We start from the raw sequence: 101098 nt of genomic DNA, 5'->3' as shown, positions 1-101098 counted from the left end.
TCTGGCAGTTTATTCACCCCAGTAGGTGGCTGGAAAATTATGTTTTCCTCATGTTGAAGTAGTTCTTCTTTTAAAGCTAGTTGCAATGTGTCAGTGCATAATAAATGACACCTGCCATGTTTAGAAAATAAATGATAACCTTCAACTTTCCCAACAGTAGTTGTTTTCCAGCAGACATACTGTCACAGTAATGTGTTGGGACATAGTGACATGGTGTCCAGAAACCTTGTAAGGTGATTGTTTTATTGACAATGGAAACATGGTGTCACAGCTCTCCAGTGTAGTCGGAGAAAAAGGAGAGAATATAATCTGAGTGCGACAAAAACAAAACATCCTCTGCACCCAATATTCATAGTGGAATACAAAATACTTGGCACTCGCGTACGGTGAAGACAGTGCTGGCTCTAAGCGGTGTCATTTTTAGCTACTTTGGGAATCTGCTTGGCAGGCCTGACATGTTGCTATTCCTCAATATGTATAACGTGCACCCTAGCCAAATGAAATGTTCCCTCGAAATTGAGGTCATTTCTATTCAAATATGTATTGTTGAGGCAATCCAACAGGAGGAAAAATATATTACAAGAATAACAGTGGCATTCACCCGAACGTTGTTAGTTATGAACCCATGCAGTCTTTCCTGTATTAAAAATGGCATTGCAGAAAGTAAACAATAAATACATGCATGCCACACTTTTAATTTGTAAACCTACATGACATTTGCATTCAACTAGACATCTTGGACAGGCCAGTCTTTACAATAACAACCTTCAACACCACTGGCAGATTCAGCGTGCAGCTCTGGGAGTTTATGTAGAATAATATCTCTGCTCATAAATGGAAATCCCTATTTGGAGGATTTGTTATGCAACATTATTTGGCTGAGCATCCGCCTTAGTATTGTACTTGCTTAATCAAACTGCTAGAAAGGGTAATGCACACTCCTAATTGGATTGTGTTTAATTCAATAATGAACAAGAAGAAAACAAATAAATAAATGAGCTATCCAACTCATTGGATTAATTTCATCATATTGTAAGTGTCAGTATAGAGTTAGTAATATATTTTAAGCATGCTTGTAATATGCCTGTTATGGCACAGTACACAGTGCAGTAAAGTAGCATTCAAATAATTCGTCTGTTGCTCATAAACATACGCCGCATCATCACTGACTGTATCATTCTACTCCTTCTGTTTTTATTCAGATCACTCCAGATTGAAGCCTGTTTCATCTCAAACATTACATCAGGTTCCACTCTTTGGCAGATGAGATAATCAGCTGGAAACTGTCTCAGAGTATCCAGACCTTCAGGTTAGCAATGTTTGATCTGGGGAAAATTCCCCACCTGTAGTTTTGGTATGACTGCAAAACACAGTCCAGCTATGAGGGTAGCAAAATCTAAACCTTAAACTTGTCATGATTAATCAGATTTGATATGCTTTGGCTTTATACCACAGTCCAAAAAACTGTGTTTCACACAAGATCACGTACAAGACAAACTAGCATAGACTTCACACTGAAATTGCGCATTTGTATTTAGAATTTGAGAGCAAAGTACTTCATCCTGATCCATCTTGATGGTACAACATATAGCTGTCACGCTTCTTCTGACTGAAACTGACAGCACGAAAACGGGATGTGGGCATCCGGAGGCGTCTTCCCCAGGGATAGCCAAGACATATGGTTGTTGAGATGCAGGGACTTGTTATTCTGCAGAAAAGGAGTCCCAATGGACCAGTTAGGTAGTAATGACAGTATGGAATGAATTGACAAGAGTCATTTTTCCACAAGTGCTGCATTGAAGTCCCACTCATGGTTTTTGTGGCCTTTTTAAATTGATACAGCAACTTATCAAAGAGTCATTCCTTTAGAAATTAAAATGCTATTTGATGCGGTAGTTCATGCTTGTTGAGGGCTTGCAGCTTACGCTAGGGTTTTTGTTTTGGTGCTAGAGGCTAGTGCTTACATTCCTAAGGCTAATGGGACTGATGACATTTAGTGCATCTGGATCTGGCAGGTCAACAAGCGTGTAAAAAAACAGTGTTCTCATTAGAGCACGGAACATTGATTAAGATTAAAATTAAAATGTGCAACGGCAGAGTGAAACCCAAGGACCATGCATAAGAACATCAGCAATGTTTAATGCACCACAGCCTGTTTACTCCATGAAACTTCAAGTTTTGTTTTGCCAGCTCACCAAGGGCTATTTTTATCACTAATCGATGCTTAAATAGCATTACGGCCATTGAACATTTCCTACAATTACACTAGACGCCACAGGACATCTAATGGGGAAATTCTTTCTTATGCATTCCATTAGGCAAAGTAGGAAATGCATGCTCTGCTATTGCGAAAGCGCTTTAGCCAAATCAGCGCTTTATTATTTGAATAGCGGGATATTGTAGAGAATATTGGTGTGCCTCTTCAGATATAACCAGACTGGACATGTAGGGCGAGCTGAGTACTGCAGAGAGGTGAGCGGTTTCTCCTCTGTCCTAGGTCCACTGATAATGATCAGCTAGCGTCAAGCAGCTCCCAGCAGATATCAGCACATTATCTCAGGTTTAGTACAGCCTCTTAATCACACCAGGCGCGGGAATCCATTAGTCTCTGTCACTTTCTCCCCAACTCAGGAAGCTAGATCGCAATCTGCCATTTGAATGTTATGGCCCCTCTCCCTCCAACCCCAATCCCCCAGATCTCTTTTTCCTCAAACCCACACGACCTTTCCCAACACCGCCTTGCCATTACTTTTGTTTGTTTCATACTGTGTATTTCCATTTGTGTCGCGGCAGCAATCTTCCTATATATCATCTCCCTATTCTCCCAGTGTAATCCTCCAAAAACATATTTTCCCCTCATGCGTGTGAAACGTACTAGGTAATCTTGCAGTTGGGGAAGTGACATTCTTTCCAGTGTCATAACTTAAGCAATTCCTGATGCGACAACCATGTTGAATAACCATGTAGAAATCCTTTCAATTTCCGAATTTGGCAGCTGTAAACACAGTTCCTATTTACAGTACAGTGTATACTACGGTGTATATAAAGTTTCACACAAACACAAAAAACCTTTACATATTGATCTTTAAAAAAGCATGAGGACACAACCAATATCTATTGTTTATGCCACTGTGCAGACCATTTTTGCTTATAGAAAAATCGATAAGGCTTGAGTTATCAAATCCAACTTGTGTTCGAAGAGAGTGCCAAAGGGGCAAGCGAGCGGCAGCAAAATCGATCCTGAGATATTGCCTTATTTAACAGGTGCCATAAATAGCAGCATTATGATGTTAACTATTGCTGAAGTTACAGAGGACAAGGAGAGGTCAGGCTGCATGTTGCACTCACTTTTTGCCGACTCATGTGTCTAGTGTCCCATTTAAGTACAGTATCTTTTCCTGCCTAAAGTATACAAATAATGCAGTTGTTCTGCCCCTAATGCCTTGCTCATCGTTCTGCAACTAAATTGAATTTATCAGATTGCAGCAAACCATGGGTCACTTGACCTCCAGTGGTGGCTGATAGGGCCTGTTGACTGTTAATATAACTGACACGTGCCTACAGAATGAATGTGTGGCCTAAATAAAGGAGACAATTGTGACAAGATGGTGAAAATTAATCAATGAGGACAATTAGCGGCAACACCAGCAGTGTACATGATTCAATCCATCAATAAGAGCAATACATCATTTTGAAGAAGACTGGCAAGGCTAAGTAGATTCCATTAGGTGTATAAATGTATTATCAGGGTAATTAATTAACACATGAGGTACATTCAGGCAAGAAAGCCATTATAATAAGACTAGAGAACAAAGTGTAGGACAGCCTAAATGCTCAGAGGAAATGGATATTGTTCACTACACCGTAGCACCACAAGCACATATGTGTTGCATACATGTACCTACAGAGATTGCATCCATTTATTTTAAAATCCTGTCCCGTTATTCACTCTGATTTACTTTGGATGTATATTAGTGTTATGGTGAGACTGCTCTCAGCTTCTCTTATCATTAGCTAGGGCCTCCATATCTAATCTGTGACTCTGTTGCCATGCTCCAGCAGGATATACTGGACACTGTTTGCTATCTTTAGTGTGCCTTACTGCAAGTGAGCCCCGGATATAACCTATTCCTAATCCTTCTACCATCTCCCTACTCGCCTGTGCAGAGAAGCCATCATGGGAGGAATCCAGAGAAAAGGGGCTTATCAGAAAGTAATTCATTGGGCCCTACATCATATCAAGTCTGATTCAGTCAAAAAAAGGATAAGTCTTGCTTCTCGAACAATCTCCGGTTGATAATAGCTGTATGGATTTTAAATTAATGTAGATTTGCGTTAAGGGGTTGTCAAAACATCAACATTTGACATACCTGCCTAAAGTATCTTTATATGATTAAGAAAAGATACCATGACAAAAATCCTAAAAGAAAGATGAGGATCTGGAAAGAAAAGCTCTCTTGTACATTAATGCTATCGTATTTTATTAAATCGATGACTCGGCCAAGTGTCCATTATGAACCAGGTTGGTGTGACTATATTTAGTTTAACAAACCCATGTGGTACAGTTTAGGAATAGGAGTTATTAGTGGGTGGTTTAGGAACTAGCATTAGTCATAGCAAATGGAATACCTCTAGTGTGTTTCTTTGAAAGCACTGCACTGGCTGCCATGGTGCACTGACAGCTTTATGATGGATATTAAAGAGTGGAGACCCGCTTCTGTACAGACGAGACTTCTTAACCAAGAAGGTGCAGAGTTGCAAGACTCCAATATATGGAGTGCCATAAAATAAATAAAGGACATCTTAACCATAATGCTATTGGCAGGTTTTGTCCATATTTGACTTGGAATTACTTGTCGTAAGTCACATTTTATACCACCTCAAGAGCAAGATCACCATCATTGATCACACCATTACTTCTCAGCTGTCAGCTTTTTCATAAAGGTAAACATCCCCGCATTATATTAGTATTACATATATTATCATTAGCTTTTAGATTTACAAGAACAAGCTCAATTTCACATAATTATTGACAAACAAGTTAACCATAAAATTGACTTTTATGGTTTATTTGTAATAAAAATGTACACCCTATTATACTTGTTAGTAGTCAGTACCTTTAAGGATTAAGGTACAAGTAAAATATACTCCCATCACTTGTAAAATTGAATTATTTGCAGAATTTTTGTGTACAAAAATTCAAGACTGTCTCAAATAGTTTGTTTCTTGCAAGTTGCCCCAATTTTGTCTCTTAACGTTGCTTTAGACAAGCAACATTGAACTGCCGGCTTTGTTCCACAATAGAGAGTGTAAGAAGAGATTTTTCCATCTTTGCTGATGTTCCCGTCATCTTCAGAGGCATTATAAGAGTCCTCCAGGTTACCGGTGCCATGCCACAAATGTCACACAAATAGATGAGTGGGGGGCCTCCAACTGTGAGAAAGAGAAGGGGTCAACCATGCAATGAAGATGAAAACCAGTAATATACAACATGGTGAGACGGGCAAAAGCTTGACACTGACATGTTTCAGGATAGGAAAGTAAGGATGAAAAGTCATTCATTTTTCCTCCAATTTCAAAACTAGAAGGTCACTTTGGCCTTTTCATCTACTGTAGCAATATATCAAAGACCAGAAGACAACCATTACTAGTCTGGTAGATTCCCAATGATCAATCATGGCAAATGTTGTGGAATTTCCCTCATCTGTCCTTCTATTCGTCTGTCAGCGTTTACCCCTGAGTTATACAAATTGTTTTTAATGCTGGCAAACTGATTTTGAACATCCTGGAATGAAGGACGTTATAACTAAAGGACCACATTAGTACATTATTATTACTATTGCAGAAAAATATTGACCTTTTTTAAAATGTTATAGATATTATTTAACATGTGTACCATGTGTTTATATTTACTGGATCTGTGGTTCAAGATAATGACAAAATAATTAAATGCATAAAAGGTAGAGCTTTGTCACCGTAACATCCTACCCCCCTGTTTGTGGGAGGTGCAACACAGTTTGTTTACTTGTTCCTGATTGGCCCAAAGTGAGAGTGCATCCTTTAAAAAAAGGCGACATATTAACCGTTGCCTGGATTTTGAGAGGCTACAATGGACTAAGTGACAGTTCCTGAGGGATTTACCTGCAACCTTTTCATTCACTGTCACTGCTGTCTCTTTTTAAATCTGCCACGGTTCCACCAATTAATGGTCCATAGTAAAGTGTTGCTGTATGTGCCATAGAATACCTCTCATTATTTTGGAGCTGTTTGTTCAGTTACAGCAGTCACTGGTGGCTAGAGCTAAACAGATGAGGTCTCTCACTCCGAGCAGCTGTTGCAGGTTATTGATGACCTCATTAGAATGCTGCCCGCGGCAACAAGGCTGACTTTGAAGGACTTCCCATATGCAATGCCACAAACCGCCAACGAAGCCTGTGCCACTCGCTTCACGCCAAACCGTAATTCCTAACGGTCTTTCAGTTGGGGGGGAGTCAAAGGCAATGCTGTGGAATGTTTGGGGGTCTCAAACTGGAAGTACTTTTTTTTCAAAGTACGACTTGAGCATGCTTTGGATGAGTAAGCAGCTTCCCAAGACTCATACTAGTATTAAACATCAGCTTCAAGTTCACTTCTGCGAATTGACTCATAAATTGAATAACTCTGTGATTCCATGTCAACAAAATAGGTAATACACTCTCCCATTTATGCCACAGGTGCTGTCTCTTTTTCTTTTATATCCGAGACACGACTTTGCATTAACAAAGCCTCATTGAGCAATAATGCTCTGTAATTAAATATGACTTTACTTTTGGCCTTACCCATAAACACAGGCAACACGGAACCACAAAAATAAAACACAATGGGAGACATAAATTGGTATTTTCAGTGGCTCCACATTTACATTTTTTAGCTTTGTGTGGCTATTAAAACCAGTCTAGCTCAACGGAAGTCATCTGCCATAAATACTGGAAGGAAAACGCATGTTTTAATCATGCTCTTTATAGCTACAGTGTGCGGCTCGTTTTGCAACTGCATATTTAATGTGGCAAAAGGTTATGTTAGTTTATTGTGGGATGACGAGACAAATCCTGCAAAGATTGGTAACAGATCAAGACTCAACCAACACTGAATGGACATGTGTCAAATATCATTTAAAAGACTAATCACAAATACATGAACAGTAAAGAAATTAAATGTATTATCATCCAGATGTCCAAATTCAGTTTTCATATATTAAAATAGCACGTTTCATTTTTCACAATTAAAATGGGATTTGGATTATCTCAACAAATGGAGTATAAGTTGTAATGAAGTTTTAGATACAAAATACAAATAGAACGGTTATGACCTTTCTGTAGGATTCACGGGACATTGGGTTTTTGCAGTTTGCCCACGTTATCTCTACACTGCCAAGCAGCATCCTCAGTCTTGGAGGTCCAAAGCAGCTGTTCTTTCACTTAACCACCACATATTGGGTTAAACAAAGCACCCAGCCATCACTTGCAATCCCGCCTGAGGTGCCAAGAGTGTATGCCAAGTCTCTCCAACTGTCACTTCCTTATTTAATATTAATGAGCAATGTACGATACACACATCCATAGCACTACTACTCAAAATGTCAAATAGTTTTGAACAGGAGTTTTGTTTCCTTGGTGATTGTGGCTTTTTTCTCCATCTGAATTTCTGTTGGAGAGCGATAGAGGAAGGAAAGTTCAATGGCGGTTTTTTGACTCCATCTGCAGAGTGCCTAAATTGGCCTTCACAGCTCATAAACTTCCCCCCATCAGCCAGACACCCTCGAGCACCTTCCTTGTGGACAGGCCATATAATGTCCTCTTATGGAATAGAGTCTCATGCTTCCACCGCTAAGATTTGTCATGTTTTACTAAAGATGCAAAGAGTGAAGACGACTTACGACTTGTATTTAGTTCCTGGTATAGTAAATTTCTCTCTGCCAAGGTGTTGCTTTACCGTCTTGTTGTTCAAGAAAGCTTCCATTAAAGTTATCAGCATTATCAAGTTATTATAGCAAGTATGCCGAGCAATATTAGCTGCTCTAAGTTAATATTGAAAATTAGCTTTTAGTACGCAACTGACAAGACAGAGAAGACGGCACCTGTTCACCCGTAAGGTCTTGATGTATTTTCACTCTTTGTCTTTTATGAGCAAAATGTATGTAGCTTTACATTCTGGATGCATTGGCAGCTTCCCAAGATGATTGAAGGAAATGTAGTGATGGAGTTTGATAGAGAATAGCAAATCATCTGCTGGTGAACCTCATCCCCCTCTGGGACTGAACAAAGTCTGGTCCTGAGCCAACATCAAAGAGCCCTGCTGTAGGCTGCATGCAATCTTGGGATAAAGCGCTGGCAGCATCTTCTCAGGTAAAAAACAAGTGAAGAGTTTTGGCGTTCCCGTTTGATAAATCGAGAGACCTGCCAAACAAAACCAGTTCAATCCATTAAAAAAAAAGACATACTTGGTTAATAATTAGGATAACTCAGATTCATCTTTTTGTCTGACATGCAAAGCAACTCATGGAGTAACTCATTATCGCTCACACACTGACTAACATTTGGCAGAGCACAAGAGGGAGAAGTTCGGTCATTGGTGTTCTAGTTCACATATGCCTCCTACAGGAAGTGAAAGCAATAAGTTTAAGGCTACAAACGTTTATATTGCGATAGCTACATCAAGAATGGAAACAAATAGCTGCTGCCATTATAACTTTAATGCCCCCTGATGGCAGGGAGCTTTACAGCCCTGCAGTTGGATGAAGCTTGCTTGTAAGATCTTTGCATCTCTGACGATGATGAAAAGCTGTCCCCGTTTCATCTTGAGCCGCATTCTTCTATGCACAGACTCGAGATGCTAGAAGCTTTCAAAGGGATGTTTGTGTTTGATTAATGGATACCATCTAACATTTACTGAAGTTACTTCACTGAAACATTCATGGCGTTAACATTTCATCCAGCTCATCTCAAAGGCGCATGACTGCTTTGTCTGGGTAGAAAAAAAACCACCACCATTTCTGGAATTGTCTGCAAACGAGAAGTAACTTTGGTGGCATTGTTTTGAGGGGTTTCGAAGTCTTAAGTTCCATCTTCTGAAGGACAATATCTACTTTTTTGCTGCGTACATTTTTGTATTCCACTTTAATTATTGTATTTGCAACCTACCAGCATTTTCCCATGGCCAATGCCACTTAGGTATACAATACATCCAAGTGAACATGTACATGTTATGTCTTGTGTATAAGAACAAGATATAAAGTATGTTCCATCTTACTTTATATTTAGCAAAAACGATTTGTATTTATTTATGTATTTAATGTTAACCATCCACATTGGCAGCTTGCATGTGGCAGTAGAAACCCATGCAGCATGTTTCTATTCCTCCATCAAATTGTTGAACTATAGCCTAAGCTACGTTTCTGGTTTAACCTCACATTGTTAAGATTTAAATAGGCTGTGTATCTATAAGACTCTCAGCGTGAACGAGTGTTCTTATTTCGAGACGCCTCCTTTTTGAACAATGTGTCTTTACCCTCAGTACTTCACAATTCTTTGTAAGGTCCAAGACTCTGGCACCAATCATTTTACTGCAATTATTGCATCATGAACATTGTTTCTTTTAGTGGGGTGGTGAGTGAAAGCTTTTACAGTAAACTTGCACATCATTGACATGTGACTCTCTCTCTGAGTAATGAGTAATTCACGTTGAACCTAAAAGTGACCCCTAAATGCGATGTTAAACTAAAAGCACAGTACCTTCTTGACAAACACTGCTCTCCATTAAATGTTCAAGAGTATTATATTATGTACACTGGATAAAATTGCCTTTTATTGCCTTTCATGTAGTTCTTTATTTATATTCATGAAATGCCTCTATTCATCAAGTCATTATAAGGGTCAAAGAAAGAGAAAAGAAAGAGCAAGTCACTAAGGCATTTCCCAGGCAATATCTCCATCAGGCTATTTCACCTGAAGTCAAATGGATAATTCAACATGATGGTTTGAGAATAACGCTGTGATACTGCTGCCATCAGTGATTTGCAATAAAAGAGCCGGGGTCTGGAATAAACAATGGTTTTCTCTCGTTCCAACACTCTGCCATATGGTGTCTCCCTGTACAAATATGATACATGTAATGCCGAGCTCATTATGGGAGGTAGAATATGCACCAGTGTTATCTCTGTGCTACCACTTCAGTATAGCATTGTGATTTGCTGTAATTAACGTCGTCTTCATTATTTTTTAATGGTATTCCGATGGCACAGTGCTTTGGACTTACTGAAGGTCCTACAATCCAGCTTCTTTGGCACACTGGCCACATGATTTTGAAACTGTATTAGTGAGGTGCATCACTTTAATATACACTTAAGACTCTTTTTGGCTTCTGGGCCAAATTTGGATTTTATTTTGACGTAAATTTAAAAACCTTTCTAAAATCTCCCTGTGTTTCCTCTTTGGTTCCCTTATCACTTGGGAAAAATGTAGTATCTGCTGTCAAAAAAACCCATAAAATGATCCATCCAATGCTGGAAGACTGATTCCACTGATATATAACATGTTCTATATAATCAAGTTATTACAGTATCTGAAATTGTACATGATGCAATATGTACGTATGTTGGTGCAACCCTACCCTAAAGTTACTGTCCATGCCCTATAGTATTTTCTAATACCCGTTGTTGTTCTGTGTGTAGGTGATATCTAAGTTAATTTCTCCTAAACATTTTCATTCAGCAGCATCCTTTACAGCTACATATCTCCCACTTCCTTGGGGGAATTCAGTTTTCTTGGATGATGACATTTCCTATAATAAGGTTCAGCGCGCACTGGCTTTCCTATCAAGCCAATCCTCTGCTGCGGCTTAAGCTAAGATGGGTCTCTCACCCAGTGGGTCAACTGAGATGAGCATGGCACAGGCCCGACATTCATTCACCCCCAAGTGGGTCGATGATGCACAGCCATGGGGCTCCAGCACATCGCCCTGCAGTGTCAAGCAGAACATCACCCACTGACGGCCCTGCCAAGGTCATCAAAAAGAGCGCTGGTTTGGACATTTGCCGTCAAAGTGAGAAAACCGCCACGAGCGTGCATGAGCGACAGACCGAGGAAGTCTCCATAATGGCAAAGATGCTGGAGGTCAGCTTTAGGTTGTACTCTCCATGCAGCAGTACACTTATCAAACATGGTACAGTCCAGTCAAATATGAGAGAAAACATCTCCTGATATAGAACACTGTAAATGCACAGCAAGTATTTTCATTCAAGCCTTCTGCTATTCACTTCATAGGGAGAAACAATACAAAACCACTCTACATAAATAGGTTATGGTTCTACATTAGTCTGAGGCCCATTAACATAAAATGAAACGTAGACTTTCCATTATGAAAAAAAGTCCCTTTTCTTAAAAGCTACTCTAACATAATTGAGCACCACATACAACTGCTTCTGAATGGAATCATTTTTTCATTAAAATCCATTTAGTAACTGCGTAGGATATTTTCAAAATGGCTCATTTCTTAAAGTAGTCTATTTGTCTGACCCTTTTCCAAAGTTTATTTGCATTGTTGCGTCTCCAGTCCAGCTAATTGTTTTTTCAGCCGAACATGTAGCTAATCTTAAAAGTAGCTCACAGTATTCAGTCGTCAAAATTCTGTTTTATGCTTCCCTCACTCTCCCAGAAGTCTTGAGTTGTCTTTATTATTTGCTTTCCCTTTTATTTCAATCTTCTTTATTTCCAAATTCCCTTTTCTTGTTCATGTCTTATTAACAACTTTACATCTTCCTTCACTTTGTTATTAACCCTTTGTCCTCCTCCCTGTGCTCTGTGTAGAGCTCTCACATCTTCGTGGGTTTTCAAATCATTCCTTCATTCTCTTTGCCATTTTCCTCTTCTCACCCCATCTCTTTCCATTTCGCCCTACGGCTCCTGCTCCCTCAACCTCTCATGTCCTTTCGAATCTCTTTCTTTTCATTTGGCTGGCTCCCATCCTCCCTCTGCCTCCCTCTCTCTCTCTTTTACATACTCCTGATGCGCTCCTGCTGGCCCCGGTCTGTCCGAAGGGATTAATTGATAGTGAGAGATAATAAATCTTCCCATTAGGCGCAAGGACCCTGCCCATCGCTCATTATGCGCCCACTGCTCCTCGACGCTGTGGCCTGGGGTTTCCCTTGCTTTTTCAACATGCATGTCTGCCATCCGTAGCCGGCAAGGTTAAACTCTGCCTATTGCAGTCGCTGACTACTTCACGTCACGACACATATTCATGTATACATGAACAAAATTTAAAGCACACACGTTCATTCCTTACACTGTTTCTCTGAAGTTTTACAATACTCTGCTTTTTACACAGACATGAGTGGCTTTATATCCAGCTGTTGCAGGCCTGCTGTTTCTATACTTGTATGTTTGTATACTCAAAATGTAAAACATGTAATAAATCCAGGCTTTTAAAAAGGCTGCTTTTGGTTTCTTCTTATAAAGCAATATAGGTAACATCGGAAAGGTTTCATGGTTCTGAATAACTCAGTGTACCCTGAGACACTTTTGAGAGATCTTTTAGATGTTCAGCCTTCAAAGGTTCCTTCATTTATTTTTTTTGGGGCACTGAGAGCTGCCATATGCATTAGCCTGTTTTGAAGTTACCGACCTGTATTATGTTACCATACTTCTCATCTCTTCTCTAGTATCTCAATCATGTCATTGTGAGTTTTGTAGTATAATCCGTTTTGCTTTGATTAACCTTAGTTATAAACGTGGCAAATAATATAATATATATTAATCATGCTTATTAAGCCAAGGCATTTGTTAACCATGTTAATGTGCTCCTTCAATTTCACTTTCAGTTGTATAATGCTGCTCCCAAAGTGAAAACAGATAATTGTTTGGCCTTCAATATTTGGATCAGCATGTTATTTTTGCCCAGAATGTTCTCTGTAACAAAACTGAGCAAATATTCTTTAAAGGAAACATTGCTGCACATTGCTTGTCATGTGTACATTATGAACAATATGGTATTTAAAACTGACTAGTGGTGCACATTTTGTGGGATCCTTTCAAAGTTAAGGATTTGGAAATGATTAACCTCCTAAGAAGTTGGTTAATTTTAGTAAGTAAATTGTTAGTATTATGTTCCAATACATTTGCTTGCTTTTAATTAGTCAGTATACATTTGATGTTCATTGGTTGTATCTTGTATTTTAGATAGTGCTGTGATTCCCCACTGTGGTTATTGATCAAATCTAATCCGCAGTAATTGAAATATATCATGTAGTCTATAATTCGCCAATACTGTAAATGGTAATACTACATTTTGCCTAAAAAGCCTTGTACCTAACAATGGAAAATATGTAGATGTAGGGAACACACATTTCACTTTAGCAATGTTCATGTTTTTTGCATGAAGACATATAGCAATCAATCAGTAGGGGAGATAAAGTTTGTATTTTTTATTTAAAATGTCATATAACCCATACAGCAAACTGTACAATTGAATTATTCACAATGTGTTAAAAAGAAAATAATTCAATACCTTTTCTATAATATTTTGATTCATTTCCCCATGTTCTACTCGGATGTCAGTTTTTCTAATGTTCTCTTAACACATACAGTTACTTGGAAAACAAAGTCGTTCCCCCCCCTGTTTTTTTACAAAACCTTACAAAAACTATATTCATAGAAATTCTGCATGTCAACAAAGAAAACCCTGGTTGGTACCAACATATTTATCGTATTGTTCAAGAGGTTTCTGCCAAATTAAATAAGCTGTGCAACTAAAAAGAAAGGTATACATAAAAAGGCATACCGTTGTGACTGCTGGAAAATCTAAACTCATAATCACACACTTCTAATGGAACACAGGATATGTAGCTTACATTTTGAATTACTTTTCTCTCACATTTCATACAAGTTTTGTGTAAAATGACATTATTATTCACATTAATTTATAAAAAAGATGTATATATTCAGTAACCAAACTGACTGAATCAGCCAAATCCGAAAACCTGTTGAAATTCCAACTAATTTTGATTATACGGAAATTTTCAATTATTTTTCACATTTTACAGAGGTGACATACAAGCAAACTCGAGTCTTTGAATCTCCTGCATGGAAAGCTACAGTACACATGAGGGTAACGTTCATGTCTTATAACCACGAGTCAGCCGCGGCCATAGACAAGGTCCTAATTGGGATTTTAAGAGCAGTAAAGATCCAGTTACACAAGATAAACCCTAATCCTCCCTATTCTAAAAGAGTGTCCGCTAAATTCTTTCCATTTCACCTTGTAGAAATATATCGGTCATCATAAACGAGGATTTACACACAGTTTTCCAACTGGATAGTTATCCAATATACTATTATATAATGCATTTCCATTAAATAAATAAAAAGGGGTTGGGGCTGTGGAACTGGGGTAGAGTGAGGAAGAAGGTTAAAGTGACCTCTCTAATGAAATAAATAGCATCTATAACATATTGGACTGAACAGAATTCATTTATAACAGTATAAATTTAGCAAAATACATTTTCTCCTGCTGATCTTATCTACATACTCTACTCTGCAGAAGGGAATCAATAGACAATTATACAGTGGATCTCTACCAAACCAATGCTAAATTTTACAGATTGGACTTTCCTTAGATCATAGATAAGTTTTGTTTTTTTGTCTCGACGTATCGACAACGTAAACCTCACAGAGGTTTGCTGGTCGTTCGGCCCCCAGGTGACAGCAGCTGACAGACTCCGCAATCTTCTTACGGCATGAGATTTGCTGAAGTTATACACTTACTCAAAAGGCATGAAAGTCAACATGACCACACAAAATCATCATATCTTATCTATTCATCACATTATCTTTCAGCATTTTCACGCACTACACATATAGATTTATTGTGTCCACATCGGGAAATTAAACTGAACAATCTTGTGACTTTAAAGTCTGAGATGACCTTCAAAATATGTTCACAGTTAAAACCAAACCCTCGATCAGTTTTCATGAGGCAACACAATCTGTTTCCTGCCTAAAAGCATTAATCACAAATAGCAAATACGTTTTCAGAAGTAGTTTGGATGTTAAATAATCCTGTAGCCTCACATGGGCTAGAATGTTGTTCGATGGATATGGCACAAATAAATGTAGAATAAAAAAGTTTGGAGGTCACAGTCTCGTACCTTTGTGTCCCCGTGACTGAAATATATTTGTGTTTAATATTTAGTTAGACTTGTTACCATTTGAGCAACTGTTACCAAAAAAGTTTGAAATTAATTGATATACTTAGTATTTACCTGATTAGCCTTTTGGAAATCATTAAGTTTTATTTAAGCTATGTTATCTTTAGGAAAGATGCTCTATCTGAAAATCAATTCTTTTCTTATGCTTCTAATGCCAATATTGTTGACCACAAACAATTTAAGACAACAAGTAAAATACACTGCCGCAATTCTGCCAATTATAATTTGCTTTGGATTCATATTGCCTAGCGTGGTTGAAAACAACTGTTCCCCTTATAGTCCCATTTAAAGCATTCCAATTTAATTTGCATTGAACACAATATAAGAGCTCTATAAAAAGCTAACTGAGCAGGAACTGGCTTGCACTGTACTGTACCTAGTTATGTTGAATATTCAAGTCTTTGGCAATCGATATTTTGTCTGATTTCATTATGCAAAAACTCCTTTGGACATAAATTGCTAAAATCAACCTCTATATACAGTGGGGCAAAAAAGTATTTAGTCAGCCACCAATTGTGCAAGTTCTCCCATTTAAAAAGATGAGAGAGGCCTGTAATTTTTATCATAGGTACACGTCAACTATGAGAGACAGAATGGGGGAAACAATCCAGGAAATCACATTGTAGGATTTTTAATGAATTAATTGGTAAATTCCTCTGTAAAATAAGTATTTGGTCACCTACAAACAAGCAGGATTTCTGGCTCTCACAGACCTGTAACTTCTTCTTTAAGAGGCTCCTCTGTCCTCCACTCGTTACCTGTATTAATGGCACCTTTTTGAACTCGTTATCAGTATAAAAGACACCTGTCCACAACCTCAAACAGTCATACTCCAAACTCCACTATGGCCAAGACCAAAGAGCTGTCAAAGGAGATCAGAGACAAAATTGTAGACCTGCACCAGGCTGGGAAAACTGAATCTGCAATAGGTAAGCAGCTTGGTGTGAAGAAATCAACTGTGGGAGCAATTATTAGAAAATGGAAGACATACAAGACCACTGCTAATCTCCCTCGATCTGGGGCTCCACGCAAGATCTCACCCCGTGGGGTCAAAATGATCACAAGAACGGTGAGCAAAAATCCCAGAACCACACGGGGGACCTAGTGAATGACCTGCAGAGAGCTGGGACCAAAGTAACAGAGGCTACCATCAGTAACACACTACGCCGCCAGGGACTTAAATCCTGCAGTTCCAGACGTGTCCCCCTGCTTAAGCCAGTACATGTCTAGGCCCGTCTAAACTTTGCTAGAGGGCTTTTGGATGATCCAGAAGAGGATTGGGAGAATGTCATATGGTCAGATGAAACCAAAATAGAACTTTTTGGTAAAAACTCAACTCGTCGTGTTTGGAGGAGAAAGAATGCAGAGTTGCATCCAAAGCACACCATACCTACTGTGAAGCATGGGGGTGGAAACATCATGCTTTGGGGCTGTTTTTCTGCAAAGGGACCAGGACGACTGATCCGTGTAAAGGAAAGAATGAATGGGGCCATGTATCGTGAGATTTTGAGTGAAAACCTCCTTCCATCAGAAGGGCACTGAAGATGAAGCGTGGCTGGGTCTTTCAGCATGACAATGATCCCAAACACACCGCCAGGGCAACGAAGGAGTGGCTTCGTAAGAAGCATTTCAAGGTCCTGGAGTGGCCTAGCCAGTCTCCAGATCTCAACCCCATAGAAAATCTTTGGAGGGAGTTGAAAGTCCGTGTTGCCCAGCGACAGCCCCAAAACATCACTGCTTTAGAGGAGATCTGCATGGAGGAATGGGCCAAAATACCAGCAACAGTGTGTGAAAACCTTGTGAAGACTTACAGAAAACGTTTGACCTCTGTCATTGCCAACAAAGGGTATATAACAAAGTATTGAGATGAACTTTTGTTATTGACCAAATACTTATTTTCCACAATCATTTGAAAATAAATTCATTAAAAATCCTACAATGTGATTTTTCTCATTCTGTCTCTCATAGTTGAGGTATACCTATGATAAAAATTACAGGCCTCTCTCATCTTTTTAAATGGGAGAACTTGCACAATTGGTGGCTGACTAAATACTTTTTTGCCCCACTGTAGATTAGTTGATTTCACATGACAAGTCCAACCAACATTGACTCTCCATGGGTTTCCAACAACAGCGAGACTGCAGGTCCTCTTACAGCTTTTCATATGTGTAGCTGCAAACCAAAACATCCCGTCTCATGTCCTGCAGCTTAAGATAACCACTGGAGCCTCAAAAACATGTTTGAGGTAACATTATTTACTGCCATCAAAGCCATTTGTGTAAATGAACAGGATACAAGTAAGAACACTTTTATAATTTAATTGTGGGGCAAAACTGATCACCAACTGAAACTGCTCGTTGTCCTCCATGTATATCTGTAATTTATTGCCATTCTTAAAAACGCCTTTCTTCCTGCTTTAGTCCGTATTTTCATCAGTCTTTTCACTGTCTCCTTGAACAATCTATTTTCTTGTTTTTCTGTGTTGCGCACGTAAACATCAGACTTGAAACTGATCATTTGGGTGTACCGACTTCCCCCAGTCTCCCGGAAATATTACTTTTACCTCTTGTGGTTCGGAATACAGTCGTGAATGTTGTCATACCTGTGTGGCTGATGCTGCCATTTTGAGTTGCCCATGTTTAGTTAGTGTCCCCATGTCATTGTGGTTAATGGTGAACCTGGTAATCCCGTCTATGCCATTGTCTCTAGTCTCTGGTATCCCCCCTGACACGTTGCTCAGGAGGCTCTTGCCCTGGGGGGAACACATTGTCACGGAAACACGGGGGTCATCCCAGTGCTGCAGCTCATATTGTCCTTTCCCGGGAGTCGTCGGTCGTTGTAGGCATGCATGTTGATCACTGCATCCGTCTTCACCGTGACTGGAGGCTGAGGCTTGTGTTTCACCCGCCTCTCGCAGGTGAACGACAGTCTGATCTCGTCCACCATGGCACTGCACAAAGACCTCTGGGCGAAAAGGGAGGATGCGGGGAGGGGAGCAAGAAGGAGAAGAGGGGGAAAGGGACGGGGGGGTAAATGCCTTAGCTTTAAATTGTTCTGACAGCAGTGAGCATTGAGTCTAAAGAGCACACAACATGCATTAGAACATTACAGATGGTGTGTGTATGTGCGTCCATGGCTGTCAGCAATGTCAAATTGCTCCAGCACCACACGTAGTCGCACAGTGTTCAATATTGCTACTGGGAGTAAGAAGAAGGAATTAGATGCCTGAGCATGCGTGCAACTACTTACTTTGCATGATTCAAATTAGTGATTATGAACAGTTAAGAGTTCATGCTATTCTGATATCTCCAATGACTAATAATGGATTAATTCTCTATGCTCCAATTTGCAATTATGCCTGTTAAAATAAGTAAATGTTGTGGTGTTATGGCTCAAGTACTCATAGGGATTATCCAAAGGCATGCAAATCCCTTTACAACGCGTTTGAACTAAAAAACATGAACAGAGCTTTGGGTTAGAGGCCATCTTGAATAAGTATCATACCAAAAAAGGCACGGTTTGGTGCTTAGAAACTTCTGCGCTATAATTGAGCGTGAATTAAACTGAAATCCTAGTTGAATGTAATTAAATTAAAGTTCAATTATTTACCATCTATCTAAAACAAAACACAAAGATTAAATAAAGAAAAGATCTAGTTATGTGTGTAATGTATGGGGATATATACCTGGTCACGTTCTGCAGTCTTTCTTAGCTTGTAGATGAATTCAGCTATCGCCACAAAAATGGAGAGCACTAGCCCACATGCCAGCACGATGAATAGACCACCCAGGTTATGGATACCCATGGGGCCCGCCTCGTGACGCTCTTCATCTAAGCAGCTGCTCACACTCCACCACTTCTGCTTCAGCATGTGCAGGCGCCCATCCTCCAAGATGTTTAGGATTGCCATGGTGATTTTGTCCCTGTACGGGGAGCCTGGAAAGCAACATAAGGCCTGTTTTACTTTGGCAGAAACGCCAGCTGGATTCTGTGATAATAAGGTTCATAAACATGGTTTTGGCATACTGTCTGACTGGTTGCAGGAAAAAAAACTGTGTATTATGATAGTGCTGCATTGTCTAAAAAGCAATTACTCATCCTCATCCTTCTAAAAGGCAACAGATAACGTACAAAAAGCTGGGGATTTTTATATTGCTCGGTGTCTCAAATGTATGTGCAGGTCTTACCTTGGGGAGTGCCGATGCCATAGCCTTTGCTGTCGATGAGCCCTCCCACCTGTGTCAGGTTACAGTTCCTCCGAGTAATGTAATCAATAGTGGCAGACTCCATAAGGAGGGCATAGTCTGACTTCAGCACTCTCTGAATCCCGTCTTCAATAGACTTTACAAGGGATGTGCTCGGCTTGCTGCTCATAAAGGCCCACATCTTCTCAAAAGTAGAAACCTTGGATTTCTGTAAGGAATGAAAAGAACTAGGTTAGATATGTGCATTGGAACATATACTTGAATTATACAATGCTATTACCACTAAACAAACCTTGAACTAAATTACCATTGGCCAAATAGATGTACAGTATGTGATTCCTTTTACAGATCTCCATCGTCACAGGATTAAAGGACCGTAAATTGAAGCTTTGCGCACATCTTTTCGGATAAGTGCTACCCAAGCAGCAATAATAGAATGCCTCTCCATTTGTCGTGCATCAGGCTATGTGGTATTTCATGCTATTTTATGAGGTCACTTTTATGCCATGTCTAATCGTAGATAATAACTGTCTAAAGACTATAAGCCATTTCAAATTGTGAAAGATGCTATTATAATAAGCCCTCCTTTATGTGGAACTACAGTAGGTTGCTTAAAACTGAGATATAATGGTGTGATATTAAAATTTAAAAGTACCAATTAAAATGTATAGCAAGAGCTGCCAAGTTGGCATCTTTGTCTCTAGATTTAATTTTGTTCACTGTCCAGATGGAGAAGAAGAGGTCAGGAATGAAAATGCCCATATGGCAGCTTAGTACAGCTAAGTGTACAAAATGGCATGCAGTACAACCACGAATTTCATTCAACCTTTTAACAGATGAAAGCTACTTTCCTTGGAAGCGGTTGACTTGCTTACTTGTGCCCTTTCCATACAATGTGAAACTTAAAATTACAAGTCCTTGTAAGAGGCCTTCAAATGACATGACAACCCCCTGAGCAGCCGTGATTATGTTTCTAACGCAACATGCTTATTTAAATTGTATGTTAATGCCATATTACATTAAATCAGACTACCTGGTCCGTAATCACGTAAATCTTTGCTGGTGTGTTACTTAAGGAGTCTCGTAGAAGGTAGAATTATACCGTATTGTGCTGTACTGTAGTATTTTAAAGGCTTATTTATAGCTACTAGGGCTGACACCTTCTGGTTGGTTGGTTGGTTGATATGCTATTGTCATACAAATCATCACTGGTTTGACAATCGCTGTTGTTACTTATATGATTAGAAAAGCGTTTCTAAATCCATCATTCTTTTGGTGATGTGTCTGTTAGAGACAGATAAAGCCTTCCCTCAGAGAGCAAACACACAGTCCTGCTCTCTGTTCTTTTGTCCGCCCCCCCAGACTGACAATATTGCTGCTGTAATGCATTAATATGTCAGTTTGTTGGTCAAGATTGGCTCTTATAACAGGTCTTCTGGGTGGGGGTATAATAAAAAAAATCTGACCCTCGTATTCCTGCTTGATAAACTTTGAGTGAACATATCAGAATTGGCAAATACAATGATATTGGTATAATAATCGCCATAGACTTTGTGTCTATTGTTAGAATTTAAGAATAAAATGGTATATTAAATACAAGTTAAAAAACAAAATGCAGTTGTGTGTTGAATGAACATATAACCAACGTACAATTTCAAAAGTGTCCATGCTAGATGCAGGGAGATTTGTCTGTTGTGGATTTAGCCATGATCCATATCCACTATATTAACTAATCTCCACGCCTGCCTCATTACTAACAATCTACAGTAGACTCTGCTCAAGCTATAAATGAATATCACATTTGAGTATAATCTATGGGCAAATCAAAGCTCATTTAGTTTGCCGTTGACACATGAGTTTAGAACCAAACCCATCCAGTTTCCTACATCTGCAAAGCATTCATCTACTCCCCGGTCTCCTCAGTATTTATCATGCTTCTCTGCTTCATTGAATCGGCATCATTAGGCCTTTCTGTGAGTGCAATGGGGAGTAGAGGGCACTTGAGCCATGCAGTTCTGATGAGGTAATTAAACACCTGTTTCTCCTTCTATTTATGAGGCTACAATCACAACTACAATTTATCAAAGTACACCGAATGATCTAAAATAAGACCTTTTACATGGCTATTCAGAGGAACGGAAGGTTGATTTCTTTTCAAGGGGTCAAGGACTTGAGTCGGATCCAGGAAAACTAATTATCATTACAAAAAATTGCTGTTTGAGGGATGCAATGCAATAACTAAGCAATCTTCCGGTCTTGTGATTAGTGTTGGTGGACTTCCAAGACAACACAATTGTTTATAACTTGCATGATATCAGCAAAAACCGTGGACCCAATTACTGATTCAAAGCTGGGGGAGCAAGTACTATTCAGACAAAGAGGCCTGCAGTGTTTATGAGCCCCACTATATTTGTAGGGGAATAAAACCTGGGGCAGACAGAGGCACTGGAAGAATCAATTTCTGCTTGCTTGCTATATGGAATGTCATAAACGTATCGACTGCCATCGATAGAAATATGCAGGGTTTTCATTTTCTTACTGGGAGATACTGTAACTGTGTTATTCAGCACCACAGTAGCAGCACAAAGCAAAAAGCAAAGCAAAGCTCAAAATAATAAAAAATAAAGTCAAAGGCCCTGCAGGCAATGCTGAAACTTTGGAATAAAAAAATCATTACGGAGAAACACTTCAAACAGTGTTGAGAAGTGGAGAAGCTGAGGAATTTGACTTTACCGTGGGAATTAAGATCTAACTGGAAAAAATATAGTGAGATTTTTTTTTTTCTGCTTTGGAAAAATATGCCTGACGTATAACCATTTTTGACAGTCAACTCAAGATCTTTTGCCTCATTTCTTAATACAAACAGTCTACAGCATTATTATTCCTGTACATATGTGGCATGCTTCAGCTACGGTATGACTGTTTTCAAAGTAAAGTATATAATGAAACCAATTTTAGCGAGGCTGTGGCGCAGTGGGAAAGTGCACTGATCTCCGGATCAGGGGAGATTAGGTTCCAGTCCCACTGCATGTCATTGTGTGCCTGGCCAAGACACTTCACCCCAAATTGCTCCTGTGGGGATTGCCTAAATTATTGAATGTATGTAAGTCGCTTTGGATAAAAGTGTCTAACAAGTGGCATGTAATGACCATATTTTGTTTGACAATTTTTACTGTATATCTATGTAGTACCATCAGTAATTTATTTGACTAGTTTTTTATGATTAACACTTTCAAAATGATAACACATCTTAATATTATCATGACTTTTCTTTATCGTGTTTACTATACCTTGAAGAAAGACATTGTAGCTCCATCTTTGACCACACCATACTCAATCTTGGTCTGCTTAGCGATGTCATCAGCTGAGTCCACAGGCGAGTCCATTCTCTCCACAGTGAGAAAAGCTGCTAGGTTAGCAGTGTACGATGATATGATGATGAGTGTGAAGAACCACCAGATCCCCCCGATGATCCTGGTGGACAGGGCTTTGGGCATCAGTTCTGAGCCTGTACACAACACAGAGAGAAACTATTAATCAATTATCTAGATAAATGCGTACCTGCCAACGCTGTAACCGTATTAAACAAACGCAGGAAGCATGATCGCTTGCCTTTTTGTTAATTAGCCTGCAAGTGTGTTTGGCAGTGCCACTGGAGTTGATCAAGGCACCGTTAGCGAGGAAACATGAAGGCAGTTTGGCAGTTTAGCTAAACTGTAAGCTAAAACTCAGAATGGGCACATCAGATCAGTCAACTTTGTTTCTCAGGCTCCTATAGGCACGTGTAACTCTTTATATTTCAGCATAATAACTTAACCAGCTCACTATGCACTCATCAAGTTATTAGTTTAGATAGCCATTGTAATGAATAATATTGCATGTGAACGTAGTCTAATATTTAATCTGAAATTAGTCTTGACAAACCAGAAGAAATCCTATGTATCTCAAACTATTGGCCTTGAAACAGTTTCCTGTCATTTCATAGCTGATCACGTCACACAACCAGATGTACACAATAATATATTTAGCATACAACTCATCGCAGTCGTTATAGAGAAATAAAGATATAGAACAGGGCCAGACTGATGGTACACCTCGACATCAGCCTTGACTTTGAGCGGTCCTCTGTCGCGTAATGCTATGTTTACAATGGCTCACTGACTGGTGTTAAAGTTACTTTATATCTCATCTTTGACAACCTTTAAAATACCCTTGCGCTTTGTGCACTCTTTTACTTTCCTGAGAAGATTTATGAGGGCAATTCTAAAGAGTAACAAGCCCACAGACGACGGGGCAGAGTGGTCCGCTCTTTAACCTCTTCTACCAAATTTGATTGGATATGTCCTTTGTGGTTTGACAAAGACTCTTGTGGTTACAGACAAGGGAAGACAGTAGCATCCCTTAATTCAACATGACTTCACAAAGGGGAAGATCCAGATGCATTCTCTGGTTGCACTAAAAATCAAGTGAGGCAAGGGGTAACTCAATTGAATTCAGCATTATAAAGTGCTGTTGTCAGCAGGGAACAGTATATGGTGCGGCATCAGAGGACTAACAAATACAAAAAGCAGATCACTCATGGTGCCAGGGAAATAAAATGGTGTCAATATGCCGTGCATTTTTTTGACATATCTTGTAAACCAAGGAAATAAATGTTCTTTGAGGGAGGCACTGATACTATTTCAGTAAGCCAAACATCACATCCATCTCACTGACTGCTGCACTGCTCATTCACATTAACGCAGTAAATAGATGCCTCCAAGTCTGTACGTAGAATACAAAACACTGAAGTGTGAGTATCTTTGTGGGATTTGTGTTAGCAATAGACATTTTTTTTAATGTTATCACTAGGTAAAGAAATGTGCTATTGATCACAAATAATAAAGCCTAATTATGCCATGTTATTTGAATTAAGAACACTTCACAAGGTCACTGATAATAAATATGCAAAAAAAGAACAGTTGGATGAACGAAAGGGCTAAGCTAATGTCATGACTCCTGGTACACACTTTGAATTACCTGACAGCTATGAGAGTAGGTATTCTCAATAAGTATGTTCCTGAAATAGAGCTTTTTTAAATTCTAGAGCACATAACATATTATTTGGAAACGGAAAACAAGCTTTGAGGTATATTGTTAGCTCCATATGCTAATGCCCTTATCAAACATCTTAACTCAATGTCCACTTGCTTCAGAGTGCTTTAGGGCAGTGGTTCCCAACAGGGGGTACGCGGACCCCTAGGGGTACTTGAGGGGATTGCAGGGTTACGTAGAAAGATTTGGGATTGCAATTTATTTCCACAAAAATTTTTTTAATAATTGTATCAAGGCTTAGGAATCTGAGACCAGCGAAACACTGGATATATTTATATAAAAAGTGATCATACATTTGGCAAATGGATGCGTGGTTAGGCAGCATTAAACGGAAAACTACCAGTACCGTCGCTGCGGAACCGGGTTTAGGAGATGCCTAGTGGAGAGAGAAGAAAAAGCGGACAAGACCAAACACCGGTAGTTCAGTGACAAATATATTTTTCACGGATTTTCATGCACATCCGATGATCCACCGCCGCCACAGTGTTGTTGTTTTTTTGCGGTGAAGAGCTGGCAAATAATTCAATGAAGCCAGCCCACCTGCTAAAACCGAGGAGTTTTTCAAACGTAAACTGTCAGAATTTAAGTCATGTCAAACTACATAAAAAAGAAAAAAGAAAAGCGGCAACTGTATCAGGCAAAGCAATGGAGGCCTCCTATGCTGTGGCATTACTTGTTGCCAAGTAAAAAAACACATTCAATTGCAGAAGAACTTATCCTCCCTGCCGCGATCATTTTGGCTGAAACTATGCTGGACAAGAAAGCAGCAGACGCGCTGAAATCTGTTCCATTATTAACACAATTTGCCGCAGGATCGATGATATGTCCATTGATATTGTTGGCCAGGTTGTAAATTAAATAAAAAGAGCCGGTCAGTTCACTACAGTTGGACGAAATGACACAGCTGGCTCAGCTTTTGCGCGTTTGCATTTTGCATTTGGGACAATAAAACCTTTGAATCTTAGAAACTGCTAGAAGTGATGCTTAATATTATTATTTTCACTCACAATAAGTGTCAATGTCAAGTTTAAATGAATGTGTGTTAAGGGTGATCTATATAAATGTGATTTTCATTTATTTAATGAGCAGTTGGTTTAAATACAATTACAAAGGGTTTAATACAAGAGAAAATGTAGGCGCGTCCAAATGAGTGAGGGGGTACTTAAAGAATGGCTTCCAGCTCAAGGTGTACACAAGACAAAAAAGGTTGGGAACCACTGCTTTAGGGAGCCTCTTTGTTGAGGGTATTAATAATTAGACTTGAATTTAAATGGAAATATTCCTTTAGTTAAGGTCTGAGAAAAAACCTGTGCTGTTGCATTTTTAACTCCTTTTAGATTTGATCAGTCTTATGATTTATACATCAAGGTGAAACATGATTTTGGACACTTTCTGTTTCAACATTTTTCTCAGAAATGCTTTGATATTTTTTAAATAACCAGCATTAGATGAAACGTCAGCATTTTTTAAAACCTAATATTGACTGAGGTTGTATTTAAGTCTACTATTTTTTGTATACTAGGCTATAAAAGTAAGAAACGTAATGGAATGTCTATAGCCTCTGAATACTACAGCACACATCTCTTAAAAGAAGCCCATGAAGAAGTCACTTTGACAGTCCAAGTCTTCATTTCGAATACATTCACAGGTGATTTTGTATTTAATGATGCTTTTGAATCAGTCAGTCTGATGAAAGGAAAATCTGTTCTCCGTGGATTTAGTAGTTCTCATTCTGCCACACATGATTTCCCAGTTTTCGGTAGTGTTTTTCCCCACTAGCAATGCCTCCTGCTTACCATGAGAGAGCGAGGCATTCCCATGTGAATGATTTCCTGCACTTAGCATTCCCTCTGTGGAGTCATAGCACATAAACCCTCTTTCCATGCTTGAGGCTTTTTCTTGTTGTTAATTGCTTTTAAATAATGACACTTGCGAAATGGAAATGTTTATTCAATTACAAGTAAATCTTGATCTGAATCTCTAAAAAGGGCAATATGTCAGCACAGAATAGAACTTTTTTTAGGCTTCCGACCATGCATCTTGGAAATATTGAGAGCAGAAATATAGTTTAGAAAATCAAGGCATGAGAAAATTGGGAATAAGTCAACTTGTAAATCAAAGACACTTTCTAAAATTATTTTATGTGGGGAAACCAATTTACAGGAAATGATCAGACATATGTTTGTTGTGAGCAACAGCCTACTGAGACCCTCAGTAAAGCATTTGAAGTACCCAAAGTGTTTGCTTCTGCACCTCCTCATATTTTGTCTTCTTTGTCTTGTCTATGACACCTTCCTCCCACAGACAAGCTGGTAATTTTTTTTTTTTTTTGGATCTCCTCAAAGACGTCCATTTGCATTTTAAACATGTCAAGGAAATGGCTTCCATCTCGGCTTCTGTCACCGTGTTTGGCAGACGAGCGGAGGATGTCTGTTTATGTGACACAGGGTAAATATTCCTCGCCGCCGCAGATACCACCATGCAGCATGTATTACACGCTGCTGCAGCATAAATGGGTGTCGCCTAAAGCCAGAATCAGTCCGTCAATTGTAAACTCTTACAATTTACATGCAAATGTTTGTTGACAGATATTCTTTTGACAATACTTAGTTTAAAAAGCATGTGGAAACAGTTATGCAACATGAATAACAACATGCATCATATGTCCAGGTATCATAATGTAGATAAACCTGCTACAGAACACAAACATGAACTATGTGTTTACTTCAATATCAGTGGATGTAAGGTAACGTAATCACCATGTTTGGATTGTTACCTCGTCTAGCCACCGTTCGAATAGCCTGTAATGTAGAATTTGATTGACTGAGACCTTCCCCTTCCGGTCCTTTCCTGTATAAAGTGATTGCTTTTCTGTTGTAAACTGGTCCGATCTTATGCCACATTACTGGTGCAGGACTCTGTCCTTCCAGCTGGAAATGTATTGATTATGTTAAATGCTATAAGTCTTTATTAAGTAACCAAAAACCATAGTTGAGGGTCATCATTTTTATATCAAGATGTGTATTGACACAGGATCTATCCAGCATCTTTTGACAAAATGTAACATAGTACATCTCAAATCACCCTGCTGGGACTTTGACAGACAGCCCTGGTAAGCATGATAGAAATTATATTAGGAACTTCTCCCCAGTTTAGTTGGAATAATAAAGACTACCAACTAGTTCATTTTGGTTTGATTCCCTGTCTTTCCTCTCTACCCTCCCGGCACGCTGATGCTACAGTCGCAGATCTTTGCCTGCACGGGTAATTTGTTGGAGCTGCTATGCAGTTTTATAAGAGTGCTGCCATGCTCCTGTGCTTAATGAATTGCTCAATGTGTTTGCTTTCCTTATGGGCAAAGATCCACTGCCGAGTCTCACTGAGCCTCCTTGATTTGCCTTATTACATTGACGTTAAGCATTTTATTACTTGGGACTCTTTCCCCCCACAGTTGACTTCATTATGTCATGTCTGGGCCTTCATTAGTTTACTCTATCCCTTTAAGCGACACCAAGCAAGTGAAGATCTATCTGTAGAATTACATCTGCAGTGGTAGGCCTAGTAATAAAGATTGGATGTTTGTACTCGGTTGCTTCCTTTTTGTCGTACTGGTTTCATGTTACATTGATAGTGACATTTCTTTAGTAGACAACTTGTTGGACATGAGACATATGGATTCTTTACAGCGGGCGAGTCGTACAGCGCTGAAATATCACACCAGCCCGCTCTAGCGTGGCTGACAGCTGGCATTTGTCAGACATGTTCCTCAACTTACCCTTTCTGTCCCAACCCTTAGAAAGCTCTTGAGTAGGGCCAGCGACTGAGTTATGTGAAAATAAATGCAGCAATGTTTTCCAGCCTTACCTGACAATCTCTGACAAGTGCCTGGCACCTACTCTTCCCGTTTTAAACAGCAGGTAGGTGACACCAGCCTTCCTTTGTCATGTAAGGCTGAGCTCTGCTGTTGTTCTTGACAGGTAAATGTCTTATGAATCAGTCAGGGAATGGAAATCATGGAGCTTGTCAGTTAAAGAGGCAGAGAAAAGGCAGCAAGCAGAAAAGTGGGGTGGTGTGATAGAATTGTTTCTGACAGGGAAGAGGGTGTGTGTGCCGCAATACCTTGTTGCATTAAGGAGCCGACTCCAAACCAGAAGCTGTTGAGGAGGGTGAAGTTGTTCTCCACCACATCTGATCCTGGGTTGCAAGGATGGGCGTCGTACCATTCATACGGGCTAAACCTGGGAGCGAGACAGGAAGTTGGAAGGCTGTTGTTAGTTCTTTTTTGGTTATACACTCGGAAAGAAATGCAAGAATGACATCTTACGTATGCCACTCCTTCCTCAAGAAAAACCTCAAAAACAGAATCATATTACCATGAGAGCTATTTTGAGAGTACAGCTATTTTACCGTTCCACCTGTGGTTTAGAGTAACAACCCTGAAGTATTGATGAGTTTAGTAGAGCAGCAGCTCCAACTGAAATAGGTTGTAAAACTATATTTTTCCTCTAACCAGCTGAATATATAACCTTTAGAAAGTTCTTCTGAAAACAGTTTCCTATTTGAATGTAAATACAGAGCAACACAAGGATTATTTGAGAGTTTGTGGCCACTTCCAACACTCAATATCATATATATATATAATATCTGGCTCTTTATCTTGTACATACTCCACTATGTTCACCAGTTAGTCGTAAGTCTGCTATTTGGTGTCGTAAAATGGTCGGTTTGTTCACTGAAAACAGCTGCCTGCTGCTGCTGGAAACACATTTGATAGGAGCAGTAAAAGTGAACCTGCACATTAAAGCTATGGGCCATGAACACCAAAACAATGTGCTGAAATGCATTTAAAAGCTGAGGGGCAGTGGGTGATGGTTTTCCATGGTTTCATCTCGATGAACAACAGCCTTCGTATTAAGCATAATCATCTAATCCAATGTAAACGTTAAAAAAAACATTGCCATTGCAATTGTTGGACCTTAAAAGTCTCCTATTATGTTATATTTGGACAATGAATCGTAGAGAAATATCTATACAAAACATGTCTGTGAAGTGTTTTGCTCAAAATACCAAACAGATCACCCATTGCAGCATGCCTCATCCCCCTCTATTTCAGCCCTGTTCCTGAAGCGCTGATTCTGTGACTGTGGCTTTAAATTTGAGCAGGCCTGAAGCTGGCCACGCCCCTCTGCAGCGTCATGCAGCTCTCTCTCCTCTGTGAACGTTTTCTACCGGGAGAAGATACTCAGCTAAACGCTGCCGTGATGAAATGCCATATTATGTTCCAAACCACATCAGCCACTATTTCTGAACAGACATTATATGTATTATATATATATACACAACAACTCTAAGTCCCTCCTGCAGACATCCTGCTGAACACACACACATACACACACAGAGGTGCTGCGGAGGGGATTTAGCACACCAACTGTATACTGCGGACGATACGTTGGGACGTGTCACTTGGACGGGTCGCTGCCAGGGGTTCAGTGTAAAGCCAGCCCACATTTCAGTTATGATGTCATAACCGAAGCAAATCTGGATCAGCTCATTAGTACCCCGTTTTAAGAGATGTGGATAAGGAGGAAAAGATAGAGGGTTGTATTTTCTGACACTTTGTGATTCTACTAACACACCGGGGACACATATCTATATAAAAGACATCAATAAGTGCATTTTGCATAATAGGGGACATTTAAGTCTGGTCATAATAGGGTTAACAATTTGACCACCCACCCATTCACTGATGTTGATATGCACTATTTTCACTGGTCAAAACTATTATAAAATGTCAAATCAAAACTTGTTAGACTCATCTGGTCCTGGTTCAGCTTTCCGCAGAAACCTTCTCGACTCTTTCTTAAAGGTTTTTCTTAAAAATGACCAATTTTTCAGAGGAATTACAATGTCATGTTTGAGAGTTCAAGGCATAAAGACTCCTTCTTAAAGTCACATGGAACCATAAAACCTGCATCTCTCCATATCTTTGCCATTTAGTTTGACACCTGCGGGAAATTCTATTATTGCACAAGTCATTTTCAGATGCAGATTTGTAGATAGAACATAGTAAATGTCACTACTTCCCCATTTTAAGATATATTTATATAATGTGAAAAATCTTTCTTTCTGGGTCTTTATTCTGGCTGCTCTGCTGAGTACAATCAGATCCCTTAAACTCCAGAAAGTATGCCCCAATAACGTGGCATATCTTCCTATCTGTGATGAGGTGGAGTAAAAGGGTGGTAATGATAGAATATAAATATAACGGATAATTTACCAAATGGTCCACAAAACTGGAACCCACTATTGTAAATCCTCGAGTGCACATTCTCACTTCTGAGGGAACGTAGAAATCCCTAGAAAGATTTAATCAGCTGACATTTATATTGTGAGAGATAGATACACTCCAATCAAATTACATGCTGCAGACATATTTTTGGAACATGTCAGCAGTCTTTTTTTAATCAGACACCAAACGGGACTGACGGTTAATCATGAAACAGCCTTAAAATGGAGTGTATTCCAGCCATCATTCAAGTATTTCTCATCTTAGTTTTGCACTCAGAACTGATAGAAAAACAGTGGGTGCTTTTGCTAAATGTTTTACATCTTGTGCATTTAAATTTAAAAAAACAACTCATTAGTGTTTCTTGTCGCAATCATTTCCTTCAGAACATTTGCAGACATCAGAAATGCGTTTGGCAGCTGTTGGTTTTCCCTACTATTTCAATTAATTCCTTCAGTCTCATTTAGTTTTACTTTAATGTTGAATTGAAGGCTGTGGTCAAAAAATCTGTGAAAGTAAAGAGGCATGGAAAGGTTTCAGTGCATTTCAAAACCAAACTCAAAGAGGCCACAAATAAAAAAAGAGCAGACTGTATTTTCACTACTTTGAGGCCATTTTCTACACAGACAATTTACCACTGCTGATTTAATACTCCTGGTTCTTTGCTAATTTCTAGAAAGGCTGTGTTGGTAATTAGAGCCACAGGCTTGCGTCAGACTACATGCTGAGTAACCTCTTGGAAAGCTGTCTGCTAAACAACACTATTAGCTGTCGACCAAGAGTCTAAACATACAGTACACTTTCAATTTGATTCCTGTTTCCAGCATTTCATCACACACTTAGGGACTATGGTAACGGAAATGAAATGAGTGAAATAACTGAGCTTGTTTCATGCTGTGTTATTAGTACTTTAACTTAAGATGTTGATCATTTTTCAGTCTCCACCAATGGTTTTGAATACTTTTTTGTAGCCTATAAACATGCAACTCAATGCATAAAGAAATGATCCATCCATCCATCTTCTCCCGCTTTTCCATCAGGGTCGCGGAGGTAACAGCTCCAGCAGAGAGCCCCAAACTTTCCTTTCCCTGGCCACATCAACCAGCTCTGACTGGGGGATTCCAAGGCGCTCCCAGGCCAGCGAAGAGATATAATCCCTCCACCTGGTCCTAGGTCTACCCCTCGGTCTCTTCCCAGCTGGACGTGCCTGGAACACCTCCCTAGAGAGGTGCCCAGGTGGCATCCTCACTAGGTGCCCGAACCACCTCAACTGGCTCCTTTCAACGCGAAGGAGCAGCGGTTTTTATGAACTGCTTGGTCATTCAGTTAGCTTATGGAACATGTCCGCATCCACAGGCTCTGTAGAACTGCATAAGCAGGCTGTCTGTGTCCACAACTTACTGGACAACTCTTGGAGTATATCAGGGCAAAATCCAACAGCTCACATAACTATTATGATGAAGCGTTGCTTTTCAAAGCAGAAGTGTTTGCTGCCTAGCATGGTTGTTAATGCATTGACACCTCTGTCCAACATCTAAAAGTACCTGCTTGTGCTGAAGTAGCTCTTTCTTTGTTTACCATGGAAGTTTTATGTTCACACAATGCACCTTCAGGGATGCAGCTTTTCAGCCATCTAGGCCGGCCTCTAAAAAAGTCTGAAGCAACAGTTTAAGATGATTTTATACTTTATGTGAAGCCACTCCAGAATTTGTTTGGTCTCACAACGACGATTGAGGATAGAGGAGTGCAGCTGTTAGCTCTCAAGTCAAATCCTTTCAGTGCCCGTTTTTCTAGAACTTCCTAAAGCTCCACTTAGCATGAAAAGCAGCAGGAAACGCTCACAATAATACTTACAGGATATTCAACATATTCATGCCAAAAATAATTTACAAGTGAGATACTTTTCAGCCAATGAAACCGCTAATCTCCCTCCATAATCTTTTTATGACGTATTACTGCCAAGAATGTTTGATAATAATTATGTTCAACTATATATAGCCTCCGTCGATGTGTGCACCGTTTTTCTTTGAACTGCTGAATATGATCTTTAAGCAAGTATTTATTCTTTTGAAACGACCGATTAAATGTGCTTTGCCAATTCCAAAGGCATCGCACGGGAAACAAGAAATTGCACACTGAGTGGAACTTTACAATTCCATTTAAGTTTTTTATTTTTTCCTATTCCTCCTCTTCGTGCTGGGCTGTAGAGAGCCCATGCAGAGATTAATACCTTGATCACTACCTAGAAGCTAACACCGTTTGAGAAACTGCTGTAGTTGACCTTCAGCCTGCAATGAGGAAATTACTATGTTCATCGAGAGACCTGAAGGAGAGATGTATGAGGGACTTATAACTAACAGTGTGTAACCTGCGGACTTACCTGGCAATGACAAAGAGGACACAACTAACACCCAGGTACGCCAAGAGGATGTAGACCCAGATGTCAGGAGTCATGGGGTTCAGGAAGGAGAAGAAGCCGTTGTTGGTGGCATTGGGTTTGCGATACACGATGCTGATTCCCGTGTTCATGAAGGGCTTTGTGAAGTCGACAACCTTTTCACGCATGTAGGTGATGGTGAGGGGAGCCACTGCCAAGTCGGCCCTCTGTACCGAAAAACAAAAAGACATAGCATTTCATTTTATGATATTGACAGATGGGTTAATGGGGCCAAGCTAGAAACGTTGCTCAAGAGGTTGAAATGAAAGTTCGTAAATGACGGTTCCAGACTGAAATACTACATCGCACCAATGACATTTTGGTACAGACATTCGTGGCTACAACATATGAATCCTCGTGACTTTGGTGATCTCTTGAATTCCTTCAGCACCACTGTAAGGTTAACGTTTGTGGTTTTGAGTAAAATGTCTCAACAACTGCACCAGGAGATCAGATTGAAATTCTAGTCTATAAAAGACAGTGGTTTTGAACAAATACCTGCAATACAAATAGCCTTCCCAATGGAGCTCAGATGTTCTTTTAGTGCTTATTAGCAAATAATAACACCCTTACCTGCTAAAATTAGATGTTGAAGATTGTAAATAATATTCTTACTGCATCTTAGCATTCTCCTTATAAGCAGCTTAGCATTCATGCTCACAAATATAAATGCCTAAGAACTGTATCACACAGACACTAATATGACTGTAGACTGTCGTGTTGTATCACTTGTACTGTTAATTATGAATAAGGAGTTTACAAGAAACCCTTGTGCTGTCTTTTATTTAAAATGGGGTTCAAGCAACACTATACTGCAGTGTCATTCTCTGTAATATGTTTAATATGAATGCATAATATCTCTTCAATGATGCCCTAGAAACATTGTTCCAGTGTATCGGATATGGTCCATCCATAAAGACATTATACGGTGTCAATAGAATGGCATATAAGACCATATTGCATTGGGCAATGGAGACAGCTGAGCGTGACAGATAAGTTGCAGTCAGTATTATATAAGTTTGACTGCATTGAAGGTTACCATTTAAATTGGCAGCGCCCACAACTCCCCTGCACCCGGCTGGACAGGAGGTTAATGAAACCAGCTGCTCGGTGCACGCTCGGATACCTCTATCCACCAAGAAATGACACAACTCACAAAAGCAGGTTTTCTTTTCTTCCTATCCTGAGCAACTACAGAGGAACTGGGCATTTCAAACAAACACAATGAGAGACTTGGGATCTTTATGCAAAACTGTTAAACCTATTAGCAGCTGGTTCAAGAAACACTCACAACCTAATTAAAAGAAAACAAAAAAAAAACGTTGAATTGTTGAAACAGCCCTTTTGCATATTATGAACAATTTTCTGGCTCCCGTTAGCATTGAACACCTTTTTAAAACATGTTTTTTTACTTAAATACTCTGGTATTAAACCCCTTAGGCTGTTCTTAACAGGAGTTAAACTTTCCCTGTGGCTAAGACAGCGTTTTGCTTAGATTCTTGTTATAACTACCGGTGTACGAAGGTGGGAAAGAAAACATTTCCTCTTTGAGTGTGGCACTGCGGCTTATGTACTCCTGTGGTCAGCACCATGGTAGCTAAATACACGGTGGCCTCTGAAGAGATGGAAAGATGGGAAAACCGATGCATCCTGCAGTGCATCTGCTGTCTCTCTTAAACTATTCAAATTTGTACATCACATACTGCTCCCTCTGTTCTCTGCTGCCAACTGCAGCTTTGAACCAACCTGCCACTCAGGCGGAAGATCAACCAGCATGTGATTCCAGACATCCCTACGGTGGGCTAATATATATGCCGCATGTCCTTGTTCTGCCGTGTGCTTAGACACACAAACTGGGCACAAGCAAGATAACCTGATAGTGCCCTGCTGCGTGCCACATGGCTTGGGGTTATCTGGGTCTGCAGATGGTGGGCTTAGTGGTGTTCTCCCTCCTGACCTGCTCACCTGATGAGAGCCTGAAGGATTCATAAAGTAACAATTGATCAATGCCTGCACACATTGAGGATACCTGAGCATTATTACAGTGGGACTTTTTTTTGTAGAAATTGTTGCTTTGCATAAGCACAACATTCAGAGCTTGATGGCCTAGAGCCAGGATTTACTTAGGGGCGCATTGACAGGCGGGACAGACACGTTTGCTGTTGAGGCAGTTTAACTTTAGCCCTTGCTGCTACGGGTCATCCTGCTGCCTCGGATCAAAATGAAAATCACACGTCCATGTCCATTTGGATGCTTTCTTTGTTTACCAGGAAATGCTTAGAAACAAAATATGTGTGACTTATCTGAATACACCTTAATTGGTTTAGCATTTCATACAAAGACTTCTACAGTGTCTATCTATGTGAGACAATGAGGATGTGGGCTAACCTTCCAGAGTGTCTGTCGAAGCAAGTAATGTCAATTGCCATGACAGAAACAAATGATGTGCTAAGCACGCTATTAACATTCTCATCACAGTGTGATTAAAGTGATCATCTATTGTGACTAAATCAAGTTTAACAAGGCCTGTTGCATCATTTAGCACCTTCCAAACAATGCCCTTTGGCACTGCAGTGCGCTTTGTGACTACACTGAGGGAAATAAGGGCTTTATTTTACACCATGCTAAATTATTTCATTGCAGTTTCTCATTCAGAAGCATCAGTGACATGGGGAGTAAATTGCATTTCAGAATCGTATTCATCAGAAAATATAGGCAAGCAACACTTTAAAGAGCTTTACTCTATTTCTGTCACATCACGTTCTCTATGTGACACATCTTGATGAACTACAGGGAAGAATGAAGGCTTACACCTGATTTTAATAAACTCAAGTCTTGTTCTTTTAAACAAATGTCAGTCAGCAGTTTTGTGTAATTCTGTAATGCAGCTATGATTTATAACGGTGCACTATGCGAGCTGATAGCGTGAGTGCATGAGCGTTGTGATTCAGCCCCGTTTTATCAGCTAACACTAACCGTTTTCCCCTGTTTTCTACCTTGGACCTTATCTAACTGTGACCCGTTTTTAAGTAAAGGCACTGATCCCCAGTAAACTGTTATAAATCTTTTTCTGTCTGTATTACAACGAAGGTAATTGGTTTTGAAGAGGTTAATAGAAGGTAGTTATGAATACAAACTGAGCAGATAACGAATGACAGCAGCCATTTACTTTCCCCTTCTCTCTCTTTGTATGATGTACACAATGCATGCAATGCATATTTCAAAAATAAGAAAACAGCCTTTTACAATACACACAGCATTTCTTTTCAGAGTGTGTAAGAAAAATAGCCTAAACTTTAGTGTCTCGGTAAAAGGAGATGTGATAGTTTGAGTTTTATTCCCGAGAAATACTGGCCTCTCGTATTACTCCAGGGTCAGATCTCTTGAGCTTCAGTTAAAGTTTATATTTCAGGTCTGCTGAATCAAGATCAGCTTATCCATACCGGCAGGGGTAAGGAAGCCACTAGAGCACAAAATAGAACCCACTAAAAATCCACAAAGACGACGTCATGCGCCCTCGGTCATGCGATAAGGCACAGCAAAAGCAATAACTACCAGTATAGATTCTAACCTTCCCTTCTGTTGCTATTAACTTGGCAATAGACTTGGGGGAAAAGGAGCTAAAATATAGTATGCACATTACAAAAACGATTCATTTTAATTTAATGTCTCTGCCTATTTTATAATTGATCTTCTATAAAACACATGGGTTTGGATGTTTGTGTTCTACAGCGTTCATATTGACAGTAAGTCAGTCTAGAGGTCTTAATCAGCAAATGCTACATCTTCCAAATTGCATATAAACCATATGTCAACAACAACAACAACAACAAAGAAATAAAAGGAAGTTGCTGTGGCTGTTAGATTCTGAACATATTCCCTGTAACAACCTGGACATTAGGTTTAAACACAAAAATGGATATGCATATGTGCTGTTTAATGATGGAGTCATGCTTCTGTATTTGGTGCCAGAATTCTCTGCCTTTAGTAATCCATTTGTTCCCCTCAAGGTTATTGTTATTAACACGGATCTAGCAAAAAGCTTGGATGGAGAAATAAAGTGCTGCAGTGGGAGACACCTTCCCCAACCCTTTCAGCACCAAGCCATTGACTCCTGCCATACGATTCCCTGCACTAAATGCCACTTAAGCTATTACAAGTTTTCAGCTGAGTACAGCGCTGACCCAATGGGGCTGAGGACAAAGAGAGAGCACTGACAGGGACACTTATGAAATGCCAGCAGAGAATTGCCACCATCACTTGGATGTGAGGCTGTTTCTTGGCCCGCTGAGGCTCTGAGTTTGACACAGAGAGCTGCGATTGCCCACTATCCCTCAGCAGGATGATTGCGGTGTGTTCTCCTGCATCCTCTCAATATATGCAGGATCGCATGCTCATCTTAGATCTCTTGTCTTATCCCGCCGAAGGAAGTGGTTCGTCTCACTGAATGGCATCAACACACTTGTAACTTTTAGGCAACCTTGACATAATTGTGCCATAAATGTAACTGACAGCTTTGCAGGCTCTTCCTGACTTGCACTCAATCATAACTATATCACTGCCGACACAGAGGACATAACCTTCAATTCAGTTCAATGGCATGCTTTTGTAAGTTTGTGTGATCATGTAAAACATTTTACAGCATAAGGAGCTGCAAACATTTAAAGAAAATGAAGGAATCGTTTCAGGTTTTGGTAAATGCACTCATTAGCATTATTGCTGGGAGTTAAATATTAAGATCTATATCTCTTGTGTTTGCACAATATGTAAATGTGTAACTGGAGCCAGCAGTTTATTAGCTTAGCTTAGCAAAAAGCCTCATGCTCTATCTAACTTCATAAAAAAACCCAACAGGAACTCTGAAGCTCGCAAATTAACATGATGCTTCATTTTTTAAATCAAAACTACGACCAAACAGACAGCAGACAATATGAAATACAACTTACATGCTCTATCAGTTCCCTTATCATGCCATTCCATTGGCCCTTATCATCCTGAGAGCCATATCTCCCATCAGGAACCAGACGGATCTCAAACGTGAAGCCCAGGACAGTGGCCAGCTCCTTGAGCAAGTCGATGCAGTATCCTTCGAATCGGTCGTTCCCAACCAGCGCCTTGTCAGACTTCTTAAGCATGACGTATGGCTCCTCCTGCACAGACCCAAAAGATCAAATGAAAAGCAATGGTGAGGTCAGCTTTTTCAATTTGTTTCAGCGTATGCACTTAATTGAAGCAAAGTGATCTGAGCTGATGAGTCGCTGTTGCATTTAACAGGCAGTGACAGCAGATTCAAGTTCAGCGTGCGGGGAGTGTTCCAATATGAAAGGCGGCTGATGTTTTTCCTACATTTATGTATTAACCAAAGGGGACCTAAGCTAATATAATACTCTAATGTAAATTAAGTGCCTAGATATAGTGATGGTAATGCATACAGAAGGAATGTTTATACAGTGAGCTAACTAAACATACAGTGCTGTGTATTGACCTTTATAACTGGTGCACAGGTCGGTTTGTTTTATGGTCAGGTGGCTGACACTCTTTACTGGCGTGTAATATCCTGCTTGGCTGCTCATAATTCGACCCTTATAAAAGCTTGATTAGAAACAGAATGCAGCGGTGAAATGGAACATGCCCACGACGTCGCCTTCATCAATTGACACCAATCTCCGAGGGAGAGCAACCGAGCTGATGCCTGCAGTGACAATGACTTACACGGAGAAGCTCATAAATGATTTCCTTTATAAACTGCCTGTTACCATTTCCCTGTCGGATAAACTTGGATGTCCCCATGTGTGCATCTCATAACATGTTGGTCCATTTATGCAAGGCTATAATACAATTTATTGCCTCGAATAGCCAAATGTATATTTTAGAAAACTGAGTACATAACCAGCGTAATTGATTCTCTTGTGAAGGTGACCCTGGCTATGTTTGTGGCAATAAAAAGAGATTAGTGAAAGAGGGAAAGCAGTCTGTATTCGTGCAGGGATTTCTCTTTCATGGAAGTGATCAGTTAGTTTAGGGATCATCACTATAACATCACGTGGACCCGGTTGCAATATATGTTAATTTGCTTGTACAGTGCATAAACTAACATTAAGCAGGATTAATTTATTCCATACATCCTGGAAAAAAAGGCTGTGATGATACACACCCTTAAATATTTGCCATCCAAATATGAAGCCACTTGGACACCACAATGTCTATGGTATTTTAAATAAATAATAAGCTATGAATATTTGATGACGATGCATTTAGAGAGCAAGTGCCTAGCCACCAACTTTGCTAAAGTTGTCCAATTAACTTGATCAAAAAGTTTGCATGTTAAGGGAAAAAGTCATTACCATCTGTTTCTAGCCTTCCAATTCTTGCTATTCCCCAAGGTTTGGACTCAAATCAAAGTGTTTATACCAGTTTTACCCTCACAGTCGCAGCATGGGCGTGCATAACAGAACGAGGCGGGCTTGCGAAGAGACATTACAGGCAATGGAGTGCAAACAATTAATGTAAGGGGGAAAACACATTAAGCGCCTTAATCTCTTCGACAAAGTTATCACTATAAAGCTGTCAGACGTCTTGTTCATGCATCACTGGAATCAGTTTGATGCAATGTCATTACACTAAGAGGGGAGATTGATATTAAAGTTTAAACTCGCTTCTGCAATTTGAAAGTTGGCAATTTCTATCATCTTAAACTAATGATTCCAAACGAAACAGGAACAATCGAGGAACATGTCGGCAAACTCAAATGCACTTTGAGGCAATAATGATCCAAAACATTTTAAAGACATTTGAAATGTGACTAAAACACTTGAACTATACAGTACTGGGGGAGAAACATCAACACCACTCTTAGTACAACAGAAAAGCAGCCAATACTGGAACTTCCTAGTGCAATAGTTCAACATTAGAGCACTTTAAACCACGTTCAATGTCTCCCCTTAGAGCCCAAATTAACATAGATGGCACCTGATAGGCATTAATTGTGCTCCGCCTTGCCCTCACTTGTCATAATTACACCCTTCTGGTGCAATATAGGCATAATGATAGTGTTTATTGTTTTGGCTTGTATATCTGTCCTGAAAAGGTGCAGGAGGGGGGTACATTTGTGTCAGCACCTCTCTGATAGCTCCACAAAGACCCCAGCATCCAGTGACAGTGTTAAGTACATACAACTAGGGAGCTACAAATGAATGCAATGTCGAGCTAGGGAAAGGATCAGCAGGTTTCTCTCTATCTGCACATGTAATTATTGAACTCTCAGGAATAGTTTGTTCTGTATTTCTGACTTCTTTTGCCCGGCCTTCTCATTTAACATGCTCATAATGTGACTTTGAAACCACAGCTGAATCACTGCTAATTGTAGTAACTGCTGCCCCTCTTTGAACAAGCTGGAAGAAAAACCATCACTTTCTTTTATTAGCTGTAGCTAGCAAACTAATCCAGCTAATGCTAGCTCCATGAGGAGGTTAACAGCTCTGCTTTAATAGAAAGACTAAGAAAAAAAGCTCACTACCATCTTAACTCCTTGAATACTGAGTAATATCGCTCTTACTTCAGCCATGTGTGCTATAATATGGGGGGGGGGGACATACCTGACAGTCCTGCTGTCAAAGCTACTGTTGTTAAACTACAATTGGGGAATAACTGCTTAGTGAGAGCTCAGTTATTATTACGTGAAATCCTGTAATTTGGTGCTATGTTTTGATGTAGCAAATATGTGTCTATTATTAGACAAAATGAATCCAAACTAAGCACACTTCTATAAAATGTTGGAATACATTTACTACTGTGACATGTCTGATGAAAAATAAGACCTTGTTGGAAAGCTTACATTTCCATGTACTATGTGGAAGGTCTGTGTCGGCATGAAGGGTAGGATATTTTTTACACAAGGCTACACAGGTTACCTACCAGGATGGTGGTGATGACGAGGGATCGGTTTGCCAGGGAATCGGTGATGTTCATCCCTTTTCGCTTCGGCAATTCTGTGATGTTAAGACCTCCCGACACACTCCACTTCCCCACCTGCAGAAGATGAAAAAGGTGTAGCTAAGTGTTCTGTGTGTGTTGGTGGACTGTGACCCCTGTGACTCCCCCGCCAAACAGTCTCCTACATTAGAGCCAGGTTGAACACTTCTCCAGCAGCATTAGGTGATTGGTGGTGTCACCTTTATCTCAGCAGGCCAAGGTGTTTTGAGAGCAGAGGGTAGTTATGTCTTTCTGGAGCAAAGGGGTTATGGGTAGGCATGGCAACAAATCAAAGATACCAAAATCATTTCAAAATGATAGACTAAAGATTGGTTTGGTTAACATTGAAAAAAACTGTATTTTGCAATGAAATCCCAAAGTAGAAACAGGAGAATCCACTGAATCACCTCCCCCTCATCTTCAAATGAAGCTATGTCATGTTTTCAGGCATCTTACATCTTTACATAAATTGACTACAAACTAAATATAAAGCTCAACAATAGCACTACAACAAACACAACTTAATTAAGTATGGCGAAAACGGTTACAGTTCATTTGAATGAAGCTACAGCATGCTGGTTGGATCACACAGTAAATGTGATTTCTCGTCTCAGCGAGATGAGCCAAGAGATTTGAACAAATAAAAGGATTTATACATGCGAGAAGCCCGCAGGCAAAAAACTCTGCATATTGTAGAGACACTCTGGAACATATCATTAGCACAAATAGTCCTGTGGCTGTCTGTAACAATCTCTGTTTGCAAGTCGAGCCCTCCACCAAACCCTCCTCCTATCCCTCCCGCTTCCTCTATTACTACAGACACAGCCTTTAATATTCACTTGGGTTTGTGCTTGAGGTGGATCCATTTAAAAACATATGGCCCCCCCACAAAAAAGCATGAAAAACGTTGTTAATGTCCTCCCTGTTGAATCCAGAAGGAGGCATATGCTCTAGTTTGAAAAGCACATTAGTTACAGCTTGTCACACAACCAAAGAGGACTCCAGGAGAGAGATTTAAAAATATCTGAATGTTTTCCGCTTTGCAAAATTCTTTCCTAATTGTACCCAATTACAATTAGCTCAATTCATTAAACATGATAGACAATACACTTGATTCAAAAGTTATTTACTCATGCAACCACATGGAGAGCATTGCATTTATTTCACCCTCCCGAGCATGCTGGCGTTGAGTGAAAGTGGCTCTCTGCAAACCTTTTCATAATTCCTGCACAAGCTCAAACTTGGGCTAATATTCAATTACAATGGATTAGTTGAGAAAATTCCACCTCTTAACCGGCTCAAACAGTTAAAGCCGATTCCACGGATATACACGAGAAGAGAAAAAATTCTGCAGCAATCCACAGAACGCTGCTGGATCAACTCTAAGACACTTCAGCGTGGGACTTGTCAGAGGCACAATGAGAAGATGCTAATGTGCCATCAAATAGTTTTGCAAGATGAATGTGCTTCATCTTAATTGACCACACGCAGGACAAGATGCCAGGGAAATACAGAAGAATCATTTCAAAGCAGCAGTTTTACAAGCTCTTTTCTTCCACATAAGGGATACAAGCTGAAAAGTCCCTGCTATTATATAGTGTTGAGCCTTTAGGGAGTACTTGAGGAAGTCATAATGGGACTTATCCCTATTTGATGTATTCATAATGTATGAAAGCCCTCTTGTAGAGAAAAGCTGTAATAGTCCAGAGGGCACTTTGCCTTCCAGTATAATAAAATAAGTTCTGCATTACACACCTTTTAGTCCGTTTTTTCTCTCCTCCTTTTTTTTGTAAAACATGTTTATACAGCTCATTACCACCAAACAGCATTTTGGGCATCACCTCAAATTATCATTAAGAGAGGCTGCAATTAACACCCTAATGTGTACCCTAATCCAATTTGCTTTATGATCCACTAACTTATGCTTATGTTGAAACAGCCAATTTGCTTCCTTGTTAGGAGGTAAATGATACTGTCAAATTTGCATTATCTGTTCTGCACAAGGAGGAAAATCTGAAACATATTTGTGGGATCAATAATCCATTAAATGATTTTCGCAGTATGGGCCTAGCCATCACAGCTCTGTATTTGTTTGCACTGCATGTGGTGCACATGATTAATGCACTGTTATTGCATTTAAGCAAAGAATGCATTGAAAACAAAGACAAAATGTACCTTTTCAAGTCCTTCCTCCTTCAGACTGATGATGTCCAGGTCGAAGTCTGTACGCAGACCAGATGACTTGTTAAACGACAGTCTCCCCGTCAAACCGTCCCAGTGTGACTGAAAAGTAATACATACATATGTGCTTATTTTCAAACACACTGCAGGTTTTACATTAGAATACTATAACAGTCTTAACCCGCGTACAGTCTAATGCAAAGCTGCTGTAACATCGCATTCATTATATCGTGTACCCAGTATTCTGTCCCACCTACTCTTGTACAATTATGTACACAATAAATAATTGAGTTGTTTTTAAATTGCAATCTGGAAAAATAGCTACTAAATAAGCAGAGAAAACTGTATGAAAACACACATCACAATCAAACACCACCACACCCTCCATATTTTACTGTGAGTACATTCAGACACACACACACACGCACACACGCACACACAGATCAAAAGTACAAACACCAACCAAAGAGGCTGCATTTCCTTTTTTTAATTACATTTTACATCTCAAAGCCCCCAACGCGTTTCCCCTCCAGACTACGGAGTTAATTAACAACCATCTCCTTTGCTTGATTCCCCATGAGGGGGAGAAACACAAAACTGCCCCCTATTACAAATCCCTGATACCCGCAACCTCCACATGTGTGTTTTTAGGCAAACACATAATAGTCAACATGCCGGCTTTTCCCACACTTATGCTAATGTGGTAGCCATCTTTCAGCTAACCCTCTCTATAACTCAGCTATCTTTTGGTCATTGTGTGTTCTAGTGAAGTCTTTGTTTTTTTTTTCAAGATATATTTTTGTCTTATACATCTACTTCATATTTCTCATGTGATCCCACTGAGAAAACAGACATTGTCTATCGGTGTCATTGTCATTTAAATACAGTGTGTGAAGGAGACACTACATCTTTAAAAAGTCTATGAACAATAGAGTAATCAATCCTTTTGTGTGAAGGTGCACACAGATATTTAAAATCTCAAACTGTCACAACCCCTGAAGGCTATAGCTCTCGCTTGTCTTCAGTGTAGCTTGCCATAAAATGTCTTGTAAGAAGATCGAGGCTTCAAGGAGAAATGTGTGGCACGATCTTTTTGCAAACCCCCTCGTACCTCAATCCGTCTGGCCTATCGCCACTGATGTGGGTGGCATGTTAAAACGGCTCTAATTCAGAGAGTGACATAAATGCCTCAGCCTCGTCACATCCGAAGGGCCAATCTGACCTTCAGAACATGTCTGACACCTGTCGAGAAGAGTGTAAATCTGACATGATTTGTGCTTTTCATAACCAAACACAAAGTATGTTTGTATACGGACATTGTTAAGCTGTTTCAATGGCTACAGTCGTGATCTCTAAAAAGTCACTTGTTGGGATAGCTAACAATGCTCAGTGTTTCAACCGACCCTTTTGTAATACACAGACAATGTTTGTTGTGCATTGTAATGGTGAAGGCCTTTGCAACATTGTGTTTGCACATTTGGCAGACGAGCAAGAATTGTCGCTACAACTCAGAAACAAACAATAGTATTCACGGATGTTGTGCCAGTTGGAGATGTTTAGCTGAGAGGAACAATAACACGGGGCAATGGATTTCATAGTTAAATGTTGTACTCTACACAATGCATTCTTGGTATTATAGGAATGGTTGAAAACAAGCACATGATGAGTTGAAAGAGACACTTGTAGTATCTAGCTTTTTTACATTGAACTTACCGTAATTATGTCATTAGAAAGTGATGGTTGCACATTGTAACACTAGTTCTATAAATAAAGCAGCGAAACAGAGCTCTAAACTGTAGGATTAACCCCTTATTATTGCCAAACCACATACTGTAAATCAGATTACATGTACTTTCACATCATCCCTAAAGGCCCCTGCCCCAAACACTTCCTTCAGGTCACATCAGACCAACTCGATCATTTTCTAACAAAAGAAGCATCAGGGTGTGTTTGCTATAGAAATCCAGGTGATTCATAATCAGGGTTTAAAAAGGCACTGGACAAACAACTACACAGAGATGAGGTCAAATCATCTATCAAACACCTCGTTGCTCTTAGTGTGCTGAACTGAAAATGCTAGCACCGGTCTTTATTCGCCACAGGTCAGGACTTTCTTTCCTTTGCAGTGCATTGCGCTTAAAAAGAATGCACAGTGACATCATTGCTCCTAAACAGAAGGAGGAGGATTTAAAACATCTATCCTACCCCTCCTATGTTTGCAGCACACTAATAAATGATTGTGCCCAGAGATGAATGGTGCCACTATGGAAGATCAGAGTTTCCTTTCTCAAGGACGCTGCCTGCTGGTAAAGGAAAGCCTTGGAGGAGCCACCAACCAATGTCAAACCTCCCACTTACACTTTCTTTAAACAGATGCTCTGGGGGAAACAGAAGATTAGATATTTTCTTTTTTTTTTAGCCCTGATATTACCCCTGTTCACCAGAGCCAGGTCATCCTCAGCTACACCATACTTATCTCCCCACATCCTGGTACCAAATTGGCCATTGCTATGATACCATGAGTTCAGGGTCACCCCGGATTGTCTTCAGTCAGGCAGATGGACCACATGAGGAGCCACATACACATGTCCATTCGTCCCTTTGTACACTGGGTTAAAGGCTGATGCCAATCAGCCTACAGTATGGTGTGTTTTAGAGAGACATGCTCCCCCATGTCTCTCCTTGGAAGAAAAATTGCAGGCCAAGCAATATCACAGTATGACAAAGGACTTGTGTTTTTGGTGACATCTGAAGGTTGTCAGCCCCAACCACAGCGGTACTCTGACTTAGGCCTTGGTTCCTCAGTGGTTTAAATTTGTACTCTTTAGTGTCTTTAACCTCTTGTTGGAGTAGGATGATGTGGACAGGTGAGTCCGGCTCAGGAGATCAGTGGCCATACTCTAACTGTCATTACGGTATATCTGAAGAGCGATCCTCTCGGGAAAATCTGCCAAAACTGGCCAAAAACCATCCTAAAAACATGGAGACTATCATCGGACAAATCTATCGTTACTGAACTGAAGTGGACTTTTATAATGTTAAGTGGCTGAGGAATGAATTGACAGCCCCCCCGCAGCCATCATTCTGATTTCTTTGTGGGTATAAGATTTATTTTTTGCAGTAACCATGAATAAGGGCTCCCTGCTTAGAGGGGGAGACCTCTATAATGTAGTAAATCCACGAGGTTAATAGTTTAATTTTGCAATAATAGCTGCAATATTATTAAAGGTAAAAACAAATGGAATTCCTACCATTTATAAACCACACCCAGCCTTCTGCACAGGCTTGTTTGTTCTGAGGCACTGTCAGACTCCCATGTTAGATTAAATAAGAGTCGATTACACTAGTTGTGCTTTCTAAAGGTTACAGTACGTGTTTTCTGGAAAATAGGTTACGAATACAGGGAGTTTATAAAGCTGACAACAACACTGCTTTGATGTGTCCGTCAAGACTTGGTTTGCTTTGTGTGAGGATGTGACTGATTTGCTCGGTAAATATCTAAGCCCCAAATGACAACAGTCCTCTCTCCATTCCTATTGTCGCGTTCACCGATCAGTATGCGCTAATATCAATAACACTTATTTCAAATAGCAACAGGCCAAAGGTCTCCCATCACCTCTTTGATGAAACTCATGAAGCGCCCTCCGAATCTCCAGGGTTTGTGGCGGTGGCACTGCAGCGAGTTTACCGTCATCTGTGGCGCGTGCTGGTATGAGACGGATACAATGTGGACTGCATCATAGGTCAGAGCCGCATCTGTCTGGAATAAGGGGTGAACATTAATTCAGCTGATGCCTGCGGAAAGACATTAATAGTTTGATCACCATCAATCTAATCTCCACACTGCTGATGAAAGGAACTGTGCAGGCTTTTTTTTCTCAAAAAAAGGCCCGCTTTACACAACTATACAGAATATGTATAAATATGCAGTACATCCATAAGTGAAATCATTTATGACCTATTGATACCTGCTGTGTTTCCAGTTTTTTTCTATGGATTATAGTATTTCTCAATTACATAATTGACAACTTCATATAGCACCTTTTATTCATACTGCATTTACTGTTGGAAAAATATGTAGCAACAGATTACAATCCCATTATGTCTGGCAAGCCTATGTATTTTAAGTGGAAAACTGAACTTTTTGAAACATAATTCCACTATTGAAGCTAATAATGAAAGGTAAAATTGAGGAGATATATTAACTTATTAATTTCAATACTTTCCATACATAGGATTTGCACTTTAATGGAAAAATGACACAAAATGGGCTCCAGTCTATATAAATAAGACTGTGTATTCAACATGTTCACCTTCATCACAAATCAGTAATTAGTTTTCTGGCAGTATGTCACAAATGAAAAACAACACTGCTGTAGCTCAATAATCCTAAACATCCTCTAGGTATGGATTGTACAAGAGATAGAAGTAATCCATTGTATTACTGTTTGGATGTCATAATTACATTTCTGCAGATTGTTGGGTAGTTCATTTATTCTATGAACACCTTTCTCTATTTCATGCCAAACCGGCTGTTCTGAGTCTGATACCTGAACTGTGTGCGCCATTGGAGTAAGCAAGAATCCCTATCATTTACCTAGTTGCATACTGAGACAATGGTGCTTTTTCCATTATAAACTATCCATCTGAGAAAGAATGGCTGTAAAGGGATGCACTTAGTCTGAAAAAATATCATTGGAGAATGGCGCATCCAAAGGATAATTGGTGCAAATTGGCTAAATGAATGTTCTCTACAGCATCATATCATTCCCGTCTGAACCAGTGAAAGGGAAAAAGATGTGATTTGTGCTTATCTTGCCATATCTCACTCTGACATCAACAAGGTGGAAAAGAACCAGGAATTATTTTGACGAGGTGGCATTCTTGTCCTCAAGTCATTTAGGGATTTAAGCATCAGGTTTTGGCTTGAATAATAGGAGATAAACATGTGTGGGATCTGAGGTTGTCCTTTGTGGTCTTTAAAACAGCCTAAATGGTTAACTGTGTTTAAGTAAGTACCCTGTTTGTATACGCTTCACTGATTTGTCCACTAACCTCTCAGGAAATTTCTTTCCAAGAGACATTGGTGTCCACACAATCCCAGGATAATATTTATTCATAAGACGCTGGAACCTTTCAGTATGGTACTGACGTCCATAACACTTTCAAAATCCCGTAAAATATGCATCTTTCACATTCAAAATGTAGTCGAACTGTAGTTGAACTGCTCAAATTTGTTGACATCTTTCGTACCGTGTTAATTAAATAGTAGCCTCATCCTGAATGAGTCAACTGTGTGTCAAAGGGTGTACCTAATCAAGTGGTTAGTGTAAGGTATGGAGTGATAATAATTGGTGTTATAAGAGTTTGTTTTGGGTCGCTGTTATGATTGAAACCGTGTCTTACCATGAGGAAAAGCAATTATAGGCACAGATATAAATACATAGATATGGTCCCTTTTTTAATATTTACATTTCTGTGACCTACTTTAAATGGAACAAGAACATAGAAGTAATAAAACATACCGTCATGATCCCCTCCAGCAGGCCTGAGTCAGGTTTATGTGGAAGCTGCCTTTCCATTGACCACTTCTCCACAATGGATGCAACCAGGGGATTATCCACGTTCAGGATGCGGAAGCCGGTCATGTTGACACCACAGTATCGATATGGCTCCAGGTCAATGGCCATCAGGTCCTTTTTTAAGAGAAATAAAGGTTGATTCTCATTAGTCTGCCAGCTCTAAACATCCCTGTTTTAAGTATCCACACTGAATGCTTTCTCCTCACATGAAAAGAGAATGATGCAGCTGCTGATTAAAGTGATGCTATTTTAAGACCAAATAGAGTAAAAACGAAGGAGACGCATATTAGTTTTCAATGTCAAATTAAAAGATTTCAGCAGAGTGTCTGGAAGCAGTGTCTGTGAAATAAAGGAAATCTGAAAAGCTCTGATGGAGGAGTCACTGCTTTGCTTGCAGAGCCTTTAAGAATTGACAAATTGTTCTTTGTTTTGTGCCTACATAATAATGAATTACACTGCATAAACAACAAGCTTGTGATGTATTATTGTCTAGTTTCAGTGTGAAATCATTTGTATAGGTGTGCATTTGTGTATTTGAAAATGACAACCTTTTATAACTCAGACAAATTAAAGAACAAGAAAAAAGCTAAGCTAATTCTGTTGTACCACATTAATAAACTACTAGTATTCCCGTGGCAACTTCCAAACATAAAGCAATTCAATTTGAGCTGCTGTAATTTCTGGGGCAGCCATTATAGCTGAAGTGTGAAGTCACATGTTGACACATGTCGTGCTGGAATAGGCCAGGGGGCTTGGAAAAAAACATTTGGATGAACATAGATATTTCATTAGCACCCTGTGGGGTTAGTGCTGGGGGAACAAGAGCGTGTAAGACACTTACTAAAGAACGGTCGCCGCCAGTCACTGAAATATTTCTCCTTTTTTTTTTTTCACCAGAACGCAGTACAATACCCTTTTGTGAACAGAGATGAAAGAAAATCACTGTTGTCTATATGACATTCAAAATGCTCAGAAAAGTAGATCGGGTTACAAGTTTCTTATCTTTGAAGCTAATAATACAAACTATCTGGGATAGAATTGTTTGTAAAAAATTATAATTTGTCTTTTGTGACATCCTCGTTTCTGTTAGGGCATTTTGGGATGTCAAAAAAGGGTCTTGTTCCAATTACAAGATCATTTTTTGCAATAATGCTTTGCAGATACATTTATAGCACAAACCCAACACCATCCTACAGCAGCATTACACTAAAAACGTTACCCTGCTATACATGTCTCCTTACAGAAGTGTTATGGAGGTGACAGACATAAAAAAGTTCTTAGGTCCAGGTTCTTAAAGATGACAGACTAATTTTAAAGGACAAGGACGTTATTAAACTGTACCACTGCTGTTGCCTGGTCACACTATATGTCCGCTTTTCCTTCACCTCAGAAGATAAAACACAGACATCAGTGGAATCCATCGAGAGGAAATTGTAATGCCATGTATCGTTGCTAGTATTCATCATTTTGGATCAAATCAAGCCTGCCAGGTATAATCTCCTTAATGGTGTGTCTATCAATTTGACAGCTTATTGCAGCATTAGATATAAACCACACTATGATTCCACAAAGATATCCTGCCTACATGCGAACAATATTGTAGACAAATCATAGTAAATAACAGTTAATCCTCTGGTAAATAAATTCACCTATGCTCTGCTAGGAAACTGTTAAACCTAGACACATAAATCAGTACGCTGGCAATTCAAGTGAGTATTTGTTCTGCCTATTAAAGCTATAGACATGTTACACTGCCATAACCTATGGCAGCACGATGCCGTTGCCACGCTGTCAAGTGTGAAAGATGACACGCATCATGCCTGGACCTTTGTGTCATATTGCATCATCACCACCGACTGGACATGTGTGCACATGAGAAGCACGAACAGAGACGATAACCAAGAGTGAAAGGAACAGCACACATCATGCTGGTATTCATTTACATTCAGTCTGTTTGTCTCTAGATAGTCGGCGTCTCAGTGACGAGCAGCAAGGCTCCCTGCTGGGTCTGCTTGTATAAGTCAGACAAGATCATTTTATAGCGGAGTGAAAACACAAAATTCTCCAGATGGGAATGCCTTTGTACTATTACCCATGTTAGGTTGTGTTAAGTATATCTGATTGTAAAAAAGATACACGCCTTACGTTGGCAGGAAAAATATGTTCAAGAAATCTGATGAATAACGAATACTAACAACGTTGTACTTAATATTTAACAACTTATTTCTAATACAGTCTAAAATTCCTAAAAATCTACTCTCTCTGTTCAATAAGCAATGTTTTCTTTTTTAATTTAATTACATCTGATCATTCTGTAGGCTTGTTGTGCTGTTTAATTGTATTGTGTTATGTATGTTGCTTACGAAGCTTACCCTCATTGATGAAAAAATAAGAGAAAGACCTGACAGTTTAGTCAACTAAATATCAACAAGTTGAATCAACAAAAACTGAACGTAATTTTAGTAACATTCCAGTTGGTGTTTGAATCATTTCACTTAAAGTTATTAATTATTACATTTATATTACTTGTGTCTTATTTGGGTTTTTATTATATTTAGATTTGTATTATTTTATACATTTATTTAACAGGTTTTTATATTGTACCCTATTTATTGATTTGGCCTCCCTTTGTTTTATCATTTCCTGCTGTGTGTCTTAAAGTGTTAAACTGTTATATCATGTTTTGCTTTTTTTGTTGCTGTTTTTAAACTGTGTTAAAGCACTTTGAGCTGCACCTGATGGATGTACAGTTCTATACAGATAAAGCTCATTATTATTATTATTATTATTAGTATTACTATTATATATTCCTGAAGGTAGATTGTGCTACCATTTTAAATATTTTCATTTTGAATATATAATTAATCACATATAAGATCTCACAGAGGAACTTGGAACCACTTGCAGTTTTGAATCTCAAGATGTTTTTTCTTCATGCCATCTCAAGGCCTTCTGTTGTCCTCACTATAAAGCAGTGTGTGTGATTACTACAGCCATCCTGAAGACTCCATTATGCCTACTGCTTGTCAAATAAAATTGATATGATGGACATGGTCCAAACCCCATTGGCAATTAGCCACTATTCATCAAAAACTCAAGCGGAGGGAGATGAGAACTAACGAGGCTCTTATTTGCATTAACAAGCATGGTACATTACCAGAGTGGTGAAGATATAGTGGTAATACTCCGTCATCATCCCCATGGTCTGGGCCTGCAAAGATAAAGAGACAGTGGGTGGGAAAGAGAGTGTGAAGGAAAAGAGGATGGTTGGACAATTTGTACATGTCAGGGAATTTTAAAATCAACAGTAGAGTGATCATAAACAGGACCACAAAGACTTGATCAGTTATGTAAAAGATTTTTGCACCGTACGTGGTCCACAGAATTGCCCCAATACTCAATGCTTGTCTATGCATTTAAATGGTTTGCAATCCCTTAGTGCAAGTGACGTTCTTCCAGCAGAGAGAAGAGCCTTCAATCAAAAGAGCTCGATAACCTTTGCCTCGTATCCCATCACTGCCACTTGTTTCACTCAATCTACATTCAAAGGCATCATGTTCCCATGGCGGCTGTTCTGCGCATTTAATTGTACCATCTGTCGTGAAAAACATAAGCCAAGGTTATGTAAATAAGATGCTTATGTGGAGGCAAATGTACTTCTCCATCTGTAGACATCAATCCAAGTACATGACATTGAAACTCGGTGTCACGTTTTGTATTGTAAGCAGGAGTTTTCATTCATTAATTTTTCCACCACCGCCTGATGGATCTACAGTATGACACAATGTGACGCTGTCAACATTTCTATTCGTTAACGTGTTATTTTAGTATAGGTGGGAAACGTCCTTTTCCCAGCTGTACTGTAGCAGGGTCACAGCACAAAATATAATAATAATAATAATGATCTAAAAAGAGTTCTTTTAAAATACACCAGGGACATGTTTCTCATTTTCTCCCATCCATTCTGAGAGGGAATGTACCTGACAGAGGCGTGTTGAATGCAGTTGAGCCTGTCGGGCGAAGACAGGACTCGACATATTGTTAGGAATCATGGCATGAGAAACGAAATATTCCAAGGGCATTATGCAGTGTTTGATATTTAAACCCTGCTAAAATAGTCCTGTAAGATTCTCCTTCATACGCATGCTTAAAGCAGTCGAGTCACATTACACATGAATTCAATTCTGTCCTTTCAATGCTACTTATTTTTTCGGAAAGGACTAACCTTTTAGTAAATCTGTAAAGGGAGCAGTACGCAAATCGTAAAACACTGAATAGCTCAAGTTTGGCTTCTGTAAGACTGTTTTAGGTTTCTGTGACAGACTTATTGAGGGAGCTTTGTGTGCTGCAATATTGACTGGATTGACCAGTTTGTCAGAACATACTTATATTGTTTTTAATCTGTATTTTAATGTTATTTTTGTAAGCAGCAATGGCTAAACTTCTCTCTATCCAGCATTGCAAATAATTAAACAGAATATTTTGAGTGTTGTACTGAAGATGGAAGAAGACAAGCTAATATAAAATGTCCACTGTGGCTTTTGAAAGTTTTGATTGCTATTTATTATTATTTTAGTCATTTTACAGATTAGGTTTAACTGAGAAATGTATCAGTAATTAAATCAGGAATGGATGTATACATCATTTCCAGCCTGAACCTTATTGAGGCTGTTATAGCCAGGATCGCCCTGCTGCCACAAAAAGCAGTTCAACTCGTACAAACGAAACTAAATGATGTACCCTTATTGCCTTCAATCCTTTTCTCACTTCTTGTCTCTAAATGACACAGATTCCTTGGTGCGAAAAGTGCAGACTGGCCACAAGCGAATATGTGTCAACTTAGATCTCAATAACTTGACAGGACTGAGTTATTTAAACTACTAGGGAGGGGATGATGCATCAGGTACACATGTTAACAGAAACTGACAGCACACAAAGTGGAGGAGGAGGGGGGGGGGATCCAGCAGCTTGTTCCTGACATCTATAAAGCATTAGACCACCTACACAATCTCTACCCTATGCATCATACTGACAGTTCTTTGTTGACTGACAATGATTTATATCAAAACATGTTTTGATAATGAGCGTATTGGATGTTATGCTTCTTTGTGGGATGTATATTAAAGTCTGCCTAACAATTTATTCCTGGAAAGTGTTAGTAGTCGTTTTATCAATTTAACAATATTCAAATTGTTTTCTCTGCGCCATATTTTATTAGATTGTCAAATACTTAACTGGGAGAGCCCAATGGAATCAAATGCTCACGGTCCATTGAAAGAACTACACGATACAGCTCTGCAGACTGTAAGACAAAGCCTGTTTCAACAGATGCGAAAGAACAGCTGTGCTTCACAATTCATCAAAGCTCCACATCAAACTATTACATGTTTGTCTGCCAACATCAAATTGGATGGTTCACTCCAGGAAGTATAAACTAAACAAGAACAAAACGATCGATTGGTCAGTTCCTGATTTGATATCTGCTGCTGGACAGTACTGTAGTTTCTTTTAGGTTGTTCTGACCGCAGAATTTCACTGCTGCTTAATCATAACCGACAAACCTTCTGCTGCTTCTCTCCTGCCAAGTTCTTGGCAAATCAAAGCCTCCGTATTTCCATCACAACACATCTCATCAACTCAATGCTAAAGAATCAACGGGCACCGGTGACAGCTGTGTGGAAGAGAACCACATGCCTTCAGACTCCTGCTTCATGCTTAGATCTGACATCAGGAGGCCTGTGCTACACTCTCTCACTCACCTGCTTGAGAATCTGTGCAGCCATTTGGTGACTGCAGTCAAAGATGATGCGAAACTCCCGGCTCCTCTTCATTTCCTTAAGAAGGGGTCTCGTGTCCTGTGAGTCGAGAGGAAGCTGCCGGATCTTTAGTCTAATGTTGTACCTGGACGGGGCCATTATCAGCTCCTGTAGTCTTATAAGACCTACAGAAAAGAAACAAAGCAAATGCAGTCCCATTTATTAATTGTAGTTCATTGCTAATGAGACCACAGTAACATAATATGATAGGCTGTTCACCTGTGCTGTCATCATAAACGACGGTGGCTGTTTTCCATTTGAGAAACTGCACCAGGTCCAGGATAGCGTAGCTTAGTGAAGAATAATCCGGGTATAAATTGGCATAAAAGCTGTCCCTGTTGTCCATGGGGTGATGTTTCCACCGCACCTGGACGTGCGGCACTTCCAATGCATTGCAGATTGACTGCACGGCGTTTGACGATGAACTATGTGAGGGCCCGAATATTGCCACTACACCTAGAGAAAGCTGGTCACAAGCTAGAGAAGAGTAAGAGAAGAGAGCTTGAGAAATGACATGTTATATCTCCAGTCAGTTAATGGTCCATTTACTAAAGACTGCTAAATACTTAAGGTATGTTCCACTAAATACCAAAGTTTGATTTATGCTATTTAACGATCATGATTATCAAACTAATACGAACATGTTGTTGCTCTCGACCCAACAGATGCCTTTCCTCACTGTAATCACAATCCATGAATAGACAGAGAACAAAGCCACTCACCTTTTCTCGATGCCTCAAAACTGTCGTAGATATTAATCCTCTGAATGTCATATGTTAATGTTGTGTTTGGTAACAAAGTCCTGTTTCTGTTAATGTTATTGACAGCAAATTTAAAGGCGAGCTCCTCTGCACTAACAAGTGAAACAGGTCCATCGGTCTGTTCGAAAATCCCACCTGCAAGACAAAGGAGAAGGACACGTCAGGCCCATGACTGTCGGCATCAGACATAATCACAAGCAAAAGGAGATGGGGTCACATTTCCAGGCAGCACTAAATGGAGAAAATATTTACAGACATTTGCACTTAAGGCTCGCAGTGAGAGGGCAGTGCACATAACACAAGGTATTAGATTTGCTCAGCAAACAAGGAGCAACCCTCTATCTTTTCAGAGAAGCCTGTAAAAACCAATATCAGCTTTGAAGTCTAGAGCCATAGTGGATTTCAGGAGTGTGTCTGTGTGTGTGTCTGTTCCATCAGGGCAGCAGAATATCTAAGGCTCTTGTCTCTCCATTAAGGTGTCCTTTTCTTTTACCAGAAACATATTAGTAGAGCAGATAACTGACTAGGGCACTCCTCTTTTACATACAATTCAAAGGAAAAGATGGACTAGTACGGCTGCTTAAAACTTACAAAACATGTTTATGAGCACATCAAAGTCGACTTTCACTTTGGTGCTGTGTATCAAACTAACCGGTGCTGCACTACATCCTGCAGTGTAATGGACAACAACTTTTTCTTCAATAGTTTGCCAGATGAATATTCGTCATTATTTTTTGGGGGCCTGCAAGGCAATACAACTTAAAGAACCAATATACGGTATTTACAGTTGAATTTAGTTAACTTAAAGGTGAACTTAACAGATGTTATAGACCAGTTTATTGGGAGATTACCTTCAATTAGTGGAAATGAGTGTATTATGTCTTCTTGAGCTTTCTAAATGATGATTTCATGTCTTTGGAGACTTACAGTTTATAGTTATATCAGAGAAAGTCTGCGTTGCATGTAGCTTGAAATAAGTGCATGCATATAACGCACAGGTGGTTAACGAATGGATACAATGGTTTGCATTTTTGCGAATGAATGATGCAATGTTTTAGGAACTGGTGATGTCTCTTTTCATATACTGAATTGTTCTTATGAAGAGAAAAAAAAATCAGTTATTTTGACCTGTTTTAAAGCATAATGAACAGAAGTCTGAGTTTTTTGTGCTCAGCAGCTAACATAAATACAGTTAGTGCAATTTCCACCAACTTGGTGTAATTGGTAAAGTAACAAACATTAAATACTGACAATGTAAGACAACCAAGTCCCTGTGTAGCTCAGCCGCCTCCTTTTAAGAAGACAGTTTAGACAGCTTCTTAAAAGATGCCTGTAGGAACTTCAGCTTATAGAGAGCCTGGCTCCTCCACCTCCTCTCTCATCATGTTATCTATTTCAATAACAAAGCAAAATGTCTCTGCCATCTCCTGTCACTTCTGAAAAAGTTCACTGTCAACAAAAGTTGCAAATGTCTGTAATTGAGTTTAACGTTTATGGCCATCGTTTGAGCTATAAAGACAACCTTTTGAAACTTGTTTTCCCTGCACATTTCTAAACACTAAGCCACTGCAGTAAATGTCTTTAAAGCTATTTCTGCATCCTGTTTATTCCGTGCAGGAATAAAATCTCTTTAAGTTAACCTTTAGATATGTTAATTAAAAAGACATAACTAAGAGGAAAGCAGTAAACCTCACATTCAAGATAGATGGCTTGATGATGGAAATGAAGCCGGTTTTAGAATTGGTTCCAATCAGCTATGTGACGATGGGCTAATTGATTAATTGACTTGTGGTTTCAGAGGTTGCTTCATTTTGTTGGAAGTTAATGAGCTTTCTGTTCATTTCACTGTTATATTGATATTGTTGCCAACAGTTGGATGATTGAGATGCGTCCTGAAATAATCTTTAAAAAAATGTTGATTTATGTAAAATTAAAGCTGTAACTACATTCATTTGCTTTATAATACACAACACGTGAAAGAAAATCTATAAAAATGGCTTTAATTGAATTACCCCTAATGGGATTCAAATAGCACAACGTGATTTATCTTATTTTGGTGCTTTTTTGGGTTATTTGTGTTAAGGATGTTGTCCTTCCCTTGGCTTAGCACACACATACTGCCTTCCAATCTGGTATTATTTCACTAATCCTGGATGAAAACCTGGTTGCTGAGCTTGGAAAAAATAGCACCTGTGACCCGCTGATGCCCCCGAACAGACCCCTAATGCCGGGATGCACACATCTCTGCTGCTGTAGGCAGAGTGGATGTTCTTGAAGCCAAGCTCATCTAACTATTTATGAGTCAAAGCCTCCCCGGATTGCGAGAGGACGTGATGCATAAACCGCCCGGTGGAATGCGTCACGTTAAAATAAATGAATCCTTCCATTTCATGGGGAAATCTCATTAGAGTACATTAAGTAATTGCTGGAGTATATAGTAATTTGACTGTTAAGAGGATAAAATTTGGATTGCACAGAAGCACTTTAACAAATTTAATAAACAGGGGGAAACCTGCTCCTTGGGAGGAAAATCCTGTGGATAATTAGCTTTGCCCTTTTCAGAATTCTGCCATAAGCACAATAGCTTTAAAGCCTTAATGTAGAAAGAGCTCCCGCATCTCCATCCAATAAAGAATAAGCAGGAGCACAGCACAAAATGCACTCTAATGACGTACAGATTGGAATATTATGGAACATGTTTACAAATTCCCATTTAAACCACCATCCTGAATGTTCGTTATTGCAGTAGGCGCCTGCAAATTGAGATGCATGAAATTCAGACTTGTTCTTGTAAATCTCAGTCAAAAGGCTTCAAATTAGCATGTCTCCAATAGACAAGAACACAAAGGGCTCTAATTAGTCTCTAAGGTCCTACCACAATATATAAATCAGCCACTAATTGCAGCTGTTTCCATAATTCGTCCTTTGAGGACTTTGTGGATAAGCTGCATTCAAAAGGCACAGACTGATGTATGTGAAGAGGGGACGACTCAAAATGTAACTCTTACTCTGCAGCAATTGAAACCAGACTAACAGACTATCTATTAACAGACAGTAGGGACAACTAGTATTGGTAGAGTTACATGCAATAAAACCATGATTTTGTAAAGAGATGCAATATAAAACAAATAAAGCGAGCCATTTCTAAACCAATCAATACAAAATACCACAAAGATATAATAAACCTATGTGGAGATTACATAAGCACACCACATCTTGTGTGCTTATGTAGTCACAAATAATAAAGTAACAGTACATAAGGCCTGCATGTAAATGAGAGCATTTGGAAATCTGTAGTCTGGATAAAAAGAAAAATGTGTTTCATTCTTAAACAGAAGCAGTGAGTGCAGAGGGGTCTGCAAAGTGTAAAGGAACTGACAAAGACAAGCTGTGTCAAAGGCAGAGGTTTCACATTTCAGCTGTACATGCCCTTGCAAAAATCCATGTTGTAGCATGAAAGGCCCACATGTGTTGTTTCTGCAAACAACGTGGGCAAGTGCACAAGCATAAGCCCACCCTCTGCTGTTATGTGGTGGCAGACTGCCTGCAAGCCAGCTTAGGTTGGAATCATCTGGGTACCACAGAAAATACTTATTTTTAACATCTACTGCGTTCACAGGCTTCAAAGAGAGTGATCTGAGTGACAGGATGACAGTCTGCCAAAACAAAGCAACATTAAAATAGAATGATGCCAGGGCTGTTTTCCTTATAGTTTCTCCTGTTTGACATTTACAACGTTGTTTTCTGGTGACAATATAAAGTCGAGAAGTAGAATGGCACCAAATACATGTAAATGCTAATCTACACTTAGTATTAGTAATCATTTTCTCATTTCTGATGTAATTAAACTGCTTAAGAGGCGGCTTTTATGTATTATCTTGGTTCTTTTGGCTCAAACATATTGCTTTTTTATTACATTTTGAAAATGTTGCTGAATGAAGTAGGAAGTGTCTATTTTGTTGACTTCCCAACATATTATTCATTCAATGCGGATTACATCCACAACAAAAAAAGTCATATGCATTTGCTTATAAGAATTTGTTTGTCCTTGTCTTTAAAATAATAACGTCTCGACACAAGCGAAAGGTTTCAAATAAGCATCCATTGTGTCAAGGAATCAGAAAGGTTTAATTGTCAGCTGAAAAAAATCAAGTTAAAGTTTCTTGTTTTCTTTTCGATATATCTAACAGTTCAAAATACATGCAGTACCCAAGACGTGAAAGCAATTCAAGGTCATATTCGGTATCTGCACTTTCCGCTACTGAGGTAAAAACTGTGTTACCGTTGCCCCTTGTTCAACATGAAATCTGTGCAGAGGAGAAGCAGGATAGATGACCTTTCTGTTTTTTTTTCTGACAAGAAAACAATCTGACCTTACTCGGAGTTACAACCAGCTTCACACCAACATTGAACATGATTTAATTCCCTCACTTGTCCCTCTAAACCTGTGTAACCCCATGTTTTTCGGATCGGTTTGAAACCAGAACAGCTGTTTTAGTTGAAAATATTTCTGGTGTATATAAAAACTTTAAAAATGCATTGGGTAGCGCCAGGAAATACATATCATGTCAATAGGTTATGGGTTGAATTGATTCATTTCATTGTTATTGCCTTCCATTGTATGATATATTTTGCTTGTTAAAAAAAATCCTGCTACCACACACACAGATTTGGAATCCCCAAACAACCAGCTCATTATGCTCACGGATACATATGCATTCGCCCACTGCATCTCGGAGTGTTGCTCTTTTGTACTTTTCTTTTCACTGGTGGTATTCCCAATCTCCCTGTGAATAGCTTCCTGTCTCCCTGGATGTGCAACAACACTCAGTTACACAATGATGGCAGCAAACAATGACCGGCACAAAGCACGCACACAAACCACCATGAACGTTTGGAAATGTAGCCAATTTCGGGAAGAATATGTTCCCTCATAATTATGCGAAGCAACACAACACTTGGGACCAACTGTTATACAGTACAATACCCATACCAGAGGAGAAGTTAGCCAATACCGAGGTTTGTACTACACATTATTAAAAAAATCAGACCATGAATCTGTTACAGTTAATCAATGATAAGCATCATGAGAGGAAATTAAGGGTGCTGGTTAATTAATGGTGTCTGGCAGCATGTTGGCTCATTAGTCAGCGAAGTCACCTCACAGCAAGACGGTTCTGGGTTTGATCTTAGCCGTGGTTCTTCTCCCCATGTTCACCTGCGTCCCCCCCCCCCCACCCCCACCCGCTCACTTCTGTGGTTTCCTCATGCAGTTAAAACACATGCAGGTCAGGTGGATGTAACACTCTAAAATTGCCTTGTGTGTTAGTGCGAATGTGTTTGTCGATGTGTTAGCCCTGCAGCGAGGCAGTGACCTGCACATGGTGTTCACGTGTCTTTCTTCTAATGCTGCAATCGTCCTTTAACCCGTATTAACAATACAGGGGCATAGATGAATGGTTGATGAATTACCCGAGTTAAAAGACTTCTAAGTAATGATTAAAGATCTCGAAAGATATTACCTGTAAGTCCTACCATTAAAGAAACCCAAAGACATGTGCGTTTGGAAATAAAACGCCTATATGGAGTTGCAGAGCTGTTGTTTTTCCTGTTATCATTTAAAAAAAAATGTATACTAATAATATAACGTAATATAGACAGTTGGATAATTTAACAGTCATGTAGGATATTGTTATGGGCACCAATTATAATATTACACACCCTTTTTTTTCCTGTGAAATAATTAAATGTCCGTCATTGTGGGTTTTTCTATTGTATATAAACACTTGTGCACACACACACACACACACACACACACACACACACACACACACGTCTCATAGTTGAGTATGCGATAGGGGCAGACAACCATTTTGGTCCATATGCTACGCTAATGTGTAGTGGCTACATCTTCTATCAGACAGGTTGCGTTATTGGCTGTTAATTGGTTTTCACTGTTTGTTCATAAAGGTTATTATTACTTTTAATACCATTTATGTACAAAGTGTGATACTGACGGGTATGTGTTGACATGATAATGGCTGCTACCGTGTTAATTGCTAAATGCTTCAGCTGACTATGAACAGTGTCAAGGACCCATGAGTCCTCGGGAACCTTAATTAAAGAAGTGTTGACGTTTCTTTCCATATTTGTTCATTTAGCGTTGAAGACTGACCCGACAAAGAATGCTGTTTAAAGCTTACAGTATTTTTTGCTATTTAATTGAACACTAAATACATTGGCAAATAAACATTACTTTTGTCAAACATGTAAAACTTCAAAGATACATCTGTTTTATGCCGTACACATACTTACATACACAAATTGCAAATGGTCTTGAAACAAAAAGGAGACTGTTCTTGTATGAATCCATAATGTTTCTATTACATTTACAGTTAGTTAAAAAGCATCCTGAGGGGTTTGTGTCATTTATATGATGAGGTTTGGTGTGCAAACTAAGGAGTGTCATAGCTTTGGGATTACAGGCGCCGTGTTTTGGTTGGCATCTGCTGTTGAGCGGCTGTGTTCACGAATAATGCATTAAATTGTCCTTAAAAAGAACAATGAAGCCTGAACTGAGGTTTAATGGCAGCATCCTTCTGGCCACAACAATTCCATTCAAATGTATACTAGACATTATACTCAGCTCCAATAATGCCTTTGAATGAATTATTTCTTCGTGGTTTTAAAGTGTAAAACATTTGCTTTTACAAAGGAATTTGTGGTCTTCAGCATAATAATTAGGATTTGACAATGATTAACTAACTAAAGCATTCTGTCGTATAAATGATTTGGATTCAATAAATGTAGTAATACCTGGTTTAAGTGATGGTTAACCAATAGTCTCCTTTGATTCAATAACCTGAATTTACCTTTTTTACAGGACGAATGTTCTAACAAAAAAACAGACAGGAATATCAAGTTGGCACGGACAAATGACCTCTATTAGCAGCTTCAAACAATGCTGTCAGTAAGCAGATGGGTCACAGGTTACTTTACTTATTTATGACTTAACAGTGAATAGATCAGAGGTTTTTTGGCAAGAAAAATATGGTTAAACTGCAATTTCATCCAGAGAGGTTAAGCAGTTTTTTAGCTCCTTAAAAACGATTTAGACATTTCAACTTTAGACGGTAACTTTCTGACTCATTTCCCCTATGATTTCTACCACATCCATTAAATTAGTTTTCTACAGAGTATTTGAGGCCCTAGATTTGCGTACAGTATGATCACGTGAAGAGTTGTCTTAACCTCATCTTTGATGGATAGCTTGGTACTGGCTCAAACATAACATGAATACAGCCTTTGTACTATTCCTCACAGCCTGAAATCATAAGGAAAAATAATAATGTGGTTACTACTTTAAAGCTAGTTTCTAGTATGCCAAATACACAAACACACACACATCTAGCTTCCCATTCCCTCCAAGTGTGCACTAAGTGGCATCTGGTCTATATTTAGGGAAATTTAAATGATGCGTTTTGCTAATGTGAAAAACACACTTCCAAATGCAAATACTGCATTGCACAAAGAACTCCAAATGTAATACATAACATATAACGCCTCTTAAAACTGATTACTGTTGACACAGGTGAGAGCACCAGTACACTATAACAGATATAACCATAGATATCTATTGAAATCTCAAGCAATAAACATCAGGTACAAATATTTCCTTGTAGATGTATCACCTTTGGGAACAAAACCCACTATGTATGTATTCATAGTGCATTTGCCGCGGCTTCACAAACACACACAGTATTCCTTTTAGATAAAGCTTGCCTGGGTGACTTGTCTCACACACACAGACTCTCTGCAAAGCTGACTTGAATTAGCGCTTTCATTTGTCACTCAGACTGATTCATGCAGCCTTCATTGGTATCTTAATGAGGGATTTAACTCACTATTTGTAACCAACAATAACGTGTCAAATAATTGTTTCCTCAAATACTCCGCCTGCCTAGTAATCCATTATGTAGAATGAGTGTTTATATTTCCTACGCTGACAGGCTGTGCTTATAGCAAATGTATGTATATTCCATATTGTTTTTCACCAGGCTTTAGGGTACCATCAACTATTTGTACTGCATTTCAGGATCCAGACCATAATATTCTTATTCCCAAACAATCGCATATTGCTAATTTATTGCAGCAGGAACGTTAACAGACGGAAGGAACAGATGAAGCGCACTTAATATCAAGTGTTAGTCCAACAAAGAGCCAGAGCCAGTGTCAAACAGACTGCTCTTAAGCCTCACCATGTTCAACATTATTAAATTAAAACAAAAATGGAGATCATGAGGAGAAATATGACTATTATTAAATCCCCACATCTCATCTTCATATTGTGAAATCATCAATTGTCAACTTTACCAGATGATGATATATTATCATATACATTGAATTGGGGCTTCTAATGTTTGAGTCCATAATGGGAAAGGCTGTTTTAATTATGTCATTTCTCCCTCTGACTCACTGTCCACATTGAATCTGCATCCAGCTCCATCACAGCTGAGAGCCATTCTTATTTATTTGATACGATTAGTAGTACTCATGCAGCCCTATAATGTTGTGATATCTCCTCTGTCAGAGGACTGTCAGGTAACAACACATTTGTAAAATCTAATTTTATGCTCAAGTGGTTCTGCTTCTGCAATTTATCGCAGCTATCGCTCACCCTCTCCTCTGCCCGCTCTTGCTCGCTTCCCTCCCGCTCCCGTCTCCACCCTCTCTTCCCAGCTTAGTGAGGTGTTTTGATCTCATTATCATTCCCAAACATTCACACCGGATAATCTGTCAGGGCAGGAGCCTGTGCTCTGCACCGTACAGGCCACCCCGGTCATGATTAGGGGTGTCGGGGCGTGCTTGCAATGAGAATCCCTTTTTTTTCTCTTTTAAACCCAACCCAAAATAATGAGTATATGTTACTCTCCACAAGCTGTAAAACTTGGCTGTGTCAATTAGATCCTTTAGTGAGGAGAAACTGCCTGATACTGTAGGAGGACAATTGTGGTACAACCCAGAGAGGACACTGAATTGATTAGCCAAAGCGAGCAGTGGGACTATGCCCTTTTTACAAACCACAAATCCTTTCCAGAAACAGTGCACAATGCACAGTGAACCTCCATTAGACAATCCCTTTCCACAATGCGCGATACAAACAGCCTCCTCCCCCGTCTGTGGCCTATTGTTGTCAGGGAGGTAAAACCCTCCCTATGCCAAATCCTCACCTCACCGCCAGTTCAATCAAAGGCTCTGCCAGGAAATCGGGGAGCAACACAATGGGAGCTAATGCCAGGTGGAGGGGGCTCTGAGCCTTGCCAAGCTACCTGTGTCCATCACCATCCTCACCCCATCCATCTCCTCACCCGCTGCCACCTTTCTTTGTTCACATATGGTGGCAGAAAATATGCAGAGCTGCGGTCTTGGCACTTTGTCATCCTGGGACACAAAGGTTGGCTACAGCAGGAAAAAGCTCCACAATGTGCATATACAACAGCTTCAGAGTGTGTGTGTGTGTGTGTGGTTTAAATGTACAGCAAGCATAATGTGCTGTGTTTAGGTCTTGAAACTAAACCTACATTTTGTTTGTGATATGTCTTTAACTCACATTTCCCACATGTCTTATCTGGCTAATTAACTCTCAAATAAGCTATTTAACCTTTTGGAAATTATGACATTGTGCCTAGACGATACTCGTTCATGTGCACCAGCTGTGAAGCCTCGTACTTTTTCTGCCGTTGGCCACGTATACCCTCTATCACTATCTCCACATTGTCAGAGGCATTGATCCATGTGTGAAAATTGCAGTACTCCTCAAACATTGGTGTTAAAAAAACTGGGATTGACCTTGTAACAGTTAACTTTTAAATGGTAATTGAACACTAAAGCACGTAGCACAGACACTTGCTGGCTCTTTACTGAACAGTTTGTGCTGAAACTTTCAAGGACTATGAAAGAAAGAGGGAGGCTTTTCATTGGCTACGAAAAGAAAAACGTCTTTATACATGACACAACAAAATGTATGAAACAAAAGTGGACCATGATTATATCAAAAGGTCAACTACAGTATGTTGTCAACACTGAAACACTCTTAACCCTTGAACAGTTGAATCGCGGTAACAACCATGAGCTAGATGATAAGCAAATGATGACCTTTGCAGCAGTATGTTTTTTATGATTGATGTGAAAATATAGGTTGTCGACCGTAAGACATGGCTATATTCTTTTTCCCCAGACCCCCAAGTGTGCTCTCTCTACCAGGCAAACAAACACAGGTATTTCTGCAAGCATCTCAGCTGCTAGTGCAAGTGAGGCCATGTTCAAACAGACAACAACGCTGTGTGGAGAAATGTGTTCTTCATTCCAGTGAGACTGCTGCGTTGACACAGCAGGGGTGCCAACATCAGAGGGATTCGAAGTAAAAAAAACTACAGGTTAGTTGGGCAGAAAGTAGAACCTGGCTCCACTTTTTTCTGCAGTGTTAAGCGAGAACATATGGTAAAGCAGTGCATTGGCCAACCAAGTGCTATACCAGCAAGCAGGCACTGTCTTTACCGGTACTTGCAATAACACTCCCCCGACCAACGCAGCATTGTGTCGCTTGATGCAAGGATCATTTCAGTCTGAGCACCCGTTAACTTGTCCCTTTCTGCTCAATATAATCACTCTTCTTTACAGTACTGAACTACTGAAGTTTGATGTGTTTCTCTCTTTGTATGTTGTTTGAAGCATTTGGCCAACACTGAAGGTTTATAGTTAGTGAAGAATACAATTTGAAGAGTTTTTTTGAAGTCCTTTCAGCGCTGTATGTTACATTTTATGTAACAATCAATATAATGTGAGGACTGTGAACAGCAGCACTGAAGGCTGAGTGTAATAGCCTTTCCCCTCAAGGCCTCAGTTTTATGTTCTTATTCTTTGTGAAGGTTTACTTGGTGACTCTGGGGCTTTCTTTTCATTAGATGTGCTTTGGAAAGGCCTTTTAATGTTAATGTCACAAACCTGTTGCAGAACAATCGACTTATCCTGGTGGTTAGAACACCACAGTTGGATACATGGTCTATAAAGTGGAAGGTTAGATACCTACTATGGGTCACTAAAAAGTGTGCAGTATAATTGACCTTGATTTTTTAACTAAAGGTTCTATTAATATCAAAGCTGGTGTTATCCCTGCAAGCTGCTTCATAGTCCATAATAAAAAGAAAAGGCATTGTTTAATTTAGGCCACCTTATCACTGTGCAGTTTTGACAACCACTTAGTTGCTTTAATGCTTAACATAATTAGAACAAGACTTTGAGTTTAGCTGCGTATAAAACTCTTTGACAGAGCTATTATCATCCCCAAACCCACAGAAATTAGTGTCTTTTGCCATGGGCAACTGGAAAACAGGACGGAAGTTGTATTTTTATGATCGCTTGTCTCACTTTCCTAAAAGGCAGTAAGCATCTTACACAGGCTTTTGCTGATGTTCAACAGCATGACAGAAAAAATACACAAAGAGCTTGTGTGTAACCCAAATAATGACAAAAAGGCAGTAACATTACATGGTTGTAATGAAGTCGGCTAGTATAGTAATAAGACATACAGCAAACATATGTCATAGAGACAAATAAGGGTTGTCAGAGGTCGACAGGGGTCAGAAGAAAAGAGTCACCCTGTTTTTCAAAGTCATTGCAGCCGCTGCTATATATAAATCTGCCCCACTTATCACTGGAAGGACCACACATGCAAAGTTAATGTCAGACAAATGAGAGGGAGGTACGGGTCAGGTCATTGGGGACACCTCTGGCTAGTTTCTGGGACAGGAGGCACTCAAATGGAAATTCACCGTGTCCGCGAGAGCATTCACATCCTCTGGAACAAGACCAATCTTAAAACATCTGAATTGAAGCCCTGGGCGCTCATTTCAAACCACATTTTTTCTGGTGGTATGAGGAGGGAGATTATTCCCCTTAGGGCACGTAGAAGGGGCCATGTACTCATGAGGATTAGCAGAGAGCACGGAGCGATGGATGTGAGGGACCAGTCAACCGAGGGACATTAACTGATACTTTCTGAACGAATTTTCGACATTTATAGAATCCAAATTTAAGTCGCTACAGGTAGCCTTTTAAATTGTAGGAGCCTGCAGTCAAATATATCATATTAAAAAGCCCAAGAGTGCCAAACATAAATTATAAGCTTCAAAGAACATTCCCTTATGAGTGTATGTAAATCAACGTGTTTGACTGCACGGATTTGATTGACAGCCTACACGAATCCTCTCTTGTAAACACGCTATCCACAAACAGTTTCATGAAACAGATAAGGCAAGATAGTTCTATATTTGAATAACAGACGTAAAAGTACTATTTTTTAGTTGTTGTTTTAAAACCCACTTGCTAAAAACACTAATCAATCTACAGCTTCAAAACCCTCCCAGGGATGAGAAGACAAAGCAACATGATAAGATTTTGAAAGAGCTGTAAGCTGTTGCATACACGACTTGTCCTGGATGAATGCCATTTATTCTCGTTTGAAGAACAAAATGCACAGAGCTTATATTTTACTTCCTTTTTCAAACATGGCTTGGCTATTGTAGGTTTATAATAAAAGCTGCCTGTTTTATCACAGAGCACAAGCATTATTCCTAAGCACTTTGCACCGTCTTTTCAAAGCCGATTAGAGCACCGAGAAGGAGGCCAGCTCATCCTTGCAAAGGCAAGATATTTACATTTTGATGCCATGTGCAGTGAATTTTAATTTGCCTGCTACGATTTAACACGCCGGGTTCCTAGTAGTTTCACACATGAGTGCTTAATGGCTTCGTTAACATCCTGAGGGACTTTCCTCATTACCTGATCTGGTCAGCTCTGACAGGTGCAACGAGTCTCATCACTGATCTTTGTTCATAGTGCCAAGTTCCCCCGCACCATCGATCGCGGTGAAATAGAAATCAAAGAAACACATGTGAGTCAAAAAGCCAGAGCACAAAACGAAAAGTCAGTCGGTGGCATTAGGGAGTAATTCTAATGAGATCAGTGCCCTTGACAAAAATATACGGCCCAAAGTTAAATATCTAAATTATTCCCGTATTGCCTCTTTGAGTATCTTTGGACGCAGACCAAGAACACCATTAGCCCATTTTAAACAAACCCATTAAGCCCGTGTTTCTTCCCACAGGCACAGATATAGTCCTAACGCAATGCTTTGGAAAATGCTTAAGATTTTTATTTGTTTTCCTCCATTTAATACACCAAAAACATTGGATTTCCGGCTGTATGTGTCCTTGAAACTGAGAAGCTGCACTATATAATTTACAGTCTCATAGCGTTCCATGTATTTATCTGTACTTGAAATGGAAACGTCCTTCCAGGATAACATTTTAAATATTTTAATAAAACATCACTAGCTTGAAGGTCATTGAAGTTATTTAGAAGTTCATCTTCCTTTACTCTTCTTTCAAGGCAGCTCATGTTTCAAAACAACCTTGTGTGACATATTTTAAGAATTTCAAAATGAGCAACGTTCAAGATCAGACTCTCATAAAACCTTTCTTTGCGTAAGTTATTCTGTACTCTTAAAACCTAAAGTATATCTAATGTTTCGTCTTGTCAACATCTCGACCAACGATACAATTTCTTTTTGTCAGATCACTTCCTGCATACCTGCACTCCTAGTGATGGTCACACACGCTGCACAGAATAAATTGTCTTTGCTATTTCGCTCTGATCCCTGACATGGACAGGGCATCTGCTGCAGCTGCTCCATGTGGAGCACTGACAATCAGCCCACACTTGTTGACAGAACACATAACATGTGCACCTTGTGAATCGCCTTTACAACAGACGCTGCATCATGTCCGGTCACTCACCTGAAAAACACAGGGGAAAAACTGACCTGCCTGGAATAATGATTCACGATCAGACTTCAGAAAACTTTGAGAATAGAAACTGTATGTGGAGAATATCCAAGGTTTTTCTTCCTAGGGTATGCAAAATGTTTGTTGACTGTAACACCAATTGAGCAAGGTCAAGTGAAGCAATCATTTGTGGAGAGCAACCTCAGGAACTTTCAGTATTTTGTCTTAATGGACAAGATAAGACAAGATAACTTTACTAAACGTGGCTCCATTGAATAATTTGTATTTTACAATAAAGCCTGCTAATATTACATTTGTGACCTTGTTAAAGTGCTCACTTAAGGCTATCCGTAGAGTCTGATTATATAATTGCTCCTATTATTCATTGCTCCTATTATTCAACACAGTTTTTAAATTCCATTTAACTGTGAATTTAGTTTGGAAATAATAATAAGCTCAGGAAAAGGGCGTTCAACAGGGTGGCAACTTTTCACTTTTTACATTATTTAGTTTTCGCAAATCATTTTCGCCATTAATTCATTATGGATTCGGTCTATAAAATGTCAGAAAATAGTGAAAAATATTTTGAAAAAGTGCAATATTACAGCACAGTCAGGCTGTTACAATAACACATAATTGGTAGTTCTCCCTTATTTCTGCTACATGCATTTGCCACTAGTATCACAAGGCCGTACAAGACATCATAAAAATTTCATTCCACCCACTGCAGAGTAATTTATGCTGCCTGAGCTGATGGCATTTTCCTCTGCCAAATGGAAAAGGCAAGAAATCTCAAATGAAGTAAAAAAGGATTGAGGCAAATCCATACCTCATACTAGACTCACCTTCGTGTGCAGTCAAGTCTCACTGCTTTTATCTGGCAGGCCTAATACTATTGATGGGCTTTTGAAAAAGAATAGAAAATCCCCTTGCAACAAAAGCATTTTGGCTGCTTACCATTTGTGGGAATACACAGTAGGAGCATTATGGTAGCAGATTATTTATTTTGAATGAGAGGCAATTCGATACCTTAAGGTCCAATGGGAGAAGCTAAAATGTGTTCCTGGTGCAAAACAAGCATCCAAGCGGAGACTTGAGAAATCCATTGGGAAGGAAGAGCGACCGAGGTGCTGAATTGAATAATATCAGAAAACGACAAAGCCGACAAACTCCAAAACTCAGAGCTGACAAGTTCATTACCCACCGAAACCACCTGGCTAACAGCTTTTCTTATGAGGCTTTTACTAATGAAAGGTTTCAAAGAATAACTGCACATGCTGCAGTTTCCATCTGGCCACCACAATGCCTATAGCTTGGTGTCAAACCCAGGTCATGTTTTTAATCCTGTATTTTCTCTTTTCACAATCGACATTTTCTATAACCGCTTTGACTTATCAAACTAAATATGTTTCCTCAATTATTTAACTGCAGAAGCTGCAGCTTGTCCAGTTCATACAAAATGCATTATGATGAATATGAATGAGCACTAAATCAAGAGGATCTCTTTAATGATTGAACTGATTAGAAAGAATGAGAAATATCAATAATCATTGCTGGGAGGATGAAGTTAGTCGCACATATGCAAATGTACAACACATATCCATGTGAATAACAAATATATATACGTGTGAATGTGTATATTGTGACGCCCTGCCCCTCTCTCTGCCCATTGGTTGTGGGACTTCCCTGGGTGGAGATTGGGACAGGGCGTCAGGCCAATTGGCCACACCTGTGGGGGTATAGGGATCCAGAGTTTTAAGGGCTGGGTAGCCATGTGTTCAGTTGTCTCTTTGCTGCTTCTAGGCTGAGCTTTGGGCTCAGTCTTCCACTCGCCATGTGGTCTTAAGTATAATTTCTTTTGTTTAAGTATAATCATTTATGTTTACTTTAACCAGTAAAAATGAGTTACTAATAAATTAGTTTTTGTTTATTTCATGTGTGGACTCCCTTTATTTTGCCACTACCTGACCCGGTGTGTGACAATATACATTAATATACAACAGCCAATACATATAGTCAAACATGTAATGCAGCCACAATAAGGTTTTGGAAATGTTTGTAGATAATGTTAATGGAGTACTCTGTTAGGTATTTGCTTTCCTTGTATAAGTTGACATTTGTTTTCTCCATTTTTAATATCTTGTTTTTTTCTTGAGTGCATATTTTTGGCAATTATTTATTTCTGTTGGTGCGCCACCACCAATTGTTGATCGGTGCTTTGCATAAAACCAATAGCAGAGTGTGAATCACGTCCCCTTCATTTTGGCATGTGTTCATTTGTTGCCTCATGCACATGTAAGATGCAAACAAAGACTGGGACCCTCTTGTAAAGACGTATCACTGTCGCACTTTCTATGCTCAAATAACATAATCCAAGCAGCATTACATTTCAACTCAAATTGTGTTTAACATAACCGTTGTATATAAAAGTCACCTCTAGTGGACAGGGCGGTGCTGTGGGAGGTTGGTGATTGTTGTTGTTGTTGGGTAGCCTATTCATTGCCGCCGGAATTTGGTGGGACCATGCACTATAGCCTGCTGCACAGCGGGAGGAAAGTGCAATTGTTTTTCTTCTCCGAATCTAAGGCAGTATAATAAAGGCCATATGCCAGAAGGCAGCCGCTAAATATGCCTGGTCAATCTCAAGGGTACTTGTGGGATCAAGAGACCGAAGCAAGCGTAACGCCTGGCCTAAAGAGAGCCAACAGTGTGGTGAGAAGAGGAGACTAGCACACAGAGTAGAACCCGCGATGCACTTGCTTCCTTAAGGACTTTCACACGGTACTAGTTTAGTAACAGTCACTCCAACGGCAGTACTTGGAGAGTGAAAGCAGGGATACTGTAAAGCCACTGAGAGGATGGAGTCAAGGACCTATTTTGTCATTCAAAGCAGAGAGGGCCTGAAGCGCTAAGATGTTTGAAGAAACTGAACTGCTTTACCTTGTCCATGATATCCTGTTACAGTTGTCTGAGGGGGTATGGCAGACTTCAGAAAATCAAGTCGTACAGCTGCATAACTGCTGTGCTTCACTGAGTCCAGATCCCACATATCCAGGGAGCCTCACTGTCAGCTCATAAAGGACACTGCACTTAATCATTTTAGGTGTCTGGAGGAATCAGGAAGGGATGGTTCATGACTCATTACATGTGATGCGTTGTGTTCAGGCACTGTCATAATCTGTTAACAGTCTTAATTAAAAAGCTTAGTGACTCTGCAATCATAATTGGGTCTTCTGCAGAACCGCCACCCCCTGTTTGTTTATATAACCTGATTTCAAATAGGGACAGTCAGTCAAAATCAAGTCATCACTCGGTAATGCCCCTTGTGAATGTGTAGCTCGCCACCAATGACTCGTGAAATGTGTGACTCCGATCACAGGTTACATCCACGCCATCAATCCTCAGGATTAATTTGACTTGGGAGATGAGTTATTCAATAATTCATTGTGTAATATTTGCTTGCAAATTAATCCTTATTCCATGTGACAGGGAGAATTAAATGATTGCTTACCAGGTCATTTAGACGTAATTATTCTTCCTTCAATCTATGGTCTACAGGGTGTATCTTGTTTCTGCCAGGGTTTGTTGTTAAGGGCAAATTTCCAGTCTATGTTTTTAGAAAATGAAAACAGCTGAGACTTGAGTGGAAATGCTGCATGTTCTACATATTTTGGTCTTTTCCATGGAAGAGATTTATGATCGATACGTTACACAGGATATCAAATGATCCGGTTTATGGAAAGTGTTGCGATAGAGACCATGTGTTGACACATTTTTCAATACACTTATTTTTAGTTAATTCTAAAGACTACAGAGTGGACACGTTTACCTTCTTCCCTTTCGAACCTTAAGAGATACAAAGCAATTAAGCTTGCTCAGCACCGCCCTCTCTCTCCGTCTGGTGACCCACATTTAGCCTCATAGTGAATTTACTGTATTTATTCTCACACTAACAGCAGATTTTATTGTCCTCGGAGAGCATTCATGCTAAACTAAATTAAGACCAGAAAAGCTCGACTAAGCGTTTACTTAAGACTACACTAAAAGAGAGTGGATAATTAACGACTCTTTGCAAGACCTGAAAATATGTTTTACTTCACCTGAATTCAATATGTTATTCAATATCTTTCTCTTTTACTTTGGACAGCAGCAAGTGAACACAACACATCTTGATCTCCCTCTAGTGGCTGGCTGTTGGGAAGCGCTCGATTTGATAAGCCGCAGAGTGTGAACATGTAATAGGTGCTACATGTTAGCACGTAGTCCTTGCAGTCCTCTAAAATAAACAGCACACTCTTAAGACTAACAGTAAAATCCTTTTGTGTAATGAAGTAGCTGTGGTTCTTGTGTATTCAATTCAAGCTTAAGGTTAACTTGATTAAGGGCAAAGATAGATAGGAATTAATTCATGTGAGACTGTTAGCTTCAGTGTGCAATCTAATTATACGACTCTACACAACGGAAACAGTAGCACTTCAATGACCTCAAAGACAGTTTCTCATTCACAGCTTATTCCAGTACAATTGAATGCTGAGAGAGAGTTATTGTAGCAGGCGGCTATAATTAATGCTCAACAGCAACCTCTTACTTTGACATTTTGAAAGTGCAACATGAAATGCATGACACTTGAACAGGAAACATAGACTGATTAGTTATCTTAAACAACAATGAAATAGAAAGAGGACTGACCACAGTTCACACTGTCTTTCAAACAGCCCACTGATTAAAAACAAAACACGTTATCAGAAACACTTGGAGAGTTACAGCCCACAGGACTGGGTATATCCTTTTTACTCACACCTGCTGTCTACCTGTCAAAAGCCTTCACCGTACTGCTGCCCCCCCCTTTCTCTGCCAGCCCCCTTCTCTATTCACAATTGCTGGCCCCCCTATTGCGGTCTGTCAGATGCCAGCCTCAGACATAGTGCACTACTGCGCTGGAGTCTCCCGAGCTAACTGTCACTTATTTTTTCCATGTGCTTCTCTAGAGTAATATGAGCAAAAAGCACCGAAACAAACTGAGGGAGGGGAAGATATGGCAGGTGCCGTCAGCTGGTGCTGGGAATCATTAAGGCATACACATGTTGGGAGGCATGTAACATTAGTATCGTCAGGAATGCTAAGGGAGCGGTTACAACGAATAGCTTTGTGTGTGAGTGTTTATCGCTATTGCTTGAATCTTATTTATCATAGGATATGCAATAGTACAGTATTTTTGATTGAAGAGATAAGACTACTATTAAATCAAAGGTGTGATTATCATGTATTTCTCTTCTGTCACTCATAACAACAATGCAGTTTCATCAGCGAAATTGAGCATTTTATCATCAGTTTATTATTTTAGTTTTAAGGCTACTTTGTTCCATCTTACCTTAAAATAGGTACCAAAACCTGGTATGAAACAGGACCTGGGGTTATTGTTATTAGTAGAAATCAATAACTAATTATGATATATGACTGACAAATGCCAATACTACTAGTTCTTACTGGTTTCAAAGTCTTGGAGTGATATTGTAACGCTACAGCATCTCCTCTGCTCGATTTTAATCGCATATAATACTATATACCAGTGGGGCTTTCTCCCCTCATGCCCAACACTTGAGGTCATGCTTTTGTTTTACATGATATTGGGCAAGTACAGCCCAGCTGAGTTGATCTGTTTTCTGCATCAGTGACTGAGGGATCCTGGCGCCTGAGCAGAGTAGAGAGCAGAGTTCTGTCAAACGCCCCCACCCAACAATCACACACATTAGCAGGCACCCATTTTGAGAATGCTTACATTTGTGCCTACAAACAGACGCCTAAACACTCAGAACAACTATCACATAAATATATTCCCCTTTGTACGTTTGTAGCAAGTTAGCACAACAAGTTTTTTTCCCCAGTAGAGGAATCCAGTTTGAAATGTTTCCAAAATGATGTGCTGTATGAAAAGAAGCATATCAGATGGATTATCCTGAGGCAAAAGGATTTGGCAATCTGTTTGTGTCTAGATTTTTTCCACACACTTGGATAGAAAACTATTGTTTACAGCTTCTTTGCTTCCATAAACTAGAGGAAAGAACAGGAGGGATCAGCCTCCCCGGCCACGAGGTGCCACCATCTCCTCTCTCCATCTGTCTGCCCATTCTTCCGGGGGCTAATTATCCTAATCCCTTGAATCCAGAATGTAGGCTGGTGGCACACTCCTCGGTCCCAGGACGCTAGCGTTTTGCCTCCCAGTTAAAACATGGAAATTAATTACCGCCCGCCCTGCTGCCAGTGGGAGGAGGAGGAGGAGGAGGAGAGGCAACCGCAGGAAGGACGGTCCCTGGCAGGTGTGGGAGGGTGCTAGGGACTTCTCATGAGAGCCTGACTTAGGGTTTCGATTTGTTGAACACTATGGTACCACTGGGGTCCAGTTAGTCCCTGTAGGCCACCATACTATCGAGTGGACCATGCATCTCCAAACCCTGGCCCAATTTCTCTTGGATTTTAAGATGATTGTATTAGATCATCATTACAGCTCAGGAAACTAGGTATGAGTATTTTCTTCTGTAAGTTTGACATGTATTACATCATGAATCGGAGCGTGTGAAGCAGTTTAATCCATGAAGCATGGAATAGTACTCAGCGATGCTAAATAATCAGCTGAACAGAAAAAGTCACATCTACTATTACTATGACAGGCAGACGACAATTATTTCATTTTTTAACTCAGTGAAACGTCATTTATTGTGAACCGCGGCGCACCATTTTTAAAAACATTGTTATTATGAGAGAAACATAATACCTGATGTGTGACGTACCTTCACACCATTTACTTAACACAGTTGACTGAATGAAAAAATAACCTGTGAAAGCTTGCTCTCTATTCCAAAACACCCACATGGCCAAACGGTTTTACTTTGCCAAGGGAAGCAGGATGGAAATCACTATTAAAATGATATTCATAGTTGAGAAATTACAGTATTTGGGTTCCATGAAATAACACTTTTTTATTTTTCTCAGGGGGGATTACCCTCATTAACACAATTACTGGTCTTGAAAATGAACTGCCTGAAACAATGCCAGTATCCATACAAGGTTTCTTACAAATTCACAGTCTGTAGTTTTAGGACCAACAGAGGGATTCACATAGTTCTGCTTCACATGGCATAACCTCCCACCTGTGGACAAATCAGATGAAAAAGTAATCGAGAGGAAAAACATCCAACCTAATGAGTCTTTTGGGCAAACTAAGTCAAGTCGTTTGTGTTTATATCAAAGTGTTGATTCTGGAGGTTGGTGTTCTGGTCATTTGGCAAAAATTAAGTGGTTGTTTTGGACTAGAAACAGCCTGAAATACTGACCTTGAGTAACGATGAAAAGGTCTTGCAGTGTGTAGTCTGTTAGAAATGTACTTAGAAGATGACACATTTGTCTGTGCTAAAGCCCACTAATAGCCAGTCTGACATATGGTATCTGTGTGTGCTTTGGAATCTCTGAGAATAGACCCTCTTGTTTGGGGAGATTATGTAGAATCAGCTTAGCCATAAGCTCCAGCGAGAACCAAAACATTGCATCTATAAATGCTCTGTTTACATCCTTTTTTTGTCAAGAATCATATGCCGATACCCCTTTGAATATCTGTCAAGTTTTCTAACGATCACATTCTTAGAAATATTTCATGTTTTTTCTTTGGTCACAGAATTTAGTGGTATACTGACCATGTGAAATAATAAGTAAAGTGGTGGGAAATAACATTTCAGTACGGTAACTGCTTCCAATACCCTTAGGAAAGAAATACAAAATATCCTTTATCTCCACAAAGACATCAGTAAAGTATGTAGCAGTGTAGCTCATGAGGGAATCAGCCCATGTATGCACAGATCCATTGTCAACACGCCTCTCCACATGTTCCATATCCTATTGTGTGAGATTGTCAGGAAGTACATTTTATTTGACGCATTACCTGCCTGACCTTTGTGCCAGGCAGGTAATGGGGGTCATCGGCGAGCAGGTTGCTACGGAGATAATCAAATACCCCGAGGTGCTGGGGGATTGTGCAGTGTCAGTGGTATCATGCTCTTTCCTGTCCAGACAATGTTCTCTTCCTAAAGCCAAGACAAAGCGGCGCTCACTGTGCCGGTGCTGCTCATTTACCGATGTGAGACCTCACCATTTCAGCTTCTTCTAACCATTTTTTTGTCCAAAAAGGATAACATGAAGTTGGACGGCTAAAACCACGGTCAATTAATGCCAGATATTCTATAATCCTACAGGGGACACTTTAAAGGGAATGTGTTTGCAAATAATTGCCTTTCATATCAAGCAAACACAGAGGAAAGCAAGTGTAGTCTTTATTTTGGCTAGTGACAAATGTGTCTTGAATTTACTCTGCTAAAATGGTGAGTCTCCACCAATCCCTGAGAATTGTATGCAAGTATTTCCTGAACAGTCAGATTTCTTTATCTACTGGTCACTTTGTCAGCTTGGTTTCGAGCAGGTAGCTAACAGTGGGTTTTAATGGCTGCCGGCTGCTGCCGGGAACAGGTTTGCTGAGAGCAGTAACACTGTACTGTACAATAAACGCGCTGGCAGTAAAAGTGAAACGACAAGCTAAGAGGAACTAAAAATGCTACTTTCAGCCTCTTTCACGTAAAAAAAAAAGAAAGATTATTGGAGCTTTAACAGAGATGAAACACTGTATGCTACAGTTCCCATTAGCCTCGACAATGCCTCTGTGGTCACATGGAAATATGGTGTGTCTTTTTGGAAGCTTTTTTCAAAGCCTACAACATATGGTGCACTGCAGTAAACTACATCCTATATGGAAAACAATTATGATGCAAAATGTGTTGCTTGAATAGAGCTTTTTCAGTCTTGCATCACATATAATATACATTTTGTACAATAATATACCTGTGTTTTAATGTATTCTGCACTTTTATTCCTAATCAGTAGATATTGCGACAGCTTAAAGACAACTGTCTGAGCTTATTGTCTCCGATTAACTATTCTAAGGCAGGGATAAGCAACCGTGTGACAGGGAATGGTCGAGAGTGTGCAGGTTTTCATTCCAACCAAGCATTACACGGGGCGATTTCACTGATTAGCATGCCTTCTAGCTGACAGAAGGAACTAATTAGCGTAATCACCTGCTGTACCACGGCACACTGTTTCCCATCGCTGCTTTAAAGCAGAGGCAACTTTGTGTCTGCCTGAAATACTGCTAGCTAAGTTGATTACAGCGTCTAATGACCTTGATAGCGTGATGAGTGGACCTGTGTGCATTCATGGCTTTTAGCATACTGCTGGAATCTTAACACTGCACTTGACTTCCAGAGATGTGATCCCACCTTCACATATCCTCATTATCAACCCTTTGCTGATCATTAGTGCCTTAAGTGCCTTTAATTGATAGCCATCTCTCACAGATGACTTTCCCATTATTTGCTGACTAGCCCCTGCACTTGTTAGCCTTACAATTCCCCACTATCCCACCTTTCACCCCTGACGAGATTGCACTGAAATGTCGCTTATCATTCGCTTGGAAATCGAAGCATCTCTAATCTGTGCTACATCCAGCCCTAGCAGGTCATCTGTCTTATCATTCAGATATCGTTTTCCAATATAGCAGCACATGATGCGTCAGGTATTGCATATCATTTTGAAGGTGAGTCAAATTAGATCATATTTTTGGTTTGGCCTCATCGACAGAGTGCCCTAGAGTGACCGACAGATGACAATAGGTGACTGCTACAGTCACTACCCTCATTACTTTTTTTCACTCTCTCCTTTTTAACCTTTATCTTCGAACAACCGTCTGCCTTTCTCTTTCTCCATCACAATCTACATCATCTGTTGCTTTGGTTCCAACCCTTCCTATAAATCCATTACAACACTTACAATACCAATTCCTACACTTCACTCTGTAATATCCTACTGAAAAAGGATAAATGATAACCTTATTACGAGGCAAATTTCAAAAATGTGAATTCCTTCAGGATCTACACTGAAGTGTCCATTAGCGACTTTCAATATAAATGATTTGCTTTGATTGATGTAACGTGCATCTTCAACTGCCTCTTATGGTCCATAATAGACTTACATTTGCTTCGCTCTAACTGGTGACATTTAAAACGAAGCACACCTGAAGCCTTTCCCACTCGATAGTCATAGTTTGAATGTAGCATTAAAACATTCCTCATTTTCATGACCCAACGTTATTACCCACACATGCACAGATTTTCTTAATACCGAATGCTTATTCAGTATTCATTGTATTTTGAGTAAGAGCAAGTTTTACATTTGCACGGGACTTTTTTTGCTCTTGCCTATATTTAAACATGAGGAACTACTCTAAAGGATCAGTACTTAGTTTGAGAAACGCTTCAGATTAATTGACACAAAAAAATACGAGTACATTTTTAATCATTATCCCTGATAAATCTTGATTAAATATTCCAAATCTCAATATATATTTCTTTGCTCATGTTTTATCTGTTCACACATGAATGAACACACTTTGAGAGCCAGCTCTTTTTTTTTTCTTCAGCAGTAGGAATTTGGCAGCCAGTTTCTGACCTCAAGGCACGCTAACAGGCTAACGATACGCTAATGTGTCCCATTACGCCCGATTTGCCAGGAGGGGATTCTTTTTGTCGAGCATCATGCTGCTGGTGGATTTCAGATGGGCACTGTATAATGATGCGCGCCTTTCTTCCTGGCTCATAAAAGATACAAGGAGTAGTCCTGCTGAGAGTCATTAGGAGGGCCATTTACACTGTGCTTTTCATATTCACACACTTTTTTTTGTGGTCTTTGAAGAGAGCCACAAGGCTACGCAGACATCATGAAAATGAAACGTGATCCGCCGCTCGGGCTGAAAGTAGTTCTGGTAAAAGATTACTGAACAGCTGTTCAGCTCTTACCATTACTACCACAACCAGAGATTGAGGTTAATGCTTTCGAAGTAACTGAATATATTAATAAAACATACTTACAAACAACCTAATTTGTGCCAGGGTTGAGTGGGAGAAAAATTGCAGTTTGGGTTGCATTTGCATAGCATGAAACAGGCATTAGCATGGTCTGATGCAAGCGAGTGGTGGAAATCACATACCATTTTCTGCTTCTCTCTGGCCTTACTATTACCGTTCCATCGACAAATTGAATCCAAGGCTAATTTGCATTGCATCACTGTATAACCTCTTATTTATTCATTGCTTTTCTCTCCCCTACATACTATTAAATCTAATAATTCTTTTTTCGGCGCAGCAGCCGCTACCAACTGTGAAGACCAAAGTGATTCTCTGCTTCCAGTACGTGCCTCCCAATGAAAAGATAAAGTCAGATGAAAATCTACCACATGGTTATTATCTCTATTGTTTTCATCTCAGACCCTATTTTGCAATCATTTTCATCATTCTGATTGATTTTTCATAAAAAACTTGCCAACTGTTTTGCTATGAAGGCTCATATGTGGGCCTGTAAACTTGTATTTTAACCCATCCACAATATACAGCATATAGTGACGTATATCATACCATTTCTAGAGAATCAATTTACATATTGCTGATAGAAAAAACAACCAGACGGGAATTTTTGCTTTGAGTGATGCAGCAAATCAAAGCACTTCATCACATTGAAGTGTTTGTTTGTTTCTGATGTTGTGACTGAAACATGTAATGGTTTCATTAAGCAGTCCTAAGCATTCATTAGCACAAAAGGATATAAGGGCTAATATGGCATACAGTGCATCGTTACATGACATGTTAGAGGATGCATTTAAGTCTTCATGTGTGCATTAAAACCCATTCGTAAAAAATGCTTTGAGGGCAGACGGAGAAATAGCCTCAATGTTGACTTGCTTTATCAGATTAAACTGCCAAAGGAAGCTAGTAATTAAAATGTAATACCTTATTAGACATTTCCTTTTGATTCTGTTGAACCACAGTGTTGGTAAGAAGCTCTGTGCAGCCCCCTCTAACGGTAATTACTCATTTGCAGTGATACATTTAAAATCTGTCCACTGTTTACACTGCACTTGCCCTCTCACATTAAGCTCTCTGCTATGCTTGACAACAAAATTATGAAGGAGGCTGGGCCAGGATTGCACTGAGGTGTATATGCTTATGTGTACAGATGCTATTAGATGATGCTGCCAGTACAGAACCAATAAAGCTCTTTATAATGGCTAACTTTTCTTATTTCGATCCTTTCCGATTGTTAGAATAGAGCCTCGGAAAACAAATGTTGTGTCATTAAAAAGGGAGCAGTATAAATAGGAGTTGAGAAAAGATGATACTGTGTAAAGTGTGTTTAAAGTGTTATTATTGGACACTCTTTAGTAAGTAAACACTGTCAAAGATCATGACCACCATAAGGTGATATGAGAGGGACTGTAATGCATACCACTTTGTTAATTAAAGTGAAACTGCAGTGAAGAGCAGTGTCACATCCTTCATACAGTATATTAAAACAAGCTTCGTGTTGATAACATTTGGAGATACCTCGTCATCCCGCTGGCAGAAATGTAATTGCATTTTAGTTGGTAATTTCTCAAAATTGTGTGTTAGGTGGAATGGGTAGTGTATCAACACTTCAACAACAAATATGTTCAATCGATGATGTTTACTCTCTGCTGTATATGCGTAGAATGACAAAGTACCAGGGAGTAAAAAACTGATAGAGGATGCACGGAGAGGAAAGTAGGACTCAGCATAACAAAGATGTTGAATCACTACAAGTTAATAACCAGTCGCCACAATGCTGACTTCTAGATTCAGTGCAGGAAAAAAAGATCTTCTTTTTTCATGACCTGAAGTGAGCACGCATATTTCAAGCCTCTGGACAAGTTAATCGCTCTGCCCACTTGCCAAAAGCAGTCCTATTGATTTCTACATTCTTTGTAGCTCCTGAGAGTTTATAAAATTAAACTGTTGTCTGGGAAACACTAGGAAAGGCAATGCTATATGCGCATCAACATTGAACTTTTGCATTGGAAGGGGCAAGGCCATGATGCACACAATCACCACCGGGCTCTGCTTTGCCGTTCTACATTCATGTGGCTTGGCGATGAGGACAGCCACTTTGGTTTGCAACCGGGGAGGCCACTGATGCAGCCAGTTCTTATCCCACTTTCAAAAAAAACAAAACAGTGAGGGTTCCCTTGAGCAGTTGACTTAGTACCTACAGTTTGAATTGATTCCCTAAGGAAGGCGCTTTAGACTGCACCAAAAATGTCTACAAGGAGTCATTTGTCCAAAGCACTGTTAAATAATGGAATACAGAATTCATCGTACAGGGCCATCCCCTCACCCCACATTCTTCCTGAATTTGCAAATTGTACAAAAAGGTGATTTGAATTTATATTTGATTGCATACTATTGAACTCCAAGCTCTTCCAGAGGTTTTACTGTATCTGCCTATTGTCTTATCTGTAATTCATGTTAATTGTGTTAAAGCCAAAGACAATTTTCGCCAATTTGGACCATCAAGTTGCTAATCTCACATCCCGTCCGCTATCGGCCTCAAGAAGATTCAGCCTTAGGCAAGATAGATATTTCCCTGTTTGAGAACTCAGTCCATGATGTAACTGCTTGATAGTCTGAGTTTAATGTCAGCTACCAAACCCCACCCATCTCTCTCTGTCACACACATACTACAACATCTCAAATAAATGACCTTTTGTAAATATTTTATGAAGTATATGCATTGAAATATTTGTATGACAGCCTCACACATTCCATTTTGGTGAGAAACACTGAACATAAACATAATTGTTGGTTTACAAGAAGCCCTTACCTCTATGTAGCATGCATCTCGGAGACAAAGCCTTTAATGGCATTGTATTTTAACGTGTCTTTAATCTCTCCCTCTCTCTCTTACCCCCACCTTACCTGCATCTGTAATATCAGTGTCAAAAACTGGCTGTGATATAAACAATTCATCAGGTGTATCATTATTTGGCTTTGAGCTACTTCTAAATGCTGAGTTTAGTGATCTGAACGCACATCCCTGACAGACGCTCTGCTACAATGCCGATTTCTCTGAGAGAGAATGAGGAATTACATGTCCTCCCAGGCACAGCAGAAAAACAGACACCCAGTTACAGCTTGTCAACAAAATGACATGCCTTGCTTTGAACTGAGGTGAGTGTATCTATCTCCAGCAGTGACAGATTACTACTGTAGGAAGGTGTGCAGCTTTGCAGGGTATTACATATTATCCAGCCCAAGAAGAAGGAATATACTGAGACTGGTCATTGGACTCAGATTCATCTCATGTTTCATCCTGTTTCATCGGGAGGTGAAAAACCTCCTATCATTTTTTGCCACGCTGAAAATATGGTAGATCTGAAGGTACATTCAGTAATGTTTCAGAATCAAGAATTTTCACAACTATGAATCAGTTAAGGCAAAATTGACAGACATCTGACATGGTACCAAGGTAATCGCCACCTCTTTAATATGCTTTTAATTTCCAGTTTGTTCAGAAATTGCATTTGAGCGATAAGAGAAACCAAAAACCAAATGGATTTTTAGCTGACGAAATGGTGTTTTACCCTTTCACACCAAACTAGAATTGCTCATCAACAATCAGACAACATTTCTAGATGAAGCAAATGTTCTTTTGCATCTGCTCTGCTGATGTCTGATGAAATTGAGCATATGTGAATACAAGCAACCTACTTCCTGTCACAGCTTCACGTAGACTGAGTCATCCATGTTAGTGACAGTTTGATTACAAACCAGAGGTGACATACCTTAATAACAGCAGTTTGTTTGAACATATCAGACCTCCAAAATGTTACCAGTGTAAGAAACTCAGTTACAGCAGCTTTTAGTGTGTGTGTGTGTGTGTGTGTGTGTGTGTTTGTGTACATATATGTGTATGTTCATTTTAATGCATCAGTGGATTTGCTCATGGTGGCAAAGTGTATTAGCACACTGCTCTCATATTGCAATCCATTATGGTGTACGTGGTTTTGGTGACATGTGAATGTGCACTGTTCATCATCTGGAAAACATCAGCATACTGCTGATCTTTCAGGGAATAAACAGAACTGAGAGAAACAAGTATTCATAAGAGCTTGGATGCACTGTCCAATTTTTGGACCACGCTGAACCCAGTTGTTGTGATAATGCACAGTGAAAACTGCTCTCCAGTCGCTTGTTTTATTTGTGTATGCGGAAGGTTTCCCTCATTCCCTTTGGTCAACACCGAATTTTAAGTTTACCCTTCATTTGCTCGACCTTTCAAACTGAATATGCAGAAGCTTAGTTTTATCAGCAGTTGTACAAAGACACATAAACCTGTAACCATTAACCCCATGGTGCCTGAAAAACCTTTAACGTGTGTCTGTCTCGTATAGGCACAGTATTACTGACATGGCCCTGAGAATGATCCAAAACTGAGGCTACCGAAGTGAAACTCAGTCTCTGCAGCAAGGGTAACACTGTTTCTGTAGACGAAAGATTGTCATCAGAATGATCAGTCCTCAGATCACAACGTTGTGCTCGGATGCTTACACTGCCAATTAAATATCAGGCTCAATGTTAAGATGTGTCACATAACAGGGTATGGATGAAAAGGGCAACAAGAAGCGATTGTATCAACACTCATGCATCATTGCCATGACCCTGATAATTCACACGCAACATTTTTAAATTTATACTCAAGTTTGTGCAAAACTGCTATCAAAATCATGTAGCTTCATTATCTTTCTGTTGCACAGTCGCATAAGACTGAGTTGGTATAAACCAACATGTCATTTTTAACCTGGTTTCAGCACTCTTCAGGGAACCTACAAAGCCAATATTTTCTCTGAGGCTTCCCTTTTTAACCACCGCGAACACCTTCACTCATTTTTTGACTGAACAAATATGTAATGTTACGACAAGCCGCTCATCTGCTACAGCCTTCTACTTCTTATGTAAATGTGTGTGCTGAATATGATGGTGGATTTACTTTTCAATACAAGTCTGCTTGGCACTGTAAAGTCTATCACCATGTACAAGGCTGACACTGAGTCCTATTTCATTTGAGAGCTGTGACACTATAATCTCTATCAAAGCAACCACCAAGGAAAAAGTCATATTTTATGCTTGAAGTCTAGTAAACATCGAGCAGGTGAACTCACTGAAACTGTAATGGTCGGATGAAGCTAATGCTCCATTGTAGAAAGAAGATTACACAAAGCTAGAGGAGCGAGAAAAAGCCAGTGCAAAAGTAAGCCATTGAAACCATCCATTTACTTTTTCTAAGAAAAAGAATAAGAAACAAAAGAAGAGAGAAGACAACAACACACAGTGATTTTAGCCAAAGCTTGACAACAGGAAAAGGCCTATTTGCTGAGTAAAAAGTCCGGACATGATAAACCCTGTGGCTGCAGTCAACACGTTTTTGGTAGAAAACAAGGTAAAAGCTGGCATGTTGTTAAATGCAATTGCACACATCACAGAGAGCGGGCAAAATATTCTACAAAATACAGAGCTCTTTTTTTACATTTGAAGTTTTACCCCGTAGGTGCTGTGGGTGCCTGAACATGGGTTATGGCTTCTAGAAGCAAAAACATCAGAGAGATGTCATTTCATTTGTCTTGGCTGATTGAGAAGCAGCTACTAGGCTGACTGACTTTCAGGTCATCTCAAATATCCGGTGAGTGAAAAGCCTTTCAGTTATGTGCTGACATGTCAGACCTGCTGGACCTTTCACCAGAGGCAGAAATAATCCCCAACACTGAGACAAGGCATGTGCGATGTATCATTCTAGGCTTTTGCATCAGAAGACATTAAAACAAATGCTATGATACCAGGTACCAGGACATTTTTGGACCTTGGATTTAATGCCTCACCATGTGCCTGGATCCGCCTCAACTCCAATGTCAGGTTCGCTGATGACCCATTAATAAGACTGCATTTCCATCAATGATCAGAAGGTTTATCTAGAAGTACAGAATCAAGATGGGAGTACCTGAAGATACCTAAGGGAACAAATCATCAAGAATCTGACAAGGTCCGCAGACAACTGCATTTTGGCAAGAAAGGCAACACCTCGGATAGCTGAAGAAGTTCAACAATTCCTCTTGGGTCCTAAACACCTTCTCTTGTGCTGTGAATAACATCTAAACAGGAGGGCATTACCAAATGGTATGGGAACTGCTCTGCTCAAGACAGCGTACCCTTACAGAGAGTGTTTCGCTTGGCCGACCATCTCATCAGATCTCTACTCCCTTCTCTGTAGGACTTGCACATATAACTGGAGCTAGAAAAACCTCTTTAGCCAACACAGAGAGCCAACACAAAGTCCAACACAGAGAGGCGCTCAGGACGACTTTGTCCCCTCACATCACAACAAGCCAAAATGTGTACAGTATGTGAAAAATGAACATCTGAGGCCTTGAATCATTTCACATGTTGAGTGCTAAACCATATTGGGCCAGTAAAGGATCCTTAGCCAGCCAACTTGTCACAGAGGGGTCGCAAGTCTTTAAGAAACCTTAAGAAGTTCCCCAGAGGCTGATGCCAGGACATTAAAATAATTAAGACAGTCCATGACTTGATGAGTTCCACACCTTGAGCCTTTCACCTACATAAGCCATATGAATCAATAGCCAGGGCCAGAACCCTTATAGTTCTCCCTTCTGACTGCTTTAACTTTCAATCAGGTCTATACCGACTAAATGATTATACTCTAAATACCACAGTGGCAATTCATTTTCAATTACCTTAGTAAATAAAATACATTACACTGGGCCCTTTCCAGTTGATGGTGCTGGCACACAGAGAGAAGAAGAGGAGAATAAGCAGATCAGTGCCACGGTGCATCCATACAATTCAATTATGCATAATTAATACCACATTTAGAGCAGCACCAGGAAAAGTTGAATATAACGTGGTGCATTCACTGACACAAAGATGAGATGGCGCCACACCGGACACTGCTGCAGAAAGGGGGACAATTATGAAGCTCCGTGCAATCAAGGGGGTCCCTGACAGGCTGAGCAGGGTCTGATGAGCCAGTGTGTCAATGTGGAGCTCCAGGACTCCACAGCTAATCAACCACCTAGGAGGGGCATGAGGGGCGCGATCACTCAAGCCCTCCATCACCATGCTGGGAGGAAGGCAATCACCAGCCCATTTCAATGTGCTGTTATTCCAACCCCCCACCTCTGATTCTCAAATCAAGGTTCAAGGATGACCAGGGAAGCACAAGGTGGGTCGTGGGTGCAATCAAAAGTGTGGAGAAAAAAAGGGACAAAAGAAAAGAAAGAAATTGGTTAAGCAAGCGATTTATTCAAGCCATTTAATATCTTTAAATAATCATAAATGGTTTGGAAACATGAGGGGAACAGATTGAATGAACCCCCGATTGCTTTCCAACCAGCAGCTCCTAAGACCCATATGATTGGGCTTGCAAATTGAAATGTAAGTCTTGTTATACAGTGCGTTGGGGACTCGGAACAGGAATGGGTCAAGAAAGGTGAAGGAAGGGAGTTCTCATTTACCATGGTTAGGGATTAACATCATCTATGTGGTAAGAAAAGAAGAAGAGCTAGTGGATGAAAACCAAACAAAAGCTTATCTTTTACCCTATTAAAAGAGCATGATTTCTAATAAATGGTTGTTTCGTTTCGAAGGAGGGTTAAAGAAGTCAGGGAAAAGGGAGGGTTATTTTTCTATTGCCACGTACATATATGTGAAACGAAAATTAATTAATAAAGAGTCATTAGTCTGACAGCAAGGCAGCATGGTGCATTGCATCACAGCACGTAATTGGAGTTAAAACCTCCTCCTGTCCTCTGTTTCAAGTTTGACAGTGGCTGGAGAGGCTCCCTACACTAATAGGCTCCACTCAGAGATACACACAGACACACACCAGACTCATCCTGTCATATCACACTGTCCTCCAATGTTGAGACAGAATATTGATAAAGAACATGAGGTATATGTCTGGGATCGAGCATAAAATACTGGACATTTAGCCTACAAAGTAACCCTGCGTGATGTTCCTTGGCCTCCAAGTAAAGATAGAGGTCTGGAAAAAGGGATCATGCTCCATTTTTAAGATTACCCTACTTCTGTGGATGAATATCCAATTTGTCCCTATGCTTGCTACAAGGGACTTATGCACATCTAAGATACTTTTTGGGCTCTCAAACATCATATTTTGTCTTTTTGTTTTTAAGTGCTGCAAAAGAATACAAATATTTATCCTTGACGAACATTTAGATTTCTTTTGGGTTAATGTTTATTTTTGTAATAAGGCAAATGCAATTTCTTAAAGCCCATAAAAGAAACAGAAAAACAGCATCTTCTCAGAATACAGAAGTTGGAGGATTTTTGCTTTTTTTAAATGCTCAAATACATTTCAGTTGCAAGATGAGTCGTGACCAGCAGCCAAAGAAGTGTTCAATATATATAACATGAAGGACACTGTAGCAATCAAATACATTTTTTTACTGAATGAATCACTCAAAAATATTTTCTGTTGCCTAATAATTCAGTCCTCTTTTGAAATATGAGATTGCTCCTTTTCGTGCTGTGTATTTTAGCCTATGTTAGTACTACATTTGTACAATAACAATGCTTCTAACCACATTTGAAGTAATTACGCCTCTGGCAGACAGCCGATCCGTATGTGGACAGTGCAGAGGGAGGCTGAGCAGGACATTAAGTGAGCATTAATTCTGTGATGCCAGCGTGATGCCAATTATTTTAAATGTGGTCAATGTTCTGATGGTTATACATTTCTGAGTATTAATCAGGCTAACAAAAGCCCCTTGGTGTTGATGAAAAATGCAGTCAAAGGCAAGTCTAGAGCAACAAAAAACCAAACACTTATTAATATAATTATTTAAACTACAACCAAAATGATAATTGTACTTTAAATTGTATTGGGATGGAAATTAGTTTCATATACGTACTCTAGAAAAGAGTCCGAGACATAATGGCTGGTAATACACGCTGGTATTTGCCACCATTAGTAATGTTGCTACCACTTACATCCAGTATTTGACATTTGTAATTGACCTTTTTAACACATGTAGAATAATGCCATTTCTAAATTGTGCAACACTCTAAATATTCTTAATAGATTAAGTCCAGACATGTTATAAGGCCTCTTTTCCCCCTCTGGTTATGACTTACTAAAGGCTTTATTTCCCTTATTAGTTTGACCTAAAATTACATTTATATTCATTGAGATGAGGCTTAACTTTTTTTACCCACATATCCTCACAGTTTATTCATAGATACATTAAATATTCTGCATTTCAGAAATACTGTATTGTAAATGTGTTTGTAAAGACGACATATGGATGTTAATCATTCACGTTATTTCTGCCTAAAATGGGCAAAAAGGACATGCATAGTTTGCCTTAACAATACAAATAATCAGCCTATACACAGCAGATGTTTCATTACATTTGCATAGTATTATTGCAGCATTACTTCAATTGAACCTTTTTCATCAACCCAGATAATACTGGCTGATTGCGGACCATTTGGGCTCAGACACATTTCATGGTATTGTTTTCACTCAATTAAGGGCATAGCTTGTAGTTTGCCTGCTTTTATTCAGAAAGAAGCCAGCTTTCATGGAATTAAATGTCCTTTATTTCTTTGGTAGAGTAAAATCCCAGCTTGAGGGTTAAAAGGTTAAAAAGAAGAGGATTGTGTTAAGCTTTTTGTCATGTTTTGTCCTGCTAATTATGATCAGCCAAGAGGGTCAACACTAAAGGGGAAAGGAAAAAGGGATATCATCAGATTGAATTTCTTAACGTCTATCAACAAAAAGAAGGTACAAACAAAGCATATGGTTGAATTATTATAATCTATATTAAATTCCCCACTTATGAGAAAAAAAATGTTCATTAAACAAATTTAAGTTTTGAATTGAACGTGCTGTGATAAGGTAAAAATATCACATCTGACTGATCACTAAAAGAAGGAAAAAGAACATTTGAAGCTGGAAGTGAAGAAACAGGACCACTTGGGACTGGAAACCTGATTCAGGAACAAAACAATCAGAAGCCTAATTTTTCATTAAGTCTCAGTGATAGAGAATTGATCTGACAGAAAAAACCCTGCTGCTCAGATGATCGACTAATCACACGCTATAATCTCCACCGATCACTTTCCACCTCGCAAACTACGTGAGCTGTGGTTACTATGACAGCCATGTCTAATTTTCTCAGACCTCATCTGGAAGGGTGAATACCTGCAGGACTGAGATATTACTAACAGTCTCTGGATTTACATCAGGTGCCTTACAAGCATCACTGTCAGATTTTCAAAAAAAATATACGGCCAGCCTCAAGCTACCCACCGTCTCCCCTCTTCTTCCCCTCCCTGTCAATGATAATCTCCGTCTTGTTCCATATATCTGAAGCCGGTCACATGCAGACAAGCTGTCTTCAAATGAGTCACGGGGGAACATTTTGCGGTTAACCATACTGCTCTCCGGGGGCGACCTGGACAGTAGATCGGCAGCCGGTAAAACATTCGCTGAGACAGGAGAGACCATCGTCTTCCGTGTGAGTGCTGAGTAAAATCTTCTGGGTATTGGCTGTGTTAACTAAATTGACATCGGCTTCCAACCTCCTGGCTATTCATCAGTAGAGGGATGAGCACAGGGCCTAGAGAGGTAACCTCCCCCCAGTCTTGCACACTTTCTGCCGTCACATTTGTTACTGCCGGGATAAAAAGAGACAGAGACGGTTAAAAAAAAAAGAATATGTGAGGTAGAATGTGGAGAAAATATCTGTTTCCCCCCTGATATTTTTGGTGATGGCTATTCATTTGTAGTGGTTTTAGCCTGAAGAGGTTTTGTCTTATCTGTTCCTTCTCTTTCTCTCTAGGGGGAAAATAGAGGGTGAGTCTTTTCCAGCCTACTCTCTCACAGTTGATTAGTAACTCCTGCTCTACCCCTACGCTCCAGGGAATCTATGCCAGCTCCCCTTATACATCCCCTTGTCATGCAAACACTCACACTTTCTCTCGTTCTCTCTCTCGCTCCCTACTAAACACACACTCATGCACATCTCCCTACAGTCATGGAACAGCAATTTGAGGGAATCACACAACCAAGACCTGACATTTATAACAATGAGAGCTTGATTAAAAGGGCAGAATGAAACAGTGTCATCCTCCATTCATTGTCCTTAGCCCAAGTTAAATGGGATTTAAGCCTGTGCATTGCAGCTGATACCTCCACTGTCAATCCCTGATTGCTTTAAAGCAGTGAGAACAAAAGGTCTTGTTATTGTAATGCAGGTGTGTAACAGTATGTAACAGAGGTGACCAAGTTTACACAGAGCATCTGAGAAGAGATAAGGACAGCGCTAACGTGGGGAGGGAAAGCAAAGCTAATACTCCTCTGGTGAATGCCATGGTGTTTGAAAGGCACAGGAATAAAGCTTAGTTTTATCTGGCTTGGGGCAACACACAAAAGGTGCCAGCATTGCAACGTGGCGGGTTTTAAAATTGGGATCGAAAGGTTCAAGCTAATTAACAAGCTAAATAAGAGTCCCCTAGCTTCATCTATGCAACCACCCTCGCTCTTTCTCCCTCCCTCTGTCTCTTCTGCTGCAGTACTTTGAGCGCCCAGGCCTGTGTGTGTGTGTGTGTGTGTGTTGCCAACATTAACAGTGTGTCTGGGAAAGTGAAGACAAATTGCCTCCCCGTGCAGAAATATAAAACAAAAATGATCACCAAATTACCTCCAACAAGATGATTCTAATTAACTATGTTATATTGCTAGCATGACCCTGAGAGCGAAATGCCCCGTGATCAAGCTGTGTTCAAAATGTTTTGATGTTATTCGACTTTTCCTGCAGAGCCCCGAGGAGGGCTGCGATGGCAGAGTCAAACAGAAAGGACAAGGGCACATAATAAAGACAAATGGCTAGAGCATGAAATTTGATTCATTGCCGTGGTACAGAAACATTCACAAGGAAATAGCCAACATTGACATGCCATGAATTTCAAAACGCTGTCAAATCCAAAAAGCACACGTCTGCTATAATGACATTGAGTCCCTGAGGGTCTGCAGGGGGACTGAGACATATTGTGGACCAAATCAATCAGGCTGTTGTTTCTGACGGACGTTTTCACAATGAGTTGTGCGAAGAAGTTTAAAAGCTTCACACAAATGAGAAAACAACTATATACAGTAGCTTTTAGTATGCATATTATTTCATTATTTAAATAGGATTTTAAAATATCCTGTTACACTTGTAGAAACAATTGTAAGAAAACGTAATTGTTGTTGTCGTTTAGCATCTTAACTCTAAATCAAGCTCTGTTTATATTTGATTGGTTTTATTTTCTTGGATATTTCAATCATAATGTCTTCTATGTTATCACTCCACAGGTTTTCTTGATAAAGAAGTGTATTACTATTATCTATCACACATGGACCCAAAATAATCTGCATGGCTTTAAATGATTACTGGTTACTGTTCAATCTTATTTATATCTCGTATTTTTTTTGGAGGGGTTAAGTTCACAGTTCAAGCTCCTGTTCCATCCACACACTGTTACTAATAACAAATATATTGTCTGCAAAATATCTATTTCTATATTCATCCTCTATATGAAAGCAAGGGGATTTTCGAATTTACTATTGAAATAAAAATATGAAATGTATAGCCATAAGGAACTCCTTATTTATTTCAATAGGCATGAGAAGCATATGCTTGCAGCAGACCTTTCGCTGCAGAGCACCCACTTCGTACTACGATATGAAAACACCATCTGGTGTGTTAGCAACGACTAGGCTTAGCTAGCTGGGTCCCTGCTGTGTCACAGGATTATCGTACTGGTTGGTAGATCCACCCTATTAGCCCCGAGTGGTTGGGATTATTGGATGATCATTATTATGTGTGACTGAACAAGGAGCAAAGTACCTGCACTTCCATGACGCAGTTAAGTCTTGTTAGTGTTTGTGATCAGGCACATTATGAGATCATTCTCAGAGCATTATTACACCTTGTCCGCGACATAAAAACACTGTTTATTTAATACATGTTGAATTGGACTCAAACAGTGCGTTTAATACATGTTGACTGCAGACTTAAAACCAGGCTCTGCGCTTCAGCACGACAGACTATAGCACGCCTGCAGCACGTATTTGTTTGTGGAAGTAAAATGTTCCTTTCTTATGCGCCACAACAAGATCATAGGCAAGTACAGCACGTTCAGAAACGGGCCCTCTGCTCAACCAAACGAACATCTGCCGTTTCTCATCAGCGAGATTGAAGCTAATGACGAGCCGTGAGTGTGCTGACAGAGAGAATGGAATTGGATTGTGTACAAGAGGTCCAGCGAGACCAGACATATGTTTTGGAAAATGTTGTGGATGGAGTATGACTTCAAATAGTGTGTGTCTTTGTGTGTGTGGTAGACTACAGATACCCGAAACCAGGAGAGGCAGAAAACCGGCCCCTGCTTTTTCTTCAGCGGTTCATTTATTCATCGATGTTTATACAAGGGGATGAAGAGGAGTGTGTAAGCGCAGGTAAAACAACGGTTGTGTTCTTCCCCCTTCAATCTCTGCTTTCGCTAACAGATAATGGAATTACACATCAAAGACGCTTCTCCCTGTATCCAATTCTTCTGTGACCTCTACCCGCCTTTGTTCATATTCACCACGACAAGTCCCCAGCCCCAAGCCTCCACCAGCAGGCTTCTCCCTGCTTCCCTTCTCTCTCTGGGGAGAGATTAAATTTAGATGAAAATGAAATATTCATTACGAAACTCAGCAACTGATGGCCATCTTAATTTGATCCAACTTTTGATGCAGCAACTCTTCATTGTTCTTTTTCATCACCAAAAACCCTTTTTCTTTAATGTCCTCCTCTTCCCTTGCTTTGCAAAAAGAAACATCATCCTGTGGGTAATTCTAAATACAAGCAGGCCCTTTGGGTCTGTTAAAAGTAGAATTGCAAAGTACCATTACAGCCTTTTGCACGCTCTTGAAATATGTCTGAGTCATTTCAGATGAGACATTTGCACAGACCCCGGTGAGGAGGATCTTTTGGAGCGCGCGCGAGTGGAGAGTGCACTCTATAGCTTGCCGGTGGAGTTAATCACATGAAAACTTCCCAGTCTCTCTTCTGCTGTTGCTGCGGGGATAAAGACAAGCCTCTGAAGTGGCTCTGTGTTTGCAGACTTCAACCCAAGTGGTGACCACAAACCCCGATTTATCCCACTGAAGCTTATGAGTGGTCACACTGCATACAGCTTCAAGTGCTGCACATTTGTCAGCTTACATTTAAATGTTCAGGCTGTTTCACACACAATAATTAACTCTGCTGTCATGGCTGCCCAAAGCATTTTAGGGAGGCTAAATGCATAATGCATGCGACCAGGTGTTGTAGGGGCACAGCGAGTAACTAAGGAAATTAAATCAACATGAAATCATGGGGGAGATTGATTAACTGGCACTGATTAAGTGCTTTAAGTATTAGGTAGATAAAGTAATTGATTATACAATAAATCTCTGTCAGGCAGTGAATAACCTCAGTGAGAGAGAGAAGAGAAAACAAAACATGAATTAGTTTCTTCCATCCATAGATGAGGGAAACAGTGTTTAATAACCTGCCATTATTGTGTGCTTTAACAAAAGGGAAATTATATGCAGTACATGCACCCTATAAATACATTCTCATCTGATCAAAACAATTGGGCAATCCCTATCTGATGTAGGAGAAAGTAATACATGTATGGAAATGAATGAAATGTGCAGAAAAATTGTCACTCACTAGGATTACAGAACAAGGCACAAAAAGCTAAATTCAGTGAGTCATTTGCATATTTCATCCTATTCTATGTTTGCAAACATACAAATTATCTGCAGACACATGTTTCTGTTCTATCTGAAAGAAAAAATCCTCCTCCAGCACTTTCGGCTTTAATGTAACAACATTGCATTATCTATTGAAATGCCTCCTAGATGAGATGAGAGGTTGCAAAACATGTCAGAAGTGGAGCAAAAAAATTACACAGGCAGAGAGAGTGAAAAATAGCACAGCGTGTAAGTGGACAAATGCAGAAGGAGCAGTCTTTTATTTCCTCCAACAAATAGAAGCTGCAGAACGAGACTGCGCGACCATCTGGCCGCAACTTAGAGCAGTGCACTGTTAAAGCACTAAAATCAATGGCAACAACTCTACCTTGGATGCCCACCATTACCCAGATGGTGTACTTGGAGAAGTGCACAGGCCACCTAACCAAGAGCAGACACGGCACAGACAGAGCGCCACGCTGAAATACCACCGCCCACCTTGAGGATTTTCACTGTTTTGTTTGTGTTAGTAAGCAGTGCTTAGGAGCGGCGTTGGCCACCATGCTCTGACTATAAGAGAGCCCTCTGTTGGTTTTAGCAGGGTGGCTGTGACACAGAGCCCACACACACACTTGCACACCAAGTATCAACTAACCAAAAAAAAAGAGAGGACAAAAAGGTCCACTACACGCACTCGAAAAAGCGCTCATCCCTGCAAGAATCAACCAACTGTGAATACTCACGTCCTCTCACTGAAAATACTACAGTACGGCTGGAATAGTACATAGATAGATTTCGTATTTTATGCACAACCTCAAGTGAAATTTAGAAAATCCAATTAAAATAAATAAAATAGTTACTTTTAAATATGCCTATTTGTTGGTAAAATACATACACACATGGCCGTTGTGCATAAACACTCTAAAATCCCACAATCAATGAGCCTTTTGAATGTATTTATTTTTTGGCATTGAGGCAAATTCAGCAACGCTCTCTTGCATGTCCCTCTCCTCCCTCTTGTCAAAATACAATCTTGGGTACACACAAAATAGAACTGTTCCTGCATCGTAACCAATGATAGGTGCTATAAAAAGCAATAGTGCGACTGTAGCACATTTCAAGGTAAATTTGTCTCAACACTTTGACATTTTTAAAAACAAAGCCTGTCAATTCTATTTCAGGTCCTCATTTGAGATGATGCCACTGTAAAGGAAAAAGAAAAAGGGAATAACATGTGTCCCTTTGACCAAACAGTTTCCGTGCACATCAGTAGAAAGAAAGCTTTAAGGATTTATGCAATTTGTAAGACATCACCAAAGTCCATATACACAGCGATGTCAGGGGAGTCATGGCTCTTCAGAGTGCAGCAGTCAATCACAGGGACAGTCAGGTACATTTCATGCTCAGCACTAAACATTGTTTTACAGTCTTACACGTTTGAATTTCTCTCTTTAGAATGTGTATCAAATCTCCACAAAGTGTGTCAGCATTCACTCCAGGTTTTAGAGCTGTAAATGGTTGCTATACTTCATCCTTTTGGAGTCTAAAACTTAAACCTGAATGAATGTACGTCAATGACCACCCACTTAGCTTGACAGGAATTTCATTACAAAATTAGAGTGGGATGTTGGTCATTTGCAGACATGTCATACCAGAGACACCTGGTTTGGAAATGACATTTACCTCTGTTAGAGAACTGAAATGTAAAATATGCAATTCAATAACAGTCATCCACTTTTTCCCAGCATGTATCCCTCAAAGATATGAAGCTCCATGCTATTAAGATGCTCTTTCTCCCTGCCTGTACCCAGGCTGTTGTAGTGGTATGTTAATGTGGGCCAATGCCATTTTGAGTAATTGTCCTGCATGGCACTCTGCCAAATGTCAAAAACGATTTGCCTTGTGACAAAAAAACGTATTGATCTTCATTCTGCTCCTGTCTCTTGGCGGGGTAAAATGTTTCATCGCATCGCCAGCTTCCAAATGACAATTCTCACATTGTTCCTCGGTGAGTGATTGGAAAACGCCAGCACAGACCCTGCTTCTTCTTTTTTTCTGTCTCACATGTGTGAAAGATCAGGAGGGAGGATTTGACAGTGCAGTGTGTCTGTATACTGTGTGTGGATTTTGTTTAGTAGTTACACTAAGATTAGATACATCTTTACGTATCTCCTCATGAACATATTGTGACAATGTTTGAAACTTCTTAATGTGATAATGTACCTTTTAATTAAACAGACTTGTCCTTACATGTTAAAACTCACTCCCAGAAGGCATGGCAATGAGCCTGATTTTAGCTGGTGACTCAACATGCTGGCTGCAGAAAATGGAACAGACAAAGCGGAGTGCATAGAGGTCACACTAACCCATAATATTTCATGGCACGCTCTCTGAGTAGAAAAGGCATCATCAATTTTACAGGCGATCGTTCGCAATAATGCACTGCCCTCTTGTTGCTTACTGCTGCCCCTTGTTTAAGTAAAATGAAAATCCACACACGACCCGAGTGAGGCGAGCGGTAACGGAAAGAGACTGCTCATTTACTCAAAACTACCCACTGCTGCTGAGGCTGAGGAGCCGCACTGAAATGCACGGAATAAGGAGCAACTTTCAAGGTTATAATGCAAACGTGTGTGAGTGTGCAAATGTGAATAACTTACCTATTCGAATAACATGAGGCATCCCGTTAGAGTAGTGAATCCAAAAGAGACATGCAATCAGCAATGTCCAGTATTCCCAAATCGCACTCCGGGGAGACAGCCAAATATTTCGCATGGTTGTAAAGTCGCGGGATCCACTTTTTAAAATTCCAAAGACGACTCAGAATTGCTCATCAAAACTGGATTCGACGGAGCATATATGGATTTTGGGGTCTGCGACAAATTTGCGCTCATTGTACTTGGTGCAACATTCTCTCAGGTTTTTTTCTTTCTGTTACTCACAACTCTGAGAGCAGCGCGATGAGGATGAAGCCCCCAGTCCTTTACAGGCGGATCAGTGTTACACCTGCGAACACAGGGTGCTACAATTAGCCTGCAGGACTCTCTGTATCCCCTCCTACCGCCGATGCTATCTGTCTACTGGCAAGTAGCACCGCAACAGCCGAGCCGGACTCCCGCACCGCTGTGGAGGAGGAGAAGAACTGCGCCTGCGGAACTTTGCTTCTGTCGCCGAAAGACCAACAGAGAAAAGCGTCACACGAAGAGTGCTGAGGGAAATGAACGCATTCAAAAATCAGTTTATTGCAGCTTAATCACTCCAGTCTCGCAATCCAGTCACCAAAAGTGTTAATTTACCACAGAGGTACTTTGTGAAGGTGGAGAAGCCGCTCCTCGACACGCTCTCCAGTTGCGCACGGCGATGGCACAAGGGTGGTTATTGAAGAACGTCCAAATTGTGCTCAAAAGGCTCTTTGTTAAACAGTGTTCATTTAAAAAAAAAATCTTCCAGTTTGTGCTGGATGGAAAGGCAGTGCAGGAGCCGTGCATCTGCGTGTGTCTGACGACCCTCCTTCCTCGGTGCCACTAGAGGCACGCGTCGTTACGCATACTTGTCAACTATGTCCAAGAAGTATTTTATGGAGGTGAGAGGGATCGAAACAATGACCCGGTTATCTACTGTCCCAGTCATTGTATAGACACACGTTATATATTCACATTTTATATTTAGATATATATTTGTGTTGTCTGAAATCTTAGTCTTGCAGATTTTGTTTTCTTTTTTTACTGCACTGAGATGTGAATTGTATTTTTTTCCCAATTGCCTTAAACTCGAAAGAAGGAAACCCCCGTCTGCCTCCAGCACTGAATGAGATGAATTATTTGCATGAGGGAAATAAGTGTCAGCTCAGGATTGGGCCGTTGACAAAGCAGGCTTCTTATCGCTCTTACTTGGGACATTTTGTCTGTGTCAATAAGTACATTAAACCCCCGTAACTGCCTGCTGCCTATCTGGCTGTCCATTTTTCATACCTTTTTACAAAGAGCCGTCAAATACAAGCTGCAGGTTGCATTATACATTGGCATATAGATTTCTGCTCATGTCTCCCTCAAGACTGCAGTTGAGGAGGCAAAGCCCAGCTAAAAGTAATGAAATACCCCTTAATGGTACTGATTTTTTTGGGCATTTTGCCAAAAACTGAACTTGTAGCAGCATCAAAAGGCTGAAATGAACTAAGAAAGATGAAAGCTGCAGCCTCTTGGATTCATAACTCTTAAAAAATAAGTTTAATTTTAATTTCAGATATAGAAAGAAAGGTAGCTGGATATACAGTATGTAATGTGTATGTATCACACATATTGATAATAATAATAGTAATAATAATAATAATAATAATAATAGAAGACATTTTACATGTTATATCCCTAATAAACCAGCACTACAAAATGCTTCCTTTTTTTCCCACATTTATGATTTGTCGTTTTTAAGCATATTCTGAAAAATGTGCTGCTACATTTCTTTGTGCTTAATAGAAAACTCTTGATGAGATAGTGCTGTGGCTCATTGGTTTTATTTTTCTGTTTGGAATGGGGGAGAGGAATAAACTGTGCATCAGGGGGCATGCAAGCAAGAACAAGCCAGACTGACTGCCACTGCATATTCATGTCTCCCAGAGCAGATTTATCGCCTCTTGGCACAATGTAAGGACTATCAACGTGAGTTATGTGGCCCAGCTCTCGCATTATCGAGATTCATTGACTTGCTGCTCTTTCAAATACAAAATGTACACAGCTCTAGCAAACAAGACATTGTGGGTCTGTGGGTGCCCTCTATAGAGAGATGGCGGTCTGTGCTCTCAATCACCTGCACTGATAACTGGAGGGAGCAGACCCCGGAGCAGCAGAGTTCCGACTGTGACACACACACACAGAAAATGGGAAGCATAAGATGGAGTATCTCACTTAGATTTCCACATTTGCAATAGCTGTTGAAGCAAACTGGATCCGAACCGTTTGTGTTGTTTACAGCAGTCGGCGTTAAATCTTTGTTTCAGTGTCACTTTGTCATTGTAAGAAGTGCCATATGTTACAGTGTCTCTCGCTATTACAAGAGTTGCAAATGCGCTTTGGCACTGCGAGTGGGTGTAACCAGGAGGATCTTTAGAGGAGACCAAAGCAGTGCTGGTGACCAAATGTACGTCATTTACGTGACATTTAATTTACACTAAATAATTGTGCTTTTTTTGGGGTGTTACTTTTTTATTTATGTTAGGGTGCTTGTAAATGGTCTGCAAAGGCTAACATCCAAAAGTTCCCCCCAGATGAAGTTTCTCTTCCACACACCCCTTCCTGAAACGCCTCAATTGGACCTAATGACATCACTATGTAACAATCAAGCTTCTATTAGACAGCGCTCCAACACATCGTACATGATAGGCGATATATCTGAGGTACATTTTTAAGAGGTTGACTAATCACAACTGAGCCAGCTAGCTCACCAGTCAGAACACACATTTATAGTAACGCCAGATATATTGAATCACCAATATTAACCCTATTTTGTAGTATCGTAGTTTAGTTCAGTGTTCACAATCTAGGGGTCTGCCCCCTACAAAGGATCAAACGATAGATCTGGTGGAAGCTCAATGAGCCAAATGTTTGCAAAGGATATTTAAAAGTAAAAAATAATCATCTAAGTTGGCACCTCCCTAGCCAGGTCACACATCCATGTATGACAGCGCCGTCAGCTCTGTTTTTCCCCTGTGAAATGATTGCTGTTGCATTTACAACCGGCCGGCGATCAATGCCTCGTCTAACAAGTTGGTCATAAGTAATGGCTCCAGAAATATCAAGTCTCCATTGTGAAGCTGGAGACATTGACAAGAGGTGTACTTAGTTGACAGCATTGATCAGCACATTCTGTTTAGTTTTTGAAGATTGTGAGAGAGGAGAAAGAGGACAATCAATTTCCCTACGGCGCCAT

General features: G+C 39.8%; 1 protein-coding gene across 1 annotated transcript; it reads right to left on the bottom strand.

The window, feature by feature from the left end:
* Positions 1-17290: 17290 nt before the first annotated feature.
* grik3 (glutamate ionotropic receptor kainate type subunit 3) lies at positions 17291-97951 on the bottom strand. The gene is made up of 16 exons (XM_063879974.1): positions 97837-97951; positions 55536-55709; positions 55033-55290; positions 54757-54938; positions 52155-52208; positions 48941-49111; positions 47032-47175; positions 43410-43517; positions 41178-41291; positions 38210-38413; positions 33207-33430; positions 28660-28778; positions 22737-22954; positions 19429-19654; positions 18927-19177; positions 17291-18205 (listed from the first exon to the last, which is right to left on the bottom strand). Exons 1-16 carry the CDS (start codon positions 97949-97951, stop codon positions 18011-18013), a joined length of 2757 nt encoding a protein of 918 aa, XP_063736044.1. The 3' UTR covers positions 17291-18010.
* Positions 97952-101098: the final 3147 nt, after the last annotated feature.

Source organism: Eleginops maclovinus, chromosome 3 (genome assembly GCF_036324505.1).
Source record: "Eleginops maclovinus isolate JMC-PN-2008 ecotype Puerto Natales chromosome 3, JC_Emac_rtc_rv5, whole genome shotgun sequence".
Lineage (NCBI taxonomy): Eukaryota > Metazoa > Chordata > Actinopteri > Perciformes > Eleginopidae > Eleginops > Eleginops maclovinus.
This window is presented reverse-complemented; position numbering and strand designations above follow the sequence as displayed.

Excerpts from the sequence above, each read along its gene's own strand:
- grik3 (XM_063879974.1), bottom strand. The coding sequence starts at position 97,951 with ATGCGAAATATTTGGCTGTCTCCCCGGAGTGCGATTTGGGAATACTGG. Across the intron at positions 55,291-55,535 it reads TTTTGAGGCATCGAGAAAAG|CTTGTGACCAGCTTTCTCTA; the intron begins GTGAGTGGCTTT and ends ACTCTTCTCTAG. Across the intron at positions 18,206-18,926 it reads AGACTGCAGAACGTGACCAG|AGGTCTTTGTGCAGTGCCAT; the intron begins GTATATATCCCC and ends CTTTTCGCCCAG.